The 144,179-nt window shown below is 43.8% G+C and overlaps 2 protein-coding genes and 1 non-coding gene across 3 annotated transcripts in view; 1 reads left to right on the top strand and 2 right to left on the bottom strand.

Moving 5' to 3' along the window:
* The first annotated feature begins 28,356 nt into the window (after positions 1 to 28,356).
* On the top strand, positions 28,357 to 85,411 carry ETV5 (ETS variant transcription factor 5). The gene is made up of 13 exons (XM_047788389.1): positions 28,357 to 28,517; positions 31,633 to 31,751; positions 31,867 to 31,954; positions 32,068 to 32,115; positions 32,210 to 32,260; positions 54,382 to 54,511; positions 55,426 to 55,713; positions 68,046 to 68,305; positions 70,269 to 70,328; positions 74,581 to 74,649; positions 74,799 to 74,968; positions 79,198 to 79,299; positions 82,934 to 85,411. Exons 2-13 carry the CDS (start codon positions 31,707 to 31,709, stop codon positions 83,153 to 83,155), a joined length of 1,533 nt encoding a protein of 510 aa, XP_047644345.1. The 5' UTR covers positions 28,357 to 28,517; positions 31,633 to 31,706; the 3' UTR covers positions 83,156 to 85,411.
* A 34,098-nt stretch (positions 85,412 to 119,509) lies between these two features.
* On the bottom strand, positions 119,510 to 119,612 carry LOC125114540 (small nucleolar RNA U13). The gene has a single exon (XR_007131842.1). It is a non-coding gene; the product is annotated as a small nucleolar RNA U13 (small nucleolar RNA).
* A 22,707-nt stretch (positions 119,613 to 142,319) lies between these two features.
* LOC125131590 (nmrA-like family domain-containing protein 1) overlaps positions 142,320 to 144,179 on the bottom strand; it is a 13,062-nt gene continuing 11,202 nt past the window's right edge. The window contains 1 exon segment of the mRNA XM_047788385.1: positions 142,320 to 142,925. Coding sequence (XP_047644341.1) covers positions 142,746 to 142,925 — 180 coding nt within the window. The 3' untranslated portion in view covers positions 142,320 to 142,745.

Below are 144,179 nucleotides of genomic sequence, written 5' to 3'. Positions count from 1 at the left end.
GGCCTTTAACTACTCAGACATCTGTTGAGTGATGGATACAGCTAAATATGGATCATCAAAGGGCTTTCTAGGTCACATGGAGGGCAGCTTCATGATTCAGAAAAGATGAAATTCAACTTGGACAAAAAGAAACATTTGCAGCTTACTTCTTAGAGATCAGGTCAGAAATGACAGAGGAAAAAAAGGCGGCACAGAAGTGGAATTACAACACAGTAAGAGATCAGCATAATAAGATACAGATTCATGAGATGAAAAGATAGAGAACTGGATTTTTAGCAGGTTTATTTGGGCAAGGGAGACAAGCATGAACACTCAGTCCAAAAATGGAAGAAAGGACTGAGAAATCCTTTTTTAGAAAAGGCTTAAGGTTGAGTTCATGGCAAAATGGAAATGTCCAGGCATTGATGAGCTGGTTATTAAATAACAACTATCATTTATTGTCCAGTCCAGAGGCTTGTGCTTTTATGACCGCTTTTGAACTTCACAAGAGCCTTATGAAGTTAGGGCTATGTGGTTCCCCATTCGACAAATGAGGAAACTGAGAAAGAGAACAAATCTCACAGGGCAGAGCCAGGGTTCAGATCTGTTGAGATGGGCCTTCAGAGCCCATGTGCTGCTCCCAGCGCCTGGCTGAGGCCGCTGGGCTTCAGGCTCGGCAACAAAGACTTACTACATCCAAACCCAGCCCCTGCTCATGACCACTTCCTTCTCAAAATCCAAGTTCCTCTCCTCCCACTTCCACGTGGGCACAGAGGCACCCTGGGAAGAGCAGGTCTGGGCAGCTGCAGGTCCATATATGCCTTGCCCCCTCCCTTCTTAGGCCCCCCTCCCAGGTACAGTGGGGCCATCTCCTAAAACACCACTTAGAGAATAGAGTGCCAGGCGAACACCTGGTAAAGAACTCAGCCAGTTCAGAGCGTTCACAGACTATTAGAGATGGTATTAAAAGATACACCGAGACCACATCAAAGATCAGGAGCAAGGAAGTGAGGTCAGGTCGAAGCATCAGAACTTAGTAACTGATATCTAAAGATGGGATGGAGATCTGAAGTGTCCTTTTAAAAAATGTGTCAAGTGAATCATAATTTGAAGTAAAAAGACTGCTTCTAGAAAAATGCAACAAAACTTTCTCCCTTCCCAAAAAAATCCTTTTTAAAATGGAATCTCTGCAAGAATTACAAGTGAGGGATAATAAAAATGGGAATTTCTTTTTCTGTTGGATAATACACAAAAAAGAATTTATAAGCATCACAGTAGACGCGGCCATCCAGAAAAAGATTCCAGAAAGTCTACATTTGCTGTTGAGGGACTAAATGGCAGCACTTTCAAAGTAATTAATGAACTTTTTTTTTTTTGCCCTTTTTTTCTTTAAAGAACACTGGTACCAATTGGTTACCAGGAAATGGCATGATCTTCCAGAAAAGAAACAAATTTTTCTGGTGACTATTTCTTTTCTCCCCAGCGTCCTTGAGGTTAAAAGTTGAGGGTGAGATCTTTTACCTTAGAAAACCGTGCATGCATGGAAGACGTTAGCGATGGAGGATGTCATTAGATTGCACTCTTGTCCCACCAGGCATTGAGAGAATTAAGCAATTCCCTCTCCTGCCCGCCTCCTGAAGCTCCCCACCCCCCAAATACACTTCCTAAAATTAGAACGTCTGGGAATAACCTCTTTCTATCATGGTGGCTTTCAAACATGCAGAGAAGCAGAGCTGTGAGTATAACGAGAACCCATGGACCCAACACTTAGATTCCTGACAGTTGTTATCATTTTGCCATATTTGCTTCACCGCTTCTTTTCCCACTGGAATACTTGAAATTATGGAGGTCAGGACATCTCCCACGTACATCGTTATGGGGGCTCCTTTCTTACGTTCAAAAGGTTGGATCATCCGCATCACTGGAAGAAGAGTTCAGGGTGTTATACACCTGAACTCAGTCATTTCTCAACTGAATGAATCCAGTTGTTGCAAATAAAAGTTAATCAGGACATCACTCTCTCGCTGATAGGAGAAAATATGGGGTTGAACCCAAGGAAGACCTTAGCTGTATTCAAAACCTTCCTGACTGAACTGGAAAGAGAAAGTAAACAGCACATTAACTAAATCCTCAAAAGACACTAAATTGGGAAGTGTTATCAGCACTAATGATGCCAGAGAGAAAAGGTAAAGCCCTTGGATGAGTTAGAAACTTACCTGAACAATCCATCTTCTTATTTTTTAAATAACAAAGGAGTTACAGAAACACTGGACCCAGCATTGGTTGAGATAGAAAAAAAAAAAAAAGCAGTAAAACATATCTGTAGATTCACTTCATCACACACACAAAGAAACAGTTCTAGTTGTTGCTCCTGCTGTGTGACAAGTAGGATGCTAGACCAGGGGAGGAGTCAGCTGCGGAGATAAACTGACAGGACCTCCTCCTCCGGGAGCGATTGAACTGGAGGTGTATCAACCCCCAAGAGAACTCTGGGAGGCCTGGTCGAGAAGCATTGGCTCACTTAGCAGGGTGACGTGTCATTTTCAATAGGCAAATTGCAAGGGGAGCAGGTAGCATTCCACCTGCTCCGTGCGGGCGGACTGCAGATGGTCTAGTCAAGATGGTGGGCGAGGCGGTTGGTTAGCTTGCTTTCAAAAATGATTCTGCCCAAGGACAGGGAACCAGGTAAGAAGAATGACAGCAGGTTTCAAGATATTCAGCCCATCTCAGTCAATAAATGAAATGGGTTTATTAGTCAAGAAGCACCGAGGTGGTGGAAACGATTGGAAGGCAAGGCCTGATACTTACCCAAGGCCTAATTCGCAGCCTGTGGCTGGTGGACCTGAGTACCCACCCAGCTTCCCACACGTCTTATCCATCCCCCCAGCGCACACCTGCAGACCTCTGACTCATTCAACACCCCACCCCACACCCCATCCCCCAACACCATGGTACTCATAAGACCAAGGACCATGTCTCCTTTCATGACATTGCTGCCATGAGGAATGAGAGTCTGTGTTGACAGAGATGGGGGGGGGGTGAAAATTGTTTTCATCATCCTGACAGTGGGAACATGTTTGCTTCTCAGACCCCCTGCCCCCCCTTGAAAGAACACAATCTCTTCTGAGCTCCCTCCTCCAGGCTAACCCCTGGCGCCCTGAAGCCCAGGATCTGGTGATGGGTGGGAAAACACATGAGCTCCCTGGGGCTTATATAAGAGCTCTTGGCAGGGCTTGCCAGAGACGGATGGGTCTGCACACCCGTGCTGCCTCTTCTGGGCAAAGTGACTTTCCTTTTCTCTGTCTCCTCGGAACAAGAGGCCTATCTGTACTGCAGTGCCTGAGTCCTTCAGGATCAGGAAGAAGGAAGCCCAGCATCCTCTCCTCTGGCCCAGTGATCAAAATTGGCATGGTTTCCTGAGACGGGAAGAAGTACAAAATTCACTTGCATGTGCTGAGCCCTCTTCTCGGTGGCTCTGCCCTTTGCTCTGCTCTTTTCCATGATGAGCCACTACTGATTGGGATCCCAAAAGAGAAGCAATGGGAGAAATTAAACAGGATCCTAGAAGAGAACCCCCTCTCTCTTTTTTTTTTTTTCTTTTAGGCTGGCCCAGGAATCAGATCTAAGCCTCAGTAGAGACCTAAGCCGCAGTTGCAGCAATGCCACTGTGCCAGGCCGGGTATCAAACCTACATCCCAGCACTCCCAAGATGCTGCCAACCCCATTGCATCACAGCAGGAGCTCCAGAGAAAAGCCTTCTTGAAGACTCAGAGGACTCCAGCTCAAACGTCCCCTCTGAGGTGTTTGTGAGCAGACTCTAGGGCAGAGGGAGAGACAGAATCAATGGGCATTCCATCGGGGACCGAAAGGGTTGGGGGCATTTATGGAGCTCTGTCAGGTGTTCGCTAAGGCAGGGTACCTGCAGGAAATTGGTCCTGTCTCCATCTGACTTGGGAAGACCCATCCTTTCCCAGATTCCATTTTCTTGAGGGAGGAAAGACACTTCTGGGAACTGCACTCAGGAAACTCAACGAGAAGTGAGGAGACGGAGGAAGCAAGGAGAGGCCATGAGCCCAACCCCCAAATCCAAGGGATGTTTCACATAGCTCCCAGGAGAAGGAGGGAAGATTTTAGGTCAAGGTTTGGTTCTTTGGCCCCCTGTGAGAAAAAGACAGGAATGGGGAGGACCTGCGAGGCCCTTTAGAGTAACGGGCTCCCTCCACGCTGTGGCCTCTGCTACCTAGGACCTGGGCAGCTGGAGGCTGCACTGAGAAGACTGGGGTCTCAGTCCACCTCCTTGTGAATTTCACAGGCCATAGTCCAGGGCCACCTCCTACCCAGGCAGTATCATCTTGGGAAGAGCGCCCTCCTCCCTCTTCTCAGCACTGCACCACTTCCTTGTGGGCCAAGTCCAGTGCCCCCTCTGACACCAGCTAGCAGCAGGGACTCAGGCAGGTCATAGTATGTGTCAGGTTTCCCACCTGTGACATGGGGCTGGAGAGGACTATTAATGCCTTTATTCATGTATTCATCCATGCATATTTTGTGGTTAAACAATGTCTATTTGCTAAGTGAGTACCTTACCCTCTCAACACAGTGCAGGGCTGATCCCTTACTTTTTCTCTTTACTTTTTCACTTCTCTTACTTTTTCCCGTCACAGTCTGCTTTCCTCAACCTCCACCGGCCCCACCCCCAGGGCCTGTGGCTTCTACTTTTTCTTCTTCATTTTATCCTCATGACGTTTCTCTTTCTTCCCCCCAACCCCAGGATGCTATTTTTAGAGTGTTTCTACATAAAATCAGAGGATCAGAGGGATCTTAAGGGGCTATCTGCCCACTTTGCTATCTCCAGGCAAGTCTGTGCATAAAAGGCACAGGCAGGATCAGAGGACAGAGTCCAGAGCCCAGGGTCGGGAGGCACTCCCATGGCCCACAGCTTCTCCCAGCAAGAGGTTGTCCTCCTGTCCACCCTGTTCAATACTATGCTCCTTTTTCTCTTTACCTTTTGAGTCTCATCTCAGGCATAAAACACCTTTGTGGGTACCAAACTTTGGGGACGTCTAACCCCAAACGACATAGTTCAACATTCCAGACCATCAGGATATTAGTTTCAGTGTAAAAACAACAGAATCAGGAACAAAGAAGCCAATAAGAGAGTTTGGCTTCTATAAAGTCAACAAAAACGGAATAAGCAAAATGCCACAAGCATAATCACAGTTTGGAGTCACAGTTTCTGATAGACTGTCTCAGTTAATCTGAAGAGTCATTTGAACAGGGACTTCTGGAATCACAGACCTGTTGGAAAACCCTTCCTTAGATGTCATCAGGTCCAACCTTTCACCCCAAGTTGGTTGCCTGCCTGGCCTAGTGTCTGTGCTCTGCTGATTGTAACTGAATAATGGACAGTGATCATTCAGCCTTGGTTCCTGTGTCACCATATATTGAATTCCTCTCCAAAGTCATTAGGGAGCAAGCCAGGTCCACACTTGGACAGTCCCTGATGCCCTTTAGATCTATGCAAACTTGCCAAGGTAGTTCACGGTCGGGATAGAGGCAGTGTGGTCTAATGGGCAGGACACTGGACAAAGAGTCAGATTTCAAACCCTGCAGCATCTTACTTCCTTCTTCTCCAGGTGGCCAGAGGCAGGAGACCCAACTGAAGAGGAGAGAGGCCAACAGCAAGTTGCTGACCCAGCTTGTAGCACAGCTGCCTTCTTCTTAGAATGGGAAGAAGTCACCTTGTGTGCCTCTCTGTGCCATGACCCTCAGTGCTTGGTAGACAGAGCAGACACAGTATTATTGTTAGCAAATCATCAGAATTCCAAGAAGCCATCTGTTAAGGAAGGTCTGGTAGATGCTTTTCTCTCTCTGCAGAAAGTAAGTAAGACCCTCCTATCTTGGAAAATGTTCCATCAAGGCTGCTGAGGAAGGGGGCCACTCCATGTCCCCATGATGGGGCAAAGGATGAAACCCTGGCCCGGGAAACAAGATCAACACAGGGAGGGGGCTATAGTCCTGTCTCATCCAGTGGCCTTGGCCATGTTCTTTAGCTGTCTAGGACCTCTCTTTTGCCATCTATCAAACAAGGGCTCTAAAGACCTTCTAAATTCATCGATTTTGCCTTCACCTGGGGTAAAGACTGCCATCTTTGTTCCTGTGGGTCTGTCACCAGTCCCAAGGCTCCCCCAGCCCTGCTGATCCTGGAGGGCTACTCCCAGCCCCTTGGCCAAGAATCTACCTGCCTTCCCTTTTGAAGATAGATCGTGCTCAGAAATCAGCTGACTTGGGGTGGGGGGGGGCAACATGAAAAAAACATTACAAGGAAACTCTTTGATAAGCTCACCACTTATTCACACATTCACACACACATACACTCAACCCCCCTGAAGTGTAAACATTTTCCCTTTGGTGTATCAAACCTATTTTACCTTTTCTAATTGCCAGTGTATTAGGAGAGAATTCCAGTCCACCAATGGGAAAGCACTACTTCCTCTTAGGGAACTTAACCAAATCTCATTGTTTGAGGGTGACCCTAGGCACAGGTTGAAAGATGCTAAAGGTTCTAACACACTCAAGTGTGGGCCCTAAATGCAGACTCTACCAGCTGAGACTGAGGCAGCAACTAGCTAGACATGCCAGGGTCCAGACCCTTCCCTCCTGGCTGTCCACCTCCACTGCCTCCCCCACCCGTAGATATGTGGTTCTGGAATGGCGGGTGCCTGCTCGAGCCTGCCTGCCTGCCTAGAGTGCCGTGGACTTGTTCTGTAACGTACTGTGTGTATGTATGTCTGCTTCGGTGGTTTACTACAAATAAAAATGACAGCAGACGGCTGGCCTCTGACCTTCTGGTGGGTTGTTTTCTTCATGACATTGCTTGAGAAATCAGGGTTGTCTGGTCAGCCAAGAGCACTAGAGATGTGCCTGTTTTTCTAGACTATTCTGTAGCTTCTCCACAGTTGCCCACTGCTGGAGGAGGGGAGGGTACCACTGAGATGCCAGCACCAGGTAGAATGGAAACTCTCTGTTGCCTCTTCCCTGATATCAAAGGAGGGGAAGAGGCAGCCAAAAATTCTATTAAATAAGCACCTGCTAAATCTTATATATAAGATTTATATATATATATATATATATATATAATCTCATGGATATCTGAAGATATATATATAAAATTTCATGGATGTCTGAAGAGTCCTCTATAAAGTGGTTAGCATTTTATAGGTGAGGAAACAAAGGCTCAGACATAGTAATGACATTGCTCAACAAGAAACACAATAGGTAACTGAGTTCTGTCTCTCTCATACCCCCAGGTTCATGGTCTCTCCTCTAAACTAGTGTTTTTCCAAGTATGACCCAGGGACTTCTTACATCAGAGATTTCTGAGGATCCAAATTCCTGGACCCCACTCAGATCTCCTCAGTCATGATCTCGGAGTGGGACCCTGAGATCTGATATTTATAAACCAGGCTTATGGACAGATCCTTGTGCCCTCAGAAGCTTGAGAACCACTGTACTGCCTCCTTGAGGGCAGGACTACTGTGGGAGGAGGCCACAGAAGTGCACCCTTAATCAGAAGAAGCCTGGAAAGGAAGCCAGTCTGCAAGGCAAGGGCACAGGGGAAGGGAGGCCATGGATCTCATAACTTTGAGTTGGCTGGCCCCTCGTCCCAGGGTTTAGACCCCAAGAAAGTCCCTCAGCTGGTCTCCAGGTAGAGGCTTTCCTGAGCCAAGGGTTCAAGGTCACATCTGGATGGGGCTGGGCAAGGAGGTGTGAACTCTGCATAGCAACCCCAGAAGATGGGGGCATGGGTGCTTGGCAGCTGCTTGCAGGCTCCTGCTGTGTGCTCAGCCCCTACCTCCCTGCCCAGCCTGGCCCAACCAGCCACTCCCTAGGATTGGAAGAACCATGGCTATTTGCTCTCCAGGCTCTTCCTGCCACAACTGACAGATAGAGTTCCAAAAGCCCTGGACCTCATGCCTGGAACCCTCAAGTCTCCATGTCCCTGCGGTCATCCTTAGGGCTGGGCAAGGACTGCAACCTCAGGGAACCCACCCAAAAAGTTACTCACTCCTCCCCATTCCCTCCCCTTCCACCTGGATCTGGAGAGTTCTATTTTGTGCCTCTATGTCTAGGTGGAGGTTTCTCAAATGATGGCTGGGATGTTTGAGGCGGGCCCTGTGAGACAGATGCGTAATTGCTACTCGGGGGCAGAACAAAACACTAGAAATAGCTCAGCTGCCCACTCAGCTGGCGAGATTCAGCTCTGGCCCGCCCTCCCTCCCAGCTGAAACACTAACTATGCATGAAAAATATTTTCCTCAAGAAAAGGGCTTTTTCTAGAGTCCGGAATTCAAGAAAACCCCTCTTATACAGAATTTGATGTTACCAAATCAGCAAAACCCTTCCATTATGAATCCAGAAAGTCATATATGATATAAAGTGAGAGTTTTCTTGAATTTCTGTTGCTAACAAAGGAATCAGGTAAACAAGGAAAAGCCTGGTCCCTTTCGAGAACAAAGGCTTTTAGCAGTTGTGTTTGTGTTTTAAACAATAGTGAAGAGTAAGCCATTTGCTGTAACATTTACAAGATCTAACACAGGGGCCCATGTTCCTGCTCCTTCCTCCTCTTAAGGGGTTACTGTGCTGTCCTTAAAAGTAACAAAAACAGCCTTTGTTTTTAAATGTTCTTCCCTCCTACTTGCCATTAAACCAGACTCTCAATTATTACAGAAGTATTTCTGAATCTAAAACCCTGAAGCCATTCACGCAGGGAATGGAAAGTCAAAGGTGGGGAAGAGTGGCGCTGGAAGCCACCGAGAAAGATCAGAGAGCAAGGAAGAGGTGGTCGAGGTCAGAATGGAGGGCTCCCATCAGCACTCAGCCCACCCTGTAGCCAGAGCCAGACGCCCAGACAGCACCTGTCCCGTGCATAGCCACCTCTGCTTGAAGACTTCCTCTGATGGGCAGCTCACCACCTTCCCAGGCAGCCCATATGGGAGTGGTTTTCTGAGCCCTAGATAGGTGCCTCCTGCACCCAAATCTGCCTGCCATTCACTCCCATCATTGGGTCCTGACTTGGCCACAAGCAACACAAAATAAATCTCGCCTCTCTTTTGCAGGACAGCTTTCAGATATTTGGAAATAGGCACCTTGTCCTCGGTCTTTATTTTTTTTTCCCCCTCCAGACTAAACATCCTCTAAATCCTTAAATCATCCCTTATATGTCATGACTCTCAGACCCTAGGCTATTCTTGCAACTTTCTCTGGAACAACAGTTTGCCAAGGCCCCTCTTAAAATGCGATTCCCAGAATGCAACACAGCACAGAAACAGTGGACAAGTGCAGAAGCGCGTGTCTCGTTCTGGACACCACACTGGCTTTCTTTGGCACCCGTGTCACCCTGCTAATTCATCCTGCTCTCACAGCCTCTAATGAATGCTAATAACTACCACTGGTACAGTGTCTCACAGATCACAGAGTCCTTTCAGAAACATGGTCTCTTTTACATCTCACTACAACCCAATGAGGTTGATTAAAGCTGAGGAAACTAAGGGGTTTTTTTGGTTTGGTTTGGTTTTTTTCTTTTTCCAAGGCCACATGGCCAGCCTCAAGCCATGGGCCTCTGATTCCAAATCCATGCTCCTCCAAACACACCCATGTTGTCTTTTGACTTGAACCTCCGTTAAGGTCAAGAAAGTTTCCCTGGCTTCATTTGTTAGTGCCTATTCAAAAATCTTTTTTTTTTTCTGTTCCATTTTTTGTACATTTCTTCCCATCCTTAAACACATCCAGACCTTTTGACTCCCATCTCTGCAGCCCCTAACATTAAAGACAAGACAGCAGGTCAGAGGAGGCAGCAGAAGAGGATGAAGCACCAAACAGGGGGAGCCTTAGGGAAGGAGCGGCTGGAAGGGACCATCTCTAGAAGAGTGGGCAGCGCAGGGTGGCAGACATGTGTGGAACAGGGGGCTTGGGAGAGTGGGTTCCAGACCACATCCCCCTTGCCAGGCCTTGATACCCCAAGGCAAGTGTCCCAGAGCCTCACTTTCTGATGAGTGGGCATCTCAGTGAGACTGGTCAAATCCTAAGATCTTTCCCGGGTTTATGAATCTAATAGGTAGACAAGACCTTATCGATAATCCGATTGTTCCTCTTCTCTTTGAAGCCAATAGATATTGAATATCTGAGCCCAAATATTCCACATGTCTTTCTTCTGCTAAAATAAAGAAAAGCAAAGCAAAGGGAGTTTCCATTGGAGCTCAGTAGTAACAAACCCAACTAGCATCCATGAGAATGTATGTTCAATCCCTGGCCTCACTCAGTGGGGTTAAGGATCTGGCGTCGCTGTGAGCTTCGGTGTAGGTCGCAGATGCAGCTCAGATCTGGCGTTGCTGAGGCTGTGGTGTAGGCTGGCAGCTGTAGCTCTGATTTGACCCTTCGCCTGGGAACTTCCATATGCCTCAGGTGTAGCCATAAAAAGGAAAAAAAAAAAAAAAAAAGAAGGAAGAAAGAAAGGAAGGAAGGAAAGAAGGAAGACAGGCAGGCAGGCAAGCAAAGATGGTGAAGAGCCATGGCAATAAACATTTATTTCATCTGATTGCCAGTCCTGGGTCTTTGGTGAAGAGGGAAGAGAAGGATTACCACAGCTACCTCTCTAGAAGTGGGCCGAATAAGAGGCTCTCCGGCTATCACCCAACACCGTCTCCACATCATCACAGGACTGATGGTCCTGCAGTGAACACCCTTTTCCAACATGGCCACTTAGATGATGTGGGAAGGGAAAGAGACTCTTACTAGTTAAGCATCTCTTGTGTGCCTTTCTGGGGCGGGCATGTGGCAAATGTTCCTGCATCATTGCACTAAGATGGAAACTATCTCATATTTTTATTCTTTCAGAGTGGAGCCATTCAATAGAAATATAATGTGAGCCACATTTGTAAGTTTAAAATTTCCTAGTAGCTACATAAAAAGAGTAAAAAGGAACAGATGACATTAACTTTAATCAAATATTTTCTTTAATTCAGCATATCCAAAATATTATCATTTCAACCTGTACTCAGTGAAAAAATCATTAGGGCGTTCCGGGTGTGGTGCAGTGTGTTAAGAATCCAACTGTGGCAGCTTGGGTCACAGCTGCAACTTGGCCCGGAAACGTCCATGTGCCACAGGTGTGGCCATAAAAAAATTATTAGTGAGTTACTTAACATTATTTTTTCATACTAAGTCTTCAAAATCCAGTATTTATTTTCTGTTGGCAGCACTAGCCTGGGATCAGTGGCTGCCACATTAGACAGAAAAGCTCTCATAGCATCTAAAGCTTCCACATCATAGCCTTTCTCAAACACCCTTGCAATTGCCTGTTTCGTGGTCTGGACTATCCATTCCACTAGAGCTCTGGAAGGCCAGGGATCTCTTCCCAGCTCAGTGCTTGGCATGAATATAATAGGCCCTTGATGAAGGTTTGCCGAGGAAAGGAAGGAAGAATACAAGCTCACATACCTGATCAGCACAGGGAAGGTTTGAACCTATGTCTACCTGATGATACGAGGTACCATCACTTCGCTTTATCATGCTGCACCTAAACTTCAGGAAGCGTTATGAAAAGAGCACAGTCCTTACTGCCAACCGACTTGGGTTCAAATTTCAGCTACAAGCCCAGTGATGGGAAACTCAATACAGAGGTTATTAGAGTGATTTTGTGCTGCTTTACCTCTCTTAGCCCTAATTTCCTCATCTGTAAAATGGGGTGATGATATTTACCACTCGGGGAACTAGGAAGAGGATAGGTATCTTGCAAACATTAGACTTTCCATAAATATGTTTCTTTTCCTTGTCTAAGTAAATGGAAACAAAACATTCCTATCTGGCCAAGGTTTAATCATGCAGAAGCTTTGACCCTATCTGGAGAGTGAAAAGTAATGAAAAGCAAGCCAAAATTTGAGAAAGGGAGCCAGCTCCTGCCATCTGCCTCCTTGTTTGTTCTTTAAAAATCTAATATCCAGCACAAATGAACATTTCCACAGAAAAGAAAATCATGGACTTGGAGAATAGACTTGTGGCTGCCCTGGTGGAGAGGGAGGGAGTGAGAGGGATCAGGAGCTTGGGGTTATCTGATACAACTTGGAATGGATTTACAATGAGATCCTGCTGAGTAGCATTGAGAACTTTGTCTAGATACTTATATTGCAACAGAACAAATGGTGGGGAAAAAAATGTATACATGTAAGTGTAACTTGGCCCCCATGCTGTACAGCGGAAAAATAAATAAATTAAAAATTTTAAAAAGCTCCACAAAATGCAGATCTAGCCCCACAGCCCATGAGTAGGGTGTGAGGGTGAGGGTACTGGAGATCCCCCTTGCTTTGCTGGCAGGTAGCTACACGTGGCATTTTCTTCTGACCTTTGCCTCAGGGATTCTAACATTTAACCCCTCTCTGTCCCAAGCCTAGTAGAAGCCACCTTTGCTATCCTGAGATCTCAGGGGGCTGGAAACTGTAAGAACCACACCTGCCACAGTCCAGGTGAAGAATGGGCCCGGGGAATGTTCAGAGATTCGGTCATGAGATTCAGCTGACTTCTAGGTGGAGTTTGACCCTCAGGGAAGGAAAAGGCTCCTTTAACCCAAGATCCTAGCAAGAGCTTAGGAAGAGGGACAGCCGATGGGTGCAAAACTGCCATTGTCTTGCTCAGAAAGTATTGATCAAAATGCAACCCTCCCTCCTAGCTCATTTCCTACCACCCACTCTCCCTGTGCATGCATCCCCCACTCCCCAGAATTGTCTCATCTCCCTGGCTTTGCAGGCACAGCTCCATCACCGGCTGGGCCTTCCTCCTACCCTGTCACCACCAGCCCCACTCCTCCCCGTCTACACTCCCCAGTAGGCCTTCCCTCTCCCAGTCCTACCACCGTGGAGCACACACACACACACACACACCCCACCAGTAATTTTCCTACCCACCTTCCTTTACCTAAGTCTTTCCTACCTCGTTTCTACCACCATCACGATCAATACACACCACTATCCAACACATGCATACACACTACCTCCACAACCACACACTCAAACCCACATTCACCACCATCATGTACTATGCACACATCACACACCTTCTCCTAGTCACCCCCCCCCCCACACACACACACAGGCTACTGCCCACCTCCGAACATCTGATCTCCCGAGTTCTGAAGACTTATCTTCTCACCTTGGTTAGAGTCCTTCATATACAAACATCTCTTATCTCCCCTACTTGAGCCCTTGAGGATGGAATCTGGTTTTTCTTTTTAGGTCTGTAACCCGCACAGTGCTTGGTTCATGGTCGGGGCTCAAGGATGACTTCTGAATGAGTCAATGAACCAATCAGTATGGGTCTCTGTGGCCTCCGTGAGCCCACAGAGGAGAAACCACCTTGTAGGCCCTGGGGGATGGGGGTGCTGCCTCTGGTGGCCGGTCCTGCCCGATCCTGTTCCGCTGCCTTGGTTTCATTCCAAGGGAAATATTTGCTCTGTGAGCAAATAAAATGTGTGAGTATGTTCTAATCTGTTGCAAAGATACACAGAGCCTTCAGCCTGATGCTTAGCTCTCTTGAGGGCACTTCAAAGAACTGTGACAATAAAACGTTCAGGGTGGGAGCAAGAAAAGAGTAACTCTTTCCTCCCCAGAGAGAAGAGCAGATGAAGCCAGGACGGCAAGCTCTGCCTGGAACATTTCTAAATTAAACCTCCTGGGGGCCTGTCAGCAACCCAGACAGGACAGGGGATCTCGAGATTTTCTTTCCTACCATCCTACAGATTCAGCAGACGTACCAAGCCCATGACCTGAAAATGCACTGACACACTCAACGTCAGAAAATTTTACTTGATGTCCAGGGTGAGCTCATGCAGAGATCTACCTTGCAGAGCTGTGTGTGAGCTGAACCCGCCTTCCTCCAGTAACCTGGCCCGCTGAAGTTAGCCTGCTGTGTCACGTGCCCCGTTTCTGTGTGCCTACAGTTTAGCAAACACTCGGCGTGGTGGGAGAAGCCAGAAAGAGTAAAATTCCTAGCGGCAGAAAATTAGGAAGAGATCTCTGTACGTTGTTTCCTACTAAGGAATTCTTAGAAGTTCAGAACCTTCCATAATAAGCTGTCATGGGATACAGTTGTTTCCGAATACGTCCTCAGGTTTGATTGCAGGGTTTTAAAGCGTCTGACCGAGGAATGCAGTGTTTCAGCGTTCTCTTAGCCCAGCCCTGTCCTGTTACAGGCTGGGGGCAGAGGGGAGAAAGCACAGCGTTGAACTATCGGTCATGAAAACCCCAGGTGTGCAAAGTAAACCATTTATGAAATGCCTGAAGAAAGATCACTTAAGATCTCTGCAGTACAAGATATAGCAACAACAACAACAACAACAATAACAACAACAAAAGACAAAAAAAAAAAAATAGGAGTTCCCGTCGTGGCGCAGTGGTTAACGAATCCGACTAGGAACCATGAGGTTGCAGGTTCGGTCCCTGCCCTTGCTCAGTGGGTTAAGGGTCCGGCGTTGCCGTGAGCTGTGGTGTAGGTTGCAGACGAGGCTCGGATCCCACGTTGCTGTGGCTCTGGCGTAGGCCGGTGGCTACAGCTCCGATTCAACCCCTAGCCTGGGAACCTCCATATGCCGCGGGAGCGGCCCAAGAAATAGCAACAACAACAACAACAATAACAACAACAAAAGACAAAAAAAAAAAAAAAGATCTCTGCAGTGGATTCTGAAACTATAACTCAGGACTCCTGCTTCATGTCTGTGTTCTATTAAGTGTGAATCTTCTGGGCTGGGCTGTCCTGAGCACAGTCATATCTATTTAGAATCTGGGTCAAGAACAAGCCTCAGCTGCCATTTCCTCCCCCTTACTTGGTGTTCAAATCCTCTCAACAAACTGCAGGTGAGACATGATGGTGTCCTCAACCACCTCCCTTTGGAAGTGAGGCAACTGAGGCTCAGAGAGGCCAAGCGACTTGCCCAAGACAGCCCAGCTAGTCAGACTTCCCATTTGCTGACCCCAGAGTTCCTTCCCAGGGAACTGCTTCACCAAGGGAGCCAGCCTGCACAGAAGCCGATGTCTGCTTATTCCTACCAGTTGTTATTTGAAGTAAATGCTCTTCTCCACTCATTAGATCCTCTATCTTCTAACGCATGCAATGAAATTTAAAAGCCACACCATATTAACCTAATCAATTCAAAAGAATTTTTGAAAATCTGTTTCCTTTCAAAGTTAATTCTTTTAGGTTCCCCTGTTACAAAGTGGAATTGCTGATGTGTTTACAAAACCCCTGTGCTCTGCATTCTTGTCATCTCTCCCAGAAGCCAGATGGATGCCTCCCTTTGCTTGACAGCTGTCATTCACAATGGCAAGGGGGCCTTTGATCCTCATCTGAACTAGGCAGCAAAGACTGGTCAGATCTCCTGTTGTCACACCTATACTAACACACAAACACACACACACACACACACACACACACACACGCATGTTCATGGTAGTGTTGCTTTTAACCTCAAAAAAAATTGGACACAGCCTGGTGTCCAAAAACAGGGAAACAAATAAACAAGCCATAAGAAAGTATACTAGGCAAACCTTAAAAATAGGATTTATAAAGAGTGTTTAATGCCCTGGGAGACATGCCTCTGATGTGCTAGGAAAAATGCAAAGTTATATGTTAAAAAATATATATCCATTATGCAAAACTGCCAAAGAAAAGGGAAGAAATATGTTTAAATGTCAACAGTATTCATTTCTAGAATTACGGGTGCCTGCTCATTTATTTTTAATTGTTTTTTTGTATTTTCCCAATTGTACACAATGGATATATAATGGTTTTGTATTTTCCTAATTGTACACCGTGGGTACACAATGATTTTAGAATCTGAAATGTTTTTAGAATTTTGCAAAGATGAAACTCCCAGTTTGGGTGAGTTAAGAAGACTAACTTAAAAAGACTCAAAAACAATTTAGGGGAAAGCTACAACAACATGAGAATTAAATATCTGAAATTTCTCTGATTGGAATTAGGCCATTAAGTTTAAAAAAAATGTTTTAAGTGTCATGATGGAGATGCAGGCCTGCCAGTTGAAGGGAACAACTTCTACTTCCCATCCTACTCCCCTAACAAGCAATAATGTACCAAGTCTTTTAAAATAACAAATGTAACAGTGTGCAGGATTCTGTTACTTGTCAACAGTGGACTTGGGTGGAAAACAGCTTGAATTGACCTCTACCATTCATGGTCAGGCCTGTTGAAGGGCTCCTGGAAGAGATCCCTGGGGTGTGGGGGGATGAGCAAATATGTGCCTCCTCCCCAGCCTGGCGTGAGCTTAGTCACTCAACTCACTGAAGGAATTTGGACCTGTCCTCCCTCCTCTGGGCCAGGCAGCAAAGGCAGAAAGCAGCAGAAGGACATGCTGGGTGGACCCCAACTGTTCTGAGGCCATGGACAGCCTTCCCCATTCTTCCTGTGGACTCCGTCCTGTTTGTTTGCACTTTGGAGTGATCTGGCCCAGGGCAAGGAGGCACCTAGCAAATGCTTTTTCGGATTCCCCCATCTTTTTGTTAGGAATCTACATTCTCTTTCTCTCCCCTCTCTGCTCTGATGCATTCAAACCACCCTTCACCCATTAGCTTTGTCTTCCAGATTTCCCCTCTTCTACTCCTGAATTTACCTCGCTTCTCTCTTGCTCAAGGAATCCGATCCAGCTTCCTCATATCGCCAACAATTTTTACCCATCTCCCTCCAAACTTACCTTCCTCTGCCTTACACTTGCCCCACCACCCCATCCTCCCTATCGCCCACCCTAGCATCCAGCCCAGTGGCTCTCAGAAGTTTCATCCAAGGGAAAGGAATGTAAGGGAGTCTTGTCCAAATTAGACGCAAAGATACAATTTTCTCAGTGTTAAGTTTTTTCCCATCAACTTTTGTTAAACCTTTGGCACCAGCAGCTCTGCCTGTCTCTAGTGAGAGCCCACAGATGGCAAAGCGAAAAAAAACAAGTCCCTGGTGAAAATTCATGGAAAAGCCTCGGGAGAGGCCCATCACAAGTCTTCAACAGCTTGTTTATTTCACAGACATGTGCTCACGGTTGTGGTTTTATATGTACACATGAAATAAATCCCGATTTTATACTAATAAAATTATTTTTGGTTCATATGATAGAATTATATACAACATGCTTTTGTGATAGTCTTGTGGTCTGCTAAGAAAACTAGGGATTGCAGTGAGCCAGGACAACTGGGTGGCTTTACAAACCATTGCTTCAGACATGAAACCCCCTTCCCCAACACATCACACACTCACACCTGTTTGTGCCTTTATCATGCTGCTCTGCTTATGATCACCGAAACCCTCTGCTTTCTACAAGGTCCCATTCAAACAACACACCCTTCATGAAGGCTTTCTGTCCTCTGTCCTCTTTCCTGAGATCCAACAGAACTCTTGTAGTTTCTTCAGAAATCAATGAAGGAGAAACACTAGACATCAGAGAAAATTAAGAAAAAAAGAGAAACACTAAACAAAATCTACAAGGGAGGAAATAGTACATGGAGAAGTAAAATCTTGGGAACTTTTTTTTTTTTTACTGAGGGGAGTGGGGATACTGAAAGAGGCTGGAGTGGTCATGAAAGGTTAGCACCAGGAGCCTGAATTCATAGAGAAGAGGGGAGAGAGAAGAGGTGTTATGTCTTTACTTCATGCCAGACTTTCTGCTAGGTGCTTTTTGAATACTGTATTTACTCCCCTTGGAAATCTTAAGGATTGCATTATCATCTCTCTTCTACAAATGATAAGACTGAGGCTCAGAGAGATGGAATTTGCTCACATTCACCCACTTGGCAAGTGGCAGAGCCAGGAAAGAAAGCCAGGTCCCCTGCCCACACCTCCTTGGCACTGGACATCGTCACTGCCACCGTCTTGTTGGACAGCTCTGTGGGACAGGAATTGTGATTCCCGTTTTTTGGGTAGGAGATTGGTGTGCAGAGCAGTGGAATGGCCCGCCGACAGTCATGCGGTGGTGATGGAGGGGAGCCAGGAAATGGGGGATTTGGTTTCACGTCCACCCTCGATTCACCGCACAAGGAGTACAGGTATAACAGTAACTGCAAGAGAAGGCGGTAAATCTGGAGAGGAGGGGAGGTAGTTTAACCCACTGAAGATCTTTGAATAAATCAAGAACTGTTTCCAGACTGGAGTCTATAGAGCTATTACCACATTAGCATATGGGTTACCATTTACATTTGCAAGGTGTACACACAGTTGTAAAGGAATGCTGCCCGCATTCCAGTCAGGATGCGTGGGTTGGAAAGGGTAAAACATGGATCCCGTAATGAAAAATGACGTCTTGTCGTGGAAGGCAGTTTAACACATAGAGAGGAAGAGGAAACACCATATTTAGCTTTTACATTCTCCTGGGGCCGAACAACCCTGTCAGGACAGGCCCCGAGGTCAGTTTTCAGGTTCAAGGCGAGCATTCCTAAGTGGGAAGGTCCAGAAGAAATCCAGATAAATATCCCAAGCAATTAGATTGTGGAGAAAGGAGCAACGAGAGTGGAGGAAAATTTCAGAGGCCGTTCAAGTCCAAGGGCCTGTGAAATCCTCCCAGTCAGGATGCCAGCTGGTGAAGACCGTTCCTCTGGTCTGTCTTGGCTGCCTCAAGGAGACACTCCAGGTGCCCTGGGTCTATCTGAGAAAGCTGGCAACACTTAGGAGGACCAGGCAGGCCGGAGAATAAATAGTGGCTTTCCCAACCTGTTCAAGATTGTCAGCCCAGTGGGTAAGGGGACACCTGTCAGGAAGGATCTGGATTGAATGAGGTGATAAGAAGGCTGATCCCCTCCTTCTGAACAAGGCCTGGATTTCCAAAATGCAAATGGGAGATTTGGGCATTTAGGGGCAGTACAAATTGCCCTGGGGCTGAGACAAGGTTGGAGGGTCCCCTAAGCTCCACACCACCCCAAATCTGGCTGAAATGAAATACGGTGTCCCAGGGCCCGGGTGTTGCTAAGAAAATGAAGGAAGTCCTCAGCACACCCCCCGAGGCATCACATAGCCCAGGTTCCCTGCTGTCTTGCTTCCTTGCCACATGGGCAGGCCATGCATAAAACAAATCCACAAAGAGGGGGTAACCCGGCCACCCCTCTCCTTGAGCAGAGGGTATTGCTTTGCACATTCACACACTCATTCATCCTTCGGTGACCTCTTGCTAAGTGCCAGGTGCTGCGTTTGGGGTGGATAACTCACACACACATCCAAGAGGGTCCCTATTAGAGGACTTTGTCTCGTGGGCAACCAGGGCACATGAACATGCAGTGCTGGAGAGCATCAGAACTGCATGCCCTCTAGTAGTACATGTTGAAATGATGAGGCTATGATGTTAGAAGCCAATTTTCTGTGCCTTTTGATTTTTTAAGCACCTTTGAGATGTATCCCATGATTCCAAAATGTGGACAATCAGCCCTCTAAGGACTACATACGACTCCTGACACCCCGTCCCTAAATCCCCCCAGTCTCCCTCAGTCCCATCTCCTCCAGCCCTAACACCTATGGTTTAGCCCCACCTGAGCAATTGCCAGTTCCTGGACCTGCCCGTGACTTCCAGGCCTCCATGTGTGTGGAGGGCTGGTCTTGACCTGGAAGGCCCTTTCTTCCTCGCTCTGCCCAGCACAGTCCTAGCAATTAATCACTCAACAGTTGTCCCAATCGTCAACCCTCTCTGGTGCCTTCCTTGACCCCAACAGGAAGTACTCACTGCTCCTTAATTTGTACTCCCAGAATCCATTTATGGGCCTCAATTATGACACCTGTAAACACTGTATAATAGGTATTTGTTCCTGTGCCTTCTACCCACCTCCCACCAGACTGGGAGCTCTTCTCGCACAAGCCCCACACTGAAGCCACCAGCCAATCAACAAACATTTATAGAAGTAGAAATGAAATTTATGGGTTTGTAAAATCCTGTGTGTCTTACCTTAATAAGGTCAGGGCCTGTTAAAAGTGATATCCTAGCCTCATCTAACAGATGGGAAGGGCCATTCACCTTCCATGGCCAAACACCCTCATCCACTTAGTACTGGGACTCTCAGCGCTATGGAGGGAGGGCGGAAGGGCAGGGGCAGAAATACAGGGTAGTAAATCCAAACTGGTTTTTTTTGGCGGGGGTCTTTTTAGGGCTTCTTCATCTCCCACTCCCAACCTCTTAATCTTGGCGTGCCTCTGGGCTTTTTTTTTTTTTTTTTTGTCTTTTTAGGGCCACACTTGTGGCATATGGAGGTTCCCAGGCTGGGGGTCCAATTGGAGTTGCAGTTGTAGCTGCTGGCCTACACCACAGCCTCAGCAACATGGGATCCGAGCTGCGTCTACAACCTACACCACAGCTCATGGCAACACCGGATCCTTAACCCACTGAGCAAGGCCAGGGATCGAACCCACAACCTCATGGTTCCTAGATGGATTCGTTTCCACCACACCACAACGGCAACTCCCAATCTGTTGTTTTTTTCTTTTAAGTCTATCATGAGTATACTTTGATGGTTGTCTAGGCAGTAGAATGTATCTAGAACGCTATAGGAGCAACTGTTAGTAGTGCATGATTCTGGAGAATGGGTCTTAGCTAGGTGGTGATGTGAAAGCTTTTATTTTCCATTCTGTACCTTTCTGTGATGTTGAGATTTTTGTCATGAGTCTCTATCACTTTTCAAATAAATAAGACATGAAAATGTGTCTGTGGCTAAATCTTAAATAGACAATGAAAATTAGGCTGCTGTTTACCAAAGAACATAGAGTCTCACTAGGGTGTTCATAGCAATGGCATTAACAATAGCAAAAACCAGAAACTGCCCAAATCTCCATTAACAGTAACACAGAAGAGTTCCCATTGTGGCTCAGTGGTTAACAAATCCGACTAGGAACCATGAGGTTTCGGGTTCGATCCCTGGCCTTGCTCATTGGGTTAAGGATCCTGCATTGCCGTGAGCTGTGCTGTAGGTCACAGATGCAGCTCGGATCCTATGTTGCTGTGGCTCTGGTGTAGGCCGGCGGTTACAGCCCTGACTAGACCCCTAGCCTGGGAACCTCCATATGCCTCGGGAGCGGCCCTAGAAAAGGCAAAAAACAAAACAAAATAGTAACATGGAAAAATCACTTGTACTTGTAATATAGTCATAGAGTGGGATACTATACAGCAAAGAGAATGAACACAACTGCACACTACAAGATGGATGGCTTTTCCAAGCATAATGTTGAAGAAAAGGAGCCAGAAACAAAAGTGTACTGTGTGACTCCATCTGTACAATGTACAAGAACAGGCAAAATTGATCTATGATGTTGGAAGCCAGGATGGTGGCTGCCTTTGTGGGGAAGGGAAGGGGCAGTTAGTGGCTAGCAGGGAGCATGAGGGGTCATTTAGGAGGGGTGAACTGAAAATACTGCTCTGTAATCTGAGTCCTAGTTTTACAGAGGTGTTTCCTTTTGAAAACTCAAGATCCACACTTACAATTTATATACTTTCCTATATGTACGTTATACTTCAATAATAAAGCAAACAACCCCACAAAATAGGCCACAATTTAGATGCCTGAGCATTCTGTTACATCAAGCTGATAATCCCTCTTAAGAGCCTGATGCCGACCTTCCAGGCTCCTAGATATCCAGCGAGGGCACGGCAGTGGGAGATGGGAGCTAAACTGTGATCCCTAATGGTTTCTGAGCACTTGTGCCCTGTCTGAGGCAGAGCCTGAGTGTGGGGAAGGACAAACAGAACCCCTGGGCACTTCTGTGGGGCAGAGCGATCCAAGCTCTTCCAGGAGGAGACACTGCTCTCATAGATTGCATTTCTAGCCATGTATTTTGGCTTTTTAATGAGAGGGGATGCAGAAAAGGAGAGGAATGGGGGTGAGGAGAGGTTTTTAGGTGGGCTCTGGGTTAAATGGAAGCTGCCCCTTGTCCCAGAGGTTAGGGGTCAGAGACAGACTATTAGCAAGAATCGTGGCAGGGAAAGGGCAGCAGAGGCCACCTCCTTGTTTTTAAACACATGGGTTGTTAGGCTTTAGGTGGCAGTCGATGGGAAGACTGCCTCAGGGTGAAAGGCAGGCTGGACACCCCGTTTGAAGCCTTGTGATAGAGTCCATGCTGACAGAGCATTTCACCTGGGGCTCTGTTACCAGTTGGGCAGAGTCCATCTTCCTTTTGTCCAACTCAAAATAAAGCCGGTCCCCTCCACGGGCCTGACAGAGCCCAAGCGGGGGTGGGCACTTACAAACCAAGCCAAGCACTGCAAGAACCGCCCTCCTCCCTACCCGCTCCCCAGCTGCCACGCTGAAGCAGGCCCATGAGAGAAGGCACATTCCAGCTCCCCCAGCCCCTGAGCCTGCTCTCCCAGTGGGGCTGTGGGCCGATGCCAGAGCAAGGCCTTTCCTAGCCAGAGGCGGCCAAGTTCTAGGTTAGCCCAGACTCAGGCTTCTGGGGGCTAGAGTTTGAGCATGTTGAAGCAAAGATGAACCCCTGGCCCTCTAAAACTCTCCACGAAGGGCAGGCACAGAAGGAAGCAAAAAGGGAGGACTTCTGATAGGTCAGAATAAATCTTGCCACATCTACACATTCAAGTTCATGCACTTCCTCATCAGAGGGGCCCTTTAGCTCTTGCTCAGAATCTGTACAAGCCCAATTCACATTCCCTTGGATTGCGGGTTTCCATGCTCGTGGTGGATCGGAGGCAGGAAAGCACAGTAGACAAAAGGGGTTGCTGGAAAAGCAGGTTCTTAATGGATTGAGAAGTTTTGACTGACAACCTAACATGGGAAAGGAGCAGGAAAACTCTAAAGATCCCGCCCCAGAAGCACAGCAGCCTGAGGCTCCTTCAAGGGCCCCACAGGTAGAGCAGAGTGCTAGTGGGTGACTGGCTCTGCCTGCATGGCCAGACCCTGTTCATTCATGCCCAGGAGGCTCCAAAGAAGCTGCAGGGTCAACAGGGTTCAGTAAAGAGCCTGCCGTGGAGCTGGGCTCCTTCCTGGACACAATAGGAAACCATGGGGAATTTCCAGTCTTTCACCCTATTTCTTTTTTTTTTTTTTTTTTTTTTTTAAGGTTTGGGGCTTAAGGAAGAAATTCTGCAGCCTCTAGGAATCTAAATGTGAACATGTGTCCTCGGGTTTTCTTCAGAGTGGAGGTTTTGTGAAGCCTAAGAATTGAGAGTTTGGAGAAGGAGGTAGGAGACAGGGTGTCCTCAGGCTCAGGAAAGGAGCTGGGAGAGGGATTAAGTCACCACTAGGCCAGTGGGTCAAACTATTTGGTCAGAGGCCTGGCTAGCCCCTTCCTAAATGTGAAAACTCAGATACGTTTTTTTAATCTACCACTTTAATTCTCAGTTTTCACCTCTGCAAACTGGGTGTTATCCCCACCTCCAAGAAGGACTGGGAGCAGGACACAATAATAATGTATGTGACATGTCTTAGCACAGATCCTGGCCTATATGGGATGCTCAATACAGGTCATTTCCATTCTCTTTCATAAAAGGGCTTGAGCTGGCCCCAGATAATCATTCAGAAGTCTGCCTGCAGTTTCTGGAGCATGTTCCCAAGGAAGAAGCCAGAGCCCCAAAAGCGAGATGAAGGAAAGCTGGCAGAGTGGGAGGTTACAGGAATTAAGATGGTGTTTCAAGGAGGGTCCATTCAAGATCTGTGTGGGGCTCCTGACTCCAATTTTTTTTTTTTTAAGTGCTTCACGGGTGGCATATGGAAGTTCCAAGGCTAGGGGTCTAATAGGAGCTGCAGCTCCCAGCCTACACCCCACAGCCACAGCAATATCAGATCCAAGTTGCATCTGTGACCTACACCGCAGCTTGCAGCAAAGCTGAATCCTTAACCCACTGAGAAAGGCCAGGGATGGAACCCACATCCTCACGGATACTAGTCAGGTTCTTAACCTGCTGTGCCACAACAGGAACTCCCTGGCTCCAAGTCTTATTAGCTGTGTGATCTTGGGCAAGTTACCTAACTTCTCTGTGCCTCAGTTTCATCATCTTTAAAATAGGGTTAATAATGGTATGTATATCACAGGGTTGTTGGCAGGATTGAGGGGGTTGGTAAAGCCTGTGGCACAGGAAAGAGATCTTTCCTGCAGACTAGTCTCACTAAGCACACTTGCCTTCCCTGGAGCGGAGGGAGCCCCGCAGAGCAGTTACTGGCTGGGCTCTGGAGGGGGCCCCTTGGGCAGTCTCTCCCTCTGTGTGTCAGCCGCGTAGTGATTTATGTAACTTTCCTGTACCTAAACTTCCTCATCTGAGAAAAGTAAAGGTGATAATAATAGTACCTCCCTCAGAGGGCTGTTGTTGGGACTAAATGTGCTAATATGTGTGAAGTGTTTAGAAAAGTGTCTGGCTCATATTAAGCACTCAGTAAATGTCAGCTATTATTACTCCCTGACTATAAAGAACCCTGAAGACAATATGGCACCTATTTGTTTAAAGAGACATTGAAGCTAAAGGGTTTTCTTTTCTCGCCTCAGTTTTGAGGGTATTTATATCTGAATTTTACAAAGGAAGGTGTGCCAGCCAGATAGAATCCTTTATCCCTTAAAGATGAGAAAAACATTGCTGTACCTTTTTAATGCCGTCCTCAAGGCGCTTCCCCCATACTGTACAAGAATGGGAAATGGGAAAAGTGTCATGTAAACACACACACCGACACCCTGGCCACGTAGCCTCTCCCCCTCTCATCTCCATCTCCAGACAGGGCTATACACCCCATAACATTTCCAACAGAGAAGGAAAGGTATCTTGACATAAGGGACAAATATCATGATGCCACCGCATTTTCCACTGCCGTTTTGGTGATCAGCTCAAGGCAGGGTTATTCACCTTACGTGCAAACCTGCTTTTTGGATTTTAGGGGGAAGTTTTAAAAGCAGTCCTCTAAAGGGAAACAGAAGCTTTCAGGCTGGGGATGAGGGACTTGCTTTTCTATCCTTCCGTGTTGCTTCTCTGAAGACAGTGCAAACTGAAGAACAAGGGCCTAGTTATCCTACTGTGATTGAGTTTTGCTACTGCCAGAGAACAAAGGCTAGATTGACATTCGAATGTTCCAGAAGGCTGGTCTCTCTTTTTATCTTTTCCAGTCTTGTTTCCCTCCTGGACAAGAGAGAATGGTATCTTAGAACACACGCTGAGCAAATTCTCCAATATAAGTAATGTTCTTAAGAGGAAAGCCTCAATGTACTAAACAAAGAACTTCTAAATACCGACCCTTCACCCTTTTAAAAGGCAAAGATCATTCAAGAAGACAGAGAGTGAAATGGGGACGGGAGCAGGAAGAAGCAGGAGAAAAGAAGGAAGAGGTATAGAGAAAAGACATCATGAACACTTAAGAGTAAGGAACCAACTCTGGGCCCAGGAGTCAGCCTGGCAAGGTAGGTATGAGCTACTTCCTCACATCTCACGGCAGAGCTAAGGTGCCTGGGTCCAGGGCCCGAACCTCCTGTTCAACACAAGCTCCTATTTCTCAGAGCCATATTCTTAGAGCTGGAGCAATACTCTGAGTTCACTTATCTCGCCCAGTGCAGTAGTCCCTCTGCACCAAATCTTTCTGCATAAATGTCTCCTGTGATGAGGGACTCATTACCAGCAGCACTAGTCCTTTGGGGGCCACTCCGAACACGCCAAAGTCCTTCCCAACCCTCTACTGAGCTAAAAATCTGCCTCCCTAGGACTTCAACCAGTTCTACCCTCTATCATTGGGGTTCAGATGACATTTCCTGGTGGCTTTCCGAACAACAAAGGGACATGCTGAGTCTGACTCGTATGCACTCTGGAGCCTGCCTGCCTTACTGCTTATCCAGGCTCCACAAATGACAAGATGTGCAACCATTAGCCAGTCAAGACCACTGGTCTCTGCTTTAATACCTGTACTTTATAGACCGGAACTGATGTGTACTATTATTATGAGGAATAAATGAGACCACCCGTGGAGAACTGTATATGGCATGAAGAAGTTACATACTAAGTGAACTTCAGCTGCTGAATGTGTACAAGAGATTGTGGGCTCCTCCAAGACAAAGGCTGAATCTCATTCATCTCTAACCTTTTTGCTGAGCACAGGGTTTGGCTGAGTGTTGGGTACAAAATAAATGTTTACTGAATGACTAAATAATTGGTAAAAAGCTCTACTCTGGTGTAAATTCCTCCATGATCTCGTGTGTGTGACAATCTTCCTATAAAAACCCATCCCCCGATTCCTCCCCTGCTCCTAACTTGGCCGCCATTTATCACAGCTTAATCCAGAAATACCCCACTGCTCTTCCCAAGGTGGGATGGAGAGCCTTGGTTTGAGGCAAAGATCAGACAATCACATGAGAGGCCTCAAAGCCAACCCTGTGGAAGAAGTCACTGTGAAGTGTCCTGCACTGTTTCCCTGTAGCCAGTGTGACTGATGTGCTATGGTTCATACGGTGAAGGACATGTGGCCCCATGGGCTGCAGGTCTTCCCCCCACCAGGGCCTGAGGGCAGATTTAAGTGGAATCCAAAAGCTCTTCTGGAGAAACTAGATATGAGAGCAGGATGAGATGGGATGAGTTGGGTTAGTCAACCACGGGGGAGAATTGGGGACCCAACCTGGGTCCTGAGTCCAGCAAGAGAGACAGCCCCTCAGGGATGTCAGCAACACACCAGGAGCACTCGTCTAAGGACTGTGCTCCAGCCACCAAAGAGAAATGGCGCTACCTGGGGAAAGGAGAGAGACACTAACGGAAAACTCCACTGGAGATGGGGTGGGTAGCAAAATGCTCTCCTAGGAAATTCCATAACGTGGAACTGCTTGCTAAAGGTTCAGAGCACTTTCCCACCCACCCACTCTATTGTTCATGCCTGGTCAGTGCTGCATCTAGGAACTCCAGGTTTCCTTCCATGAAGTCCAAAATTTCTTGGGCTATAAATGACTGAGAGCCCATAAGTGGAAGCAGAAAAAGGTGGGCAAATTTTGACCTAAATTTTTTTTCTTTAAAAAATCCACACTGCATTCCCCACGGTGGTGGTAGGAGGCAGCCCCAGTGTCGGCAGGGCCAGTCTTTACTAGGGGCTCTCTCCTCCCCCCACCGCTGGCTCACGAGGTGAATGGCAGGGTACACCAGCAGAATGAGAACAGAAGAGCTCCTTCGCAAGTCCCAATATCCTGGGGGAGAGCAGAGAGTCATCCCACGGCCTTCGCAGAAGGGGGCAGAGGGGGCGGAGAGGGGAGAGGATTGCTTGTTTCCTGGAACACCCTGTTAAGAATCTGAGCAATTGCAGTTAGTGCCCGGTCGTTTGGCAAGAAGAGTAGCTTCTCCTCGTTCCCAGCTGCACGGGATCTAATTCGCAAATGCACCATCTTGCATTCAACACTTAAATGGAAAACAAGCAGGCGATCTAACTCTGCAAGCCCGCTTCGGAGGGATTTATGTTTCTAGGTCGGCGAACCGGTTGGTGTCCTCCCCAGAGAGGATTTCTTTGAGTGCCGACCCTCTCACATCCCGGATCCAAAACCCACTCTGGCGGTTATAAACTGCAATTAAGCATGGGGAGAAAACAGGATTTGGTTGGGCCTTGGGCCTGCCAGTATAAAATAGTAACTAAAAGCTGTTTGAGAGCTCAGATTTTAAAGGGAGATACTGCTTTTTCTTCCCCCACTGGAAACCTAGTTAAAGGAAATTAAGGCCTCTCTTAAAGGTAACTAAGATTAGAGGGCTCGGTTTCCGTTTTCTGTGTTTCTATGGGCCGAACGCCCAGGTCGGTCAGCGAGTTTCGCTCCGGGTGGAATGACAGATTCCTCTCGCCTGAATTCTAAAATGATAACTTCTCTTGGTGCTGCAGCTGCGAACGACCGGCGCTCAGCGGCGCAATCCCGGCAGTGGTGTTGCTGGAGGGCTGGGAGTGGGGGTGGGAAAGAAGTAAGGGTGAATGAGGAAGGGGAAAGAGCCAAGCTTCGGTGAAAAGTTGGAAGAGCTGCAAGGAGGTAAGTAAAGGCGGCTCTTAGAGGCCCTCGGCCCCTTTAAGTGCTTCACTGACTCAGCTAAGCTTCCCCCTCAGGTCGCGTTTTTTATGAATGAAAAACGTCCTTACATTCATTATATAAACAAGCCTGTACTGATTGGCCAATGGGCCCCAGATGCATAAATTATGTAAAACAGACCCCTGAGGGGGTGGGGAGGGACGTGCTGTTGACCAATGAGGACCAGAGTTGATGGGGCGGCTTGGCTGGATTTGCCCGCAGACAGGGTAAACAAGAGGTGATGGGCAGCCGCTGGAGCGGCCTCGGGCCAATGGGAAAACGGCTGGGCTACAGCCGCGGGCCAATGGCGGTGGGCAGAGCGGCGGGCCGCTGGGGGCCGGGCCAGCGCTCCAGCCTGGTTGGCAGCTGCAGCGCAGAGTCCAGCCGCTGGTGCGCGGAGCGGTTCATCGTCTCCAGAGCGGTGCGGCCCAGCCATTCGCCTAGGCACCCAGGCCCGGTGCGCGCGTGCGTGAGCGCGCCTGCGCCCCGGGGCCGCTGCAAGGGGAGGAGAGCCACCGCCTCAGGTGAGGGGGCGTCGAGGGACAGAGGGTTTTCGGAGCGGGTGTCTTGGAAGGGCCCAGCGGGCGAGAGTTCACTGGCTAATTCAGAATCCTCAAAGTCGGGGTGCACTTTCTGTGGTAGCTGAGCCCCCTCCCTTCCGGGGCTGACCGCCCCCTCCTCTTGCGGCCCGGTCCGGTCCGGTTCCTGAGAGGCGTCGAGCGGAGGCGGCTAACGGTTCCGGAGCGCGCAGAGAGCGGGTTTCCGCACGTCGCGGGGGAGGCGCGCGGGAGCGCGAGGTGCGGGGGCTCCCGGGTGGGGATGGAGGGGCGCCGAGTTGCCGGCTTTACCATCTCTGGAGATCTGAGAGTCCGGAGAGGACTTGGGGGCTCTGGAGAAGAGGTACTTGGCAGAGGTTTGCAGTGAGGAGGGGACCTAAAGCAGCTTTGGGCGAATGTTTGAGAGGTGATGCACCCCCACCCCAGTACCAGGAGAGGTTAAGTGACATGTGCAGCCTGCGAGATTTGGGGTGGGCCGGGAACTTAGGCAGGCCTTGCAAGTTTCAGGTTGTGGAAAGTGGACACCAATCCCCCACTCCCACCCCAGCAGACCAAGGGCGTCAGGCTGCACGGCGATTCTCGAGAAATCGGGGAGCATCAGAACCGCGGCCTGGGGATGGTGGAAAAGAAGGGAAAAAAAAAAAAAAAAAAAAGCTGCAGAGGGGGATGGAGAGATGCCGGAGCCTCCTCGCGCTGGATTAGGGATCTGACCGCATTTTCAGAGGGGAGGAGACCTCTGGGGGAAACTGAACTCTTGATTGAAAAGGGGTACCAAAGAGAGATGTTTGGAAGGTTTTTCTAGCGGGGGTGGGGAGGGGGGGATTGGAGGCTGTTGGTAGCGCCCGGCGCCGCAGCTCGTTTCTATGAATGTGGGTGACTTTATGAATGAAGCGGGTTTCTTTCGTTGGCTCGCAGCTCCCTGCGGCTTTTTTTCTTTGCTTTTTTGTGAATGAAGCATTGAGCTTTCCTCCTAAAACGCTGGGGTGAGGGGCCTGCGTCGGAGGCAGGGCGTGAGTTGGGAGTGGGGGCGGGGGCGCATCCAAAGGAGTTTTCATGAATGGAGAAGGCTGGGAATTGGGTGGAAGTGTGTCTTGTTTTGTGAATGGGGCGCAGTGCTAGGGATCCAGTTACAGCCTTTACCTGATGTGGCGGCTGCGGCTCGCTCTCCCATTCATAAAACCGGGCCCGCTGCGCGCCGCGGGGGAGGGGCCTCGATCGGGCCGCTGCGTTGTGTTAAAGTTTTTCCTGGGGGCACCAGGCTTGGGGGGGGGGGGAGCACAAAGGAAGTGGTTTAAACTCCTGGATGAATTCGAGCCTTCCCTTCAGGCTTTTTTTTTTTTTTTAATTTATACTTTGAACACAATTTTTCTAGCCCTTGAACTTTGAGAGTTGCTTTAAAGACCCTCGATGCCTCTTTTGGATTCGCTTCTGGCACCTACTTTCTTTCATTTAATTTTTTAAAAGATTTTTTTTTCCTTCATAGTGAAGTAGTTTTGCAACGCATTCCATTGGTAGACTCTGAAAAGATCTCCCCCTCCGATCTCCTACCCGTTGTCGCCTTCTCCCAATAGACATTTACAGAATTTCTAAGGCGACGATTTATTTAATCGGACAGATTTTTGAAGGCTACAAGGAACTCCTTTTCTTGCCCCTCAACTCAGATTCTGTTTACGGGTTGTTGACATTTGGGAAAGAAGCTCTATCCTGAACGTTTTAGCGCTGTTTGGAAGGCAGGCAGGCAGGCTAGCCAGAGTGTTTTTCTAGGAAGTTATGAACTGTGCGCAGTTTTGCTCCTTTTCCTTTTTCTCTTCGACTTTGAAAATATCTTATTACTTGGATCAAAGTGCTGAGAGGAGGCTGGCCGTGAAGCGTTTCCTTGTATCCTGCTAACTTACAAAAATTTGATATGCTTCACACAGTGTGAAAAACAAATTGGATGGAATTGCCCACTGAGAAAATGTTCCCTATTTAAGATTTGTATATGAGTTAAATAAAAGACTTATCTTTAAATGTGTGGCACTGCTTAGAGCTAGGCTGTATGAAATTAACGTTTCCCCCATTTTGTTGACTTAACTGTTTTTGTTTGAAGAATACAACAAAGTGTTCAGGAAAATGGCACCTTCCTAAAATTGTTACTTTATTCATCTCAAATTAGAAAAAGTTCCCTCCTCTCCATTTTGACCTCCAACCTCTCTTCCCAGCCCCAATGCCTGACAAGTGCTGAAATAAGTTTATTTTTTTTTGTCATGTTGGAGAAAAATTGACTTCACTGTAATAAACTGAATTTTCTTTCCATGGATCTTTTGCTTTTAATGCGTTTTAAAGAGCTGTGGTAGAGATGCATTTAAAATATGTGCAGTGGAATTTAGTTTTATGCATTACTTTTCATAGCTCGTTTATTCTTTTAGAAGTTGGAGATATCACAGATATCTCTGTAAGTTGCCATGGAGATATCTGTCACATTACAGACACTACACCTGTTTGGACAGAAGGTTTGGGTTTTAATAAGGAGCTGTGTATGAAGATAAGTGGACATCTGATTGATGTATTCCTGAAACTAAATATAGTGTTTTACCACTGACCTACAAAATACTTTTAGAAACAGTATGTATGTCAGATTCTTAATTGCAAATAATTTGGAATGCTTAAACCCAGTTTCTCTGCTTCCTGTCACTGTACTGTCAAAAATTAAATTATGTCTTAAAAAAAAAATAACACCACAAATACCCTGGGGAATCTTCTTATGGAGAGAAGCATGAAATCAACCTTTTAAAATGAAAAATAAGGGGTGTGTGGGGGGGAGGTTTAGGGGACAGATAGTAGTAAACCTATAATCTTAATGATTAAATAAAAGAGAAAGATTAAGAGAACGACTAGGTAAATGGATTTGGAACTAAGTCCACCATGACTCTTTAATGTCCTTAATCAAACCCAGGGTTAGTCTGTAAAGCTTACACCTTGAGTGGTCTTTTAGTACCTTAGAGAAAGGTAGTGATTTTGCACAGGCCCTAAAGAAAAAGCAACATAAAATTACTTTCTCTCCCCCCACTTTTAGTTAAAATCTCTCAAATTCATATTACAGGAGGATCCCTTTCCCCCCAGAAATTACTCAATGGTGAGACCTTCCAAAGTGACATTGGAGACGTTGGAAGCACCATGGATGGGTTTTATGATCAACAAGTCCCTTTTATGGTCCCAGGGGTAAGTTTATGTGCTTTTGGTTTGTTTGGTCCTCCCTCCTTCCTGGATTGTGGCACAGCCCCCTTTGCACCCCTTTATTACTCTTGCGTCCTCACTGTCTATTGGCCGCTTCCAGAAATCTCGATCAGAGGAGTGTAGAGGGCGGCCTGTGATTGACAGAAAGAGGAAGTTTTTGGACACCGATCTGGCTCACGATTCTGAAGGTAGGGAAGCTGTCCCCTCTGTTGTGACTTGCTCAAATGGCTCCCAACAAAAACTTCCCTCTTCTCCCCAGAAGAGGAATTCTCATTCTGGTGTCTTCTGTTTTCAATTCCAGAGTTGTTTCAGGATCTCAGTCAACTTCAAGAGGCTTGGTTAGCTGAAGGCAAGTTTCTTGGCTGTCCTATTTTCCACATAAAACATTTTATTGTGCTTTTTAATAAAACTTAAAATGTCTAAAATAAAAATCTCTTTTCCAGCACAAGTTCCTGATGATGAACAGTTTGTCCCAGATTTTCAGTCTGATAACTGTAAGTACCTTTCTAGTGGTGGCACATGTGTTCTGAAATTGTCTAGTCTTGGATCATTTGTGTCTAGAATATTCTTTTCAGTTGTAGCCAGCATATTTGGACAGTGGGATGCATTTGGTTTCTTTTAATAATTCAATGCTACCCCTCCCCAAAATTTGTTTCATTCCCTATTGAAATTATTTCTAAGGTGCTTTTATTTTATCGCAGGTAAGATTTACAGAACAGAATTCCATCCTAAAGTTCTATTTGCCTAAGATTTTTGCAAGGCTTCAAGCTCGAAATTATAACTTAATTGAAATTATAAGATGTTGGACCAAGCATCCATTAATCAGACATTATCTTACAATGGTTTTGGGGGGTTTGTTTTATAAATTAAGTTCTTAATGTGAATCATAAGCCTGACATTTTTTTCCCTTTAAAGGTGCAGAAAATAGTAAATGAACGATTCCAGTTCATTGTGGCTTCACCCAACATGTTGTCAATTTTGTTTGTGGTTCAGAAAAAAAAAAAAAGTCACCCAGAGTAGTCACAGATTGGACCTGATTTACACTTATTTTTCTTGTAGTTGTCTGGACTTTGTTGCTCACAGAAGGGTAAAAACTTTTTCTTAAAATGGTCATTGAGTGCCCCATCACTGAGATAAATGCAGTGGGAGCTCAGTGCTGGCAAGGGCACAGTTAGTTTTGCACTGATCTTTTGGGGCTGTCCTCAACAGGTCTGGGAGGTTTTATGGTCCAGGCAGAGCTATCAAGGACAAAGCTGGCTGATGAAATTTGAGCAGCACAGGGCAGCTCTAGAGAGCATTAGTCACTGGCGAATGCGCAGGTTTAAGAGAGGCCTGGAGAAAATGCTGCCTCTCTTGAGAGTTGCATCATAGAGAAATTCGTGTCTCTTAGTCATAGTTTATAATAGCAAGCACCTGAGCCAGGCAAGGATTAGATTTCTCATTTTGCACCAACAAATTCTTCCCAGCTTTGTTTTATCTCATGTGTATGTAAAAATGCCACTGGGAGAGAAGGTATCTTTGGGTCTAAGGTAAAAGCTGGAAATTCTAAATGGATAAATGAAAGACCAGAGGTACCAGCTAGACATTCTTTAATGATAGGTCTCATATTCAAGGTGCAATTCAAGGTACAATGCTATGAAACTTTAAAAGGGAACAAACTGTAACTCACAGATGCATGGTTATCTTAGCTTTGTCATAGCTTGCTGTGGATGTTTTCTATAGGAAAGTAAATGCATGTTAGTTATTGCCCTTTGATTGCTTTCAAGTGGGTGGGAGACTTGCCACTGAAAAGTTAAAGATAACCCAAACTGTGTGTGTGCCTGCGCGCGTGCACACGATGTTTACAAGATAAAAGACAAGATTTGTAATCCTACTTTGTTCTGTGTTGACAATTTGGCCCAGCCTTTCCAGTTCTTGTCCAGAGCAGCATAAACTGCAGTCTGTTTGGGAGGTGGCTTTGTTGGCAGAGATTCTTTGAAATGATTTTATGACGCTTTTGTTTGTTCCTCTGTAACCCAAAAGAGTTAAAACAAGATTCTAAATCGATAAATGAAAGACCAGAGGTACCAGCTAGGTGAGATGACTGCATTCAGATTGATTTCATGTGCTGAAGCAAAGGTATGTTGTTTAGAGAAAGATATCAGCAAACAGGATTCATATTTGGAGAGAGATTTATCTGCAGGAAGAGGCTAAAGTGAAAGAATCAATAAATGTGTTTTGGCTCCATAGAAATAATTCCTGCTCAGCGAATAGAATGTGCTAAGTTCTTTAATTAAAGTGCCATACCTAAAATGGAGCTGCTTTAGGCGATGTGTCTGCTTACCAAGTGTGATATGTTTTTTAACTTTGTTTGCTTTGTGCTTTAACTTTGTAAGGTGGAACTTTTCTGCCTTTTTATGGATAAAGCAGATGGTTGAGTAGCCTCAAAAAGTCTTTGAATAATTCTTTCCCCCTCTCTGACTCTTATTCTAGAGATGGAGCTTCAAGAAGGGTAGACTCACGTAGAAGTTAGGTTCATGAACCAAAATGTGTGGGTGTATCCTTGAGCCATTTATCCTTGTTCCTCTGTGTAACTGCTTTGACTTCACTTTGACTATGGCTGGCAGTGTAGATTCATAGACACTGGCAGACCCCAGGGCCGGGCAGACTCTTCTCTGTGAGCGCATCTCACAACCTCATGTTGAGGATCAGTTTCCACTCCAGTCACTTTCTGGAAAAGTCCATGCTTGTTTCATGGGGAGAAACATTCAGATTTAATGAAATCTTATGAATTGGCTTGAATCACCCAAACAATGAACTCTAAACTGGTCCTTCTCAGGTAAAGCAAACCTCTTCCGTAGGGTAGCAGAAACATTTGTGATAAGTATTCTTCTGTGGGCTGCTGCAAGAGGTAGTCTACCTTTCCTGTTACTGATGATTTAACTTTTCATCTTGCACATGTGAGGGGATGTATGTATGAGAAAGAGAGAAAAGACTACTAAGTAATGTGGATAACTTTTTTTAGAACATCGGGTTTGAAAATCATGGTTTTTTGTTGTTGTAAACACACTAAAGTCAATTTCTAAACAGATTATATTCTGTAAAATTTCCAGATTTGGGTTCCTATCCATAGCATCATCTATCCATAAGTGATTTGTATAAATGAAACCATTGTTCTTATAAGTCTTTAGATTCACCTCCATCGCAAGTATAGACATACGTCAAGGATTCCCCACCTGGAGACTCTTAAAGGTCACATTCAAGGGAATATAAAGGGTGACTTGTAGTTATAGGAGTTCTGCTGGTGGCAGTCATTGTCCCTTGAACCTGAGAAGTAACCCTGAAGATCCCAGATTGTTTGAGCTAGAAGTCCTTTGTAGAGATGGTGGTGCCCAAGCCTTTCATTTTAGTAAGGGGATAATATAAGGTCCCGAGAGCTTGGGACACTGAATAGTGGTTGGGGGAAGAAGGGAGGGGTTCAGTGAAATGAGGGGGAAAAAGTGCATAAAATCATCTCCTTAAAGAAGCTCTCACAAAGCTGCAGAGCCAGGGGGCACTGTCATGCTCAAAGGGCACTTAGGGCCCTCCCTTGTTACTTTGACACCGCAGTTCTCGTCCTTCTGTGATCCCAAGAAACCTACTCAGTATCTTGGTGCTTTCATGTAGGATTTGGAAGAAAGAGAAATTATAAAATTGACATGCTTCCTAGAAGACCTTAGTATGCGTACAGGTAAAACTGTGTGAATATATATCCTGTATATTATAAATAAGTGTGTGTGCATGCGCTCATAGCTATATGTGTTATAAATGTGTAGCTAAATATGAATTAACACACAGAACTAGCAGCCCACAGAATCTGGGTCAATAGATGTGTACGCATTTTTACTACGCATTTTCACAGAATTAGCTCCATATCAAAACATGGATAAGAATGGAGCTCAAAGCGCTTTAGATTTGGGATAAGGGTAGGGAGTCGACATTTATTTCTCTAAACTGATGAGCACCTTAGGTTATCGCTAGATTTTAGCATGTATAAATAGTTTTTTTAAATGCAAATTTCACTTCTGATTTCTTTTTAAATCTCACTCATCTTTTTCAGTTGTGATATTGTGAATGTTTCATCTGCCAGCATCTTGAATAACTAAAATGTTTTATGCTAGGGAGAAAGGATGGTAAAATCTTATTTTAAAACATGGTCTTCGTACCAAATAGAAAGAATTGTTTGAAAATCTAAATGACCTTCTTTTCCCCTTGAAGTGTTCTTTTTAGATTTGTGCTTCAAAAAGAATGGACCAACTGGAGGAAGTAAGGGTAATTTCCTAAGGACTGGCTAATTAACTGATAAAATCGACTTTTCATAAATACATTGCAATAGATGGCTGGGGAAATAGGATTAACTATTATGACAGCCCCTGAGCCTAAAATACATTGTTCTTGATCATGTTTCGGTATGAGATTGTTCATCTGGATTTTTTTTTTTTTAAACTGTACGGGAGGTTGATATGGCAAAGGAAGTGCCTTACTTTTGGACCCAGACATGAATGTAGCAAAACTGTACATTTACTTGCTTTGTGTTCTTGGGCCATCTCTAGATGAAAGGAGCATCCTAAAGTCTTTTTGTTATGGAATGTATGGAAGAAAACAGTAGATACTTTTAGAGGCTCGAAGGAGTTGGAGTTCATTTTATCCTTTTCCAGAGCCTTAGCTCTGAAAGTAAGGTGAAGAAACAGGAGGAGAAAAACTGGAGGTTATTTGATTCCACGTTTTACACACCTTTCAAAATCTTTGTTAGCTTGCCCGCCACCTTACCACTGAGAAGGGGCTAAATGATTTGAAATCCTTCCTGTTTTGATAGCTTCCAAGATCCTTAAGATGCAGGACTCCTAAGAACCAAGACCCAGTATTCCTACTTAGCCAACAGAGCCGTGTGTTTACACAAAGCCTGTTTTCATCTAACTTCAATTCAGTTAGGCTTATTAAAAACTGTAGATTTTTTTTCTCTTCCTCTTCTATGTCTTTCTGCTCTTGGTTCTTTTATAAAACCCAGTAACCTCTCCAGTCTTTCGTGTTTGGTGAGAAAGACTTGGGATGGGGAATTAACATCTGTGTCTGCCAGTGCAGATCACTTTTGTAGATTCCAGAGGTAGCAAAATCCTGGCATCAATCACGAAATTACAGTCTACCCCCTGTTTTTCAACATGCTTCAGTTTTATAAGATTAAGACATGAGTAGTTTGTTAAAGCTGAGAATTTGACTATCTGCCATGTCAACCACCTAGTAGTAACATTGTTTTCATTTCAGTCCTAGAAAAAACATTACTGCTGGTGGGGGAGGGTGGGATGTGTAATCCTCTACCCAGAGACCCAAGGCTCCACATGTTTCTGGGGTTTTAATGGTGGTAAAGCACATCCAGGCTCAGAGGCTGACAGCCCCCTCTCAGGCACGGCTGCCCTTGAGGCAGCTTGGGCCCCATCTGTGCCCTGGCACACAGTGCTTCTCCACTTGGAATCCAAGGAGCTCAGAGTCTTGTCATGTTGCAGTTCCCAGCTCTTGGACAAGTGCCAGGCATTGCTGATGCCAGTACCGGATTAGGTTTCTTTTTAAAAAATTCATTTTGTGAACTCATCAAGCTCATTTAACAGAGGCTTCGGTCGTCAGTTTCTATCATTGTCCCATCCTTCTAAGAGGCTCAGCTTAAAATCAAGGAGAGACAAGACACCAGTCCCCTAGTGTGTCTGGGAGGATGTGTGCACAAGCACGTGTGTGTGTTTGTAACCATGAGGTAAGTACGCCTTTGGGCTTGGCAGGTAAATGACGGTGAACTGGCAACTCAGATGTTAACATTGAGAAGAGCCTCTTCATAAAGGGACTGTGCCTAACGAATAAAGAAGGCTCCCCTGCCCAGCAGAAGAAAACATCTAGAGGGAAGTTGCAGAAGAGAGTGAAGATTCTAGGGAGCAGGCTAAGGATTAGCTATTAAAAGACCAGGAGTTTGATCTGTAAAGCAGCCAAGGCATTGAATGGGGAGTCTTGTTAGAAAGATGCAGAGAAATGCTTCTGGTGTCACCCTCTGAGTTCACTGGGAGTGGGGGCAGGCAGTGAGAAGAGGTCAACAGGAGATGTTGGAAAGTAATCAAATATGTTAAGAAAAAAAAAAACCCCATCTGCTAAAATTCATTTCCTGGGTTTGACTTTCCTAAAACAGTGTGCTCTTCCTTAAAATAATGTCTGGTTGTCACACTGGCTTCACCAGCTCTCCCTACAGGTGATCACTGAAGATTTGAAAAAAATCTTTTAAGAATCTCAATTAGTTTTTAGCCATGTACTTTGCATTGTCATTAGAGTAGATTTCACCCTTCAACCATAGATCTCCCTACTCTTCTCTTTTGGTGTCTCATGGGCATTCTGGGGGGTATTATAAACCTTTCCAGCCAGACATGAAGTCAGGAAAAGAAACGTGAAACTGTTCATAAGGGTGGCTCACCCCCTCCCCCCTCTGCAGCCCAAATCTGGTAGTGAGTTTTCTCCAGAGACCCACTCCCTTAGGGAAGAAGCCAGGTGGCTCCCCATACAGCTCTTGGCAATGAATAGAAAAGCAAGGAGTCTGCAAAGGCCGCCTTCCATAGAGAGCTGTCCTCTAATGCAAACCAGCTTGCCCCCGGGGACTGAAGAAATAACGCTGAGGTCTGGTTCTCTCCGCTGGTAGCTACAGTAAGATTCTGAAGTGGGCTGCACAAGATAGATTTCTTTTGCCAGAGGGCACTTGCCGACCTCACTTGGAGCTGACTTGCACACCCTTGCGGATTTCAGCTGAAGTCTTCTGAATCTTGGGATGGGCGCAAAGCAGGCAGGCGCCTGCAGTGTCTGAATTTCTTACATAAACACAGCGCGCTGGGCGAGCAAGCGTCCCCGCGGCGACAGCTGGGCTCTGCTCCGTCTGCCCCTGCAAGCTGAGCTGCAGAGTCGTCCTCCCCCCCCCCCCCCCTTTGCCTGAATGGAGCATTCCAAATTGGTTGTGAATGGAGGGCGGGGCTCCCTTGCAGACTTTTTCAATGAATAACCAGACCCCATTGTGCAGCCTGTGGAAAAACAACCAACTCAAACAACACTGGGACTGTTAGAAATATGCTTGTGATTGGCAGCTTGGAGAACCTCCAAAATTAGTTTCCTTTGGCTTCCCTGCTGCTCCCTGTGCTCCAAGCCTGGACTTAATGGGGTTCGAGTTTTCTTTTAAGTGCTGACTTTAACCCTCCAACTAACTGCCAGGCTGGCAGCCTGGGCTTAGGCGAATGGCTGCTGCTGACCCATGGTTTTGCCCCCTTTTCTTTGTCTCCCCTTTTAGACTAGCTGTCTAAGAGGAGCGATAATACAAGAGGGTGGTTTAGTTTCCCTGGAGAGAGAGGTGTTGAGACTCGATCTAAGACTATCACCCTTTTATCTCCCCATTCCCATGGGGTTGTGGCTTTATCTCCCCACCGAAGATTGCTGCCTGCTCTTCTCCAGTCTTTACTCCAGGCCTGAAGGACAGAATGGGTGTTTGCCTCCACAGTGCTTACGCTTACATTTTAACATGGGAGGGACCGAGCGGTAATTTCTCTGCTCCTTGGCCTTCTCTCTGTTTATTTCTCACTGTGGTCAGATACTTGTCAATTTAAAATGACCCTCCCTATGGCTGCACCTCTCCCACTGGGCCGTCATCAAATGCTTTGCTTCCTCAAATGCACGTTCTAGGAAGTAGCAGAAAGAACCCAGACTCTGAGACATCCCAGGTCCCAGGGTGGCTTCCTCACCCTGAAACTAGGACATATTCTAGGGGTACACTTGGCTTTAGTCATGCCCACCCAAGGCCTCTTCTAACCTCTTGGCTTACAGCTCACAGATCCTTCCCCAGCTCACCTTCCCACCCCCGCCGGGACAGGCTAGACCCGGGCTTGTATGATTAGCATAAAAAAAGACAGTCGGTTAAAAAGCAAGACAAAACTTAATAGTAATGGTCCTGTGCCATTTCCTCAGAGTTTTAAAATTAAGAGCTTCTCTTAATTCCTGCTCCTCATCCTCACAACTCTAATGAGGCTTGTTTGCGTTTGTATTCTGCTGTAAGGATTTTGTCTTCCGAAATAGTTCGCTCGCGGTTAAAAATTGGTCTTGCAAGTATGTCTTCCCTTCCCTATTTAAAAAAAATGAACAGGCCTGGGTAAATTGTCCTTTTGTGAGAGAGTTTGAAACCTCTCAGGAGGTAACTCTAGATATCGGCTGTGCTAGAGGATGCTGATATTTGTGCTTCTCCAGAGGGCTGAGGAGGACTTAGCTTACATAAACACTTTTCAGCCCAGTGCCTGGAAATGCTTTGTAATTGCCTGAAAGAGCACTTAATGAGGGTCTTTTGTACTTTTCCCATAGAGAAGGTAGAATAGAGGGGGGGGAGGTCTTTTCTACAGGGCTGCCCACTGTAAAGACTAGATCCTGAAAGGCCTGCCCCAAGTTTCCTAGTCTGAATTTTAATAGAGAATAATTTAGTGATTAGTGCTGAGGAATACCTCGGCAGAGTCAGAACCGGTCTGCTGCTCCTCAGCTTCCTTTCCTTTCCTTCCCCACCAGCTTTGGGAATCTTATTTTTTGAGGAATAAAGAGTAAGCAGCATAGGGCCTTAATGGATTCTGTATTATGACATATGGTAAACATAGTCCCTACCTCCCAATTTCCATTCCTGTTGAAACAAGAAGCAATTTCACTTAGGCTCTAGGTGTTTCTAGAAGCAGATAGCCCCCTGTTGTATGTTTCTTCATGTCCCCTGGAGCCTTAGCACCTTGCTCTGCTCAAAGCTGATACTTGGTGAATGTACTGTGCACACCACCCACCCTCTCTGTCCTGTTCTTTCCTTCCCTGCCGCTCCTTCCACCAGCCCATAATACTCCCTCCAGCTGGCAGGGAAGTAACTCTGTAACCTGAGTTCTGAGAGTCCTTGGGATGACCTTAGAGATAAATGGGAAAACGAAATAAAACCTAGCTGGGGATATTTCTCATTTTCTGGTTCCTCCTTTAAACACATACACTGGCCAAGTCTTGTCAGGCTGCATCTAGACTGTATAGCTAATGCTGTTCCCCAGTAAGACTGCAGGTGCCAGAGGACAAGTCACAGTTTAGGCCCCCTTGACACACTTGCTGCATCTCTACTTCTAGGAGCAGTGGAGCTATAGATAGAACAGTTTTCTCAGAGAAGAAGCCGATTTCCCCAGGGTATGGGTTTTCTCCCCTCAGATGTTTCAGAGGAATTTTAAACTTGGAGTTGAAGGTAAAATTTTCCACAGTGATTCAGTCCTACTTCCAAGTATTGTTGATGCTTTTCTTTAATGCCAGTTTAGATGAGAATCAAATAAATTGGAATAAGTTATAGGAGGAGTATTAAAAGGTTTGGTTTCACTTTTTTCTCCATTCTGGAGAGTCCTGTTTCCCCTCTCTTGAGGGGCGTGTTCCCCTGTGAGCAGCCCTCCTGGTAGAATCTGCTGTGGCTGAGGGGAAGCTCGCAGTGAGGAAGCCATCATGTCATGTTGGGAGAACAGGGCTCTCTTTAGGCCTCTTTCTCAGGGGTGAAAGTTAAGCAGAAAAGTTGTCTATCATACGGATTTCTCCATAGTCTAGAGTTTGGGGATGTGACACTGATGCAGTTAGAAATATTTGTTCTCTCCAAGATATTTTCATGGCAGAGCCACATATCAATACACAAGCCCTACCTCAGTCAAAGTTGGGCCAATCACTTTTTTAGGTTTTCTCCTTTAATTTCTAATTCTTACATTCAAGGCCTCTGGGTTTCCATCTTTCAGAATTCTGGAATAACAAGCCTAAGTCGTCAGGATGACTCTCTTGAAGGAAAGGAACTGTGCAAATCCAGGCTGCTTCAAGAATAACACTGAAGTATGGAGAAAGCATGAACTTAGAGTAGATCTGAAACAAGTTCTTTGGGTCAAAAAAAAAAAAAAAACTCCATACGATCATTTCATGGAATTATCTTATTTGATAACATTGGTTCATTGGTTTTCTGTTTAGAAATGACTATTTGAAAGACGCAATTTTGTGCTGAGAGCAAGATGTGGCTGTTCTGTGATTGACGCTTTCTGACCCACAGGACATTTCTGACTTAGTTCACTCATCCAGGGCGAGTTCGTCTTACTAACATGACCACGTCTTTAGGGAGGAGAAAAAAGGAGCATTAACATAAAGATTCTCTCTCCTTCTGTTTTAACCAGAACTAGAATGGAAACCTTTCAAAATCCCCTGTCATTATTCTTAGTTCCGGTAGAGATGAAGAAAGGCCGATATCCTTAGCAACTGGTCTTCCTAGCTGATGACCGAGGATATGACCAGCCAGCCTCTTCCCTGCCAAACTTGCCCCTGGGCTGTAGGTCCCTTTTGAGGAGTCTCCTAAGGCCTCCCTGTGCCAAGGCCTATGACCCTGACCTCTTCCCAGGGCCCTCCCAGCCCCTTGCAGCAGAAGAGGCCAGCCTCAGGGATCACTTCTGCTCTTCCTGGCCAAAGCTATCCCCCCCTTGGTCTACCCCATTGCTCTCCTTTAGAATCTGGGCGTCACCCTTGATGGGTCACTTTCTCCTCTCTGGAGGGGGAGTAGAGAGATGGGGAAGCCTAGAGACTAGAGTATCCCCTGCATTTTGAGTGGTCAGCCTGGGTGGCGCTCTCCCACTTTGGGTTGCAAGTGTTCATTATACAGTGACCTCTGAAACTGACTTCCATGGGCAAAATTTAGTTTTTCATCTTCTTCCCAGTACTATTGCAGTCCTTGATTGATTTTGAGATACCAGGTGCTCAGTCTGCTACCAGTGCCTGCTGTTGCTGGATGAGGCAATGGAAGATCAGAGAGGGGAGGGAAGACCTTTTTGTGGGATGATGCAGTCCTCAAGCTGGGCCCAGGCAGAAACAGACCTCCAAGTCACCCACCTCCCCTCCCCTTTAAAGCCTTTTTCCTATGAATTATAACCTCCCCCCCTTGTCCAGTCAATCCCTCTTTTCCACAGGGAAGTTAAAACCCGTTTAAAAGTGTAAAAGTGGGAGTTCCCGTCATGGCTCAGTGGTTAACAAATCCGACTAGGAACCATGAGGTTGCGGGTTCGATCTCTGCTCTTGCTCAGTGGGTTAAGGATCCAGCGTTGCTATGAGCTGTGGTGTAGGTCGCAGACATGGCTCGGATCTGGCGTTGCTGTGGCTCGGGTCGAGGCTGGCGGCTATAGTTCCGATTGGACCCCTAGCCTGGGAACCTCCATATCCTGTGGGTGTAGGCACCCCCCCAAAAACACACACACACACAAAAGTAAAAGCACGATTTTCATCTTTTCCTGCTTTTACCCCCACCAGAAGGGCTTTGTTTGGGGGTCTAACAGAAGCTACAACCTGGGGGCCCCTTAAGCTGCAACATTGACATCTTCAGAGCTGGATTTCTCCATTGAATCTGTCTTGTATCATATATTCCACATTCCAGGGGGCAGTAAGAGTGTAAAATACCATAACACCAGCCCTATCCAAACAAAGTCTAGAAACACTTCACCCTCTGGAGCCCATGTGAGCAGTGCGGCATCTTGTCACTGGAGCACCAGCCTTTCCCCCAGAGAAAGCAGCATTCTGCAAACCCAGTGCTTTATCTGGGCACAACCTAGACCTATGTTGCTGTTGTCAGCTCAAGTCCACAGCAGAGATTTAAGGTTATCCAAGGTAAACAGAAAATGGAAGAGGGGCTTACAGAGCATGGCCTCATGGTTTTAACTTCTTTATGGTATCAATTCTGTTGTCTAATTTAAAACCCAGGTGGGAGACATTCCATCAATAACTCTAATTCCTGTATCTGGGAGAGATTCCACTGCCTTGGCAGGTGACCTCTCAGAGACGTTTCAGATACCACTCTCTACTAATGCTATTTATACCTTGTCAGAGTTGGGCCAGTTCGTGTTAAGCTCCTTTTCCTCCCTTTAATTTCTGACTGTTGTATTCAAGGCCTCTAGTTTCCATTTCAGAATTCTGGAGTAATCTTTGGATGGCCCTGCTAACCCTGTTATTTTGCCCCTCCATTTGTGAGTGGAGAGTCGTGTCTCCAGAGCCACAGTCTCCATACCATCTTTCAAGTTAGTACCTATCATTTTTAATAGGAACTCACCAGCAAAGTATCTCTCGGCTCGCATCCCCCAAAAGTTCCAGCTCTAGAATTTCCAAGTAATTTGCTATAACCTCTACTCTTATGGGCAAGAAAGATGTCTTCTTTCCACTCTAGCAAGACCTGGCTCTGTTTTAGAGGTTATTATTTCACTCTGATATTCCCCAGCCATCTTCATGCAGGGTCATCAAGACTGGATTTTGCTCTTGGGTTTATCCTGTTCCAAAACCAATGTAATTCTAACCCTAGTTGTTGGATCTCCCTGTCTTTTCCTATAGTCCATGTCATGATGATAAGTTCAAAGGCTTTTTTGAGCTGACTACTATTACCCTGAGTTTCTCACTCTAAATTATGAAAAATAGAGGGCTTCCCCCCCGCCCCACCTTTGGTCCACATACCAATTCCTGAAGCCTCTCTTCTGCTGACTGTAGGTTTTTCCCACTGCATCAGAGAAATCTGATTCCTGGAGCCAGATGTTCCAGGAACTAGCTTTTATCAGTTCCTAATTTGGCTCTTGGGTTATTTATTGTACAGAAGCTGATATTGGCCACATAGGGAGGACTTCTATAATTGTTAATTGATGAATTCTGCTACACCATGGGGCTCTGGAATATACCACCAGGTCCTTATTCAGGCCTTTGGTCCTCACTGAGAAATAGGACATGTAGGAAAGAGTAAGCTGGAATAATTGAACCATAACCCCCAACCCCCACCACCATGATTAATCTCCAATCTGAAATTCTGAATACTACCACTGTTACTCATCATAAGCCTTGTAGTACTGTTTGATTTCTTAAACTATGTGAATTTATTAGTGTGATGAAAAAATAAGTTATTTTAAGTAAAATAAAATCTTGAATACTGCTCCCATATCAATTGTAAAGAGATCTTTCTGGATACTTACTGATAACAAATTCTATCCCAGAACGGAAACCTTGCTTTCTTCATGAAGGACTTTGCCTCCCCTGAAATCTCAGCCTGTATGTGTGGTATGATCACCTAGGTGTTGGCTGTATCAGGTATTTGTCATATTCCCATGAGTCCTGTAGAGAGCCTTGATTCCATGCCAGGGTCCTGTTGCCATCCTCGATTCCCAAGAGGTAAAGGTACAGGGGATTCTCCAAGCCAACACACTTTCTTCAATACAATTTAGGTCTTTGGCTCCATGCTCCTATCTGTTATCCTAGCCTGGTTAGATAGGTTGGACCAGTTGGAGCCCCCAGAAACTCCTATGCCCTTCATCCCCAAGGCTCAGGGCACCGAAAGCCCAGACCAGCCGTTTCCAGCTTCCTCTCTTGACCCTAGCCATGCTCAGACTTTATGGTCAGAGGGAGCCCAGCCAGCTACGTGGAGGGAGGAGTGAAGAAGAATCCTGAGAACTTTAATTCTTTTTAATTCCGCCAACCTTCACAGGTTGGTGTTGGCTGCTTTGTGCCTTCTTGGGGGACGCAGGGGATGAAACCTAATGAGTTGTCCAGCTGTCTGTCCTGGTCATGTTCTAAACCTGTTGTGCACATGTACTCACCAGGAATGGAGATTCTGCATTTCTTTCCAAGAATGCTTTGTGGTCTTGAACTTATGTTCTACTTAGATGTGCATTGATATGTGTATGGGATTACTGATCGGCTTTACTTTGTTAATATTTTGTTCTTGTGTACCTGTGGTCTTTTTGCCCAGGCAGTGGTAGGTGTGGCAGTGGGCAGAAGTCATGGTGATAGCAGTGGCAATTTTCATCTTGTCCTGCTTGGCTCTTCTCCTCTCCTTTCTAAATGGCCCAGGGCCCCCCAAATATTTGAGAACCACTGGTTTAGATGTAAGAGTACGACTTGAGTAGAGTATACTCAAGTATGTCCTCATGTAGTTTTGGATTCCCAGGGCTATATTATCCAACATGGTAAAGATATAAGATAAACAGGACAGTATCTTTCCAGCCTGGTAATAGGCCAGGGGTGGCTTCTTTTGTGTGAGAATGCATGGTTTTGAAGTTCTTAGCATGTCTACTGACCTGTTAGTCAACCATAGGATAAAATTTTTTTTTTTCTCTTCCAAGTTATCTTGGAGGAGATGATAATCTTTTATTAACTCATTTTAAAAACATTTTGCTGTATTTACTTCATTTCTCTATGTGTAGATATTTTTTTTCTTTGCAAACAATTTGCAGGCATCATGACATTTCACTCTCAAATACTTTAGAGTGCATCTCCAAAGACTGAGGACTTTTTTGTACATAGCCTAAGAAAATAAACTTTTTTCAGTAACATTCAGAATTCCCCAGTTGTCTTTTACAACTGATAATTGGTATTGGTTTTGCTCTAGGATTTAAGAATCACACATTATATTTATTGTTATGCTGCCTTTATCTTCAGTCTACAGCAATCTGCTTGTTTTCCCTGACCTACCCCCCACAACAGTGACCTTTTTTGAAGAGCACCGGTCAGTTATTTTGTAGTTGAATTTTTTAGGGTACATTTTTAAAAGATATGTAGAAATGCAAACAACATACAGAAGTGCTGACCTTAGGCCTGGAAACTCCCTATTTTTGAGGATTTTCTCACTTCTCATATCCATGTTGTTATGTTGACCTTAAAACACTAACAAAAACAAAACAGATTGAGAGAACTTGTGCATATTTGAGAAGCACGCTTTTGAGAAACTCATTACATTTTTTTTTAGTACAGCTTACTATTTATGGACAATTCTTCACTATATTCAATTTTTTAGTGTATTCTTACAAAAGTTAGCTCTGTCAGATGATAAAGAAAACAACACATTCCCCCATATCTCCACCAGTTCTGCTTTGAGAACTTGTGCCCCCTAATCTGAAAACATTCCGAATTTTATTTTTAGGAAACTGTTGCCAGGCAGAATCAATGTTAACCATCCATTCAAATGGGTTTGAGCACGTCTCTTACTTGGTTTAGAAATCTAAAAGGCATCTCCTTTTCCAGGTACTCTTTAAGTGTACTTTTACTTTACCTCCCTTGAACCTCTTTGACTCTCAGAACAGGGTATGATCTTGTAGCCTCATCATTCACTATAGCACTTACAGAGAATATTGAGATATTAGGAATATATTTTACAATTGAAATTAATTTCTAATCTACTCAGGCCTAAAATAAAGACCTATTTCTGACATCTTCTAGTAATGCAGTAGAACTTTAAAAATAAGCCTCATTCTGTCTATCTCTTTTTTTTTTTTCTTGCTTAACTAGCTATCTGTGTTTTGTCTCGAAATTTGTCTGAAAAAGGCCAGAGCTAAGGAAAGGCAGCAGTATGTTGGAAAGTAGGCCTTTTGGTTTTGTTGTGCACAGAACTCACGGGACCCTGCATCTGGTGACTTTGCATGACGAGTTAAGGGTAAATCAGGGGAGAAGAGGCCACACCTGCTCTTTTCAGATGGCTTCTGCCGTTCTGTCTTGCCAGTGTCATTGGTATATTCACATGTCCCTCTGCCTCCTTTTCTCATGTTCTGTGCACTGCCACATCCAAAGAGTAGCGCAGGCAGATGTCCTAGACTCCTCCTACCACCCTTCTCGAACTAAACGTACATGTTCCTTACTATGGAGGAGAAGGAGGTGAGATAGTGGTGGCGAAAGAGGAGCAGTGACCCAAAGCTGGTGGCAGAGGAGGAAGCTTAGGAATCGACCTTCACGTCAGGGTTACAGCTCTGGAATCCTAAGAATTCTCCCCCCCATGACCGTGTACATTTACACCACCAAGTGCAGCAAGAGGCTCTGGGGACACCCAGGCTGGCTACCTGGGACCTAGCCTCATGGACATGCCTTTTGGAGGCATGTGTTGGTATTCTGGCTTCCACCAGGGGACACAACCTTCCCTGTCCAGTAGGAAGACGTGGGCTGTCACATGTGACCAAATAAGCTTCTCCCGTGTGGTCAAGGCCTGCACAGCTGATTTGGGAGAGAGGAGTCTGCACTGAAGAAGGTGGACACCGGTGGAAAGCAGGCAAAGCCTGTGTGCGAAGCGAGAGAAGTAGGATGGGCTTAGTCCCTCCCCGACTCAGACCACAGCACAACTGATTGGCAATGTCTTGAATGTTCAGCAACTGCATAAATGTTGTATGTATTCACAACAAAGTCTATGGTGAATTGGAACTTTTATGATCGTGAAGCACCATAGGCTTATTAGACAAGGTGTTTTTTGTCTTTTTGAAAAAAAAGATTCCTTTGGACTCAAACTGTCATTCATCATAACATTGGACAAAAGCGTTTTTCTTTGTTTTGATCCTCTGCTGTAGTAGAGTGAAGTTCATTGCCAGCACTGGCATGGCGGCGCTGCCTTGGACAGAATTCACAGGCCTGTGCTTGCAGGCAGGAAACAGATTTTTGTCAGCAGAGGGAATTATTATTTCTTTTGAATGGGCCAGTTTGTCTATTTTTTCTATTTTGAAACAATTGGGTTATTTCTTTGAAAGACTGCTTCTCTGAAGTCATAGAAGATTTTCTAAAATTTGAGAAATCTTAGGAAATATGAAGTCAGTGATGCTATTTGACCAGGACAAGGTTGCTTTTTTAAAAAAAAAAAGAAGAAGAAGAAGAAGCTTGATTGAAATAACACTTTGCAATCAGAGGAGTACAGTTTGATGAATTTTCACAAGTTGTACAAGCATGTAGATCAAGACCCAGAACTTATTGGAACACGAGGGGACTCCCAGACTCAGTCACCTCCATCCTGACACACCATAGATTACACACCATAGATTAACTTTGTTTCCTTTCCAGTGTTATGCAAATGGGCTCATGTAGCATATACCCTTTTGTGTGGGCTTCTTTTGCTCAACATCTTTGTGAGAATCCATGTTATGTGTGATTGTAATTTCTTCCTTCGCATTTCTGTGCAGTGCTGAGATTTTGTTTGGGATTACACTGAGCCTATAGATTAATTGTGGAGGAATTGATATCTTTATCAGGTTTCAACCCATGAACATGACATATCCATCCATTTGCTGAGAGTCTTGATTTTCTTTCGTTTTATAGTTTTCAGTTTAGGTATTTTATGTGCCTTTTATTAGATGAGCTTTCTAGGTATTTGATGTTATCTGTTGCTATTGTAATTTTTGAATTTCACATTGTTTTACCGTATACAGAAATGGTTCTTTTGTATATTGGCCTTGTAGCCAATCATCTTGGTAAATTCGTTTATTGATTCTTATACTTTGTGAACACTTACATTTTCTATGTATCCAATCAGGTCATCTGTGAATATTGACAGTTATACTTTTCCTTTCTAATCCTTCTACTTTTTATTTATTTTTCTTGACTTACTGCATTGGCTCAGATCAGGCCTGATTTTTGATGTGTCAGAAAAAACTTCCAAGGAGTTCCCAGTAAGAAAAGCAGCTATGAAATTAAGTTGGTTGATTTGTGAACATCATATTTAAGCTTTAAATGGTGTTGTGGTGGTCTGCAAACCAATACACAGTGCTTTGTAGTGCATTCCCACAGATGTGGACTTAAATCTCGTCAGCCAGCCACCCTTGTCTTTTCTACCTTTGACAAGCAGAGACATATATTTATGCATGGATCCTTAGCAGAGTTCTTATAGTCAAGTAGTAGTCTGGACATCTCACTTCAGAGTGTTTTTGCCTCAGACGTGGTGTGAAAAGGGAATTGTCAGGCAGCAGTTTCAGGAAGGGCAGGGTCTTGGGGGATCAAGATGGAATCCATGGCAACAGTGTGGCATCTGGCTGGTCAGTGACTGGCTGTAGAAGATGGCAGGTCTTCCAAAGTGCCTACAGCTGTCTCGATGGGAAGATTTTGGTCAGCTGGATGATAGAAGGGGTAATGATCTCATTTAGATGGAATACTAGAATGGAGGCCAGGATTATAAGAAGTAGAGGCTACTGGAGTCAAGAGAGGTTCGTTGCCAGTAGAAGTGGAGCAGGGATGCTGGCGCAGTGGTGGCCTAGGATAGGGGAAGATGTGAGTCCTGGAGTGGAGTGTCTGTGCCAGATGTGCCACCAGCAGAGCAGACATAAGGACAGACACCCTGAGAACTGGCAAAGAGTATTCCTCATCCTCTTTTCTGGTGTTGTCTTCCTTCTTCATCTCTTTCCCTATTTCATCCCTTTTTGATTCAGTCTTTCTCTCTCAGATTCCCTCTGGGAGGCAATATAATCGAATGATTACCAATATAGGTGGGTATCCTGACCATTATAGCTATGACACCATAGCAGATTACTCTCCTTTTTTGGCCCTGATTCTCTTGTATCTAAAATGGAGACAGTGGAACGGCTGGGAAGATTGAATAAAATAATGTATGTTAGCAAACTGGCCAAAGCAAATGATAAGGATCTGCTGGCTGCCTCTTTCATAGTCTACCTTGCACTTTTCCAGAGGTATTCTTATCCATTGTTCCTTTGTTTTAGAACACTTTCTCTCAACCAGGTGTAATAGGGTGTTTTTGTTGTTTTCATTGGAAAAAAGGTTTATGTTCTTTATTTTCGATGTACAAAGTGGGTGGGTAGCTCCCATTTCTGTCAACGTGGCAGGTTACTGAAATGACAGTGGGGGCTCTTGCCTCCTTTCCCCTCCAATAGCAGCAGCTCTAAGACCTTGAGCAATTCCTCTCATTCTTTCGGGCTTCAGGAACCTTATCTACACACATGTAAGGACCTGAATTAAGTGGACTGTGAGGTTCTAGTTCCACCCTAATTACACCTATGGGAAGATGCTAAAAGTCAGATCCCTTACTAAATTATGCGTGCTATGAGGAAAGGACCACCATATCTTTTGTTGACCATGATATCCCCAGTACCTCTGGGATGCCTGGCCCATAGAAGATGCTCAGTGAATGAATGGATGGGTGAATGAATGAAAGATCTCTACAACAAGGAAGGTGGGCCGTTTTCACCAGTAATTGTTGCCAGGGCACCATTGGCTTTACAGGTCCATCTTCTATAACTGAGCTTAAACTCAAATCTTCTAGTGGTAGAAAATGGTTATCAAGTCAGGTAGTCAAATAGCATTTCTTTTCAAACTTTCTCAGGAGTTCATGCTTCTTTTTTAATTGTAATTTGTTGCCGTGCTTTATAGTTCTAGGTCTGCCATGGTGTAGTAAGCTACCTGTGTGAAGAAGGTAAATGCTGTATTTTTGAAAGCACTGTGTGTAATTACACAACATCATAGCACCATCTGCAAGGTGCTATGCCATTTTCTTTATTTCTCAAGGCAGGATCACATATCTCATTTTACAAAGAGAGAACAGACCGAAAGCAAGGAACATTCCTTGGGCTTCTAAGTTCCTGCTCAAAATACACCCCTATCTTTGAGTAACACATACCACAGAGTCAGGCTCCTTCATGCATCCCCAGCCAGCAGTCCCTGTGGAGAGCTGAGCCTTCTTCCTCACCTCTCACAGGACCCCTAATGGCTATCCTTTCTGTTATCTGTGAAATGTCCAATTCTCGTTCCTGCCATGTTCCACCCTTCTCTCCCTCCTTTGAATGGCTGATTCCTGGGGAAGATATTTATGACTAGCATTGTATCTTGCCTTGAAGGGTTAATGGGGTCCCTGCCTTCAAGGATAAGAATTAGTTGGAAATATCATCCATTCAATCACCTATTGTCTTAGTCCACTCAAGCTGCTATAATTTCACAGATTGGGTAGCAAACAAACAGAAATGTATTCCGCACTGTTTTAGAGGCTGGCGTTGAAGATCGCGGTGCTAGCATGGTCAGGTAAGGGTTCTCCTCCAGGTCACAGCCTTCTTGTGTCCTCAGGTAGCTCTGCTCTTGTGACCTAATCCCCTTCTCCTAATACCATCACACTGGGCATTAGGATTTCAACATATGAATTTGCAGGGGACACAAATATTCAGACCATGGCACTCAGCTATTCTTCAATTCCTCCTTTGGGTAGAGAACATAAGATTCCAGGTATAGGATAATTTGTTATGGCAGAAGACACCATGTCATTTAGAGGCAAAATAGGACACACTAAGAATACTGCGTAGATTTAAAGAAATCAAGGCATCAGAATCAGCCAAAAGTTTAATTTTCTTTCAGAATGGATATATGCTATTCCTGAAGCCATTATAAGAGGTTTTTTGCTGGGCAGGTTTGGTTTACTCTCTGGTGTTAGTCTTGTCAGCAGACCTGGTGACGTTTATGATAATGCTGTGAAAACGTCAGAACATTTCTAAAACTTGAAATGAAAACCTTGAATAATGCCATAATTGTTTGCTCTCCAAAGTTAGGTAAAACAATGATTTTCTTTTTTTTTGCTTTTTATGGCCACACCCACAGCACATGAAATTTCTCAGGCTAGGGGTTGAATTGCAGCTACAGCTGTCAGCCTATGCCAGAGCCACGTCTGCAACCTACACCATATCTCACAGCAACGCCAGATCCTTAACCCACTGAGCGAGGCCAGGGATCAAACACACAGCCTCATAAACACTAGCTAGGTTCGTTAACCACTGAGCCATGACGGGAACGCCCATAAATGATTTTCTTGAGATAAAGTAAGAACAGTGCTTTCTGGGGCATGTAACTTCTGTTTACATTGGGGCATCACCACCTTTGCTCCTGATTTTGTCGGAATTTATATGGCAGAAGGCTGTTAAGAGAGGCGATGATGCAAAGGCAGTGCTGAGAACCACCAGAATATCCACTGCCTTGGAGGACTCGTTTTCTGTGTCACGTTGTCTGATTTTCCCTTCTCGTTTACTAACAACATTCTAACAACAACAAGCTTAGCCATTTTCTATGTCTGGATGTCTGAAAACATTTGATAGCAATTGAGGGTTGGCTGCCATGATGTCACCATCAAAAAATCACGAGAGAGACTCTAATGACTTCTAAATATAATCTGCCAGTTCTGAACTTATTTCGTGTGTTCGGGAAAGGCAGTTGGCATTATGTAGGAAAGAAATTATGAAAACCTGCCCTTGCCAATCACTGGCAGGACTTTGCTGTATAAACTTGTCTGTGATAGAGTCTCCCATCTCATTTGTTCACTTCTGAGTCCAGAGTTTGGGACTGGAGGAGGCACCTAAGAAACCTGTTGGCAGGAAGGTTGTTCAGTCTCAGACAGAGAAAGGGTGATCACTTGGCTAATTCTTTTCACAAGCTTCTGAAAGTGATTGAGAGTAAACATTGAGTGGAACGGAAAGTTTTAGTGGGCCACCAGAGCCCTAACCCCAGTTCACTATTTAATGAGAACTTTGATCCAGTGGAAAGCGGCCAGCAGGAAAGCTTAACTCACTCCCCTCTCTCTCCCTCCTGGATGCTGGGCAGAGTGTAGCAATTCTAACTCATAGCTAGGAGACAACCCTTGGAATGCAGCATCTGTAGAGTTTATCCTTCTACTTTGGGTAAAACGCCTTCTCTAAAATGAGTTGGCTCCTAGATAAAACAAAAAAGGCAAACTTGGTTTGGTTACTGCACCTAAGTCACCTTGATTTGAAAGTCTACCTTTTCCTCTGTGTCACATATGGAATAGACAGTTGTAAACATAAAGCAACAGTTCTGTGTACTATTTTATCAATGGAGGAAAGGTAATTGGCACCTTCTGTGAAAGGATTGGTTTTGCAAGCCTGCCATTCCTGGTTGGGCACCAGGAAAAGAATGGAGCAGACGTGCACGAAGGCTTCCAGGCCACCTCCATACGGGGTTAGCCTCTCCTACGTTGTGGTTTGGTGCATTGTTGTACCTTTACTTTTCAAGTTTTTGGAATTCTCCTAAGGCTGAGTATTTCTTACTTGGAGCTGATATTTAAAGTTGCCTGAGGAGTTCCCGTCATGGCTCAGTGGTTAGCGAATCCAACTAGGAACCATGAGGTTTCGGGTTCGATCCCTGGCCTTGCTCAGCGGGTTAAGGATCCGGCGTTGCTGTGACTGTGGTGTAGGCCGTCAGCTACAGCTCCGATTAGATTAGACCCCTAGCCTGGGAACCTCCATATGCCGTGGGAGCAGCCCTAGAAAAAGGCAAGAAGCCAAAAAAAAAAAAAAAGCCAAAAAAATAATAAAGTTGCCCAAGGAAGGACTTTTAAATTTATATTTAATTTGTGTGTATACCTCTGAATAAGAAATGTATTTACCAGAGCAATTTTAAGCCTTTGATAAGCTAATGTGTAATGTCTACCAGTATATTTTTGGCTGTTTCGTCCTTTTCAAAAACAAAATTCTTGAGTGTAACCCTTGGTGTTTATCACAGCTGCATTTTTCTTGAAGAACCATCACCACCTACCAGATTTTTAAGGGCTTCAGAGCCTCTGGGAAGTAGAAATTTGGGAAAAAGACTTGGCTGATTTAAAGTGTCAGATGATGATTTCTGACTTTAAAGAACTTTTCATTGGTTTTAGATGGAAGGCCCTGTGTTAAGCGTTTGGCTTTCTCTGGCATGTGACTTGACACGAGTTCCAAGAACAGTCGGCTAGTATAGGGTTTGCAGAAGGAAGCATTGTGTGCTCCCTGTTAATCAGCTGTCCTCTGTGTCTCCCTCATCCCTCTTCTGATTTCAGTGGTGCTTCATGCCCCACCTCCAACCAAGATCAAACGGGAGCTGCACAGCCCCTCCTCTGAGCTGTCGTCCTGTAGCCACGAGCAGGCTCTCGGTGCTAATTATGGAGAAAAGTGCCTCTACAACTATTGGTAAGTGGAGCCAGAGAAAGGATGGCCAGAAAGGGGCTGTCGCTCGGATTGTTTCAAGCATCATTCGGCAGACGCTCAGGGCAGCGTACCCCATCTTCCGTGGCGGCATAATGATCCTTGAGGTGTAGGCCAGTCCAAGTGGGGTCTTTGTGAAGCAGGTAAAATGCAAAACTGTTACATCGGCTCTGCGGGGGAATGGAGTTCCTGGGGTTTTGAGCCCTCCTGAGGGAAAGAACCTTGAACCCTGGAATATTTGATCTGTGGCTTTGAGGGATGGATATATACTTGGCCATGTCTATCATATGTTAATGTGAACTTTAAGCACCAAAGAAGTAATCTTCAAATCAGACTATATGAAAAAGTCCCCTTGCTTGTGCCCTTTACTTAAGAATATCCAGGCCCCAGAAATGAAGCTTTAATTTTAAATCATTCTTTGCGCTACAAGATAAACACAGATTTGCCTGAAAAGGGGGAGAAGAAGAGTTGTTCATTCAAGGGATGTTACAGCAGAAATTTATCTTCAGCAAAGATCCCAATTCCTGGGAACCCTGGAATACTGGGGAGGAGTTTACTGGCCCCCTCTCCCAAGACATAATTTCTCCCCTCATCCATCTGCCCCTGCACACGCATGCATGGAGATTTCTTTTAGAAAAGGGGAAAAAGGAAACCGGAAGCAGAGGCTAAAATTATCTTTGAGAAGAATCACTAGAAGTGTTAAACAAGTCCCTGTGACGCAGTGTGTTTGTCACTTTTCAGAGGTACAAATATTCCCTCGGGGCTGCCAGCAATTTAACTATGTTAATGCTGTCATTTCCTGGCAACCGTGGGCTGCAGCCTCGCATTCTGCTGGACCTGGTGACCACGCTAATGGCTTCATCGCAGCTTAATGGTTCCTTCTCTTTTTCTGTTTACAGTGCCTATGATAGGAAGCCTCCCTCTGGGTTCAAGCCATTAACCCCTCCGACCACCCCTCTGTCGCCCACCCATCAGAATTCCCTATTTCCCCCACCTCAGGCAACTCTGCCCACCTCGGCGCATGCCCCTGCAGCTGGCCCAGTACAAGGTGTGGGCCCCACCCCCACCCCTCATTCGCTTCCAGAACCTGGACCACAGCAGCAAACCTTTGCGGTCCCCCGGCCGCCACATCAGCCCCTGCAGATGCCAAAGATGATGCCTGAAAACCAGTATCCATCAGAACAGAGGTGGGTGCTGCTCTGGGCTTCCTTTGCCGCCTCCATCCCACCCCCACTTTGCCTCACGGGGGAGAGAGAAAGCAGTGAGTCATAAGTCATTTTTTTACCAGGTACCTATAAAGTCTCATTCCATTGAGGCATCTTGTGAGGTAAGATGATTACCACCAAGAATATGACCTGTTTATATATAGCACCCTGTCCCCAAGGGACTGCAGATGGTTTATAGACATTCCAGCATCCTTATGGAGTAGGTAAGGGCGAGGCAGTTAGTGCTAGTCCTTGATCATAAGGTAGAAGGATTTGCTCAGGACACACAGTCTGTTAGGTTCCACAGCAGAAATTACAACATCGCAAATCAACTATACTTCGATAAAACTTAAAACAAAACACATGGGGTGTATCATGTCTGTTGACCCTCGCTGAGGGCAGGTTTCCTGGCTCCTCAATGGGTACTGCCGCCTGCCAGAAGTGCACCTGGGTTTCTGCTACCCATAAATGCTTAATTACCATTTTACTTACATATTAGGAAAGATTGCAGAGTTACAGAAGGTATTATTACTCATTTGATTTTAACACCTTTTCACAGTAGAGGATTAGCAAATGAATTCATAGTTTTCTACTTTTGTGATAGAGATCTCTTGATTTCACTCTAGGTAGTTCTACCTTCTTAATAAGGAGATTAAGCCATCGTGAATAACTTGTCCAGAGTCATTCACTCTAAGAAAAACGAAGGTGTAAAGGGAACCTACTCTGCAAACACCAAATGTCTGCAGTATTCTTGAATTTTGGATACTTGGGGCCTTCCTTTATATAGGATGTTCTAGAGGCCTGTCCTCTTTTCATATCAAGTCCCTCTGGAATGAGGCGATGACGGAGGTGGGGAGCTGTCTGTGGTTACCAAGGGCTGCAAGGTGGTGACTTTTGTCCTTTCATCTTTCTGGCTCTGTATCGGTGGGTAGGGGGCAGAAGGACAGGAGAGGAAGGATGTATGAGTGTGTTTTTCCCCCATCTGGTCCAACCCAGATGCCTTTTGCTATTTAATTGGAGGTCACTTTGTTTCTAGATGAAATGCAGTGGTGGGGGGGGAAGCCCTTGTCTGGTTCCAATTCCCTTCCCCCTTTACCGTGAGAGTCACCATAAAAAACAACATAATGTGTCTGGTTAGCATTTATTCCCCTGATGAGGCCCGAGAGTGCTGACGGAGGGGCTGGCTCAGTACTGGGCCTCAGTTTCGACAGGAAGTGTATCTGAAGGACCTAACTCTCAAAAGCTTAGTGGTAGCCATTGACCTTGTATTAACAGACTTGTACTTTTTTCAAGAGAATTTGGAAATTTGGATTTTTGTATAAAAATTAGAGTTTTTTGGTGGGGGGGTGGTTTGGTTTTTTTTAAGTTGGCAACTTATTCAAATTTAAAACAGCAGTAACACTTTGCAGACTAAACAAAACCTCGCTGTGGACAGAATCACCCCTCGGGCTTGCCAGTTTGTGAACTCAGGCCTGGATACTATTTTAATTTCAATAATTTTTTTGGTTTTTTTGATTTTAAACAGTATGTCTGATTTTCTGCAGGGATTATTAATTGAAGAGGAGGGTTGGGGTGGGATAAATATTTGGAATTGGAAATAATCAGCAAACTTTGTATTTGCTAATACCATATGTAAAGGGAAGTTACTTCATGTTAAATCTCTTATTCATATTTCCCCCAATCGCTGTTTCTTTTTCAGGGGGTTGTGTAAAGAGATTGTGTCAATGGCTGCTGAACTGGGGCATAAGTACCCTAGTTCTGCTGGTGGTTATCTGTCCTGGCAGACAAGGTGCCTTAGTCTCAGTGTTAAAGTAGGTTTATCTCCAGGCTACTTAGCCTCCTCCCAAAAGGAAGACACTGGATCCTGAGATTTATGCATGTCTGTCCTTAGGTGTCCAAAGGCAGGAACCAGAAAGTAAGCATTTCTTTTGGGGGGTGATTCCCCCCAAGATATGCTTAGCCACCCCACCTTGCACTCATTTCCCCTTACCCTCTGGAGTGGTGTGTCTTTAATAAAAAGACCTCATACACACAGGGGTGGGTGATCCCCAAGAGAACTGGGGTGACGGGCAAAGTATTCTACAGGTGCCTGACAGACAGAATACAAACAAGACTGGGCGCTTCAGCTTCCACACTGGAGCACTGAGGTCTCAAAGCTGAGAGTGCACAGGAGGGCCCGTGGGGGATCATTAAAAGTGCAGATTTCTTGCTCTACCACAGAGATTAAACTGTTGGTCTGGGGCAGGACCTGGAAATCTGTCATACTTAGAAATCATGATGCAGCCCTCTCACCATTTTTTCAAGCATCAAGTACCCAATACTCTGAATTTTGTTCTAATTGCCCTTGTCTGTTATTTAGATAATGTGATATCTGTGTGATGCAAAATACATTAAAACATAAGTGATTTTGCTTGTAGATACTAGATAGCACATAGAAAGTGAGACAAACTAAAATCCTTGGTCTGATTTTGTAGAAGGAAGGAATTACAGTCATGCATGGTACAGCAAGCTTAATAATCACAATTTATGCCTGCCTAAAAGTGGGGCATGTTACTTGTGTTAGTAGCTGCAGTTCATTCTTTGCTGACTTTTACTTTAAATTATATGTACTCTTACTTTGAAACTAAACCCCCCCATCACAAAAATATGTGGTATTGTGCAGGATAGAAGGAAATATAGTCTTATTTGAGCTTTTTAACAGTTCTGTAGCCAAGGCAGAGTTTTTAAATAGCCTTATTTTACAGATAAAAATCAGATCTCATAGCATCTAAAGGACTTCCTAAAGGTCACATAGCTGAATACAGGAGCCTGCATTTAGAAACCAAAACATTAACATAAATACACCATTTTGGTTATACTTTGCGGGTGGGGTTTTGGGGTTTTTTTTTGCTAACAATCTACTAAAAGCTGGATGATGGACCTTGAGAAATCCATTTCAACCTTGAATTTTATCCATCTCTATCTCCTAAACTACCAGAACGTTATCCATTTCTTAAACTACAAAATCCTACTTAATTCCCGCATCACTTATCCAAACCCACATTGTAATACCTATCTTTTTTTGTTTTGCTCGGAGTGCCTTATTGCTTCAGTTGAATAGAGCAAACTCTTTGAGGTTTAAAAACCATGATTTAGACCCCTTTCTTTAGACCATATATAGCCCCGTATCTTACTTGTCTTCAGTACATGTTTATTGATTGTAGTTTGCTAAGATTATACACTAGACAACTAAAATATAATCTGGTCACGAGTACATTCTTAATGTCTTGTATAATCTTAGTATATAATTCTTCACAACTCAAAGTTTATTTTTAGAAGATAAATACTGTGTTTGAAAGCCGTGATTTATATTCATGATTTCCTACCACAAAAGGGGGGGAACCATGTAATTTGGCATGTTCAGACATGTTCCACTTATCCTTAAAGACCAGCTGCTCCTTAAAAACAGCTTCCCAATCTCACAAGATTTTTCATTGTGCCATTTATGATGTTTACATGTGCTGGATGGAGGAACTTAGAAAATCTTCTTGTGTTATACCCTTAGTACTGGGCCAGATAGGTTTTTAACTTTACTATTCCATTTGTCATTGCATCTTGAGTTGAGGCCCCAAAATTCAACTGAAGAGACTGAACTAAGAAATGCATCATCTAAGGATTTTGGAATACACTGCTCTCTCACAAGGTACCAAGAAGCAAAAACTCAAGAAAAGACAAAATTTAAGAAGATACCCCTGATGGTGGAAAAATCCTCTGCTTCTTGATGCTTCCTAAGGGCCTCAGTGTCATAATAGGCCATCACGGGAAAATTAATCGTCAGAAGCAAGGCCCCAGAGTCATCAAGAAAGGGTTGGTTGTGTGCCACACAATCTGCAAGAGTGAATGGTCTGTTTGAGAAGGTTTTCTCTCTCAGTGGTTATGATCAAAACTTTAAAGCTTAAGGAATGAGCTTACATTTTCCAGAAGTGTGATTGAAGCTTAGAAAACTACTTATTCCCTGAAGATGCTGGAGAGATTGAGAGATGTACTATGCTCAAGTTTTTCTCTTGCTTCTGCTTCCTCTCTTAAAAGTTCATCCCTAATAAGCTGCTATTCATTTCTGTCCTTCGTACTTTGTAGTTTTTAGAGGGGGAAGAACTTGACTGAGTCACACTTGCAGCCTGGCCAGGAATGCAGTGCACGTGTCTGACGCATCCCCACTCCACACACTCCTGTTGAGAGCATGTTATATATGGCAGCACAAATTCACGTTGGGATCTGAAACTGAGTTTCATAGATGCAGAATGGGACCTTCTTTGATAGACTGAATAATGTACTTCTATTGGTTAGAGTATGGGTTTGTTTTTTTTGGTTGGTTTTGGGGTTTGTTTGTTTTTTTTGGTTCTGAGTCGAGATCTTGTTTTCTGCATTTCACCATTTTTACTGTAGAGTTTTTGGTTACCTTTTATCAGACTAAAAGAAATTTCCTTCTATCCCACTATACTGAGATCTGCCTCTATTGAGAGAATCAAACAAATAGTCTTTAATTTTCCATGTGGTGAATTACATTGATTTGCATGAAACCAACTTCATATTCTTATGATAAACCCAAATTACTTGTTAGGTATTATCATTCGTACATTGCTGGACTAGGTTTTCCAATGTATTTAGGACTTCTTTCTTCATCGCATTTGTGATTAAGAATCATATTGTAGGGAGTTCCCGTCGTGGCGCAGTGGTTAACGAATCCGACTAGGAACCATGAGGTTGCGGGTTCGGTCCCTGCCCTTGCTCAGTGGGTTAACGATCCAGCGTTGCCGTGAGCTGTGGTATAGGTTGCAGACGCGGCTCGGATCCCACGTTGCTGTGGCTCTGGCGTAGGCCGGTGGCTACAGCTCCGATTCAACCCCTAGCCTGGGAACCTCCATATGCCGCGGGAGCGGCCCAAGAAATAGCAACAACAACAAAGACAAAAAAAAAAGAATCATATTGTAATTTCTTTCTTTTATTGTTCTTACGGGGATTTAGCATTGAGGTTATACTTACCAGAGGATATCCTCCCTTCCCTGTCTTGTGAAATTGGGGTTTTTCATTCCTTGATTTTTTTTTTTTTTTTTTGCTTTTTAGGGCCACTCCCTTGGCATATGGAAGTTCCCAGGCCAGGGGTCAAATTGGAGCTACAGCTCTGGCCTGTGCCACAGCCACGGCAATGTGGGATCCGAGCTGCATTTGCAGTTTATACCACAGCTCATGGCAACGCTGGATCCTTAACCCACTGAGCAAGGCCAGGGATCGAACCCACGTCCTCATGGATACTCGTCAGATTTGTTTCCGCTGAGCCACAATGGGAACTCCTCATTCCTTGAATTTTTGGAAGAATTTACATTCAATAAAAATTTGAGCCTGATATTTTCTTTGTGGGAAGATTTTTAAATTACTGATTCAGTGCCTTCACTTTTTATGATCTTGTTCTGAATTTCTATTTAGCTAAATGAATTTAACAAATTATTTTTCTGGGAATTTTTCTGTTTTGTGTGAGTTTTAAACTTAATTGGTATAAAGCTATTTCTAATATCCTTTATTTTTTTGCCTTATTTTTCATTTTTTAAAGTTTTATTGAAGTATGGTTGATTTACAATGTGATAATTTCTGCTGAACAAAGTGATTCAGTTACATATACACATATCCATTCTTTTTCAGGTACTTTTCCCACATAGATGATCACAGAGTATTGGGTAGAGGTTCCCTGTGCTGTACAGCAGGTCCCCCTTGGCCAGTCATTCCACAGACCTCAGTGTTCATATGCCAATCCGAAACCCCCAGTCCATCTCTCCCCTCCAGAGCTGTCCCCTTTGGTAACCATAAGTTCATTTTCAAAGCCTGTGTACCTGTTTCTATTCTGCAAATAAGTTCATTTATATCTTTTTATCAAAATATCCTTTTAAAAATATGTCCATATCATGTTTATCGTTTTCATTTTTGATGCTATTTAATCTAGACCTTTTTAATCTTAGCAGATAATATCACTTGTCTGTTTAACAAATCAACTCTGGCTTTTCTCATTCTATCAGATGTTTTCTATTTCATTGATTTCCACTCCTGAAATAGTCTATTGTCTTTCGATTTATTCTGTTTTTCTAACTTCTTTCATTGGATGATTTGCTCATTAATGTGGTTTTTTTTTAATACTATAAACATAACCAAATAGAATTTTTCCTAAGTCTGGGATGACCATACAGTTTTTCCCGAGTCCCTTATAGTTTATAAAAGTAACTGCTAATAGCTTCCCTTTTTTAGGCCCCCAAATACCCTGGTTTGGGACAATCAGACAATCAGTTATTTGGTCTCCCTACCCAAGTCCTGCTTTAGCTATATCCCACAAGTTCTGATTTGTGGTGTTTTAAAAATTCAATTCCAAGAGTTCCCGTCGTGGCTCAGTGGTTAACGAATCCGACTAGGAACCATGAGGTTGTGGGGTTCAATCCCTGGCCTTGCTCAGTGGGTTAACTATCCAGTGTTTCGGTGAGCTGTGGTGTAGGTTGCAGATGCAGCTCCGATCCCGCGTTGCTGTGGCTCTGGTGTAGGCCGGGGGGTACAGCTCCAATTCGACCCCTAGCCTGGGAACTTCCATATGCCTCGGAAGTGGCCCAAGAAATGGCAAAAAGAAAAAAAAAATTCAATTCCAAGTGTTTATTATTTCTTCAATCCCAGAGTTCTTTAAATATATATTTCTTAATTTCCAAGCACATGGGAGTTTTCTAGCTGTCTGGACTGTATGATTTTTATTTAAATGCCATCAAGAGGGTATTTAAAAACAATCATAGAAACAATTGAACAAGCAGCATAAGCCAGTGGCTCTGGAGTTGGACAGACTAACAGACCTGGGAATGAATCCCAGCTCTGCTATTTCCTAGCTATATGACCTCAGGCAGGCATTTAACTTTTCCAATCTTTGGTTTCTTCATCTGAAAATGGGAGAGTACTAGATTCTTACTACATAGAATCATTGGGTGAATTAAATGAAATCATATTGGCAGAGAAGGTACTCAGTCAGCTTCCATGACAGTTGTACTTTTTAAAAATCATTTTAACATTCCATAAAGGAAACCTAAGGAATCTTCCTAAAATGATGTAGCTACAACAACTTAGAAACTTTAGTTGGTTCATTAATGCGAAGTTTTAAAAAATGTAAAGCTCTCTTTGTAATCTTTTCATCATTAGACTTATTCGTGTTATATATATATAAAAGTAACACTTTCACCATCTCATCTCCTGGGAACATTTTGTATTTACAGTACCTTCTTTCTTCCGTATTTGATCTTGAGAAATCAGATAAACATCTAGGACATATTTTTTTCCTTATCTCTTTGTTTTTTACCAGCTTAGATGGGCCATTTTGAGTTTAAGTAGCGCTGACAGGCCTCACAGAGCCCAGAGAGCCGTTTCAGAATTCTTTGGTGGGCATTTAGGGACAGTGTTTTTGTTTTGCAGTAGTGCCTGGCTTTTTGTGTGTGGCAGGAAAAAATATATTAATGTGAGGTTGAGTGGCACATTGCCACCTGGAATAAATCATCATTCTCTTTCTGAGAAAGGAGACTAGCTACTGGCTAAGCAGCTAGGGGACTCCTGTGTGTGATGGTCTTCTCCCAATTCCTTAAGATCTTCCCTTACATTTGTATAAGCTCTGAATTTAGCTTGTTGCAGGCTGTGAAGAGGAGGTTGGGTAGCTGATGGTGATGTTTGAGGTAATGTGTATTGAGAACCTAGTAGTGTGGGGGGCCCTGTTTCATGCATTATCTTCTGTAGTCTTTACAAGAGACCTTTGGGACAAATATCCCGATTGTCCTCATTTTACTAAGGAGGAAACTGAGACTCAGAGTGGTTATGTAACTCACCCAAGGTCACACAGCTAGTAAGTAAAGATAAAGATTGGATTTCAGCCCAGGAGGTTCTGACTTCGCAGCCAGAGCCTCTTAGCCAGCTATGCTGCTTCTCCGTTTTCTATCCTCTCTTAGCTTTAACGGAAGTATTAAGTATGGGGTGTTGGTTTCTGGGCTAATTTTCTGTATCATCTCTCAGCTGGCCTCTGAACTTGTCACTGCTTCACCTGGCACCCATAGCCACTGTGTAGCCTTCGTTGAATCCGCACTTTTCTCCTTTTTTTCCTCTAAGCATTGTGTTTACTCTGTGTGTTGGCAGCAGAAACCGAAAAGGAAATGCAGAAAAAGCATCTAACGGTTTTCATAATGTAAACCAAATGTTGGTAGCGTGGGTGAGCTCTTGGGAGGAAAGGCGCTATATAAATCTGACAAATAAATAAATAACTGTTTCTTTAAATAAACTGGCACAGAAAAAGCCAGAATCTGTAACCTATTGAGTGTAGGCTTGCTCTGGAGTCAGAAGTCTCCTTTTGCTCACCAACCTCGAGCCCACTATGGCCCAAACTCTGTTGGGATAACGGTGGAGGAGGGGGAGGGGGTTAGCAGGAGTAAGAAGAGGTCTGTTAGGAACGGAGCCACTCCTCCGTTGGAAATTATTGCCTGCCTCAGTAAACAAGAGGCATCTCTGTCATAGCTGTACTATGTATACAACACATTCTTAGATACTTCAAAAGGATTGTGGGACGGGGGAGGGGGTTCAATGGAAGGTCAGTGTGTAAAGTTCACAGAATGTATTTTGAGGACAAGAACTGAATTACTTTACCGATTGCTGCAAATAAAAGCCGTTATCACCAGCAAGCTGAATCTGTCTTCCAAATATGTTGGTTTTGTGACCTACCCCTTCAGCTCCACTCTGCTGCTCCCACTCCCTCAAAATAAACCAGGACCAAACAATCCCAATTATAGAATCTGTTCTGCAGATTCCAGGCTGGTAAGCTTCATGCACCCTTAACATTACTAACGCTGAGGGGAAGGGAAGAGGGTTGCTGGCTGGTGCCCATGTGGAAGTATCTTTTCCTGAGGGCACTGTACCAGGCCACCTCTAGAGTTTCATTGTGGGAAGCGAGAAGATGAGTTCTGAGCGGAAGTGATTGGGTCTGCCAGCTGCGCAGGCTCTGGTTACAGAACTGGGTTGTTCTATGCCCTCCCAGAGCCATCAAGGAAGTGATGTGTGGAGGTCACCTTTGAAGGTGCTGAGAAGGTGGCAGAGGGGCAATGGGAGAGAACGTGAAAAGTGGATGCCCTCGGTACTGTTCCTGACAGCAGAAACTTTGGGTCCTTTGAAAAAATAAGTCCTAAAGGATACGTGCATTTTTCCTTTGTGCCCACTTCAGAATTTTCTTTAAAATTTTCTTCAGTGATTAACGAATCCGACTAGGAACCATGAAGTTGCGGGTTCAATCCCTGGCCTTGCTTAGTGGGTTAAGGATCTGGCGTTGCCGTGAGCTGTGCTGTAGGTCGCAGACGTGGCTTGGGTCCCTTGTTGCTGTGGTTGTGGCGTAGGCTGGCAGCTACAGCTCTGATTCGACCCCTAGCCTGGGAACCTCCCTGTGCCATGGGAGCGGCCCAAGAAATGGCAAAAAGACCAAAAAAAAAAAAAAAATGGTGCTGGTGCCTGTGTTCTAAATGTCAAGCCTAAACCCAAGTTTCTGATTTATACTTCAAAGACCATGGGAGGGTTTCCTCAAGTACAGCAACCTTGAAAATTGCATTCCTGATGAAGTTCCACTGTAATGCATTCAGTGCCCACTGAACGTTACAGAGTTTATAAAACTTGTTTAAATAATTGGCCAGGCAGATTGATAATTTTGTTGTCTGAGATTAAGGGGTACATATATATAAAATAGTTTGGTGATCTTCATATTATAAAATGATCTTGTTGTGGTGCTGCTTTTGGTAAGGAAGTAAAGATTCAGTGAGAACCATGCTGCATACTCTGATCTAAACTGTTTTATCTGCACACAAATCCCTTTGGTTTAAGATTTTAAATCTTTGTGTTCTAGAAGTGTGTGGGCCACCTGTTGTCACAGATTGACTCAAATAAGATTCAAATTATTTGATTAAAGCTATTAATAGGATTCGTGCTAAAAGGAGAAAGTGAGACCTTAATGTTAGGGAGTTATGTTGTTGATTTTAAAAAACTCATTGAAATTAGTTTTTCTAAATCCTTTAATCTTCCCAGAACCTTGGCTTGTACTTTCTGCCTGAGGGCCTACATTTACAAATGCAGTTCTTTATACACATCGATTAGGGCTTTATGTGCATCTCACGGATTAAAGCCTTGCATTGATGGCTACCATCTCTAACTTCTACACCCACCCTCCGGAAGTCTATCCCAGACTGTTGTGGTTACAGCTGTGGCAGAAACCTGCTTTGTAGACGTCTGTTTTGTCACTCCAGTAGTATTTTTGATGGATAACCCATCCTTCTGTTACAGATGAGGAAACTAAAGCAAAAAAAAATTGCCTTCTGTCACTTCCCTACTAAGTGGCATTGCTTTTACTACCCTGCTTTCCCAACAAGGGGAGGGCACTTGGCACATAATCTGGATTTTCCTGGCAGCTCAAACTTGTTGGTTAATAACACTTTTTATTTTTAAGGACCGTACCCACAGCATATGGAAGTTCCCAGGCTAGGCGTTGAATGCAAGCTGTAGCCTCTGGCCTACACCACAGCCATAGCAACGCATGATCCAAGCCACGTCTGCGACCTACACCAGAGCTCACAGCAACGCTGGATCTTTTAACTCACTGAGTGAGGCCAGGGATGGAACTAGAGTCCTCATGGATACTAGTCAGATTCGTTTCCAGTAAGCCACAAGGAGAGCTCTGATTAATAACACTTATTGTCTCATAAAATACTGTAATAACATTAAACTGTAGATGAGTAAAATATTACCTAAAATCATAAGTGCAGATCTTTCCAGGATTTTATGACACCATAGATACTTTTTGTGCTTTTGCAAAAACGCCTTACCATGTCCTTATATATTCGGATATTACATCATATTTGATGGTTGCTTTCAGCTGAGTGGCTATATCACCGGGTACCTAGCTAGTTCCTTGTTAGACGTTTGCTTTGGTGACCACCTTTGTAGCTCTATCAAATAGCTAATGATTTCAGAGCTTTCCTGTGTCAGGCAGAGATTCTTAGCTGCCTGTTCGGCCTTCAATTAAGCAGAAAAATCTCAGTACTTTTTGGGTGGCTAATGAAGCTAAATTTTATGACCATTTGCATTTCTTTCTTCAGTGATTTCACTGTGTACGTTCTTTACCTATTTTTTCTGTTGACACGTCCATCTTATACTTTTTAAACCTCTTTATATCAACAGCACTAATATTACTATATCTGTTAGAGAGTTTTGCTTACTTTAATTTGGGGGCTTGCTTCTGGTATTTTCTATTTTAGATTTTTCCCAGTTTGTTTTCTTTAGGTTTTGTTTTTGTCTTTGACTTAGAGAAATTCATACAAGGAGATATATCCATTTTTATCCATGCCTTTTGGTATGAGGTATAGGCAGATTTTTCTTCACTCTAAGATGTTTTTATATACAATAACTATCATGATTTCACACTGAAATATTTTGGCCTGCAATATAAAAACAGGGATCTAACTTCTTCCCATTTATTTAAAATGCTAACCTTAAGCAGTGAATTTTGGAAAACACTAGACAGTTTGTGACTACTCAAACCTTTTGACACACCTATTTTTCATTCCTTACCCTCCCAGTTAGTATGGCTTTGTCAATAACGAATAGATCGATCACTTAAATCTTTTAAATGAATAGTAGAATCATTTTGTCAAGTCATCCATTCAAGCCGTTCACAATAATCATTGATAGTTTTCAGTGAATGAGCAGCTTCCCAGTTCTAAATATTTTCTTTAATTAGCTCTTTTGCTGAGAAAAGTTTTAGAGTTTTATTCTTGTAGAGCCTACTCATTTCCCAATTATTCCCAGGGATTTTATATTTTTTGATTAAAAATATATCCCATGTGTAATAGTAAAACTAAGTTTTTCTAACTGGTTAAAGACACTTTGGTCTTTTCAAAGTCTGTCTATAGGTGAGAGGATGAATGAACCAGGGAACAAACATGTTAGTGATATTTGCAAATACTTGGTTGTATATATTCAGATATGTAATCTGGCCCAGCTGAACAGATTGTGCATGAAATCACCATGCATAGAAAATAGAAGGCTACCATGTCATTGCTTTATTTTTTGCCAGTCCCTGACTCAAGAGGTTTGAAGTATAATTTTGGGAAGAGGGTAAAATGTGTAGAATAAACAAATACTTTGTAAGTAATTCCATTAATCTGAACTTCTAATCCTCAGTGCTCAGTCATTGTAGGTATTCATCATGTTCTTATTTAATTAATGTCACTACTTTCTTCTTACAGATTTCAGAGACAAATGTCTGAACCCTGCCACCCCTTCCCTCCTCAGTCAGGACTTCCTGGAGATAATCGCCCCAATTACCACCGGCAAATGTCAGAACCTATTGTCCCTGCAGCTCCCCCACCCCCTCAGGGATTCAAACAAGAATACCATGACCCACTCTATGAACATGGGGTCCCAGGCATGGCAGGCCCCTCAGCACATGGGTTCCAGTCACCAATGGGAATCAAGCAGGAGCCCCGGGATTATTGCGTTGATTCAGGTAAGCATAAGATCATGCGCTTCTCATCGTTCTCTCATTCATCCATCTGGTCCTGACTGAGTGGCTTGTGTGTGTTAGGCTTTGGGGAATAGTTTTTATCAAATTTGCCCTCAAAGAACTTAAGAGCTAGTAAAACGGACATGTTTACGCATAACTGAAGACAAAACAGAAAAGTCAAGTACAAATAGTAAGCAGCACAGTAGGCACTCAATAGCTGTGCAGAGCCTATGAGTCTAAGCCTGAAGGTTGCTGGGATCCAGTCTTGGTGATGCCCTTTAAGGCCTGGTATCTTAGAGTCACTGGACACAGGAGATATTATTTCTGTATTTTAGTCCTGCCTCCAGTTTTGTGGCTTTCTCTTTGAATACAATGACCCATTAACCTCCCAGTGTCAAGAGTCCTCATGTATGATGGGATTCTTTGTATTCTTTGAAATGGGGTCTGAGAAAGCACCTGATGTCATAGCTGTGTGAGGTTCTGGGTAGGCATCAGGAAAAGTTTGTCCTGTTGGCTGCTTCATAGGATTCACTGCTCTATTGCAGTCCTTTCATCTGGGAAAATTCCTGTCTCTCAGCTGTGGCCGGTGTACACAGGGAGAAGCATAACATATCAGAACTTCTAGTGTCTGGTTTTGGGTTATCTCTTGTGTAGAAACAAACATCAAGAAGTTTAAGCTGTCATTGAGGGTCCTCTCCACCCCCACCAACTGTAGATCTTAGAGGCCAGGCTTATTGAATGAGATCACTAAGGGAAAGGAGAGTTGGAATTCTGTAGCTTGCACATTTAGAAACTCTTTCCTTCTCTTCATTTCCCCTTACTTTAGAAATGACAAATTTTGGGGGGGGGTACAGTTGCTGCTAAAGGAATTTGAGGGTGGTGGGTCAGTTATCCACCTTTCCTGTGCATGCTTTTCTTGAAACCCATGGAGAGGGGCTGGGGCAGTATGTACTCTGGCTTTTTTTTTTTTTTTTTGGTCTTTTTGCTATTTCTTTGGGCCGCTCCTGCGGCATATGGAGGTTCCCAGGCTAGGGGTCGAATCGGAGCTGTAGCCACCAGCCTACTCCATACTCTGGCTTTTTCAAATGGAATAGGATAGAGAATTTTCTCTTGGCCTTCTCTAAGATAATAGATTGCTCAATTCAGACTGAAATTGGTTATGGGAAAGACTGGGGAGGTAGGCAGAAGGGAGATATCTGTTGCTTTCTGATGGAAAAATTACCAAACACAGGTATTGATAGCTTATAAAATATCCACTGGCATCCCTCCTGAAGGCTTGGATATATTTTTCTCAGGAGCAAGCAGGACCAGCAACATTTTTCCTTTGGGATTGACATTTTAATCAACCCCATGAGTTTTTCACCCCCACCCCACTCCCTTAAACAAGACACCCAGCAGTTGTTACCGCATCTGCAATTCTTTGATCTGAGATGTGTTCCCCAGGTGAAGACTTGTCCCATGGGGGCACAGCTCAGCTCATCCTCTCTTATCTTTGATGGATTCCTTGATAACATGGTGCCTGAAGAGATAGCTTCAGCATGGGTTCCATTCTAACAGCTCCAGTGTGGTGAAAATGTGCTTGCTAAGCTGTACTCCTGCCCGTTCTCAACCTAGCTTCATGACTTCATGATACCTTCACCTCTTGGAGCACAATTGAATTGACCAAACTGGGAAAGACCTCAAGTGATCTTCCTGCCCCTCCCAGTCCCAAAGCCCAAGTCAGTATAGGCAGAAGGCCACGTTGACCTTTTGAAAGCAAGTTTCTTTTTTTACCATTGCTCTAAAATGAACAGGTTATGAGAGTGAAGAATCATTTTTCCTTCCAGTTCTCTTTATGATGAGTCAAGAGTCCTCCTTTCAGGTAGTGGGTTGTAGTGGTTCCCATGTTGCTGATAGGAGTGCATTTGGCTTACATGCTGATTCAGCTGCAGAAAACTATTGACGAGTGTATACGTCTGTCTTTCAGAAGTGCCTAATTGCCAGTCGTCTTACATGAGAGGGGGCTACTTCTCCAGCAGCCATGAAGGTAAGTAACGATTTTAAAAGTAATAATATTCAGGGAAGCTTAAAATTGCTCTGTGTCCAGGCTAACCGTTGAGATCCTAGGCTTTAAACCTTGCTTAGCTCGTGAACATGAGAGCTCATTGATTGTGAATCTCCAGTTACTTTGCATTCAAGAGTCCGAGGCATGCCCTGACCTGCGAGGGCTGCCATCATTTTCAGTAGTAATGACCTTAATTTAAAAAAAAAAAAAAAAGAACCAGCTGGCTTCCACGTTTCCATTCAAGGAGGTTACATGGTACAGCAACATAGCTCCTTTCCATATAAGGTTTCATAGCGGTTACCTAAATTGGAACCTAGGAACTATGTCCTGACTTGAGATGGTACCTTCGGGACTTCGATTCTGCACATTGAAACAGGGAAGGGTTTCTCTTAGAACTAGTTTCCCAGAAGTTATGTCTGGTTTTCAATCGTATGCATCTCTCTGTAAAGATCTAGAACAGTGTGATTCCCCAAACCTGTAGCATCCACTTCACCTGGGACTTGTTAGAAATGCAAACTCTCAGGATCCACCAGACCTACTGACTCAGAGACCCTGTGTGTTCCAGCAGGCCCTCCAGGCAGTCCTGCAGAGTTGCGAGTCTCAGCTTTGGCTGCACATTAGGATCCCCTGGAGAGCTTCTAAAACTTCTGGTGTCCAGGCTTCATCTAGAGCAATTAAGTCAGAAATTCTGGGGTGGGACTTAGGCATTAGTAGTTTGTCCAAGGGTGACAACCACCGTTTTCTAGAGTTTTAGAGGAAGGTTGTCAGCTGGTCAAATAGCACTGTGAAGCATGGGCAGGTTATTGTAAGTTACTGGTGCACATGAGTGGTTTCTTTGGGTAGCTGCTTCCACTGACTTGGTTAGAGGGGAGACCAAGTGTGGCTACCACGGGCACCTGGGGTTATTCTGAGCAAGTGTCCAGCCTAGGAAGGAAGGGCTGTGTACTGGCCCTCTGACTGCTCAGCACAGCTGTGTGGGGCTCTCTTCCAGGTTCCTGAATGTTTCTACAGCAGCAATTGATGTCTGCAACAGGCAAACTAGGAGGGAGAGAGGGAGGAAAACATTTTGCATAATTACAACATTTAGAAAAGAGCATGCTCTTAAAGGAAATATTTTTAGCCAGGCATTGGGCTCCTTACTACACACAGGATCTCTAGCAAGCTTGTGTGTTTTTCCCCTACTCTTTCCCATTCCTTTCCCTGACCTTACGCACCATGAAGAAATTTCAGATCTGCATTCTTAATTACTCTAAATTACCCTGACATGGTTTTTCTCTACTTCTGAGAGGCCTGACCACAGATGCCCGTGAAACAGTTAGTGAGACAAGTGTTTCTGATTGGCATCTGTGATTACTGATAGCATCCCGCCTTAGTGTTCACCTGGAGCCTTTGCAGACTATTTTGAATCTTTCATTTCCATTTTGCCCCTCAAAACAGGTTCTTCCTTCCTGCCACCTTTGAGCGATTAGATGGTTGTGGCCACAACTGATGTAACTGCTATACAAATTCAACTGACTTAAATTTCACTTAAACAGCATCTTCCAGATGTTTTAGAGACCCACATGTGGCATTGACTAGAAACCACAATATACACCAAAATGATACTCATGGGCAGGGCTTCATCTGATTAGTTTGAAAAACAAACCTAGAATTTAGATTTGTCTTTTTCCCCTATATCTTACCTTAGAGGAAGAAAAGCTCTAAAAATAAAATGGCAAGCCTGACAGGTGTGTAAACTTTGAAGTAGTTTCCTAATGACTTAATAAGGCCGTTAAAGCATCACTGGAGTAGCAAAATCCATGTAGAAAGTTGGGAAATACATAGATTCCTGGCAGCCAAGGCAAAAAGCATAAAACATGGGGATGTATTATGTAATTTTTGTTGATAATATAAAGTACAATAGTTTGTCATAAGTCAGTTTATAGCACCAAATTTTAAAATAAATTATAGGAGTCCCAGAATCCGAGTTTTTTTTCTTTTTTCTTTTTTTCTTTTTAGGGCCGCACCTGCAGCATATGGAGGTTTCCCAGGCTAGGGGTCCAATTGGAGCTATAGCTGCTGGCCTACACCACAGCCGCAGCAACGCCAGATCCAAGCCGCGTCTGTGACCCTACACCACAGCTCACGGCAACAGCAAGTCTTTAACCCACTGATCGAGGCCAGGGATCGAACCCACAACCTCGTGGTTCCTAGTCAGATTTGTTTCCACTGCACCACAAGGGGAACACCGAGTATTGCATTCTTAAATCTTTTTTAAATGGAGACTATAGAGTTCCTTATGTTTATTCAAATATTAATTGAGTACTTATGTGCCAGGTGCTATGAAGATGCTAAGATAATTGAGGATATGGTCCTTATCCCCAAGGAATTTAGAATCCATGTTGGAATATAAAGCTCTCACATTATCCAGTTAAGCTTCAATTGTACTTATCACGGTGTACACTCAATTTTTAAAAAATGATTATTTTTCCATTATAGCTGGTTTACAGTGTGCTGCCACTTCTCTACTGTACAGCAAAGTGACCCAGTCACACAAACACATTTTTTCTCACATTGTCCTCCACCATAAGTGACTAAATATAGTTCCCAGTACTATGCAGCAGGATCTCATTGCTCTCATTTTTTAACTATCATATATTGCACATTTATATACCAGGAGCTGTTCTTAACTATTGTGAAGATATATTCTGTTCCACTGAACTATTTATTCACTAAATTCTTCCCCAGTCTTTAGATGATGAACTGGAGCACAAAGAGATTACTAACTTGCTCAAGGTCACACAGCTAATCCAGGTCCATAGGTCTGGTTCCAGGGTCCACCCTCTTTAAGTGTTCCACACCATACCATCTCTCCTTTCCTACTTTTTTTTAAATCAGTCTCCACCAGTTGGGATGCAAGCTCCATGAGAGCAAGCACCGAGTCTGTATTCTATCTGCCCCCTTTTGGCATAGTACCTGGTCTAAGTACTTACCAAATATGTAGTATGCTTACTTTGATGTAGTTAAACAGAAATGTTTGGGGCCGAGGACACAAAAATACAAAGTCTTAAATCTCGACAGCATTTCCCCAACCCCTAGCCTCTTAAAAATGATGCTGGTCCAGCCAAGAAGAACTTGATCTGGGCTGTGAAGAAAAACAAACAGATGTATTTCTTAGCGCTTTTACCCATGAATATTGTGTCATAGTGAATCCGTCTCTAAATCTAATGGGAGTCCTTTATGACAGTGGCCTCTGATGCCTGCCCACACTACATACCCCTCACATGTTTGCCTGGATCACCCGCAAGGTGAATCCAGAGAACCCAGGCACAGAGAGTCCCGCTGAGCACACGGGAGCACCTGTGCCTCCTCCTGAGAAGTGCGTGGGTGAAGGAGAGTATGCCACGGTGCTCCACCTCTGAAATGGGCAGGGCTACCAGCAAGGATGTGGTCCCACCACACCTGTCCACTGACGGGCTTTGGTTCAAGCCGCTGATCTTGTCAGGGTGCCTGGTGACCTAGTGATCGGCACTGACTGCAGATTAAGGTTTGGTGGGCTGAGAATGCCAAGGCCACCCTTCTGCCCACTGACATGTGTTGTTGGACTAATCAGGTCCCCTTTTCTGTTTTGCTATCTACAGAATGTAAGCAGAAAGTCTCCACATTCCTTCCACGGTGTCTGAAGGGTGATATCTCCCACTTGCCTTTAAAATTACTGCTCATCACAATCTTCCACAGGCCCAAGTCTTCATTCTGGCATTGTTCTCTACCCTCTAAGCTCTTTCATAATTGAATGAGGTGTGTGGGCAGCCTGGACAAGCTGTAAGAAAGGCTGAAATTAATATTCGCTAAAAGGAAAACGGCGAGACTATGTATAGATCAACTAAATCCACCCAGAGAGGCCAACTGAAATAGATGAGATATCTTTTCAGATATAAAGGCTTAGTCACAGCCGCACTGATCCCCACAGACCTCATAAGATGTGAGGGAACGTACTGATGACTCAGTGCTTCCCTGCCATCCTCGCTCTAGTGGCAGGAATCCGATGCTATTCTGATGGAGGCCCAAGTGGCCACATAAGAACACGAGCACCTAAGTCCTTTTGAAGTCTCCCCAAATTCAGTCTGGCGTAGATACAGTAGTTCATCAGGCTAAGGACCTGAAGTGGTAGAATCCCATTTTAGTCCCTAAATCCAGAGTTCTCATAGAACACAGACTGTGTTAAGCAACGTGTTCTTTTTAAATTCTCCTTCAGGTTTTTCATATGAGAAAGACCCCCGATTGTACTTTGATGACACTTGTGTCGTTCCTGAGAGACTAGAAGGTGAGTTGCCCCATCCAGGTGGCTGCCAGGCTGGAGGGTGGAGATGTCAGAGCACCTTAGTGAATCCTGTTAATGCCAAAGAGGCGTTTGCACACATCACCTGAGAGCCCGAGACTGAAGCACTGCATGTGTGTCTTTGTCCCGAACAGGCAAAGTCAAACAAGAGCCCACCATGTATCGGGAGGGGCCCCCTTATCAGAGGCGAGGTTCCCTTCAGCTGTGGCAGTTCCTTGTCACCCTTCTCGATGACCCAGCCAATGCCCACTTCATTGCCTGGACAGGCCGAGGCATGGAGTTCAAGCTGATCGAACCGGAAGAGGTAAGCACGTGGTGCTGGGCTCAGGAGAGTCTCCATTTGTGGCTATTTGTTCCTGTGCAGTTTCTCCATTGAATCTTTTTACTGTGTTAAATATGCCCTTTCTTCTCATTCAGATTCTGGCCTGGCCAGTGGGCTTGGCAGGGCCTTTTCTGTTAATAGGGCAATTTACAATTCATGGACAGGTAGTATATATATATCCTCCACCATAGAATACACACAGGAAGTATTAGTAACACTTCTACAAACTCTGGGGAGGGCGGCCATAAAGACTTATTCAAATAGGGTCTGTTTTCTCTTGGAAAGTCTTTTTCAAGGTCAGTGATACCAGCTTGTTTTGGTGTCAGCTCTCCTATGTCAGCCTATATCAGAGGCTACATGAACATATTAAGATACTTTGGTAATATATTAAAGGATGCAGCTACCCCACTGCATTTCAAATGGCTCTGATCTAGAGAAAATTATCAGAGATGAGTCAATTTTATAAACTTCTTTATGTGGAACTACAATAGTTGAGAGACGACAAAAACCTTCATTGCTAATAGAAAAAAGAAACATTCATTGTTGCTATTGACAGAAAGACCAAGGGACAGAACCTGTATCATTTCTTCAGGAAAGGGGAAGACACATCCTAGAACCCCTTTCCTAAATATCACATAACAAAGTGAATTAAATCATGCCCTCAGTTTGGCATATCTCAAAGGAGTCAATTTTAAATTTCTATTTGAATCTAGAGAGATTATAAATGCAAAATAACTTCTCTGAAAATCTGACAAATGCTTCCTTCGGTAGCATGTACGGAGGCATTCCATATTAAGCCAGCAGAGCAAAAGGGATCTTTGGGTTGGGTGTAATTGGAATGGGAACAATGCTCTTGGAAAGCACTTGGAACTGCAGTTGTAGGTATTGTTTGATTGATACCAGGGCCCACTTTTAGCACACGAAGGGGATGGGTGGGCAGGAGGGTTAATAGCAGGTCACAACCAGGCACCTGGCTTAGAGGAAAATGGCCTGAAAGTTAAGACAAGCAAAGGAGAATGTGTGAATTGGAGACTTAGGGAGACTCTTGGTCAATAAGGGAGGAAAGGAAGCTTCATTCAAGGCAGTTAAAGATACATGCAGTGTTTCCCAGCCCACATGATTTACAAAAATCAAAGTGTGTCAGCATCTCATATTGCAAGCAGTTTTGGTTAAGATTCAGTCTCACGTCAAAGGCCAGAGTTTGGTGTGGCCGTGTGTTTCTAAGGGTGCCTTTTTGGCCATGTCATGAAGGCGTGCAGCCGTGTTTTTGACCTGCGGCCACACTGGAGAGCCATCCGCACACATTCTTATCCTCAGAACCTGGCCTGGTTTGTGTGAAGCTTGAGGAAAGCATGTCACCCAGACTCACTGAGGCTTTTTGAAAAGTCTGTCTGTCATGTGGGCCGCCCTTATTGATTTATCTCATTTCACAAATAGGAGCTTTTATTACTTTATTGCCCCTGCCTCGGGCCTAAGCACAGGCTGTACAGCTGCAGGTAAACCTGGTTATGACCCTTTGGAAAAAGCTGTTATTGAATCTTCTGCTCTCCTACCAGTATAAAGAAAATGACGAACAGATGGCAGAGGGCCCCGGCTTTCTTACTTAATAAAGAAACTAATACTAATCCAGAATGCTTATAAATGCCAAGCAGCTAAGTCACGGGAGAGGCCTGTGGCGGCCTTGCACCCCCCTCAGCTGACTGGACAGCTCTGTTTCTTCAGGAAGTACTTCTTTCCACTGCACCTTGAAATCCCTGAGCATTCTGTGAACTCACAATGTCCCAGTCTCTTGGCCCGGGAGCAGCTCTGTTCTATGTGTGCACGTTGGCCCAGGGACATGCAGCGTTTGAGGGTTTTTACCCCCCCCTCTGCTCCTGGTATAACTTGGCAGGCCCTACCCTTGTTAATGTCAGGAAGATACCAACTCCTCGAAAAAGCTGTAAGAAGTTGTCACGGGGGGAGCTTGAAGGGTGAAGCGGAGGAGGAAGCTGTTTGGGACGTAATTGTAGGCAGCTGTGTGGCTGAGTAGTGCACTCTGGGTAATTATCCATAATATCCATTACACTGTGCATGGAAATTGTGGTTTTAGAACTGCGTTTTGGCAGGCCCCCTAATCAAATGTCTTTTGATAGTCATCCAGCTTAGCACCCTCTCAATTATGACTGACTCGGCTTTAATCTGGAGCCATTTTAACTGTGAATCTGCATTAATGAATATTTTGGGGGGTAGGGTTGTTTGTTGAACATGTGGCAGATAACTGATGCCATGGGGAGGTTTAAAAGGACAGGCTTCTAGAAAGAGCCGTTCCCAGTGCTATGGCTGCTCTCTTAAAAAAGGGAGAGCTATGTGAGGAGGGGGGGGGTTATTTTAACTCCTTCAGCCTCTGTCCTCAAGGTGCTTGCCCTCAAAGCAGTGACTGTGAAAGAAAGGAGCTGGCAGCAAGCTATAGGGATGCGCCCCTCCCATTCCCAGCTGCTCTGCAGTTGTGCTGCATCATGATTATTGCAGGAGGAGCAGCCCTGGTGAGGGCTACTGAATCATAGGGCCCTAGCCCAAGAGGATGCGTCAGTAACTATGGCTACCAGAGCTACTTTGAGGTCTGTGCATATATAAAAACCTCTCTCCAGTAAGCTACTGCATATGCAAGTGGCAGCCAAGAGAGGCCATGGCTGAAGTTGAAAAACAGTCAAGAATTTTTCCACCACTGCATATGGTAAAATGAGGCTGGGCTTCTTTCAAGGGTCCCTGAATTGTGGCCAACAGCAGTTTTAGTTTCATAGTATTATTTCTTTTGATCAGGGTTAAAGGACATGTATTGACCTAGCAGGTTCTTTCTTACCACTATTTCTGTTGGTTTAAAATATTTATCTTCTCTAACCAGGGGATGGAATTTTGGTTAATTTTGCCTTGTGGGCCATTTCAAGGAGTTGAATGGGTGCAATACAGAGAGAAGAGGAGAGCCCAGGATGTCAGGCGTGCTGTACGGGCATGAAGCAAACAAATGGAAATTTAACTTTCGACGGTTTCTTCCAAGGCAGAACGGAGTCATGGCTATTGAATTATTGTAATATGATTACAACACAGGCATTCTTCCTTATCAGATCATTTCTGCTATTTATTCGTCATCTAGAATCCTGAATTTGGGAGAGGTTGCTTTTATTCTGCTGTGAATACTTGTAAGAAATACTTTAAATGAAATGTGGTTTTATGATCCACTTTTCCACTTTCACTTTTCCTACTTCTCGTTCCACATTTAACATCTGATTTTAAGATCAAAGGAATATAGTTATTTGGGTTTCTTAAGTTTCCAAAACTGAGCCAGAATGCTCAGAATGTGACCCCTGCTTTGTATACATTAAAGACCTCACATTTCTGAGGTTACTCTTCTCCTGCCCTTGACAGTCTTTCTCACAAGTGAGATTTGGGATGTTGAGATACTTGAGAACCGAATTTGCATGGCTGTCCTGCTAAACTCCACCAGGAAGTTTTCCTGCTATAAGGCTTCTTTGCCCAGAGCTCCAATTACATCTCCCCGTCATTGCACCTCAGGTGGACCGGGTTGGATATAATGCACTTCAGAACTATTTGGGAAGCCCTGTTAATTTTTCATTAAGTGGATAATGGTGCTACATGTTTTAATGTCCATTCTGCAAGTCTGCTGGGAGCAGGGGATTGGATGGCAGCAGGCTGAGATGATCCGATTCCCCTTTACTCCACGAGCTGCAATAAGTAAACATCTCCCAGCCCCTCTCCAATCTTATTAGAATTGAACTTTTGCTCTGCTGGCCCATTAGCAACTCACTAGTGTGTTTCTAATGTTTCAGGAATGACCATTCTAATTATTCCTTATTGACTGCTACAGAAACCATAGCACTTAATGGCAGCATGTTAATGGTCTATGGTATTGGTCAATAATTCATATGTGGAGAAACAGTAAAGAGCTTGCTTCCTCTGGGATGCTCGCCAAGCCCTCTGCAATCTTAAAGCACTAGGATCCTTCCACCTCTAGGTCTCACCTCTTAGGCATTTGTGACTGGATCACTACCTTTGTTGGAAGTTTTTGTCTTGAGGGAATTACATGCTTCTCCTTGCAGGTCAGTGCAGTGGATCCCTGATCAAAGCAGCTGGGTTCTAGAGCTGGTTTCTCCCGGGATTGGGAGAAAACCACCAGGCCCAGGCAGTGAGTCTCTATTGCTGTCCCGTCTCTTCAGGTTGCTCGGCGTTGGGGCATCCAGAAGAACCGGCCAGCCATGAACTACGACAAGCTCAGCCGATCTCTGCGCTATTACTATGAGAAGGGCATCATGCAGAAGGTGAGCAGTTACGAGACACTTAGACCACTCTGACCACTCAAAGGAAATGTCAAGGGCTCCTGTAAGAGGACTCTGGAGTGGCTGGGAGGAAGTGGTTGCCTCAGAAGCGATTCTGTGGTAGGAAGAAATCTTGGGAAAACAAACTTCATAGTCACATGAGGCATAGGGAGCACCTTTCAGTGTTCTCGGGTACGTGAAACCCAGAGGTTGTGTGGGGGGCATGCCGTAGAAAACTAGGCTCCTCTGCTTTAAACCACCTCTACTTCAGAAAATGTCCGGACATTTAGGCCAACTCCTGCTAGTAAGGGAATCAACCTGAAGGTCTCTGCTCCTATAAGAGCTTCGTTGAAGCCTTTAGGTGTTAAAACACCAAGACTTCCAGATATGTTGGCTTAATACTCTCGAGTGTGTCAGGAGTAAGAAAATCTTATTTCTCTTTCAGAACTTTAGAAAGTCAAGTTTAAAACCTTTGCAAAAAAAAAAAAAAAATTTTGGGAGTTCCCGTCGTGGTGCAGTGGTTAACGAATCCGACTAGGAACCATGAGGTTGCAGGTTTGGTCCCTGCCCTTGCTCAGTGGGTTAATGATCCGGCGTTGCCGTGAGCTGTGGTGTAGGTTGCAGACGCGGCTCGGATCCCACGTTGCTGTGGCTCTGGCGTAGGCCGGTGGCTACAGCTCCGATTCAACCCCTAGCCTGGGAACCTCCATATGCCGCGGGAGCAGCCCAAAGAAATGGCAAAAAGACAAAAAAAAAACAAAAACAAAACAAAAAACCTTTGCAAGCTTTGCTAAATAGCAGCAGGATCACCTGGTAGCAGGTTGCACCATAAAGGATGAAGTGTATTTTGAGGAAACCAATACCAAAATCCTTATTGGTATGGGTGAAGGACCATGATCTTAAAATCCTGTGGACAGTCAGGAGAATGGCAAATCTTTCTTAGCCACCAGACTTTATATCATCCTGTTACCCACATTCTAGCATTTGCTCGTTTAGGCAGTCTACATGGTAATAGCCAAGAAGCATTTGGCAGAAATATATGGTCATTGCTGCCGAGAACTTATCTGCACTGAAGCTAGGTTTACCTTTCTCATAGACAGGTGGTAATATGGCCCCGTTATTCTTTTCATCACCTTAAAAAATATTGAAACAGCTTCTCATGGGTGGTCTGGATAAAATCCAAACTTTTTTTTTTGTCTTTTTGTTGTTGTTGCTATTTCTTGGGCCGCTCCCGCGGCATATGGAGGTTCCCAGGCTAGGGGTTGAATCGGAGCTGTAGCCACCGGCCTACGCCAGAGCCACAGCAACGCGGGATCCGAGCCGCGTCTGCAACCTACACCACAGCTCACGGCAACGCTGGATCATTAACCCACTGAGCAAGGGCAGGGACCAAACCTGCAACCTCATGGTTCCTAGTCGGATTCGTTAACCACTGCGCCACGACGGGAACTCCAAAATCCAGACTTTTTAGTGCTTAATACAGGTTTTAAAAGGCTGTTCCCGGTCTGAGCACCACCTAACCCCCATTTGATCACTCGTACTTGGCTTCTCTCACTAGCAGAGCCATCTTTCTCTTCATATAGTATGTTTACCATAGAATATATATTTAAGAATACATTTATAAGTTATCAAGCATACCATAAAATGGAAAAAAAGAGACCTATTAAACTATCATCCTACTTAAGAACATTCCTAATGCCTTCATTACCTGGCCAGCCCCTACTTGTTTTCTCAGTATTCACCTCTTCACTCTAAGAACCTGAGGTTTTCAGGCTGAGTTACCTGGCCCTTCTACTTTTGAGAGCACTGCCCTCCTCTGTCCCTTCCCTGCTCTCATATTGTAAGTCGTCCCTCCATTGCTGGTCAGTCTCTGCCTCAGGAGTGTCAGCTCCTTTGCGGGAGGATTGAGGGTTTGCCTAAATTCAGGAAGGAGGGCCATTATTCCCTTTGTTGTTCCCAACTCCAGATCCAATCTGAGGGAATGTAACGAAGACATTTAAACTTGAACTAAAACCCATGAGTTGTCCCTAGGAACTAGTTCCTAGGTCTTATAAGATTATTTCTGAGAATAACAGTTAAAACATACAGGGAAACTCAGGAAGGGCTTGGGTGGATTCAGATCCTAACCCTCTCATTTACTTATACTTTCAGGAGAGTCAGCCTTCCAGAAGCCTGTTTCCAATAAAAGTGTAGATAATAATCCCTGATCTAATCTGAAAGGATAATATACGTGAACACTTTCTAGGAATAATAGCTTGCTATCCAATGTATTACATGACCCATGAGTAAATGGGAACTAGCTAGCAGTGGTAGCATGCCAGCGTGGGGAGGGACTTGGAGAAGCAGTCGTCCCACACCCGCAGTTTTTGACAGAGAAAACTGAGGTTCCTAGAGGTTGGACTTGTAGCCATCTGCTCGTGGCTTCTCAGCAGTATTACTTCATCATGGCCCCCTGTGCCTCGCTCTTCCACATACATAAAAGGGACTCTTGGGATGGGATACCAGAGATTTAACTTAAAACTGGCTTAAGAAGAAAATAGGGATAATTGATTGCAAACATCTGCCACCCTTAAGACTTGCTATCATGTAGCTGCCAATCATCCAGTCTCACAGAGCTCGATTCCTAGTGTTTGAATTCCGGAGAACATTGGTGCAGACACCCACCTTCTGGTGACTAGACAATGAAGTGTCACCAGAAAATAAGTTGTAAGGCCTATTAGGATAGCTGCCATAGTAGCAACAGATTTCTTAAACCCAAGATCAGAACCAAAGCCATATTTCTGCAATTAAGGAGATTTTTAGAATCAAGACAGAATGACTGAAGGGCAGGATTAAGCTCAAGATTGTGAATGGGTCTAAAACGTTTAGTTTATCAGTAATCTTAGCCACTTTCTCTTGCCCCTCTGTGCTGAGCAAAACCAGTTCTCAGGTTTGATTTTCAGTGGTATGTGTCCCCTTGTGCTAGTACTAAACACGCAGCAGAGAATGGGCGACCCCATCGACCTAGATGGCTCATCAAGTATACTATCAAGCCTCTGAATAATCAAGACCATTTTGTTCTAGTTAATATTATGCATAAAATCCACATAAAGTTATCAGTTCCTTCAGTGTAGCAGAACCATGGAATGAGTAGTTTTAAACTGCAGTCAAGCTAAAAAGCAATTCTGTCTGGCTTTGGGGCAAACTTAAAATTCCCACACGGCCTATTGAATTCCTAGCCCTTCAGAATAACAGAGCTGTGCTGTGCAGTCAGCTTTGGAAATGACTGAACACATGGTCTGACTCCTGCACTTTTCAGCCCTTGTACCTTCTTGTCACACCAGGCACCAACCTCAGTGTAACCGATCTTTCTAGGCTGCAAGTATAGCACACTGAGGATTTTCTTTTAGAAGGATCCCAGTTTGAAATTCCGATTATTTTCAACTGCTGAGCCATGGTGTCAGCAAAACGTGTGGCAGGTAACAGGTCCCTGCAGTTGATGGAATTAAGTCGGAATGATTTGGATCAGGAGCCTCTTTCGGTCCCTGGCTCCCTAAGAGCTGAGTGGCTTGGAGACGCCCCTGTTCTTCCCCTTGATGCTCCAGCCCCAGCCCACGCCCTGTTCCAGCTGAGCCTCACGAGCTGTGTTCTGTCTCAGGTGGCCGGGGAGCGATACGTCTACAAGTTTGTCTGTGACCCCGATGCCCTTTTCTCCATGGCCTTCCCCGACAACCAGCGTCCGTTCCTGAAAGCCGAGTCCGAGTGCCACCTCAGCGAGGAGGACACCCTGCCACTGACCCACTTCGAAGACAACCCTGCTTACCTCCTGGATGTGGACCGCTGCAGCGGCCTCCCCTACACTGAGGGCTTTGCTTACTAAGTTTCTGAACGGCTGAGCGGCCAAACCTAGAGCTAGCAGTTCCCATTCAGGCAAACGAGGGCAGTGGTTTTGTTTGTGTTTTTGGCTGTTCCTAAAGCTTGCCCTTTGAGTATTATCTGGAGAACCCAAGCTGTCTCTGGATCGTCACCCTTAAAGACAGATACCTTGGCGGGGGGAGTGGGAACAGGGAGGGGCAGAAAACCGCCAAAAGGCTGGTGCCTCAGCTCTGATCTGACAAGGTTTCTGGGAAGAGATTGACATGGAGCCTCCTTCCCATGGACAATATATGCAAAGCAATACCTTGTTCAGGTTAGTACCCACAAACCAGGACAGAGTGTGTGACAATCTGCATTGATCGTGGACTACTAAACGCCTTTTCATGGAAGGGCTCTGATTTGCACAATTTACTGAAAAAGAGGTCACAAACCCATAGAAGAGGAGGTAGGCTGAGGTGGGGAGTCTAAACCATGAAGGGTGACGAATACATCTGAGAATTTGGAGAGCTCTGTCAGCTCAATCAGAAATGTTTCCCCTTGGTCTAGAAAGAAGGGGAAAAGGATGAAGAGCTGTCACCCACTCCGTGGTTCTCAATAAACCATTGTTACTCTTGGGAACCTTCAGGCCATGTGGTCACCAAGCAGAGCAAGCCCCCCCCTTTCTCTTCCCAGTCACATGGCTGTGTGTGGATGGCTTTAATTTTAGGAGAAGGGCGATTAACACTTTTGACAGTATTTTGTTTTGCTTTGATTCGGGGGGTTGTTTTGTTTTGGTGGTTGTTTTGGAAAAACAGTTTATAAACTGATTTTTGTAGTTTTGGTATTTAAAGCAAAAAAAAAAAACCAAACATTTTGGTAACTGCACTGCATCCTTTGAACAGAGCAGTGCCAACTTATGAAGACGCTGCAGCTTGAAAGGGGCTTTGCTGGGGGCGTCCCCTTAGCTGAGTACAAGCCCTCTTTGTTGCCTGCTTTGTGCTTTCTGCACCAGACAGCCTGATGGAACATTTGCACCTGAGTTGTACATTTTTGAGGTGTGCAGGGCAGCCTGGACACACCGTTTAGATTCTATGTGTATAGTACCCCATGCTCTCTCACATGCCCTCTCTGGAAAGCATATGTACAGAATATACTTCATGTCCACTTGAAACCTGGTCACCTGGTGGAAACCCCTGGGGATTCTTCCTTAGGCATGACTGACAATTTCCATTCATCAGTTTGTTTTGTTTTCCTTTTTCTTTAACTCTTGGACTTTAAACCCTGCATATGATTCAATAGGGTTTGAGATATATGTGCGACACTGACAGGTAAAACAGTACTAGCATCTTGGTTTCCTGCCACCTTTTCAAAAAGATTTTTCTGATCGCTGTATTATACTGGGAAGGTTTTAAACAACCCAGCTAAGGCTTCATTGAAGGTTGAGCGCAAAGTAGAGGAAAAAGCATTAGAAAGTGTTAGCACCTTGCTGCCTGCTGTTGTGAGAATTCTGTGCTTCCTTTGACATCCAGCACACAAAGAATGACTGTGCTATTCTCCATATTCGACAGACAGTGCTTTGAATTGTTTTTCTATTGATGGCTCGCTCTGTAGTCTCAACCAGTCCCCTTGGTGACCAGGGGCACATTTGCAAAGAGGGTTACAGAGATAAGGGGTGCATTTAATAGCTATGGAGATACAATGTTTTCCTCTCTTGGAAGCTAATTAGCCCACCCAGGTATTGAACCTATAGCTTGGGCCTTAATTAGCATTGTATTCTAATCAAAGGACTCTTTCCAAAACATATTTATAGCTTTCTAACCTACACAGTCTATACATAGATGCATATTTTACCCCCAGCTGGCTAGAGGTTCATTTGTTGTAAATGCTGTATAGGGGTTTGTTTTTTCCTTTCTTTACTTCTCCGGGTTTGGGTTTTGTTGGGGTTTTTTGGATGGATTTACCCTGTCTTAGGAAGTTTGAGAAGAATCCTCTGTAGCCCAAGCTCCCCTCCCTTGCTGTAAACCACATGGCCTGTGCTGTCACGGGAGGTAGGATGGCGGCATCACCATTGCATTCCCATTGGACTCATGCACCTCCCTGATGGTTTTGTTTTGTTTTTTGTTTTTGCTTCTTTTCCAGAGTGTGGAAAGTCTACAGTGCAGAAAGGCTTTAACCTGCCAGTTGATTTGAAATAACTTTCCCCTGCGCAGGGCCGTATGCATCCTGCCAAGCTGCGTTATATTCTGTACTGTGTACAATAAAGAAGTTTGCTTTCAGTTTACCAGGTGCCTGACGCCCGCCTCTTTCTTGCCCTCAAGTGGTCTGGTTGTAAAGCCAGCAGAACCCCACCCCCCCATTCCTCACCATCCCCTTTCTCCCCCCACCCCGCTCAGCTGCTTAGCCTTAACCAACAGACTGGGGAGTTAGGAGTCGTTTTGTGCAAACTGCTCTTTGGCCTCATCTCAGACTCTAGCTAAACATTTGATCCAAGAGAGTAGAAGACAGAGGTTTTCCCAGCTAGTGGCGAGCCAACACACCCCATCCCCTTGAACCCACGTACTCCCACCCAACCCTTAGTCACTATTTTTTAAGAACATAGCTCACGTTTGGACCTTAGGTTGTGTGAAGATCACAAACTAGGCTAGGACTTTGAGTTCCAGGAGGAATCTAATTTAGCCCCTTAGAAACTTAGATAGAAGAAGACCACACACTTCCTAGCCTCCCCCAGCCCCCAAGTTTTGCCCTAATTTAGTAATAGTTGTTCCCTCAAAAACAGCTTAGGTTTATGGCTGTTCTGTTTTTTTCCAGCCATGCAGCAGAGAAAAACCCTTCCTCCAAGTTTGAACCATGTCACTGAACCAGATTTATTGTGCCCAATGTTCAGCAAGCCAAAACACTGAGACAGCAAGGTTTGCGACAAAAAAAAAATTTTTTTTTTGAAAAGTAGGAAAGAGAGGAGATAGAAAACAAGCCTCAAACCAGCCGTCTCCTAAGTAAAGGGGGCATTTATGGGCTTAGGAATAAAGCAGCAGGGTGGTGGCGGGCGTGGGGAAAGGTGATTGGGAAAAGGTGTGGGAATGAAGGTTCTGCGCAGGTGTAACTAGGCTACAGGCCTCTGCAGATTCAGGCCTCTGACGTCAAAAGGTCATGGCCTGGCCTCTCGCGCATGCCCAGTTGGGGGGTCTGGGGTCCTAGCCAGTCTTAACCAGCTCAGCTCAACAAGACACAGCTGACTGCAAGTTCCTGGACGATCTCTGGGGCAGACGTGTTAAGACCATGTGCAGCTTGGAGGACATGCACGTCTTAAAATGACCTTGATTGGTGAAGGCAGGTGAGATGAATTTAACCCACGCGTTCAAGTATGTAAAGATTACCTGGGGAAAGTGGAAGAAAGCAAAGTTCGCCGTGTCAGGCCTCTTTAGTGTTCTTATTTCACCCTTTTCCTGCACCTTAATTTGGGCTTTTCAAGGCTCCTGTTACAGTAGAGCAATAAATTGATCTTTTTTTTCAGGCCTATAACAGAAGACTTTCTGTAAGCTTATCTGCTCTCTCACCGTTTTACCAGCTCAAAGTGTAGAAACACCCGAGACTGGATCGGTGCACAGCCACTTGAATCGGAGCTTGGGCAGAATGAGTGCCACATAAACCCGCTGGCTCCGACAGATCAAGAGATGCTTGGGGAGAAGGCAGGGGAGCCGGACAAAGCGAGCTCTGCCACTCAGCCTCACTACGATAAGGCTTTGAAAATCAGCTCCCCATTTTTCACGGGCTCATTATCCCCTGGGGCCCAGATCCAGATCGTTAACCTAATGTGGGAGGTCACCAAACACTGGGCCGCCTTCTCCTGTTGGGCGCTAGGATAAGGAAGCCCAGAAAATGTGAAGTTTACTCTTCATCGAAGTCCCCTTTCAGCAGCCAAGCCAAGGAAACAATGCTTATTCAGTTGTTAGATGACAAAGAGGTACTGTGAGGGCAAAAGAATGTGGTTTTGAGAGCCAGAGTATGTGCAGAATCTAAATTCTAGTGCAGCTGGGACAAATGTAAACTAATGTGGAAGAAAAACACTCACGTACCCAGACAGTTGGAAACCTTAGAGAGACCGTCCGTTGCCCAGTGGTACAGGTGGCTGGAGCTTGGTGTGTGGCTTCTAAAACACAAGCAAAAGGGAAAAAGCCCGGAAAATCATCAGTTTTAACACGTATATAATGGAAGCGTTGACTTTAGCCAGCTTAAGTGTGTTGTACTTGGCAGTGGGGGTGGAAGAGGCACACAGACAAGCCACTGTGTCCTTCTGATCCCAGCAAACACGCCACTTGGACAGGGCCCCTTGAAAGACCAGCCTTTCCTTAGCTCCTCCAGTCTAACAGTAGGCTCTACACCTAGGCCTTGCTGACCTTGGCCATGGACCTCAGATGGCTAACCTTTAGATAGCGCTTTACAGTTTACATAGTGTCCTTTCATCCACGCTATCTTTTTGGCAAGCTTTCTTAAATGGTAACACTTTGTTGAAATTGAATCTGAAAATATTCACCACTGTTAACCTCCAAAATTACTTTCTTGAAGGTTCTCAGTCGCTACTGTGAAAAAGAGGACCAGGCACTAGAAAGTAGAACATTTGGGGTTCTAGCCCCAGCTGGGAGGTGATTAGATTCGATGAGATGATCTCAGACGACCACGCAGCCCTGATCTCCTAGGTCAGTAAGGGCACCGATGACTCGTTACCTCCCAGATCTCTTAGGAGGTAAAGAGAAAGGAGTTCTTTGGGAGTTCAAATGGTGTGTGTGTGTGTGTGTGTGTGTGTGTGTAGGCAGGTTTAATGGTTAAAAGCACCATTCCTACCTTTAAGCAAGTTCTGAAGATTGCTCATTCCCACCATTAAAGGCATGCATTTGTTCATTTGCTAAGCATCCGCTGAGCACCTACTAGATGCCAGGCACCACCAGAGGCTGAAAATAAAGATTTAGGCTGGCATTTCCAAATAAATCCCTGTTCATGACCTCCTAAATGTTTAAGGGCTCACTGGCTCCTTCTTCAACATTCCTGGCATCATCTTATTCTGGCCATACGGACCAGAGGCTGAGGAGACTGGGGCATTTAGCCACCAACTCCTGCCCCTACTGGTTGAGGTCATCTCCGGGGATGCTAACTCTTCAGTGCATTTCCTACCAGAATAGCAGGTATCAATGTGCTGAGACTGCCGGCCGAAGCAGTAACTCAGAGGGGCTGAGGAGACCGAGGGCAGGCACAGGGGCGTTTGCTACACCCCCCTTTAAAACTAGCAGGGCTCTCCTGCATGACCTAGTTCCCTTATCTCCATATGTAAGGCAGGTGAGTCTTTGCTCCCATTGTTACATGAACAAACATATCAAGCATCTCTTGTGCGTGAGAATCTCAATAGATAGTTTGCCAGGGATGGGCAGGGAAACCCACCATCCCCTTAAACATCTCACAGGCTAGTTAGGGAAACGTTTGTCTACATGAAACTAGAATACAAGTTATGACATACTGAGTATTACTCATCCAATAAATTGGGTCTATTCTATGCTGGGTACTGCTAAGATTATTGGAGGGGAAAAAATAGATATAAATCTGTGCTCTCAAGGATCTTACATCTGGGGAAGGGGGAAGGAACCAAATGAAACAAATAATAGTATTCATTAGATGCTGTCAAGTACAATGGAGAGAAATACAGCAGGGATGGGATATGATGAGTGGTGGGGATGGGGTGGGAGGTGGGTTGCAATCTTAAATAAGGAAGTCAGCGAAGACCTCACAGTTGAGCAAAGACTTGACAATAAATAATTAAGTAGCCAGATGGTTATCTGAAGAAAGAGCAGGTAGGCAGAAAGGAGAGCAAGGCCCTGAAACTTGGAACATGCTTGGGCTATTTATGGAATAGCAAGGCCTGTGACCCTGGGCTAGAGGGAGTGAGACAGGGCACCGACAGAGATAAAGTCAGAAGAGTACCTGGGGGTGTTTCAGCTAGGGCCCTGTAGGTTTTTTAAGGACCCCGGCATTTACTCTGTTAATGTTTAGCTGTTAGAGATTTTTGAGCAGAGAAGTGACATCATCTGATTTATATTCTGAAGGATCACTGACCACTGAGTTGAAATGGCTCTTAGGGGAATAAGGAAGGAAGCAAGACCAAGGAGCAGGCTCTTGCCATAGTCCAGGGGAGGCGGGATGGGGGTCTGGACCAGGGCACAAGAACGTCATAATTTGGATACATTTTTAAGGTAAAGCCAATGGGTTTTGGATATGCAGAGTAAGAATAAGTGACATTATCCTTACTAGGAATAACTAAAAGGAATCAGTTAGGAATGACTAAAAGGAATCAGTTATGGCTCCAAGGTTTTTGGCCTGAGCACAAGGAAGCATCGGGTTGCCTTCTCTGGAGATGGAAAAACCTAAGGAGGAAAATGGAGGATGGGCGGAGGGGGGAAGGAGGCACTCTGTTTGGGACATACTAACTTTGAGAGGCCTTTGAGAAATCCACCTGCCAGTGTCGACTTGGATACACAAGCCTGGAATTTAGGGGAAAGATCCAGGCTGAAGAGAAAAATCAGGAGTCATGAGTGTATAAAAGAGTATTTCAAGCTGAGTGAGCAGAGGAGATTGCTAAGGGAATAATCTATATGGAAATAAGAGAGCCCGTTGAAGTTCTGGTCATGGCTCAGCTGTTAACGAACCCGACTAGCATCCATAAGGATGCGGGTTCGATCCCTGGCCTTGCTCAGTGGGTTAAGGATCCGGCGTTGCCATGAGCTGTGGTGTAGGTCACAGAAGCAGCTCCAATTCCGAGTTGCCATGGCTGTGGCTGTGGCGTAGTCTGGCGGCTGCAGCTTTGATTGGACCCCCAGCCTGGGAACCTCCATATGCTGCAGGTGCGGCCCTAAAAAGACTAAAAAAAAAAAAAAAAAGCCCAGAGGCATGCCAATTAAGAGGTTGGGAGATGAAGAACCATCAGAAGAGATGTAAAAGATAGCCTGGTGAATATATCACTTATAGATGGAATCTAAAATATAGCACAAATATGCCTATCTACAAGACATAAACAGACCCACCGACATAGAGAACAGACTTGTGTTTGCTAAGAGGGAGGGAGTGGGATAAACTGGGAATTTGGGGTTAGTAGATGCAAACTATTACATTTAGAATAGGTAGACAACAAGGTCCTCCTGTATAAGATATACCCAATTTCTTTCGCTAGACCATGATGGAAAACAATATTTTAAAAATGCGTATATATGTATAACTGAGTCACTTTGCTATGTAGAAGAAATTGGCACAGCACTGCAAATCAACTATAATTTAAAAAAAATTTTTTTTAGAGAGTCTGGCAAAGCATTGATGATGAGGAGGGTATTCCCGGGAGACAGGAGATCAACTATGGCAGGTGCATCTTATGTGTCAAGTAGGGTGAGGACAGGATTGAGTTAGCAACAAGGAGGTCATGGGCTACAGGCATTTGCATGGAGTGAGAGAGATAAATAGAATTGATCTATTGAAATCCAAAGGAAGTTTGAGTTTACCCTCTGTTGGGGGCAGGGATGAGAAAAGGATTCTCAAATCTTGAGTTTGATTTCAGCCCAGCCTCTCTTATTAAACCCTTCCATTCTCAGACTCTCAAAATCTGAAAGAGGCTTAGGAATCTCAGCCAGGTGTCCTGCCCAGAAGTCGTAGGGTGAGCCACTTGAGGACAAAGGAGAGGCAATGAGGATGCTGTTACCAACACCTTTCCCATCCCTATGGGAATCTATTCTTGTTTTGTGCTCTTAAATTTCTTTTTTTGAAATGTTAAGTATTTTTTAAATAACTTCTTTTCATATTACACAATTAGCATATGTTCTTTGTAGAAAAAGAGAAAAAGCCATAGCCCAAATTTAAAACTACTCTGCAAACCCAAGGTGGAGATCACAGTTAACATTTTAGGGTACTTCTTTTCAGATGGCTTTTCTCTATACTGCCATCTAAATGGGAAAATGTGGTTGTACTATACATTGTACATAGTTTTGTAGTTTAATTTTTAACAATCTATTTTGAACATCTTTCCATATCGTGAAATGTTCTCCTACAAGACCTGACTGCATGCTTTCCCAAAGTACTTATGTAATATAACATATTTAAGCAGTCCCCTTTACTGGAGATCAAGGCACTGCAAATACATATCCAGAACCAAGCCAAGTGATCTCCATCCCCCAAAATCAAATAAATGAAAAATAATAATTTGGTCTTTTCCTAGTGTTCCCAATTAACAGCCAACTCCCATTAATTTTTCTTTCTAAATATGTCTCAGATCCATCTCCATCATGACCACCATAGCCAATTTGCCATCACCTCCCACCTGGTTAGTTGAATCACACTTAACAGGTCTCACCACATTCACTCTTGCCCCTCTCTCACCCCATCTTCATACTATAGTCAGTGATTTTCTTTAAAGCTTAAGTCATTCCCTTTCTTTAGACTTTTTAGTGATACCCACTGGAACACCTAAAATTTAAAAAGACTAGCACCACCAAATGTTGGCACGGATACAACACTGGTGGGAAGGTAAAATGGTACAACCACTCTGGAAAATTGTTTGTCAATTTCTTATCAAAGTAAACATACATCTACTCTATTACCCAGCAATTTCCATCTTAAGCATATACCCAAGGGAGAGATAAACATGTGTTCACAAAAAGACCTCTGCAGGAACACTTATATAAGCTTTATTTACAGTAGCCACCAAAACAACCCAAATGTCCATCAACAGTAGATCAGATAAACAAGGTGTGGTAGCCATACAACAGAACACTACTAAGCAGTAAAAACAAACAAAACCAAAGAATGAACCATGGCGACAGAAATCAGAAAGTGATAGCTGGGGATGGGTGGGAATTTTATTTGTTAATTATTCCTCCAAAATCAATTATAGTCATTGGGATAAAATGAAAATCTTTGGCCTTACAAGGTGAGTCGTTCCCTATCTTTTCAGCTTCATCCTGCATACTTCTCTCTCATAGTTTACATGTTCCATTGCCCTTGGGCTTCTAGTGTCTCAGCTGTACCTTGCTCCCTCTTGTTCCAGTTCAGCTTCATCCTGCATACTTCTCTCTCATAGTTTACATGTTCCATTGCCCTTGGGCTTCTAGTGTCTCAGCTGTACCTTGCTCCCTCTTGTTCCAGCCTTGATACACACTGTTCCCTGGATCTGAAATGTTATACTTCCTCCGAGTCTATCTCTAGCTTCTAACCCATTCAACCTCCACACGTTCTTTCACCTCAATTCTAAGGTCTACCCAGGGGGAGACAATCAACTAATCCTGCAGTAAGTGAATACTTTTAATTTCCTGGCTCTCCTAGATATGTTCTTTTCTCCCATTATTTTTTCAGTACGCATCTTTTTTTCTTAGCAGATCTCACAATTTGAATTATTTGCTTATTTGAAAGATTAGTTGATTGTCTTCCCCAAATAGACTGTAAATCCCATGAAGGCAGCACCATATGCACTTTGCTAACTGTTTTATCTCCAACACAGAGCAAGTGATTAAAAACTATCTATTGAACAACTAAACACAGTAATGTACCTTTTTATTCATTTATGACTTTCAGGATAAATTCCTAGAAGGTGGATTGTTTGGGCAAAGTGTAGGCACATTTTAAGGTTATTTATATGAACTTTAAAAGACCCACCAAAAAGATTGTTATAATTTGTACTTGTATCAGGAGACCACCTTGTTCTTACCATCTTTGTCCACATGGACTTTTTATATTTGCACATCTATTTGCCACTCCCTTCTTTATTTATTCAAATGTTATTTATTGAGCAACTATTATACACCATGTACCAAGTCAAATGAATTAGATCAGTAGTTTTTACATTTTTTGCTCATATAACATCTAAAAGAATTTTGAAAAGCAGGATATCCTTTAGTACCAAGTTGACCTTTAGTATTTTCCATTCTATTTTTTAAAAATTGAAGCATATATAATGTCCAATATGTTGTAAATTCTGACATTTTAAGGTATAATTTGTTCTAACTTAACAATAGATTATATAAACACTAGCAATTTAATTACCACCATCAGTGAATTATCACCATTAATGATCACCAAAACACACAACCTCCTTCTTAACAGAAATTTATGTCCCTCCTTTTTAATCTTGAATCCATATTTCCAAGTATGCCCCAAAAGTATTTTATCCCAATGTATCTTTATGCTTGAAGTGTTTATGCTGCTTTTTATGTAATCTTACCCATCATACCTGAACACAACAAATTAAACAATTTCCTTTGACGATAAGGCTTTACAAGTTAAAAATTGTTCTGTATGAGTGATCATTACAATTAGTTCACAGTTGATCAAAACTACATAAATATATAGCCAAATCTGTTGTATAATTATAAAACATAAAAAGTAAAACTTTTTCAGAAATAAATCTCAATGATCTCATTAGGATGGGAGTATTATTGTTTGGGTTTTTTTTCCATTTATTCACTGCAAGAATGAGATAGGGTTTAGCATCAGTTCTGTTCCTGATTTTCAATTTTAAGTAGGTCCTATGAAATACCATGTGACAGAAAGTGCTAGCTGTCCACCAAAAGTATTTTTCTCCTCCTCCTTCGGTAAAATAAGATGGCAGCCAGATATGTCCTAGCCTGCATTCCCCAGCATCTCTTGCATTGGGCTGCACTGGTTATCAATATATTGCCTCTCAGCTCAAATTCATCCTTTTTGTTTGCTCTGTGAAATGGATCTGGGCCTTTTCAACATTTTTACTTTGCTAGCTGGCACTGAGGCTTTGTCAATGGAGGGCACCAGCGTAACATTAAAGGAGAAGAGGGTTTTACTTCCTATTTCCTGTGTGCAAACTCCTGATATAATCACAGATGCTCCAGGGTCCAATCACTGCAGCGCACAGCAGCCAGCTTCCATCGGTTTTCTGCGGCACCACTTATCTTGGGTGATTTTGTAGCAGAGTGCTTCTGACTTCCGCCATGCTCACAGCTTCTCCAGAGTGCCTGTGAGGGCTCCTGCCATGCACAGCAGCCAGCCGCACCAGCCACCAGCAGTTCCCTTGGCATCATACAGTCCCAGGCAATTTCACAGCAAAAGGCCTTGAGAAGCTTTCTCTGGCATCCAAGAGGGCAGATTTCCAGGAAGTTCTACCAGTCAGGCATTTCTCTGTCTTTCAGTTAGCCATAGTCATACCCTCTACTGCAGCTTTCATTGTCCAAACTCTTTCCACATGACAAAAAAAAAAAAAAAAAAGTTTGGCCTTTGCCTGGTTCCTAGGAGATAACCTCTGAGCCCTTGCAATATTCTGCTTGAGATGGATATCTTTGTTTACCTAGGACCTTGGGCTGTGCTGACGATCTATGTGATTTATGGGGGCAGGGAGAAGCCTTGGACCACACAGTATAGGTCAACCTCGGGAGGAGCTGGAAACTGAATAACTAGAGTCAGCCATGGGAGGCAGTAAGCCTTGGACAACAAGGCTCAGGTGAGCTTCCCTCATGGGCAGTGCTGCATGAATGTTTTCTCACATCACTGCTGCAAGAGTTGAATGCTGTCCAGATGACTCCACCGAGACAGCACAGGAGGCAACTTGCACCTGTTCTCCCCTGGACTCTGCTCTGGTACCTTTTTCCTTCCTGATTTTAATTTATATCCTTTCATTCTCATAAACCATAACCCACATCTTTTCTGCATTCTTTGAGGCCTCACAAATCACTGAACCTGAATGTGATTTCAAGGGCTCTCAGATACACCTCTCCAACAAGTGCCAGACTCCTCCCTGAGGGTGGTGGAAAAGGGACCCTTCCTGGGGTCCTCAGCCCTGTGAGTAGTATCTGTTCTTTATCTGCTATTTACTTCTGAACTGCCAATCTCTTGTTACTTCAATCTCCTGCTACGGTTACTAATTCTTCATATTAAACTTTTCCTATTCAAATTACTTTGTGGTTTCTCTCTCTTGACTCTTGACGGGACCAAGATAGATACAGTGGTCACATTACTCAGTTCTCTCTGAGGGAAAATAACATATGCTATTTCTGAGCCAGGGCTATTAGAAAGCACGTACCTCCTGCACGCCCTCTTCCAGTTGGATGTAGGTGATGGCAAGATCCTATAGATGGTGGAGGCACAAGATGAGAGAAGCCAGGGTCTCTGATTCCCTACATGCAGGAGACCACCTGCCAACTAAGAAATAGCTTTGGAGTTCCCGTCATGACGCAGTGGTTAATGAATCCGACTAGGAACCATGAGGTTGCGGGTTTGATCCCTGCCCTTGCTCAGTGGGTTAACGATCCCGCGTTGCCGTGAGCTGTAGTGTAGGTCGCAGACGCGGCTCAGATCCCGCATTGCTGTGGCTCTGGCGTAGGCTAGTGGCTACAGCTCCGATTAGACCCCTAGCCTGGGAACCTCCATATGCCAAGGGAGCAGCCCAAGAAATGGCAAAAAGACAAAAAAAAAAAAAAGAAAGAAAGAAATAACTTTGAGGTCCTGTTGTAGCTTAGTGGTTAATGAACCACACTAGTAGCCATGAGGACGTGGGTTCAATCCCTGGCGTTAAGGATCAGTTGCTGTGAGCTGTGGTGTAGGTCACAGACACAGCTCGGATCCCTCATTGCTGTGGCTGTGACGTTAGGCTGGCAGATACAGCTCCAGTTCAACCCCTAGCTTGGGAACGTCCATATGCTGTAGATACAGGCCTAAAAAGACAAGAGACCAAAAAAGAAAAAAAAAGATAAAAGAAAGAAATAACTTTGACATGTTTGAACCATGTATGAGTTTATTTGTAACAGCAGTTTAACTTAACGCAAATACACTTTGTTCACCTAAACAAGTACTTGGGAATGGAAGGAGTTGCGTGTTTGTGTTTTTATTAGAAAGCCATTCCATTCTTGGAAATCTTTCCAACTTATATGCCAAAATTCATACACTGATCTTTCATCAGAAAATATTTTAAATGCTCTATCAATTAACAACTCTATCGGTCCTCCTCCACTTTTCAAAAATAAAAGATTGGAAACAATTTCGCTTACAAAGTAGAAGTTACCAGTCACTAGGATCTAGTCATTTTCTCAGTTCTGATAAGTATACTGAGAAGTTTATCAAGACTTAGCTACCAAATGCCTCTAAATGCCTCAAATGTGTGCCCTAAAAAAAGAAGAAGAAAAGAGATGCAAATTTTCAGGCCCCACCCCAGGGCTGCCAAATCAGAAACTAGCTATTGCGCCCTCTATGCGCTTCTGATGCGTGGTCTCAAGCCTGAGAATAACTGCTGCCGTTATGTCTGTAATTCTTTCACTTGGACTTGTATTTAATCTGATAGTTTCCAAAAGGGTTCAAATACTGAAATACGAATTTCAACACATCTGTGCCATTTGTACTAGCTATCTGTTGGTGCACAGCAATATTACCACACACATAGTGGCTTAAAACAATACGCATTGGAGTTCCCGCTGTGGGTTAAGAATTCAAATGCAGCTGCTTGGGTCGCTGCGGAGGCACAGGTTAGATCCCTGGCTCACCACAGTGAGTTAAAGGATCTGGCATTGCCACAGATGCAGTGTAGGTTGCTGCTGCTGCTCAGATTCAATCCCTGGCCCAGGAATTTCCATATGCTGTGGGTGCAGCCGTAAAAAAAAATTAAAAATTAAAAAAAACACCCAACACATTTATTTTCTCCCAGTTTTTGTGGGTCAGAACTCCAGGCATGATTTAACTGGGTCCTCCACAGTCTCCCGTGGCTGCCATCAAGGAGTCAGCTGGAACGGCAGTCTTATCTAAGACCTAGTGGGGACAGAACCCACTTCTAAATTCATGTGGTTGTTGGCAGCACTCAGTTCTTTGCTGTCTGCCAGCTAGAGGCTACCTTGATTTCTTGCCACATGGGTCTTTCCAAGCAGCCACTTGCTTCTTCAAGGTCAGCAAGGGGAAATCTCTCCTAACAACTCTGGTGCTACCTTGTGTAAGAGTATTGCACACAACGCATTCATCTGCCATAGTCTGCTTTAGAAGCAAGTCTTAGGTCCTACACTCAAGAGGAAGGGGTAACAGACCGGAACCCCAGGAAGCAGGGATCATGGAGCAACTTCAGATTCTGCCAGATCACTCAATATTTTTTGTTTAAACGCCTTTGTTGTATCACATGCTCTATTTTATCGAAACTTCAGAGGTCCACTTAGATCATTCCATACTAAATATTCTGAAAAAAATTTACTAGAACACCTTTGGCCAAGCTGGAGCTCGTGGTCAAAACTATCAGCCAAATCTGGCTGTGTACTACTTTCTGTCAGAAAGTCTAATGTCATTTTTCAATTCAAATAAATGCGTTAGTACAAATTTTAAGAAACAATATAAAAAGTTTGGGATGGTATGTTTTTATCTTTTATTTCTTAAAGTTTTATTGAAATAGAGTTGATTTATAAGGTGGTGATAATTTCTGCTATAAGAAATAATAGGCTTTGTAGCCCATGATGTAAGAAAGATTACTAAAAACAGTCCGGTCAAGATCAAACTGATGCAGAGCTAATAAAATTAATCATATATGAGTTATCAAGACAAGATGATAATGGTAGTATTCATTATCTTCTAATTATCCAGTGTGATGTGTGGCTAAAGTTATCAATTACTATTGATGTGATGAGTATTGCTGAAGGCAAGGTATTCCTTCAGTAAATGTGTGTTCATGTGAATAGTGAACTCTAGTGGACAGCTTTTGGGGATAATGCAATAAAAAATGCATTAAAAAGCCAAAATAGCTCCATTTATTTCATTAGACATGATTAAATTTCTCATGTATTTAATTAAAAAGAAAGGTATGTATATTGCTAAAACTAATTGGCCTGGCAGCTAGCATATAATTTTATTTTTTGTTAATAGAAGCTGGAAAATCTTATTATAAGCTGAAATAAGATGAGTATTGACTATAATTGTAATGCACATTTCACAATATGATTTGACAAAATAGGCTTTAACTGTTTAATTGAATGATGTACACCAAATTTGCAAGCACGTGAGAATTTTATATAGAATGTATCTTGTGTGCTTCTATGAAAGATAATTTATTTCATTTGCAATTTTTTTCAAGTCTATGAACTTCTCAGGAAAGGCCAACAGCAAATATATTCTCTGCCTTAAAGACTAACTTACCTATTTTGATTTTATAGAAGAATTCAAAGAGTAGGTGATGAATATGATGAACACATGTAAACATTTTCTTTCAATTCATCTACCCTCCTACCTATGTAGGTACTTTTCAGTGAAAGTGTATGAGGTGCAAGCTTTTAAGTGAAAGGACATTTCCTGAGCCTCCTGTCTAGGAAAATCTTTCAAAAGCTGAATTTGCCTGATATGTTCTCATGATTGCATTCAGGTTAAACATTTTTGGCAGGACTGCTACTTACATGTTATTTTGTGTTTCCTTTTTTTTTAATGATTTTTATTGTTTCCATTAAAGCTGGTTTATAGTATTCTGTCAACTTTCTACTGTACAGCAAGTTGACCCAGTCACACATATATATATACATTCTTTTTTCTCATATTATTATGCTGCATCGTAAGTGAGCAGATATAGTTCCCAGGGCTATACAGCAGGATATTTTGTGTTTCCTATCACATCACTTCAAGAAGCACATGATGTCAGTTTGCCCTGATGTAACTGATACTGAGTGTGGTCATTTGGTAACGTAGAGATGCCAATTCTTTTGACTTTTTCCCCACTTGCAATTAATAAGCAGCCCGTTCCCCAACTAAATTTCATCTAATGGTTTTACCATCCTCTGATGACCTTGCCTGAATAAATAAATATACATGTTGGTCACTGCCAGGTTAACTTTCTGGTATGTTTTGAAAGATAAGTAGATCCAGAAAACTGCAGGTACATATTTTAAAATTAACAACCTTCAGCTGCATTGCTTTTGTTGGCGAGGCTACTCTTGCCAGTCAGCAACAGCTCCTAGGAGTGAGTGTTGAGGAAAGCTGAAACGAACTCCCTCTCTCTTAGGTCAGGCCCCCAAAATCAGGGTCTGACATTGGGATTCTGCTCAGGTGATTATTAAGAAGTACCCTCAGGAGAGGAGGAATAAGGCAGTATGAAAGGACAAGCGGAAAAGCTAAGCAAGAAGGCTCTAGTTCCACTTTGAGAAAAGAGGATCAGCCTTTTTTACCCTCTGTCAGTCATTGGGAGAATCTGGGATGGCCAGAGGTCATAGCCTCCCTGGTGAGAGGGCTCCTGTTTAGCCAAGAGCAATTCTCTGAAGAAGGGGATGGCTAAGAACTGTTACCAGCCAAGAGTCAAAGCGTTTTTAAACATTGAGCTAACTAAACAAAAATTATCTGAAAACAATTTCCTCTAATTTATGCCCCTTGGAACAGATAAGGGTTAATGGAACAGATTAGAGGGATATGCTTATATTAGAATTTTACATATGATAAAAATATTATTTCAAGTCAGTGTTTTTTTTTTTTTTTTTCAGTTAGAGGTCTTTTGGTAGCAAGTGAAAATCCCAATTGTGTGTTTGTATGTATATATGTATACATATATATATTTTTTTTCCATGTCGCTGAAAAGTTCAGGGGTAAGATACAGTTGGATCCAGAGGCTCAGGTAATTTCGTGGTACCTCCTCTCCATCACACAAGGCTCAACTTTTCATCATGTTAGTTTCATTCTTGGGCTATACGTGATTGTAGTCCCTGGAAACCCAGGCTTACACTTTGACAGCTTCAAGTCCAACATAAAATGGCTGTCTCTTCCAAAATAATACCAATAAAAGCCTTAAAGCTGAGTCATCTTGACTCTGATCATCTTAGCCTGGGTTATGCCCCAGCCCTGAACCAATGACTGTGGCCAGGAAGATGATACCAAGGTTGATTTAATATCCAACCCTGGAGCAGAAGCTAGTGTCAGTTCCAAACAAACCTCGAGGACTGAGAGGTGGTTCCTCAAGGAAAATAGAGGGTCTGCTACTAAAAGAAGAGGCCAGGGATTCTGGTCATGAGGCAAAAACAACAGATGTTTCCTGTAACAGATTATTTAATAAAGATGTTTAGACATCTAAGCCATCTGAAAAGGCCAAGGTGGGGGAGCGGAGAGAGAAGCGAGGCACCTACTTAGTCTTTACATCAAAATAAATTCCAGCTGATTTAAAATGTTTATGTGAAAAACAAAACCGTAAAAGTACAGGAGGAAACCATGGCTAAAGAATTTTAAAAGCTGAGAGTAAAGAGCCTATTTAAGCATGACACAATACACAGAGACCATGATAAAATTTGACCACATAAAATCTTAAAAGCTTTTTTACATCAAAAAATATCATACTGAATGAGATAAGAAAGATCCACAGTGAAGATACAGTAGTTATGAAAATCTATATACCAAGTAATGTAACAACAACCATTATATACCATAAATTATAAAAGATACAAGAAGAAATAGACACAAACACATTAGGAGACTTTAATTTACCTCTTTCAGTCTGTGACAGGTTAAGTGGATAAACAATGATAGGTAAGAAATGATAGATAAGACTATATATATATATTATATACAAGGTTTCTATCTGTCTATATGTTAGTTCCTTAAACTATTATATATATATATAATTAGTTGTAAGGAACTCTGATAAAATTTCAATTCTATACCCTGAAAAAAAGAAGAGTACATTCCCCTCCCATAGGCAAGGCCTATGAAACATTCACAAAGCTCCACCAAGTATTAGGCTATAAGAAAGCATTCTCATATCAATGTACAATAAAACCAGTAACAATATGAAAGCCAGAAAATAAAAATAACTTCCACCTTCAGAAAATAAAAATAGGAGTTCCCATCTTGGCGCAGTGGTTAACAAATCCGACTAGTAACCATGAGGTTGCAGGTTTGATCCCTGGTCTTGCTCAGTGGGTTAAGGATCTGGAGTTGCCGTGAGCTATGGTGTAGGTCACAGACGCAGCTCAGATCCCGTGTTGCTGTGACTGTGGCATAGGCCAGTGGCTACTGCTCCGATTAGACCCCTAGCCTGGGAACCTGCACTTGCTGTGGGTGCGGCCCTAGAAAAGGCAAAAAGACAAAAAAAAAAAGAAAAGAAAAGAAAAATGTTACAATTCTCTTAAACTTTTCTTGGACTTAAAGTAGAATAACAAAGGTGTAATCTACCTAGAAACAATAATAATGAAAACATCAGAACCTAGAGTTAAGACAGTGTGCAGAGGAAATCCCATATCTGTATTTGCACTGCTAAAGAAGATGGAAGAGAAACAGATCAAGTACCTGACTCCAAAATTATAAAAAGAACAAATATGAGAATAGAAAAGTAAAAAGAAAGAAAAAATCAATGTGTTGAAAAACTGAAACTAGTAGAAATAAAAATAAATCAAGATGAAATGAATTAAGAGAAAAATAATAAAATGGCTTAAACTTTAACCAATCTTATTAAGAAAAAAGAGTTTGGCAAACAGAATAATGACCTCCCAAAGATGTCCACACTCTAATCCGGAAAACCTGTGAATATCTTACATAGCAAAAGGGACTTGGAAAATGCGATTAGGGTGAAAGACCTTGAGATGGAGTCTGGATTACACAGGCAGGTTCACCCTAATCATGGGAGGCCTTAAATCAGAGAACTTTCCTCTGATGTGTCAGAGAGACATGCAAGACTTTGACCTGCCACTGCTGGCTGGAAGATGGAAAGAGGAGGCCATAAGCCAAGGAAGGCAGGCAGCCACTAGAAACTGGAAAAGGCAAAGAATGGGCTTCTCGGAGTTCCCGTCGTGGCTCAGTGGTTAAGGAATCCGACTAGGAACCATGAGGTTGCAGGTTCGATCCCTGCCCTTGCTCAGTGGGTTAACGATCCGGCGTTGCCGTGAGCTGTGGTGTAGGTTGCAGACGCGGCTCGGATCTGGCGTGGCTGTGGCTGTGGCATAGGCCAGTGGCAACAACTCTGATTAGACCTCTAGCCTGGGAACCTCCATATGCTGCAGGTGCGGCACTAGAAAAGACAGAAAGACAAAAAAAAAAAAAGAGAGAGAGAGAATGGGCTTCTCTCCTAGAGCCTCCAGAAAGGAACACAGCCCTGAGAACATCTTGATTTTAGCCTTGTGGCACTCAGGGCAGACTTCTGACATAATGAAATGTAAGATGATAAGCCACTATATTTGTGGTAATTTGTTACTGCAGGGGGGGACGAAAGACTAATACAGTGAGAATATGAAACTTCACAAAATAAGAAATGGCAAGGAAGAAATAAACCTAGAATTAGAGGAAATTTTAAAATCATCAAACTAATTTGCTAATTCTGTGCAGATAACTTTGAAAACCAGAATGAAATGAATAAATTTCTAGAAGAATACAATTCTCTAAAATCAACCCTAGAACAGGTAGAAAATAAAAATAGATTTCCATAAAAAGGAGGTGGGAAATTTATCAGCGTTACTCCCTTAAAAGGCAGCATACTCAGAGAATTTCACAGGGAATTTTTACCAGCTGTTCCAGAGTTGATAATTCCAATGTTAGTTAAACTGTTCCACAGCTTAGGGGAAAAAAGAAACTTTGTAAATGTTTTTTGTAATAAAAATATAATATCAATACAGATAAATGATAAAGACTGCATACATAAAAGATATAAATCAACCTAATTTATAAATATGGGGCAAAAATCATAAACAAAAATTAGCAAATAGACCCAGCAGTGTTTAAAAAAAATAGCAATAAAGCTTATGAGGGTTTTACTCTGAGAATGCATGGATGGTTCAATACTAGCGCATCTATCAGTATAATTTGTATTAATAGACCTAAGAGGAAAAATATTTTTAAATGTTTTATTATAGTTGATTTACATTGTTCTTGTCAATTCCTGAGGAAAAATAATATCATCGCCCTAGACACTGAGAAGGTATTTGACAGAAGTAAAAGCAGGCATTTAAATCACTAATGAATATAGAAGGAATGAAGGAATTAGAAAATCATCATTCAGCAACCATTAGGGTAATAAAATTGATTCATGCTAAGAATCTTCAGAGGATGCTAAGAGAAGTACATTAGTACATTAGTATATTTAAGTTAGAAATGTTTGAGGACTAACAGGATATTTGCACAGTCTCAGGGTATCTCACCAAAGATACTTACTAATTGCAGTGGAAAAAGTATTGACTTTATAGTGGAAAAACCTAGTTAACACCACCAAGCAATGAAAGTTAATGTCACCGATAATAAGATAAAGGAGTATCATGTGCCCCTTCGTATGATGTACTGAGGAAAGCCAGCATCGCTTTTGTGGTATTCCTGCCAAAGAAATATAACCTTATTCTAATCATGAGGAGATATCAGACAAACTTAAACTGAGGGAGTTTCTAAAACCAAAAATCCTGGCCTCTACAATTTTTTAAATGTCAGTGTCATGAAACACAAAGAAAAAACTGAGAAATTGTTTCAGATTTGTTTTTGCTTTTGCCAGAGGCAGGGGTGGGGGTGCGGCTCACATCTGCAGCATATGGAATTTCCCAGGCTAGGGGTCGAATGAGAACTACAGCTGCCGGCCTACACCACAGCCACAGTGCCATATCTGAGCCATGTCTGCGACCACAGCTCAGAGCAACACTGGCTCTTTGACCCACTTAGCAAGGTCAGGGATCGAACCCCAGTCCTCATGGATACTAGTTGGGTTCATTCCCACTGTGCCACAATGGGAACTCCCAGATTTTTTAAAAATAAAAAACAAAGAAACTTGTAATGAAGCACAACAAATGAATACAAAGTGTGATCCAGAATTTTTCTTTACTTTAAAGGATCTTATCGGAATGGTGATTAAACCTGAACAGTGTCTGCCAACCAAGTAATATTGTGTTAATATTAATTTCCTTATTTTGAAAATTGCACTGATGCTTATAGAAACTACTCAATGAAATATTTAGGGGTAAAGGAGCATCGTGTGTGCAACAGTTCAGGAAAATATATACAAGAATAAATCCATGTGTTAGAAAACACATGTAGAAATAAGAAATAAAGACATAAAGACATTAAGGGGAATTCATATGTTTAAATTAGAGAAAAAACAAACATGGTAAAATGCAAACATTTGGGAAATCTGGGTGCAGAGTGTGTGGGGATTCTTTGTACTGTTTTTGTAATTTCTTAAACAGTTTGATTGTGATAAGGAAGCAGAGGGAAGTTGGTCAAAGTTTATTTGTTTGTTTTCATGAAAAACTTGAGCATACTTAAACGCCACTGGGAAGATATGAGTGGAGGGGAAAGAGCACACAGGGTGAGAAAGAGCAAGCATGGAAGAGAGAATAAAAAGGAGGAGGAAATCACAGTGATTACAAAAAACAATACCTGTTCCCTGTAGAACACAGAACGGGATACACACACAACACAAATCACCCACGGCATCAAGACCTGACCACCAGTGCTCACTAAGGGAGCCATTTCAGGTGCAGGCAGGGGAGGAGGATGGGACCTCAGAAGCATGAAAAAGATCTCAGGGGGGCCTCTGGACGTGTTCCCTGATTTCTTAGATGAGGAAACTAAGGCTTGGAGACACAGCATTATGTTCTTTGGATGACAGAATCGGCTAGTTAATGGCAAATATCATTTTCTAAGTCCCAATTCAATGTTTTGTACGACCTGTCACTGAAGTTGTCCTCCAGGGAGGTACTGTCCCGGTGAAGCTAGGGCAGATGTGTGGAAGCTTTTTTGACCACCGTAAGACAAGGCGATGGTACTCCCATTTAGTGGCTGGGGAATAGAGATGTTACACTGGCTACAGTGGCCAGGAAGACCTTCACAATGAACAGGGAACTATCCAGAACACCACCCACCCTTCACTCAGGCAAAATTCCAGGAGCTGTGCCTAGAAATCTGGCTTCTGGGGTCAATGTCCAGTCCCTCATTACTGAGCTATGTGATCAGGCAAGGTACCAGTCCTTCCATTCATCTTGAAAATGAGCATTTTATATACCAGATGGAAACTCATATCCTTCAGCCTTTGACTTGCCCAGATTCTGTCATCACATGTGGTTGGCCCCTCAGAGGAGGTCAGCCATGCCCATAAGCTGATCCTGCCAATGACACACTGGTGCAGGCTGAGTAAATCCCCAAACCCTCCACTTTGCAACCTCCTTGGGCTGGGCTGATTCACAGATTTACTAAGCTAGGTGTCTAAGATCTTAGGTGGTAACTATGCTCTTGTTTGTAAAACTCTTTGTAGTTACAAAACATTTTCACCTGCATGATTTTATTCAATCCTCCCGTTAACCTTGAAATCATATTGCTACAACTCCAATTTTATAAATGGGAGAAAGTAGATTCAGAGTATAAATGCGTTGTCTAAGCTAACTGGGTCAGTAGTGGAAAGATGGAGCTGAGACAAAGCCCTGCCTTCTGAGGCCAAATTTGGAGCTCTCTTCAGGTCCCCTCCTCACTTCCCCCCACTGCCCTGTGGACAAGTGCTGATCTTGGACCTGCTCCCTTTGGTCAGGCTGAGCAATGATCTCTGTTCCCCCTCTTCCTTCTCTCAGACCACTCTTTGCATTCGGATCAGAAATCAACTAGAGAGCAAGCAGGAGGACCACAGGCTTGCTCTCTCAGCTTCTTTACAGAACAGCTTTCTGATAGCAACAATGGATGGCCAACTGAGTTGAAAAGTAATGAGCCCTCTGTCTCTAGGGGTATTTAAGAAGACACTGGAGGACTATCTGGCAAAAAGATGGTAGAGGAAATTCCTGACTTGTAAACTGAAAAGTTCCCTGAGGTCCCTCTCGAACTTGAACATAGGCCTCTCTGCTTGGGAAGACAGCATGGTTCAGAAGCTGGCTGGGCAGAGGCCCAGGCTGTGGGATAGGGACAAATCTGGAGAAGGAGAGAAAGGAAAAAAAAATCTGAAAGAGATCGTGAAGACGAAAGCAGAGTCTTGTCTTCCAAGAAAAAGACTGGAACCCCAACAGGGATGGGGAGACAAACTGGGTTGATGCCTAAGGAGGAAGTTAGAGGAAATGTCAGTACTTCTCAAATAGCTTTGCCCAGAAAACGTGTCCACAGACACCCAGCCAAAACGTCACTGCCTACAACTCAAGCAACACAGACCAGAAACAGGAGCAGTCTCTTGAGAGAAAAGCACTTGAATTGAGTTAAAAATATATTAAATTCGCTATCAATCAAAATGCTAACGGCTCAGAGAATATCTTTGGATTAAACTTCTTCCAATTCCCTGAGAGTAGGTGGCATGGGATTCTTTTTAAAGCATTACCTAATCAACATGCGAGGGTGGAGGGGGGCACTCTGGCCTTCCATGGGAAATCTGCATTTCACCTTTCTGCCAGGGCCATGTTTTGAATGGAATTCCAGGGAGAGTTCTGGGGCCTACTGCTCTTCTTACAATGGAAACCAGGACCAGAACATATCTTGGCAGCCTGAAGTAATAAACAATTTCGGGTGAAAAAAAGGATTCACGTTTATAGTATCCTACAGAATGCCCTTTCCCCCAAATCTTGTAGAAACCTTGTTCAGTTCTTCCAACCAAGGATACAAAGACTTCAGTAAGTTTAGGAAGAAATGTTTTAAAATAACTCCATTTCCTACACCTATAAAACACTGAGAAAATACAGATGTACCAAAACAGAAGGAAATAAACGTTACATGTTTCTCAACCACCCCCAGATTAGCATTTTGGTATTGTTTATTAGATATCTTAAATTTTAGTCGTTTGAAGAGTACACTATCAAAGTGGCATGAAGAAGATATTCCTTAAGAAATATTATTCCCCACCCCATCTCCATCTACATGTTTCTACCCAATCCCACCCTCTTAGGTGAACTCTTTTGGGGTGTTTGTGTATCCTTCTAGTGTTCCTTAATGTAGATACAAGTACAACCATAAATTCCTATTTTACACCTTTCTTACTATAAAAAGCAACATCATCCGTATACTGCATCTAGCGTTTTGCACTTGACAGTATATCCTAGTTCAGATTTTTTTCCATGTGTTTATGCAAACATTTTAGGTTTTTACTAAAATGGGATCTACTTTTGTAATCTGCTTTTTTTACTTAAGACTTTTTTTATGGAAATGTTTGCATGCCATCAAATATTCTACAGTATGATTTTTAAGGACTATGATGTCAGGCAAAAAAACCCCTGGAATACTAATACGGCTGGTTTTGGTTTTTGCCTTTCCCAGGATAATCTGTGGAATAATAAAGACAAATGCTCTGGCCCTGGAGTCAAGAGGCTTGTGGATGAGTTCCATCAGCAGTTATTAGCTGGGTGCAAATAGCCAAGACTGAGGCTGGGAGCATCGGGTTACCAATAGGTACACCTTCTCACCCGGAGTCCTGACCTCTAGCCTAGAAGTGTAGTGAAGATTAAATGAGACAATAGTTAGGAAAAGACCAGGCAATGTGAGGCCAGAAGGTATTAAAATATCAGCTACATCATATACCCGTGCATGCACAAGTATTGGCATTTTAATAAGGAGCTCTTTTTATTCCTATTGTATGGTTTTTCTATAAACATATTCTGCCAAAATGTGAGCCTTCTAAAAACATTTTTTGTTTTGCATATTTAATGTATATATAATATAGAGAGATTGGGGGGGAGGAGTAAATTTAAATAGCCTATAATTCATTTGTAAAACATTTCACATGTAGACATGTATGAATGTATGTGTACACACACACGTATAATTTATAAAATGGGCCTCATATTGTGTATTTTGTTTTTGTAATCTTCTATTTCCATTCAATAATATACTATTCACAAATATAGTTTCACATTCATAAATATAATTCTACTGCTATTAATAGCTACATAGAAGTCTGTTGTATTAATTAATGTATCACACTTTGTCTAACCAACCCACCGTGGTTGGAAATTTAGGTTCTTTTGGTATTTTTATTACTCTATATGATGCTCTAGTGGACATCTTTATAGCCAAATATTGATATTCACCGGGGAAGTCAATTGAGAACTCATGTTGCATGTTTCATCTTTTATTCACTTAATAGCTGCTTCTGAGCACCTACTATTTATCATGAAATATGGAGGTGCTAGAGTTACAGAGGTGAATCTGGCACAAGAACTGTTAGTCTAAGAAAGGATACAGAAAGAATCATAATTACATCAGGGGCTCACTGAACCCCTTAGGTGTCCTGCTGCTCCTCGCAGGCCCTCTCACAACCCGAAGTCTTACTCAGGCAGCCACCCTAATTCCTCACGAGAAATGACCCTTTTGTTGCCTGGCATATGTCTATTCATCTGTTAAGACCCAATCCAAGAATCCTTTGTTCTACCGGGCCTTCCCTGATGCCCGAATAAGTCTCTCCTGGAGAACTTTATGGCCCCAGAGCACCTGTCGAATCTCATTTGTAGTCATCCATAGGCCCTCCTATCTTACCACTTTCTCTGCGGTGTAGGTTCCTTAGAGTTGTCTTACTCTATCCAGGTGTGCCCAGCAAGGCGTCTAACACATAAACGGTACCGTTACACACTGTTTATTGAATGAATCGCTAGTACCATGTGCTTAGTTAAACAGCAAATACAACAACTGAAGTTACATTATCGACAAAGCAGGGATCTTATCTTAGCAAAAGCCCATGGTTAACAATCTGTTTAAGGGAAGGCTCAGCTGTTCCGGTCCGCCAGCTGGGCCAGCTTTTCCCATATCCATATTTTGTCATTCTCTCTCCTTGACCTTCACTGTTGAAGACCCAGACTTCATTTCTAAGTGCCATGGCTCACTTAGGCAGCCAAGGGGCACCTTGGGCTCACCAGGGCCTAAAGCTTACTATAACTGGGGGAACTTTTTAAAAGAAAAATATACAAAATCATGAATGTCAAATTAGGTATAAAAGTTATATTTATTTCAACCAAGGAAAGAAATCCCAAGTAACAAATTTTAAAAACTGACCAACATCACAAAATCCATAACTGCCTCACACACTTCTCTAATACTTTTTTAATTTTTAAATTATTCTAAGAAAAACATACACTAATCTGAAGTTAAGGATTATACAAGAACAAATACATTTTAAATGGCTACAGTCTGGGGCAAGAAATATGCATGATGAGCCTGTAGTGTGTTGTTATGGCAGAGAGTAAAGAAGTGCTAAAAAGCAGATAGTCATCTGTCTGAGGGACACAGGAGCTGACGGAAAAAGCTCCCAATGGTCAAAACTGGAACAATTTGAGCAACAAAAATAAAGAAGTATTGTATTATAACCCAAAGTATCAAATAAATGTCCAGAGTCCATACTGATATACACAATTAAATAGGGAGGGGTTCCTGTTGTGGCTCAGTGGTTAATGAACCCGACTAGTATCCATGAGGATGCAGGTTCAATCCCTGGTCTTACTCAGTGGGTTAAGGATCCCGCTTTGCGGTAAGCTGTGGTGTAGTTCGCAAATGTGGCTTGGATTCCAAGTTGCTGTGGCTCTGGCGGAGGCCAGAAGCTACCATTCCAATTCAACCTCTAGCCTGAAACCTCCTTATGCCGTGGGTACAGCCCTAAAAAAAGACAAAAAAAGTGACTTAATAAGGAGAAAGGAAGGAAGGGAAGGAGGAAGACAGAAAGAAAAGAGAGAAAGAGGTCTTCCAAGTAGACTTTCAAGTAATTTCTATAGATACTGCTGCCTCGAGCAGGGTTACCTCCCACCCTATCCTTTACATGTGGGCTGCTCATATTAAGCCCTTTCCAAAGCATGCAGTAGGGGAAGGGCAGGGATGGGAAAAGTGACTGTGCAGTGGAGAAACGTGACAAATACTACCTCAGCCAAATGACGAAGGTCAACATCAACAGTGATAAGTCGTGTTGATAGTACATACCCTTTGTATGATGTGATGAGAATTGCACTTTACCTCTGCGGCTTTCCTCCCCAAAACACTTAACCCCAGTCTAACCATGAGAAAAACAGACAAATTCCAAATAGAGGAACATTCTATAACATCTGACCAGTACTCCTCCAAACTGGTCAAAGCCTTCAAAAGAAGGAAAACTGGAGAAACTGTCACAGCCATGAAGAGTGTTAAGGATACCTGACAGCAAATGGAATGTGGATTCCTGGTCGGGATCCTGAAATAGAAAAGGGACATTCGGTAAAAACTAAAGAAATCTGAATAAAGTATGAACTTTGGTTAATGACAGTGTACCAGTACTAGTTTGTTAATTATAACAAATATAACTGATTCATGTAAGATATTCATGGTAGGGGGAAATGGATACAGGGTATGTGAGAACTCTGTACTGTCTTCACAACTTTTCTGTAAATCTAAAGGTGTTCTAAAAAATAGTCTAGTAGGAAAAATGGCTACAGTGTTGTACCGAACTCCATAACTGTGTAACTAAACTATTCTTATTAGTGAACATGTAGTTTTTTATCATAAGAATACTTGTTCTTAGGCCATTTTGCTGCATCAGGAGAAATTTTCTCTGTTTTTTAGTCTCAAACGACCAGGCTTGATCAGTATCCGAGTTTCCTGGAAGTATATATTAAAAAATTAACAGGCTGGAGTTCCCGTCGTGGTGCAATGGTTAACAAATCTGACTAGGAACAATGAGGTTGCATGTTCAATCCCTGGCCTCGCTCAGTGGGTTAAAGATCCAGTGTTGCTGTGAGCTGTGGTGTAGGTGGCAGACGCCGCTCAGACCGAGCGTTGCTGTGGCTCTGGCATAGGCCGGCAGCTGCAGCTTCGATTTGACCCCTGGCCTGGGAACCTCCATATGCCACAGGAGCGGCCCTAGGAAAAGGCAAAAAGCCAAAAACACACACACGCACACACATACACACACACAAAAAATTAACAGATAGGCATTCCCATCATGGCTCAGTGGTTAACAAACCCAACTAGTATCTATGAGGACATGGGTTCGATCCCTAGCCTTGCTCAATGGGTTAGGGATCCAGCATTGCCATGAGCTGTGGTGTAGGTCAAAGAGGCAGCTCAGATCCTGCGTTGCTGTGGCTCTGGTGTATGCCTGCAGCAACAGCTCCAATTAGACCCCTAGCCTGGGAAATCTCCATATTCCTCGGGAACTGCCCTCAAAAAACAAAAGACAAAAAAAAACAACAACACAGTGACACAATCTTATGTCTGTCATCTTAAATATAGTACGCATATTATATGTGAAAGTATTCACGGAGTTCCTGTCGTGGCTCAGTGGTTAACAAATCCAACTAGGAACCATGAGGTTGTGGCTTCGATCCCTGGCCTCGCTCAGTGGATTAAGGATCTAGCATTGCCGTGAGCTGTGGTGCAGGTCAAAGACATGGCTCAGACCCCGAGTTGCTATGGCTATGGTGTAGGTCGGCAGCTGCAGCTCCAATTCAACCCCTAGCCTGGGAACCTCCATATGCTGTGCATGTGGCCCTAAAAAGACAAAAGACCAAAAAAAAAAAAAATTTAACAGATAAAAGTGAGAGTACTCTAAAAGAGGTAAGTTGAAGTGAGAATGAGCCCAGTTAATTGGTCCTCCTCCCCCCAAGGCTCTGTGGCAGGCAAGGGACTGTCCAGTTTGATCATTCACTCAACAAATATTTGTGTTGCTAGGGGATACAGGGGTAAACAAGAAAGACAATACCTCTGCCTTCTACAATGTGGTCTGAAAAGCTTGGGCAGTTGTCAGTTGTCAGTCCCAGCTGGACTTTAGAATCACCTGAGGAGCTTTAAAAAAAAAAAAAATAGCAATGTCTGGGCTTCTCCTCAGCATCTCTGAGGGTGGGACCCAGGAGTGTATATGCTTTAAAAGCTCCACCAAGAGATTTTAAAGTATAGCCAGGATTGAGAAACGTTGAGGAAACATCTAAGAACGACCTGCTCTAAAATGGGCGTTGTGTGATCTTAGTCATCATGGAAAAGGAGGAGAAAAGGGCTGAAGTCCAGACCCTGGGGCATGTCCCCTCCCCCTGAGGGAGTTGGGGGAAAGGAGAGCAGGTGGCACAGGTGCCTCAGCTGAAGGCAAGGCTGGCGCTGGCAGAAGTGGGGGCGAGGGGTGGCACGAGGAGCAGTGGTGCATAGCAGCCCACGCACTTGCTCGTTTTAGAACAAATCAGCTCTTCTCAGATATATGTACTGAAGAGGCCTCCTCTGGGAATTTTCCAGACAGAGCTGAAGACTGCTCTCAGCATAAAAGCATCAAGCCTAGATCTCATGGCTTATCTTGATACAAAGAAACTCTAGACTGGAAAGTCCTTAAGGGGGCACCATCCGGCCCCAAGCCACCCTGCCCACACACACCTCAGTACAGGGTGCCACAAGCTTATGTGTCGCAACTTCTTGCTGCATGTTAACATACCATGCAGATATTTGATCTGCCTTTGGGCATTTTTACAACCGCAGCCAGGTATTCGGGTTAAGGAAAAGACTAGAAAATATGGCTGAGGGATAAACAAGGGAAGAACAAAGACCCAGTGGCCTGGAATTAAACTTCCCACTCACTTATAACATTATAGGAAAAGTATGACTCTTCCCCACCTTATAAGGGAGGACACGGCCTTAAAGAGTCCGATGTCTTCTCCGGGATTGTTCCGCAGGCAGCGAAAAAGCTAGGGTTCACCTCACCTGCACAGCTCTATGAGGGAGGTATTATCATCCCTGTTTGCAGTTGAGAAACCTGAGGCAAGAACGTGGTAGTGGGTTAAATGTTGGTGTCGGTCTCCTACTGAAGGCCCCGCACTCTCTTGCAGAAAACACAGCTCCCCATTGACCTGGGAGGTACTGTGCTTCCCCCACCCTCCTGGTCCACACCAGAAGAGGCTCTGGAGAATGCTCTCCGTGCTATCTTTGCTACTTTTGTGTGAATGTAAAATTATTCTAAAACAAATTTATGTTAAAACAGAAACTATTCGGAGTTCCTGGTGTAGCACAGCAGGTTAAGAACCCTCCTAGTATCCGTGAGGATGCAGGTTTGATCCCTGGCCTTGGTCAGTGGGTTGGTGATCCAGCATTACCGAGGGCTGTGGTGTAGATCACAGATGCGGCTTGGATCCCACATTGCTGGGAAAGAAAGAAAGAAAACAAACTATTCAATATTATTGCTCTCAAACTCTTTGCATGCAATAAATAAACAAGATAAAATTATTTTTAAATACTACATTTTTTACCTTCACGTGTTTTCTGTGTCTATTTCTATGTATATTTTATAATGTGCATAGTATACCAATACAATAGTACATATGAAAGTTGTTTTAGTTTGTTGGAACTGCTGTAAAAAAACACCACACACTGTATAGCTTAAAACAGTAGAAATTCACTGTCTCACAGCTCTGAAGTCTGAAAGTGTGACATCAAGGTGTGGGTAGGGCCTTGCTCTCTAAAGGCTCTGGGAGGGGGAACATTTTCCATGCCTTTTCCTTTGCTTCTGGTGTCTGGTCTTTGATGTTCTTTGGCTTCTGAATGCATGGCTCCAGTCTCTGCCTTCTTTGTCGCATGGCCTTTTCCCTGTATGTCTCTCTCTTTGCATCTTCTCTTCTTTTAAGGACACCAATCCTATTGGATTATGGGCCAGCCTACTCCAACATAAGCTTATCCTACCTTAACTATATCTGTGACAATGCTATTTCCAAAGAAGGTCAAAGTCCCAGTTCCAGGAAGGACGTGAATTTGGGGGGGACACTAGCCAACCCAGTATAGACTGCCATCTGTTCCCCCAAAATTTCATGTCCATCCCACGTACGAAATATATTAACCTGATCCCAACATCCCCAAAAGTTTTAAGTCATTCCAACATCAACTCTAAATCCAAAATCTCATCTAAATATCATCCATTCAAAAAGTCCCAAGTTTGATTTCCTGTCATGGCTCAACAGAAACGAATCTGACTAGTATCCACGAGATATGAGGTCTGATCCCCGGCCTCCATCAATGGGTTGGGGATCCAGTGTTTCTATAGGCTGTGGTGTAAGTGGAAGAAGCGACTCAGTTGTGGTATTGCAGTGGCTGTGGCTGTGGTGTAGACCAGCAGCTACAGCTCCGATTCGACCCCTAGCCTGGGAAACTCCATGTGCTACAGGTGTGGCCCTAAAAAGCAAAAGCAGAAGAACTAAAACAAAACAAACTAAAAAGTCCCGAGTTTCATCATCTAATCATTTATGGGTGAGACTTGGGATATGGTACCTCCCTTCTGGAGCAAAATTCCTCTCTACTGTGGACTTATGAAGCCAGAAAATAAGTTATCTGCTCCCAAAATAAAATGGTGGAATGGGCATGGGATGGAAATTCCCAGTCCAAAAAGAAAAAGAGGAAGAAGATAAGGGCTCGTGTGTCCCACGCATGTCTGAAACCTGGTTCACAACTCTAGATGATGGTCTAGGTTTACTAACCTAGCCTTGCTATGTTTATATTTGTTTAAAAATTTCCAAAATAAAAAAAAAATAAGAAAAGGAAAAGTACCTCATTTTTTCCTTCTATTAAAAACTGCTGGCTGGAGTTTCCACTGTGGTACAGCACGTTAAGAACCCATTGTTGTCTCTGCAGTGGCATGGGTTTGATTCCCAGCCCAGCACAGTGGGTAAGGATCCAGCATTGCCACACCTGTGGCATAGGTCACAGCTGCAATTAGGATTCGATCCCTGGCCCAGGAACTTCCATATGCCATGGATGTGGAAAAAAAGAAAAGAAAAAGTACAGGCTTGGAGTTCCCTCCTGGCTCAGCCAGTTAAGGATTTGATGTTGTCACTGCTGTGGCTTTGGTTATAGCTGTTGCATGGGTTTCAGTCCCTAGCCTGGGACCTTTTGCATGCTACAGGTGTGGCCAGGAAAGAAAAAAAAAGTTGGTAGAAAAAAGTGCAAGTTTGTTGTAGAAAAAATACAAGAAAACAACAACAAATAAATATCAATCCCAATCCCATAACCCACTGTTCACATTTCCATATACACATTGACTTATTTTTCATATTTTATCACTTTTCTACATCATACCTATACCTTCACACATGTGAAAATGGAAAAGGTATGTTAAAACATAAGATCTAACTACTTCCACCGAGCAGTTTACATCCCATGCCACCTGTTTCCTAGCCATTTTTACAAATAGCCTTGTTGGAAGAGGTGGTAGCAATTTCAAGTGATCTCCAGCCACCAGCCACCAATCCCCACTAATGAGATCTGTTGGGATGGAGAAGATATCTAAGAATAGAATTAAAAGTTTCCTTTTTCAGATCCAAATGCTGGGTGGTTAAGCTTTCAGTACAGTGACTTGCGTTCTTTCTTTTCTTCTCTGGCTAACTATGGTGAAGGCTCTAAAGAAATTAAACTTTGAAATACATCATCACAAAACATTGTGGAGGAAGAGGATCACAGACACCATTCTTTAGGCTAAGGTAGCCACAGCTGTCAGGATCCACTGAGTTATTTTTGTTTCCAAGTAGGGACTAAAATTCTAGGGCTGGACATCAATTCTGGGAGGGGTATTACTCCAACAAATAAATGTGGTTTAAAAAGAAACATCCCTACTATGACTAGGGACAAACTAGAATTAGATTAAACTGATAATACAATGTCAAAAATTATTCAAGGGAGTTCCCGTCGTGGCGCAGTGGTTAACGAATCCGACTAGGAACCATGAGGTTGCGGGTTCGATCCCTGCCCTTGCTCAGTGGGTTAACGATCCGGTGTTGCCGCGAGCTGTGGTGTAGGCTGCAGATGCGGCTCGGATCCCATGTTGCTGTGGCTCTGGTGTAGGCCGGTGGCTACAGCTCTGATTCAACCCCTAGCCTGGGAACCTCCATATGCCGCGGGAGCGGCCCAAGAAATAGCAACAACAACAACAAAAAAGACAAAAGACAAAAAAAATAAAAATAAAAATAAAAATAAAATTATTCAAGATACCTCATAAAATTCCATCTTGCATATTTGTATCTCCAAACACTTGCTTAATAAATTCCCTTTTTGAGTTAGAGTTTACAATAACGCTAAAGTTCAACCATTTAATAAACTGTTTTATTTTTCTTTAAAAATAAATAAAATCACAGTTAAATTTAGCAATCCCAGCAACCTAGCATCAATCACCTCTCCTTCCGTCAGACCATGCATCCTTCGCCCACGACTGTTTTTATTAACTGGGATACGCTCCACCTCTGTGTAGCTTTATGAAATGTGTTTTGGCTTGGAGCACAGAAAATCCATTTAGACATTAATAGTCTAGCTGCGAGTTATGTTATTCATTCACAAGAGTAACAACAGTGTGCTGTGATTTTTTTTCCAGCATTTTTCCCTTAATTTTATTGGCTAATAAAATCCAAACACTGGAACTTTTCCCCAGAAAGCGGCGCCAAAGGAAAGTAGCTCCCCAACCAGACCCCCAAGGGCTCTCCAAGTAGGACCTGAGCCTTGGGTGCAGCCCCAGGGGAGACAGGAAGACCTGCTCTCCAGCAGATAGGCTTCCCCACAGGGTCAGCCAGAGGTTTTCCCTATGTCTTCCTGACCCAGGAAGGAACACGAGGGGCTCCCTCTGGTTCTGAAAATTCAAAATGGCAGAATCACTATCCAGCATTCCCTCATTTAATTCTTTCACTCAAATGTCCTTTTTCTTCCAAACCTCAACAAGTAATGTTGAGCATATACTATGTAACAGATTCTATGGTAAGGTGCTCCGCACATACAAAGAAGCTTGTCCTTCAATAGGAGAGCGAGAGAATGTAAGTAAACCAATAATTGCTGCGCAACCTGATAGGTACCAGAATGAGACAGAACCAAAGTACATGGACGTAAATTTGGCACAAACTCAGTTAAATTAAGGTTTAAAAAGGAAAACAGCTGGCCAGTACAACTGTTTTGTAAAAAGAATGTTTACAAAGTGCTATTATTTATACTAAATAAAAGTGGGTTAAATATGTATCAGAACATCACCTCAACCCCATTAGACAAACAGTAAGGGACAAAAATAGGCAATTAACACAACAACAACAAAAGTAATGACACAGCAGCTTTGGTTGTTTGGGTTGTTTTTTTTTTGTCTTTTTAGGGCTGCACCCCACTGCATATGGAGGTTCCCAGGCTAGGGGTCTAATCTGAGCTGTAGCTGCCGGAAGATCTGAGCCATGTCTGGGACCTACACCACAGCTCACTGCAACGCTGGATCCTTGACCCACTGAGCGAGGCCAAGGATGAACCTGCAACCTCACGCTTCCTAGTGGGATTCATTTCCGCTGCACCATGATGGGAACTCCTGAAACAGCAGTTTTAAAAGAGCCTCTATTTTATTAGCCTTCAAAGCACAAAAATTAAGGCAATAAAAACCAAAAACTTATAAAATCCAGTTCTCAGAACTCTACAGAAAAATCGAAGCTAGTAGCAATGTAAATTTATACAAACCTCTAAGAAAACAATTGGGCAATGTGACACAAGTCAAAATAATAATTATGTTGTTAAAACCAAGGCTCTCAATTCCACAGAATTTACCCTAAGGGAGTAATTATAATGAAGGAAAAAAATTATATGTATACAGATGTTTGTCACTGTTATTTATATTAGTATTATATATTATTGTCACTGCTATTTATATTAGGGATACACTGGATATAAAATACATTCCTAATATAGGGGGGATGTTTTAGTAGATCACCAAAAAGTTAATTATAAAGTCTCTGTAGTAACATGAGAAATGGTTTACTTCTTAATATAAAATTTAATAAAAGGAAAACACAACAGTGTACACAATACTAACTCTAGCCTCTAGATCCAGTTGGGACTCCAGAAGCAAAAACCCTCAGCTAGAACAAGTTTCAAAATGGCTTAGGAAACTTTAGATAATTCCATGGTCAGAGTTAATGAGCCCTTCTCTTTTATGCTTCTTTCTTCCTAGCCACCTCCCACTCTTGTCATCCTCTGCCTGATTTATTCCATTTTAAGATTCTTTTTTACCTCTCTGTCTTCCTCCCTTTAAGGGTGAAAACAATGTCCTGCTCATTTTTGTAACCACCTACCCTTTCACCAGCCGCCAACAAATTCGATAAAGTCATGATTATCCAATTTACTTAGCAATGTACAAATACGTATGAAAGAATGCACAGAAAAGACAATAATTTTGGTAGGCTGCTAGAACTCAGAGGAGATTTTAAAAATTTTTCTTGGGAGGAGTTCCCGTCGTGGCGCAGTGGTTAACGAATCCGACTAGGAACCATGAGGTTGCGGGTTCGGTCCCTGCCCCTGCTCAGTGGGTTAACAATCCGGCGTTGCCGTGAGCTGTGGTGTAGGTTGCAGACGCGGCTCGGATCCCGAGTTGCTGTGGCTCTGGCGTAGGCCGGTGACTACAGCTCCAATTCAACCCCTAGCCTGGGAACCTCCATATGCCGCGGGAGCGGCCCAAGAAATAGCAACAACAAAAAAAAAAGACAAAAAGACCAAAAAAAAAATTTTTTTTCTTGGAGTTCCCTTATGCTGCAGCGGGTTAAAGATCCCTTGTTGTCATTGCAGCTGCTCGGGTGGTTACTGTGGTAATCAGGTTTAATCCCTGGCCCGGGAATTTCCACATGAGGCAGGCATAGCCAAAGAACATTTTTTTTTTTATGTTTTGTTTTATAACTTTTTTTTTTTAAGATGGAACCCTGATTGCCTGGGCAGGGTTTCACTGCAGCCTCTGAAATCAGGCTGTAAATATTTATGCTCCAAATGAGCCAGCAAGTTTATCTGGAAAAAGTAAATTGATAAACTTGAAGGACAACCTAAGACTTTTTGGAGAAAAAAGCAAGGAAGAGGCCTTGTTCTGGAGAGGTGATAACTTCTTTTACAGCCATGGTCATATGTGATGGAGAGAGAAGTCAACAATGTGGACAACTGAGTGTGACTGTATGGAATAGGTCTGACTGTAACACACAGAGCACATTTATCCAAGTGTGCAGTAGTGCTGGACACCCAGTGCCTTTCATTGTGAGCTTTGTTGACGCCGAAGGGCCACACTTGGCAACGTGGCATAGGACCCAACTTGGACATGACTCAAATTCATGGGAGGCATCATTTATTTCCTTTTTCCGCTCATCAGTAATATTCGAAAATGCTCCCATTTTATGATCTGGCTTTCAAAGAAATTAAACTTGAATAGCTCAAAATTCTATAATCATGTGAGAATTCAATTGCAGTTTTTAACAGATCCAAGTCTGCTACATCGTTATTAGGTAATATGACGCTGATGATAATATTGACAGCTAAAATCCAGAGTCTAGCTACCATGTGCCAAATACAATGCCAAACAATTGGAAAGATGATTAGGCATACCAGCCTGGCGTTCATGTGTGGTACTTATGTAGCATAGAAAAATTCTAGGAAATTCAGGTGAGTCTGGAGGTATATAGTCACGTTTAGCTCCCAGAATAAAATTAGATGCACAGGCCCTAGAGCAGTGCCCTCATTCCACATGGCAGCAATGGGAAGGAGCTAAATTTCTTTTTTTTTTTTTTTCTCCTCACTTCAGACGGGTAATGTGCCAACAGTCGTAAAGATTTGAGGGAGGCACATGTCACACAAGCGTGTAAACACCCAATCATCCTGCTCATGAACTACAAAGGGATCCAGGAGCTAAATTTCTAAGTTGCCCTTTAGACAAGGCATGCACTTTCTAGTTCATCATTGTCCCTGCAGCTCCCTATTGAGCTGACGCCCAGCCTCCTTTCACTTACACAGCTTGCCTGTCTCCAATACTCTGGAGTTTTCAACCCCTCCAGCTGGACATTATGACTGCAAGTCAGGCATTGGCCACTACATGAGACAATGCCTATAGGCAGACATAAAGCTAAAAGGGACATTGGCGATCATATAGCCTGATTGTTTTTCCAAACCTTTTATAGCAGCGAAGTATTTCTTCTAATAGTCTTATGCAAAGACCTGATCTCTAAAACAGGAGCTGTTCTGGCTGAGGGTAGGGAAAACCCCAAGGAGCACCCAACCTGCCTGGCCCCCACCCTTCTCCCCTGTTCCCCTGTGGGACTCCTTGACACTTTAGAGGTGCTGGCAACAGTCCTGTCTCCTCATTATAAAGCAGAAGGCATTAAGAGGTGAAGTTACCTGTCCTCAGTCACACAGCCAGTTAGTGGTAGAAAACCCAGGTCTCTGTTAAATGATTCACTGTTTGGCAGCTTCTTCCATGAAAAAGTTGTTGAGTCTGTAGAATGTACAATGATGATTGAATAATGATTACTCCTCTCCTTTTTTCAAGCCTTCTTGTTACCCCATGTCGCATACCAGCAGGTGCCTTTGTTTTAAAAGTTTTAAACTAGATAGTCAAGCATTGAATTATGAAAGTACACGGTCTTAGAGATGAAAGGAATGTTGAAGTTTTTTTTTTTTATCCCACCCCCTCATCTTACAGACCAGGAAAATGAGGAACTGCTTGAAACTTATTCCCCCTCTTAAGTGTTCCAAGTTACCCTCCTGTTCAGTATATCCAGGGCTGTTACATTTTGACTTGATGGTAGAAGCCAGAACTTTCTATTTTAACCAGTTTCTCTATGAAAAATCACGAAGTTAAGATATAAATTAAAGTTGTGATTTCTTTCTCTTTGTGATTTTCTTCAATCTTTGAAACACACTCTCCCAGCTGGGCTTTCAAATATCTCTTTACTCCAGAAAGTGCATTAACAAACTTATGGAAAGATTATTTCAGACTGAACTTTTCCAAGAGACTGCGAGTCACACTATCTGTGGTCAAAGAGCTTTTATTTTTAAATTTCCAATCCATGACACTGTAGACCAATAATTAATTTTTTTTTCTTTTTGGGGCCACACACTTGCCATATGGAAGTTCCCAGGCTAGGGATCTAATCAGAGCTGCAGCTGCCAGCCACAACTACAGCAATGTGGGATCCAAGCCGTATCTGTGACCTACACCATAGCTCACAGCAACATCAGTTCCATCCACTGAGCAAGGCCAGGGATGGAACCCACATCCTCATGGATACTAGTCGGGTTCTTAACCCTCTGAGTCACAACAGGAACTTCCCAATAATTTTAAAATACAATGAAATTCCATGAATGGACAAATGAAATTTTTTAAAGACGCACAAAACACAAACTCATTGTTTAAATTATTAGATTCTAAACATAAAATTACTCTATCAAATTTTTATAACATTTTCTAAATGCCTAGTTTCTATTCCTGTAATCGCTCCATCCTGAACCAGTAATAAATACTTTATGAACCAGTCTTGAAGCTACTCTGCTCCAGGGTAAAGCGCCATCCTAATGGTTGGTCTGGATACAGGGCATGTCGGTAAGACCACTCACATGAACCAGGTACCACTTCCCATCTTTCAATCCAAGCCCCAGACAGCCACTTTGAGAATGCGGTTATGGTCCTCAAATGTCTGGGGCATGGCCACTTACAGCTCAGGGGGAAAGGCAAGCACACAACCTTTTGATGGCACCACCTGGGAAAGAGTAGGGCAGGGCTCAGATAATGGTGAGCTTGGAAAATGGACTAAGGGATTTGGGGACTTCATCCCCAAAGTAAGGGGAAGTTGAATTATATTTGGGTACAAGAAAGATAGTTTTGGGAGTCCCCGTCGTGGCACAGTGGAAACAAATCCGACGAGGAACCATGAGGTTGCAGGTTCGATCCCTGGCCTTGCTCAGTGGGTTAAGGATCCAGTGTTGCCGTGAGCCATGGTGTAGGTTGAAGATGGGGCTCATATCCGTCATTGCTGTAGCTGTGGTGTAGGCTGGCAGCTGTAGCTCAGATTCGACCCCTAGCCTGGGAACCTCCATATGCCCCAGGTGCAGCCCTAAAAAGACAAAAAAAGAAAGATAGTTTTGGAATTCCCTTCGTAGTTCAGCCGATAATGAACCTGATTAACACCCATAAGGATTAATATTCATGAGAACTCTGGTTAACATCCATGAGGTTGCGGTTTTAATCCCTGGCCTTTCTCAGTGGGTTAAGGATCCGTTGTTGCTATGAGCTGTGCAGCTTGGATCCCTCGTTGCTGTGGCAGTGGTACAGGCTGGCAGCTGTAGCTCCAATTCACCCCTAGCCTGGGAGCCTGGGAATTTCCATGTGCCACAGGTCCAGCCCTAAAAAGCAAAAAAAAAAAAAAAAAAAGGTAGTTTTGCCTGCACTGTGGAACATGGTTTACAGGAAAACAAGACCCATGAGGAGGCTTCTGCAATAGTTTCAAAAAGAGATAATATGGCCTGAACTCAGTAGAGTTCCCAGAGCAGTTTAGGGGAATTGGTTATTGATTGAGTGTAGGTGATGAAGGGCAGTTGTAACCCCACCACCAACATATCCTCTGCTTTGGCTCCTCTCTGAAGTACTTAGACCATAGTATCTGATGCACATTTCCTGAGCTGTTTTACAGATGCTAAAACACCCTCCAAATGGAAGACATTAACTACTTAATGACCATGAGCACATGGCCCCTAGACCTACTGGAGCCTGAGGATTAAAAATGTTAACCCTTGTGACATCACCCAGTTACCTCACTATCAACCAATCCATGCAGGAGCTGATCACATACCCTGGAACTCCCCTCCCTCACCAGGCCTTTAAAAATGCTTTGCTGGAGCTCCCGTTGTAGCGCAGTGGAAACAAATCCGACTAGTAACCATGAGGTTTCAGGTTTGATCCCTGACCTCACTCAGTGGGTTAAGAATTCGGCATTGTCATGAGCTGTGTTGTGGGTTGCCGGCAGGACTGGGATTTGGCATTGTTGAGGCTCTGATGTAGGCCAGCAGCTATAGCTCAGATTAGACCCCTAACCTGGGAAACTCCATGTGCCCCCAGTGTGGCACTAAAAAGAAAAAAAAAAAAAAATGCTTTGCTGAGGGAGTTCTCTTGTGGTGCAGCAGGTTTCGGATCTGGTGTTGTCACTGCCATGGCTTGGGTCACTCTGACCTGGGAACTTCCACATGCCACTGGCGTGGCCAAAATTAAATAATTTAATCAAATTAAAATGCTTTCTCGAAACCCATCAGGGAATCTGGGTATTCTGTGTACTAGCTGCCTTGGACTCCTTCTTCAGTGTCCAGCAATAAACGCTGCACTTTCCTTCATCACAACCTCGTGTCAGTAGTTTGGCTTGACTGTGGAGTGGGCGAGCAGACCCAAGTGTGGTTTGGTAACACAAGGAGAAGTTGACAATGACATTCAGGCTTTGGCTTGAGTGACCTGATGGCTGGTGGTGGTATTCACTAAGATGGGGAGTCCAGAGGGAGGAGGGTGCTGAGAACAATGAGTTCAGCTCCAGACAGCCTATGCGGAAGCTTTCGTGACCCTCTGCTATGGCTCATGGTGGTCACTAACTGGAAAGCGCTATCCTTATATTCACTCATCAACTCTCAACCACAGAAAGGCTTTGTGACCATAAGAGAGCTTATGAAGAACATTGAAACAACATGGGAAACATTTATTAAGTAATGTTAGGTAAAGTAATAAAAATGCAAATTAAAACCACATAAAGTTCTTCCCCTATTAAACTGGCAAAAAAAATTTTTTTCTTTAATTAAAATGCACAGAGCTGCCAAGGATATGGGAAAACTGGCACTGTCACACATTGCTGGTGGCAGTGGAAATTGGTATAAACCTTTTAAAAGAAATTTGGCAAAATGCATCAAGAACCATAAAAGAGTTTGTATCCTATGACCCTGTAATTCCATTTCTGGGGATCTATTCTAAGGAAATAACTCAAAATGTGGGAGAAAGCACTTCGTATTTAGAGATATTTATTACAGCAGAAACTAGAAACAACCAAACTTTTAATAATAGGAATTGATTAAATAAGTAATGATAAATTTCTTCGCTGGCCTCTCATACATAATGCAACTGTTCAATAATGAAGATGAGTGCTTGTGCTATAGTGGAAAGTATATATGTATAATATATATCTGCTAGTATCTTAATTATATACATAATTTCCATGGGGGAAAAAACTAGAAGAATCATAACGATTGGGTTAAGGTGAATGCATGGATAACTTCTAAGGTTTTTCTAAACGAATTTCCTCAAAGTCATTGTAAATGGTCAAAATGTTTATATAATAGAAGCCAGAGTGCATTTGGAATAAAACTGTTAAGTGAAAAAAGTAATAAAATTTTATCTGTGTACAAAAAATATGTATGTTTGCTCATAGACCAAGGATGAAAAAGACCGTAGGTAAAAGCAAACAGTTGATTTGTTCGGGTAAAGGATTTTTTTAGTTCTTTTTTTTTCTTTTCTTTTCCGTTTAGGGTCACATCCACAGCGTATGGAAGTTCCCAAGCTAGGGGTCAAATCAGAGCTGCAGCTGCCAGCCTATGCCAGAGCCACAGCAACTCCATATCGAAGACTTGTCTGTGACCTACACCAAAACTCACAGCAACCTTGGATCCTTAACCCACTGAGCAGAGCCAGGGATCAAACTCACATCCTCATGGATACTAGTCAGGTTTATTACCACCAAGCCACACAGGAACCCCAGGATTTTTAAAAATTTTTATTGTAATTACAGAATTATACATGAACTTATATTCATTTCAAGCAACCTAATCAATCTTCAAAATTGATCTCAAAAGACTTCCTATTAAGGCTTCCCCCATCTTCTAATTAGACATTATTGCTTCTTTGAACCACCATTGCATTTTATTTTAGTTGATTATGACTGTGGCCCAGTAATTCTCAAATCTTTGTGTACATAAAGAACACCTGGTGTTCATTGCTGGGCCCCACCCCAAGTTTCTGATTCAGGAAATCTGTGTGAAGTCTAAGCTTTTGCATTTATGACAATTTCCCTGGGATGCACATACTGCTAGTGTGGGGACCTACACTTTGAGAAACATTGTAGGAGCAGAGGCAGATACAACAGGATACCCACCCCAGGAGCCATGTCTCTTCTATTCCTGCCTCAGCCTCTGCCCAATGTTAATTAATCCAAGACTAGAGACTATTCACCCAAGCTGTGCCGTTCACACTATATCATGTCCCTGGCACATAGCTGGTCCAAAGGGCAGACCAGCTGTTCATGCCAGACCAACTGGAACCCTCCCCTATTATTTTTCAAACATGGAACCATTAAGATGTATGTGTGGAACCTTCCTGGAATGGAATATAGCCAGCCTTAGAGAAAAACCCAGATGAAATACAGAGTCCCAAAGGTGTTTGTCTGAGCCTGTAGTAATTTGGATACTTTTAGATGAATGTAGTGGACATTGAACTCAAACTATGAACAAAATAATTTTTTTTTAAAATTGTCTCACACAACCTTAGGCAAGGTGGGCCCTAGGACTGGTGGTTACAACCAATGAACAATTTCATCAAAGACCTGGGTTTTTTCCATCACTCTGCCCTTACTACTTGGAATATCACGATTGGAATAGACGAATCATTGGGGTAGAACATTAAAGGATGTAATACAAGGAATTAGGCAAAGGCGGTGAGTATAACCAGCAGAGACTCAGGCTGTGTCATGGAGTCATGACACAAAGATCTCCAAAGAACCCAGGAATTATCCTTATGGAAATTTGTTGTTCAATTCTTCCTTTGATCCTGCGACCGTCCACCCACCGCAATATACTTCCAATTGTTATTAGGTTTGGTTTTGGGTTTGCTTTTTGCTTTGCTTGCCTTGGGTTGCTGTTCATTCTAATCAGAGCCCTAGCTGTTATCTTAGTCTACCTTGGAGTACCTCATTTTTTGTCAGCAGTTTCCATTCGCCCTTAAAGTAACCATAACCCTATCCCCCTCTGCAAATTACAAGCCTATGGCTTCGGCTGGGGTCCTACCCTTGCCTCAAAAGATGGAGCAGATAACCTAGACCAAAGCTCATCAGCATGCCATTTCTTCTCCCCTACCTATGATGGGTTGAGAAACGAGCATGTTTCCTGTTTCAGCCAGTGATGCATCATGAGGCTTTTGCTAGTAATCCTAGTAAAGAAACTTCTTCTATTTCCTATTAGAGAGGAGCCAGATTGGTAGCCCCAGGAGCTGCTAGGAACCATCTGGCAACCACAAGGGTAAAGCCTACCTGAGAGTCAACCCAGAAAGAGAAAAACTGGCCCCTGAGCCCCTGGCCCCTGTTGTGCCCACTGTCTTTGCTTAAGCTGTATGGAAGCAGCATTTTTACCACTTACAAACAGAAGTGTCCTAACTCATAAGTCCTCTTCCCACTCTTCCTGCTGCAGTTAGATCATGTGAGAGCAGAAAGTGGCTCTGGTCTGCAGTGGTGGCCCTGGTAGCCACATTAGTGCCTGGCATACAGTAGGTACCGAAGCAGAGTTTCTCAGATGGGCTTCAGGCTGCCTTCACAAGCACTTCTAATAGAATCCCAGAGCTCAGCATAGCTACATGAGCCTCTCTCTCTTCCCTGAGCAAGTACCAATGCAAGGCCAAGAACCTCCTGAGTCACCAGCAGAGATGTGCAGGTTTTTGTCCCAAGGGAAGCAGCAATGTGGGTTATGACTAAGAGGTCAACTTGTACGTTCCAGTTGGAGGAACTGTAGAGGCCAGTTTCACCCACATCACTGCCCCACTCCCACCCAGAGTAGACCCTGAAATGCAGACGTTTACACAGAGCTGTTTATTTTGCAGCTAAGAGACCCTGCTTATATAATTTACACGAGGGCCAAATGTTAAACTTGAGGTTGAGGACACGAGGACAGCCATGTACCTAAAGAAAGTAGTTTTTTCCATTTAGCCAGACTCCTGTTATTTCCCAGGATTCCCATCAGGATTCCCATTTTCCAGCAGAGCTGCATTCTGACAGAGCCTGAAGCTCAGAGCAGAGAGAATTACTGGGACAAGTTTGATCTCTCTTGGACACCAAGGAATCTCACACTCCTCTCCTTTGGGCTCTGACCTAAGACTCCTGCAGCCTGTTTTCAGGAGACTAGGGGCCTCTTGATTTTCAATATGTCCCCCTGACCCACCTAAAATGCCCAGCACCTGCAGAACTTAACTTTCTAAAAACACACTAGCCTAGAAAGGAGCACTCAGCCTCTTCTTTCAGGGGCCTGACCTTGAGGTGACTGTTTTCCAGAGTGCAGAACAGCATGCTTTGTCCTCAGCATCTTAGCACCCTGGGGCCCTGGGTTGCTTTGATTACTACCTCTACTGCTAGGAGATGGGCCAGCTTAACCATACCAATAGGAACTGAGAGGATGAGAGCAGAACTGATGAACCTGCTGCAGTTTTGCTAGTTGATATTAGTGTGGACTGAGCCCAAGGCCCCCTGTGTCCCAGCTCTGCAGACCCTACTTGTTAGGAGATCATCAGGATATACTAGTCTCACCTTTTAGACCCTCTTGTGACCTGGATCCTTGTCTCTCTTCAGCCCATCTCTCCCCATATCCCCATGATCCATACCCCAGTGATAACTGTCTTGGAGTTGACCCCCTTGGAGCAAGTTGTATCACTGCCCCATGCCTTTGCCCAAACTGTTCCTCTGCCCAGATTGTCCTCTGACCTCTATCCTATTCAGAGCTCTCAGCTTTCAATGTTCAGCTCAAATGCCATCATCCTCTCTATCCATCTCTCTCTTTCTCTTCATCTCACCCCGTCCCCCAACCCCATCAATAATCTTTCAGTCCTGAATGCTCATTGGTAGCTTGAGGCTGTGTTGTTTAGCCTCACCATCTTTGCCTGGCTAGCTCCCATACATTCTTTATTGTTTGTTCAGGTTATCATCTCCTTGAAAAAGTTTACCCTGATGTTCCCAGGCTGGACTGAGTGCCCCATCAAGCTTCCGCCTTGTCTTAAAATTATGTGTATGTCTTTTCCCCACTATCTTTGAGGGCCTCCATGGCAGGGACAGAGTCACAGTCATATGCATGTCCCCAGAGTCCAAGACAGGGTCTGCCACATAATGGGGATTGTTTCCATGAGCTTAGATGGGCTGAGGTACCTGCTGGTTGGACACTTTCTCAGAGCTACATCTCAGGGAGCAGTTGCCCTGAGCAGTTGCTCAGGGAGAAGATGTTTACCCCGTCTACTGCACCTCTCTGGAGAGAAGGGAAGGCAGAATCAGCGAGCCTGACACAGCAACAACTCAGTCTACTACTCTGGCTCCTCCCTGGCATTGTGGGAGTTTGTCCCTCCAGTTTTCAAAAATTCAAATAAAGTAGCATACACCAACCAAGGCACTAGGTAGGGATCAGGGAGACATAAATAAGGCTTATCCTATCCCCAAGGTCACCTAGTGGCACACATGAACACGTGCAGTACACAGTCCCTTGGAGTAGAAACGAGGCGGCATCAGCTCTGCCCAGAGGAGCTGAGGAAGGCTTCGCAGAAGGAGCCATCCCTGAACTGGGCCCTAGAGACTGAGGATGAATCCAGGCGAAGATGGGAACTAGCGTAGAGCAGTCCAGGCAGAGGGACCAGCCTGGGCAAAGGCTCAAAGGCTGGAAGGCTGGAATGCACTGGCAAGTGGGTGGGCGAGCACATGTCTCCCCGGCTGGTGTCAGAGGCTTGGTGGAGGATGAGGGGTGACATGAGGACAGATGGTAGTTTTCAGCCTGCTTGGGGGGAGGGAGGCCTTGAGCACTCACCGAAAGGTGAGGCTTTTGTTTGATAAGCACTGAAGAGCCTTGAGGGTTATTAAGCCGAAGAATGAAAACTCACAGCCATGTTTAGGGTGAGGAGGTATATTAGAAAGTATTGCTATTGTCGCTAAGGATGATGAGGGCCAGGTCAGGCGCTGCGCTAGAGAAGGAGAGGTAGGGATGGCTTAAGAGATGTTATGGGGGTGGGAGTACAGGAGCCAAGCCTGTTCAGCATCCCGAATCCTTCCAAGCCCTCAGCTCCCCACCACCGGCTCCTAGCTCCCCAGCATCCTTCTTCCATCCTTGGCTGTTAGCTTCTAAGGCAAGGAGATTCCAAATGCTGACTACATCGTCCTTGGCCCATCTCAGCTTCTGGCAAATGAATTGGTGTCGTTCCCCAGAAAGCTTTTCTTGAACTTCATCAAGTTAGCAAAGAGGAGAAGTGTTAACAGTATGATCTGTTGAGTCTCAAATTCTAATCCCAGCCCTAACACTCACCCAGCTTTTTCACTCCCTGAAGTTCTGCCAAAATCAAAAGAGAAGGTCTGTGCCAGACACAAGTAATTTCAGCTGAACAAGCACTTGGAGGGTCACAGAGCACTGCTGTGCCTGCAGAATGTTTTGCCGCTTCAGAACGGGCTTGGGGCGGCTGGTGGCAGTGCCTGTGGGTGACATGGTCAAAAGGAGCATGAAGACTATTTTTCTTTGGTAAATAAATGTTCCACTGTTGATGCTGCAGTAAATCAGAAGTTCCAAGAAGACAGGTGCCATTCATTTCTTAAAAGGATGGAGGGAGAGAGAAGGCACGATTCTGGACAGCCTTTTTTTAGTGAAAGACAAGGATAATTTAGCCTCAGCAGCTGGAGAAAAGTCAAGGTTTGAGAGACATGCAGTGCACACTCTTGAGTGTCTAGTCCTTTAAAAACACTATTACATTTAATCCCCACAATCGTCCAATAAGGCTGACAGTATTATGCCCATTTCACAGACGAAGGAGCTGAGGTTTGGAAAGGTGAGGTCATGTGCGAGGGTATAAAAACAAATGCTGTTTATATACAGCACAGGCTGTATAGAAATGTTTTTACGCTGGGAAATGTGAATTTAAAATTATATTGATTCCCTTTCATTTGCATAGGGCTCTAGAGTTTTCTTTTTGTCTTTTTAGCCCCACCCCAGCCCCCGAGGCATATGGAAGTTCCCAGGCTAAGGGTCTAATCGGAGCTATAGCTGCCTGAGTACACTGTGTGGCCACAGCAACATGGGATCCAAGACGTGTCTGCGACCTACACCACAGCTCACAGCAACATCGGATCCTTAACCCACTGCGTGAGGCCAGGGATCCAACCCGCATCCTCACAGATACTAGTTGGGTTCATTACTACTGAGCCACGACAGGAACTCCATGGGTTGTAGTTTTCAAAGTACACTCACATACATTATTCTCAAGTCATACTCAGAAAGACCCCATGAGGAGGACAGCAAAATTCCCAAGTAGAGACAGGGGAACTGAGAGTCAGGGAGAAGAAAGAGTCTGACAGCTGGGAACTGGGACTTGAACATGGGACTGAGTCCAGAGTCAGCTCTTTTTCCATAGAAGGAGGCTCTGTGAAAGGTAAGGGGTTTAATAAGAAAGAGAAGGGGAGGGAGGACCAGGGGAAGGCTTCCCGGGGAGAATTTATTGTGTCAGTGTCAGTAGAAAGCTGCACTGACATGCAGTGGTTTTATGGTCATGGGTCAGGCCGGGAGCCACAACACTGGAATTTGACTCCAGCTCCTGCCCTTAGCCCACCCATGCCTCAGTTTCCTTCCCTGTAAGTGGTGATAGCAATGGTGCCTCCTTCACAGAGAATGCTCTGACCATGAATTTGGAAGAAGCATGATGAAGATGGCCTGAGGCATATAAAATCATAATGAAGTTTTGCCAGTACTGCTATTGTTATGACTGCTGCTGCCGCTACTACTTCTGCCATCAGAGAGTCCGGGGATAAGGCTGAGCTGAAGAGGGAGGGCATAGCATTTCAGGTTGCCAAGTTTGAACCTTGTCTTAGTCTGCTTGGGCTGCTCTAACAACGTACCATGGACTGCGTGGCTTCTAAACCACAGACATTTATTCCTCATGGTTCTGGAGCCTGGAAGTCTGAGATCAGGGCGCCAGCAGGGTCAGGTACTGGGGAGGACCCTCTTCCAGGTGGTGACTGCTGTTTTCTCCTTGTGTCTCACATAGTAGAAAGAGGGCAAGAGAGCTTTTTGGGATCTATTTTTGGTTTTTGGCTTGTTTTTGTTTTTTTCTGGGGTCTCTTTTATAAGGGCACTAATCCCATGCCTGAGGGCTTCACCCTCATGACCTAATCACCTCCCAAATATCCCACCTTGCAACAATAGCACCTTGGGGTGGGGGGGTCAGGGTTTCCACATATGAGCTGGGCAGGGGCAGGGAGGACACATTCAGCCCATTGCAAATCCAAAGGAGCAAAAGTTCAGTTGTAGTTAAAACAGAATAAGTGTTATTTGATGATGCTGAGTCTGGCAAGAGTGTGCAAGCCTCCCTATCACCTTTCGCCATCTGGACTGCATGCCACCCCTCACCCTGAGGACTTCCTAGCAGCTCATGCTTCCTCCCGCACTGCACTCACCCCAAGGGACTGTTATTGCCCAAAAGTTACCTGCCTTCCCAACTCCCCAGTGAGTAAAACCATGTCTCTCTTATTCACTAGTACATCTTTTGTCCAATTCATTGTCTGGCACTTAGTAGGCGCTCAATAAATATTCTTGTGATGAATGAATTATAAATGGATATGGGATGATAGCTTGAAGAGGAAAAAGCCTATACGGAGACCAGCCAAGAGGCAGATGCAAGATGTTGCTTAATATGGGGACAGAAGGATTAAAAAAAAAAATTTGAGAAATGCAATAGACACATGGAAGAAGGGACAGATAGACAGATAAGACTTTGTGAAGGATACACTATGAGAGTTCAAGGGAAAGGAAATGTCATTGTTGACTCCAATCTTGGGCTCTTGGACACTGATAATGACCCTTTAAAAATGGAAAGAAAGAGGGAGTTCCCATCGTGGCTCAGCAGAAGTGAATCTGACTAGTATCCATGAGGATACAGGTTTGATCCCTGGCCCTGCTCAGTGGGTTAAGGATCTGGTGTTGATGTGAACTGTGGTGTAGATTGCAGATGTGGCTCGGGTCCCACGCTGCTGTGGCTGTGATGTAGGCCAGCAGCTGTAGCTCCAACTGGACCCCTAGCCTGGGAACTTCCATATGCCCCCCCCCCAAAAAAAGCAAAAAAAAAATTAATTAAAACAATTAAAATGGAAAGAAGGAGAAATTGTCTTGTGAGAGAAGATTTGGCAGTGACTGTGCCCTTGCTGAGCTTCATAAAATTGCTGGTGATGAAAATGGAGGAATACGGGGCAGTATGGGGTGAGAGGTGCTGACTGGAGATGGGGATTTGGGAAGAACCAACTTGGTAAACTTCAGTGAGCACCTCTTCCCTGGGAAAGGGGCAAGCACCAAGAGGCAGGTGAGACTGACAGTCAGAGGAGACAGGCAGCAGGTACAGGGCAATATGGCCTTGGAGATAATATCATTCCTAGCCTGTCAGTTTTGCCTTGGGCAGTGTGCTAGAGCTGGCTTTAAGCCAACCTTTGGCTCTGCACAGACACTGTCTTTCACTCTGCCTCCTCCCACTGCCCATCCTTGCTCTTCCCTTCGCTTGGGCGGTCACCCCCCCCCCCTTTTCCCTGCTTTACAAAGAAAAACATAAATAAAATACAAGCAAGAAGAAGGCATAAGCACCTAGTGTTCTAAAAGAAGAAAGGCAGCCCTTAGCTCTTGGGACCACTCACTCCCCTCTTCCCTTCTTCCTCAATCCACACTTTGCCCAAGTGCCAGAATTACATCAGGAAGGAAAGCCATTTTGTAACAGAAAGCCAATTTCGCCTAAAGTGAAGCCCCAAAAGAACAAGCCATTTCATTTTTCTTTTGTTTTCTTTTTTCTTTTTTCTCTTTTTCTTTGGGTCGTTTTTTAAGGGCTGCACCTGTGGCATATGGAAGTTCATAGCAATGCCAGACCCAAGCTGCGTCTGCAACCTACACCACAGCTCATAGCAGCACCAGATCCTTAACCTACTGAGTGGGGCCAGGGATCCAAACAGCATCCTCATGGATACTAGTCAGGTTTGTTGCTGCTGAGCCAGGACAGGAACTCCTTTTTTGTTTTCTTGAAATATTTTATTACAATCATGGCTACTGTGAACCCACAACTTCTCCTTTCTTCATTTCTGCAGGAAAACTAGCTGCTGGGGCTCTCAAGAAAGCAAAAGCACAGAGACGTTTCTTCATGTTTCTGCCTCCCCCTAGGTAGAGAATTATGGAAAAGAAAACTAATACTCATCTTCATTATGAGACAATGGACAAAAATTGGCTTTGGAGTCAAATAATCTCCTTTTTCACTGGTGTAGTTGATTTACCATATTTTGTTAGTTTCAAGTGTGCAGCAAAGTGATTCAGGTTTTTTTTTCAGATTATTTTCCATTCTAAGTTACTACAGAATATTGGATATAGTTCCCTGTGCTATACAGTGGGTCCTTGTTGTTTATCTATTTTATGTATAGTAGTTTGTATCTATTAATCCCATACTCCTAATTTAGCCTCCCCCCTTGCCCTTTTGGTAACCATAAGTTTCTGTGAGTCTGTTTCTGTTTTGTGTATAGACTCATTTGTATTATTTTTTAGATTCCACATATCTAAAAAATGATATGATATGATATGATATGGTATGGTATGGTATTGATGTTATATATTGATTGATATCTATTGATTGATATACCATACCATATGATATGGTATGTATATCTAAAAAATGATATGATATGGTATGGTGATATGATATGGTATTTGCCTTTCTCTGTCTGACTTACTTCACTTGGTATGAAATCCTCTGGATCCATCCATGTTGCTGCAAATGGCATTATTTCATTCTTTTTTAAGGCTGATTAATATTCCACTGTATATTTATATATATATGTATATATATGTTTATATATATGTATATATACATACTACATCTTCCTTATCCAGTCCTCTGTTGGCGGGTACTTAGGCTGCTTCCATCAATTGGCTGTTGTAAATGGTATTGCTATGAACATTGAGGTGCATGTATCTTTTCCAATTAGAATTTTCATATTTTCCAGGTATATTCCCAGGAGTGGGATTGCTGGATCATATGGTAACTCTATTTTCAGCATTTTAAGGAACCTCCATACTGTTGTCCATAAAGCCTACACCAATTTACATTCCCACCAAAAGTGCAGGAGGGTTCCCTTTTCTCACACCCTCTCTAGCATTCATTGTGTGTACACTTTTTGATAATGGCCATTCTGACTGGTGTGAGGTGATACCACATTGTGGTTTTAATTTACATTTCTCTAATAATTAGCAATATTGAGCATATTTTCATGTGCCTGTTGCCACCTATTTGTCTTCTTTAGAGAAATGTCTATTTAATTCTTTTGCCTATTTTTTGATTGGGTTGTTTGTTTTTTGATATTGAGTTATATGAATTATTTGTATATTTTGGATACTAACCTCTTGTCAGCTGCATCATTTGCAAATATTTTCTCCCATTCTGTAGGTTGTCTTTTCTTTTTGTCGATGATTTCCTTTGCTGTACCAAAGTTTTTGAGTAGGTCCCATTTGTTTATTATTATTTTTATTTCTTTTGCCGTGGGTGACCAATCTGAGAAAATAGTGCTATGATTTATGTCAGAGAACCTCTTGCCCACGTTCTCTCCCAAGAGTTTTACGGTATCATGTCTTATATTTTGATCTTCAAACCATGTTGAGTAGATTTTTGTTTATGGCGTGCGAGCGTGTTCTAATTTCATTGCTTTACGTATAGCTGTCCAGCTTTCCCAACACCACTTGCTGACGAGACTGTCTTTTTAGTCATTGTATATTCTTGCCTTCTTTGCCATAGATTAAATCACCTCAGGTGTGTGGGTTTGGAGTCAAATAATCTCAGGTGTGTGCTCTGAAATGCAGGGGCTGACTTTCTACCTCTCAGAGCTGGTTCCCTCATTGATCAAACACAGCTGATAAAGACTGTACCTCCCGAGATGATATGACGGAGAGAGAGCCTGGTCAAGTACTCTGCAAAAGGAAGGCAGTCGCAAAGGCCTGCTCCTGGTGGACCTTGCTGTTTTCCCAGGGAACTTGCAGCCTCTGCTGTCTGCAGACAACTGGAGGAGAGACCAAGGAGGGCTGATCGAGGGGGCCACTCCAAAGGGAGCTTTTCACCTAATAATTCCCAAGAATTTTCACTTTAGTACACACGTTTCCAGGCTCCACATTCTAACAAGCAAAGAAACCGCACATATTTGGGGGACCAGAGCCACATGCCTTCCTTCCTAAGCTTATCCCATTCTGTCAACCCAAGGTGAACACCATCTCCAAACAAAATGTCTATTTCTGGCCAAACGAAGGCCCCAAAAAGACTGAACTGTCTACCTCATCAATGGTGCACTTGCTTGGAAAAGATCCAAGTGTGTTGGAGTCCCAGCCAGCTAAAAGCACCCAAGCCACTTTTGGAGAGAGTGGGTGGAAGTGAGGGCTCTGATTTTCATGTCGAATCCCCATGTGGCCTTGGAAATGTTAAAAATAAACTTTCACCTGCATCTGATTTTCCTCTTTGTTACTGCAACCATTGTCCGTTTGAACAAAGAGGTAGCAAGAGCCTCTTTGAGCAGTTCACAGAGTTCAAGCCAGAGCCCAAATTGGAGGGACACAGATGTTAATGAACAAGGGGAGCAGGAAGAGTGCTATTGGGAATAGAAAAACCTCCCCAGGACTGTCAGGCCCCCTCTGCTTTGCCAGCAGCCCCACCTGGCTCTTGGGAGGAAGACCTCGGAGTTGCCTGTGCCTCTCCCTGTCTGTGACTTGATGCTGGGACGAGATCTTGGTGAGTCAGCACCCCCCAACACTTCACTCTTTCTTCCTACTTGCTTGCATTCTGGAGGCACCCATCAGATTTGGGGATGGGTGGGTTGGTTAAAATAAGATGCAAAATCACAAACTAGGACTACAGCATTTCTTGGAAGCAATATGTTTGTAGAAAGAACCTGGGCTTGGGAGCTGGATAAACCTGGGTTCAAATTCTTTCATTTTCAATTGTGTGACCATACTTGATTTCTCTGAGTCTTAGTTTGCATCTCTAGAAAATGGGCATTAAAAATGTCATATTGATGGAACTAGAGAATCTCATACTGAGTAAAATGAGCCAGAAAAAGACAAATACCATATGATATCACTTATAACTGGAATCTAATATCCAGCACAAATGAACATCTCCTCAGAAAAGAAAATCATGGACTTGGAGAAAAGACTTGTGGTTGCCTGATGGGAGGGGGAGGGAGTGGAGGGATCGGGAGCTTGGGCTTATCAGACACACTTAGAATAGATTTACAAGGAGATCCTGCTGAATAGCACTAAGAACTTTGTCTAGATACTCATGTTGCAACAGAACAAAGGGTGGGGAAAAAATGTAATTGTAATGTATACATGTAAGGATAACCTGACCCCCTTGCTGTACAGTGAGAAAATAAAAAAATTATAAAAATAAATAAATAAATAAATAAATAAAATAAAATTGTTTTTCATTAAAAAAAAAAAAATGCCATATTGGGAGTTCCCGTTGTGGCTCAGCAGAAACGAACCTGACTAGTATCCATGAGAACACGGGTTCAATCCTTGGCCTCGATCTGTGGGTTAAGGATCCGATGTTGCCATGAGCTGTAGTATAGCTCGCAGACGCGGCTTGGATCCTGTGTGGCTGTGGCTGTGGTGTAGGCCAGCAGCTGTGGAGTTTCCATACGCCATGGTTGCAGCCATAGAGAGCAAAAAAAAAAAAAAAAGAAAGAAAGAAAAAAGCCATATTGATTCAAGTGCTGCTAGCTGCTGTGATAAACACACTCAAATTTAATTGGCTCTAACCTTATGGCAGTTTATTCCTGATCTGCAGCAAGTCCAGAGCAGGTGTTTCTAATCCATGGGCTGCTCTCCTCCAACAGGGGAGTTAGGTGCCTGTGTCCTTTCTTTGACCTCACCATTTTCTAAGCATGGCTTTCAAGGTCACCAGGCTTGTAGAAGTCCATCCAAATGTAGGAGGAAGACCACATTGGACTGTGGCAAGTGGAAGAGTTTTCTGCCGGGCCTAGAAATGTCCCACATCACTTCCACTCCCAGGTTCGTGTCTGTATCACAGCTACACGGCTGCAGCGAATCGGTCCAGCTGTGTGCTCCGGGAAGATGGGGAAACAGGTTTGGTAAACATCTAGCTAGTCTTTTCCACATTCAACTTTTCAGGGAGATAATAAGGCTTAAATGGAAAGATTACGAAAAAAACAGTGTAGCTCTCAGCAAATGTTGGTTCCTTTCTCCCTTCTCTTCCCCACTGGCCAAACTTTTGTGAGAAGCAATGAGGGAATACTCCATTTGAAATGACATACAAATAGGAGTAGCTGCTGCCACCAACTCCCCGACCCCCACAGCCTTTGCCCAATATTGTCCCTGTTGCCAAAGCAGGGGACCCTGAAGTCTTATTATTGCTCCTTCCTCTCATGAGCAAGCCCCTCTACCCACAGTCCTTTCAGCCTCACCGTGTACCTAGGCTTCCACAAAATCAGGAGATTCAGTGTTAAACCCTAAGTTTGGAAAACTATCCTGTTAGAAACTGCTGATGCAAGTGATGTTTGGTGAGGCTGTGTTTATGTTAAATTCTATTCTTAATGCCTGTAGTTGGGTCATGCAGGCTCCCTTTGCCATGATCCCGCTGTCGCCTATTGTGTTACATCTGGCTGCTTCTTTCATTTACCTGCCTGGCTCTTGGAAACATTTGGATCTGATATCCCACAAGACCTCCTGGGAGCGCCCTAGGTTTCCATGCTGGGCTTCCACCTTTGCGTCCACCACCCCTATCCTGGATGCCTTCACACAATCAGCCATTCAGACCTCTCGGCTTTTGCCTGTGCCGAGGGTCACACCTTGACTCTGCTTTCTCTTTCTCTACACAGACATGGCTTAGGGGATACCCTCTTCATGACTTCCCCAAGGACCGCCTCGTCCTCACTCCAACATTGGTTTCACTCTTCTCTTGTGTGTGCATCAAGGAGGAAGGGTTAGCAATAAACACCTTATGGAAAGTTGTGGTTTCACAGCATACGAGTAGATGTGGTTTCACTAGTTTTGGAGAGTTGATCTTCTCCCATGTTGCAGGTTAGAATTTCTACAGTATTTCTATGAAAAAAATAGGTCCCAAATTCCGAACAACTGAATTCTAAATGCATGTGATGAGCCAGTCCTTTCATAAGTTGAGAATTGCATTGATCAAAGTTCTGATATGATGGAAAGCTCATAGACTTCGCAGACATAGACTTAGAGATGAATTTAAATCCTGGCTCTGGCACCTATGGGCAAATTACCTAAACTCTCCAAAGTATCTTTCTTTTTTGTTTGTTTGTTTTAATGTTTTTTTTTCCATTATATCTGGTTTACAGTGTTCTGTCAATTTTCCACTGTACAGCAAGGTGACCCAGTCCCACATACATATATACATTCTTTTTTCTCACATTATCATGCTCCATCATAAGTGACTAGATACAGTTCTCAGGGCTATACAGCAGGCAAAGTATCTTTATCTGTAAAATGAGGAGATAATGTTGTTTAGAGTGTTGGTACAAAGATTTAGTGAAAGTATATACATATAGCTCCTATCATAGTGACTGCTACATAATAAATAACAACTATTATCGCTGTCATAACATAAGAAAGAATTAAGATTGTCTATGATATTTGTTAAACTTTGAAAGTAACTTTGTGGGAGTCTCTGTTATGGTGCAACGGAAACGAATCCGACTAGAAACCATGAGGTTGTGGGTTCCATCTCTGGCCTCGATCAGTGGGTTAGGGATCTGGCATTGCTGTGAGCTGTGGTGTAGGTCACAGACACAGCTCAGATCTGGCCTGGCTGTGGCATAGGCCAGCAGCTGTATCTCAGATTGGACCCCTAACTTGGGAACCTCCATATGCTGCGGGTGCGGGGTCCCCCCCCAAAAAAAAAGCCAAAAAAAAAAGAAAAGAAAGTAACTTCGTAACATAAAATTTCAATGTCTAATTAATACGTTTTTATTATGGAAAACTGGAGGAAAGGAGAAACTTGAAAGGAGAAAGTAGAAACCAATCAAAATCTCATTATTCAATAAAAACCACTTTTACCATTCTGGTGGTATTTCAATATTTAACTATGTACTTTATACTTTACACAATTGGAACTAAGCTATATTAATATTATTTTACATCCAACATTTTTTTTTTTCATTTTTTTTGGCCGCAACCATGGCATGCGGAAATTCCCAGGCCAGGGATCGAACCTGTGTCACAGCAGTGATAAAACTGTATTATCAACCCACTGCACCACCAAGGGAACTCCTTACATCCAACATTTTTCATTGAAAACATAGTAAGCTTTTTTTCAGTAAAGTTATTTACAAACTCTTGTCTTAAAGAATTTAAATTTTAAGAGAATTTTAAAAGCATTTAATAATTTAATTATCTATTCCTTTAATGCTGAACATTTAGCTCACTTCTATTTTTTTTATTCTGAACAGCACTTCCGTATAAAATCCTGGAAATTTTATTTTATCTATATTTGTGTTCATTTACTTAAAATAGCTTCCTAGAAGTATTGCCAAGTCAAAGGGTGTGCACATTTTTAGTCCTCTTGCAACAGTTAACTGAGTAGCCCTTCAGAAATGCGCTAACAACTTATACTCTGGGGTGTTTTAAAGTTTATGCTCTTGCCTTCCTGTTCACTTCTCAGAGGAGTCCAGGAGTTGATTCCATTGCCAGGGAACAGCTACTTTGGAGGGCACACTGCTTAGCCCAGCAGGCACTTCCTTTTCCTAACAGTGCCCAGGTTTCCTTTCGGGGAATTGTCTCTGCCCCTTGTACAGTTTGGTGGGACATCAGAGTTGGAAGGGTCCCCTGGGTGGGAGAGAGGATGCGGTGGAGAAGCCAGATGCAGGCGCTACGCCAGACCCAGTCTCCGCCCACTGGGGGCCCAGCTCTGTGCAGGGGCCTCAGGCCCCCTTTCCATAGAAACCTCATCCTAGACCTGAGGGCCTCCCACTGCATGGGTTAGGACAGTGCTGGAGTTTTTGGATAATACCCCTGACTCTTCCTTTCCTTTCCTTAATCCCAAACCAGGCACAGAGAAGGCACATAATCCCACAGTACCAGGCACAGAGAAGGTGTCCAGCACACATAAGTTGAAATGGCCATAGAGGGTGGCTGAGAGAGACTGAAGGGCTGTAATTTGCACCATATAGCTGTCTCCTGGAGCCTTGTTCTCAAAAGGAGCCCCTGGAGAAATCCCCCTGGATAAGGTTGGAGCAACATTTTCTCATGCTAGATGCTAGGCTTGTCCTGCCATCTAGTGGTGGGTAAAGGGAGCTGGCAGGGACCAGGCCCCCCCGGCTGAGGGTGGTGAGTGTGAATCTGTGGTCCAGGAGGCCATGAGTGGATGGCAGGTCATGGGGAGACCCAGAACACTCCATGGGCACCTCAGAACTCAGGGTGCTGTATGAAGGAGGCAAGGGCACAAATCATTCTCAGTAATAATTGCAGCTACTATTTATCTAGCATGTACTCTCTGCCAAAGACTGTAGAGCATTTTTTTTTTTTGTCTTTTTGCTATTTCTTGGGCCGCTCCTGCGGCATATGGAGGTTCCCAGGCTAGGGGTTGAATCGGAGCTGTAGCCACCGGCCTACGCCAGAGCCACAGCAACGTGGGATCCGAGCCGCGTCTGCAACCTACACCACAGCTCACGGCAACGCCGGATCATTAACCCACTGAGCAAGGGCAGGGACCGAACCCCCAACCTCATGGTTCCTAGTCGGATTCGTTAACCACTGCGCCACGACGGGAACTCCATGTAGAGAATTTTTAAGCCTTTTTTTTCTTTTTATTTTCCCCCCTTTTGGCTGCCCCAAGGCATATGGAGTTTCCTGGCCAGGGATCAGATCCAAGCTGCAGTTTCAGCCCAAGCTGCAGCGGTGGCAACACAGGATCCCCATCCACTGCACAGGGCCTGGGGTCGAACCTGCATCCCATGATTCCAAGATACAGGGGATACTGTTGCAGGAACTCCCACTTTTTTACTCTTTTAACTTTGTAGCCCTTCCAGCAGCCCCTTGTGAGGATGAGGAAACTAAAGCCCAGAGAAATTAAGAGACTTGCCCAAATTCACACAACTAGTCAGTGGCAGAGGCAGGAATCAAATCCAGCATCATTTGACTTCATTCATAGCTTACATTTCTAGAAACACTTCTATCAGAGTGATACCTCCTTCTGTATCCCTACTTCCCCATCACCTCTACTCTCACCCCTACCCAACCCATTCCCTGGACCACAGGTGGTGGTTCCATTCACTGTGGAACCCCATCTCCCCTGCCTGTGCCTCTCTAGGATCCCCAAGCCTCTACTCTGAGCAACTCGGAAGGGAAGCTTTTCTCTCCCTCAGCCTGGAGATTGTAGGCAGAGAAACGAGAAGGTGGTGGTGGAGTCTCTCATCTACTGTCAACAAATATTGAAATGTTTTAGAGTAACTATAACAGCTCTTTCCACTTATTGGTGGTGTGAGATGCAAACAAGGCCCCTAAAAGGGTGTTTGGTTTCAAGTTGGCCACTGTAAAATCTGCTTCTAAACACAGGAAGGATTTCTTGTGCTTTCCAGGAAGAATAGGGAAACCATCTCAGGGCTACCCCAGCCTTGTCCCAAATGCTGGAAGAACCAGCCTGCCACGCCAGTGAGCACACATAGGGGCCAGGGACCTGCCAGCCTGCAGACACTCGAATTTAGGCTTATTTAGGAGACAGCAGCCATTCTTCCTGCCTGGCCTACCCAGACAAGTAATAAACCACCTATTTTTAGTTTAGAGTTTTGTTGTTCTTTTCCCTTTTTAGAAATTTATCCAGGCCTGTTTCCCAGGGTTGAGAGCTTGAGCTGCTCCAGTTGATGGCTTGGGGGATAAGGAGAGCACCCTTCGGAAACAAGCATGGTCCTCAAATTGACTGTGATTCCCCTGTCCAGGAATCCAAATTTGTCTGCAATAACCTCAACATCATTTGTTCAACGAATACTTACCACTCGATGCCTGGGGACATCAGGCTGATGTTTCGCATTGCTTAACCTCCTCCTCTGAGCCAGATCCCAGGTCACCACATCCTTCACACAGGCACTGCTACCTTGCTCAGCTGCTCCCAGCCCCTCTGATTGCCTGCCCAGAGTAGGGGCTCACCTCCTTTCCTGGAAGTGGACAACCTTTCGCCCTTTATGTTTCAGAGCTGCTTCTTACCGCTCTCCAATCCATGCCCCTACTTCCTTTTTCTTGTAATGGTGTGATCAATTAACTTAATTCACTCATTTAGTCAATCTATCTTTTTTTGTGTGTGTGTGTGTGTGTTTTTGCCTTTTCTAGGGCCGCTCCTGCGGCATATGGAGGTTCCCAGGCTAGGGGTTGAATCGGAGCTGTAGCCACCAGCCTGCGCCACAGCCACAGCAACGCCAGATCCGAGCCGCATCTGCAAGCTACACAGCTCATGGCAACACCGGATCCTTAACCCACTGAGCAAGGGCAGGGATCGAACCCACAACCTCATGGTTCCTAGTCAGATTCGTTAACCACTGAGCCACAATGGGAACTGCAAGTCAATCTATCTTTATTGATGTCTATCACGTGCCAGGCACTGGAATAAAAAACAGGGGAAGTCTCTCACAGCCAAGAGGAAAACCAGGGAACACAGAATTACAATATGGGGTAGAAAATGCTAAGCAGATACACACAAAGATATCACGGGGGCCCTTCCACCACCTTCGCTTTCCCCAGCCATTGCCTTAAGCTCCTGGCCTTCACCCACTGCAGAGCCTCTGGGCTTCGCTTGCAACTAAATGGTGAGATGGCCCCTCTCACCCTGTGGCCCCAACCCAACCACAAACTGAAAAGGTCATGGCAGCCTTTGGAGAGAGGATGACTCCAATAAGAAATACATAGGAAGCTTTCCCTTGCTGTAAAAAGGACTGGAATCAGGGAGAAAGGATTTTGTGTGCTCAGGGACCTGTGTGAACAGCTTAATTGCCCTTCAGGGCTCCCTGGTTCTCTGAGACAAACTGGCTGAAGCTTTTGACTTTGGGGTTTAGTCGGCGGGTGAGCTCAATATCACGGTCTGGCTTCATTTGATAGAAATGACACATGTTGGCCACTTCCTTCACTGCAGGAACTCCCAGTTTCTCGTAAGCTTCCGGGGTAATCTTTCAAGAACAAGTGAAAAAAAATTTTTTTTAATAAATTTTATAGCCCTCATCTAAAGCAGTTTGAGAAGAAATTGTTCACTTCTGGACAATACAGATTCACAATTCTTTAGGATGCTAAAGAATTAGGACTCTAGAACCCAGGAAACACTGAATTTTTTTTCATAAGAAATTTGGCAACAAACTGACTTTTCTGAACTAATTTGGTGGCAAAACCTGATCTGAACGTATGTGAAGTTATTTGCAGTCCTTAATTATCCCATTTGGTGGAAATAGTCATGTATTTTTCTGCAGAGATATTGACGTGTTTGATGATGGGATCCTGCCCCGGGTCCCTGACAGTGATGTCACATAGTGTTTGTAGACATAAACTACCTAAAAGCTGACAGATTCTGAAAGCTGAATTGATTCCAGCCCCAGCACTCAGGATAAGATATGGTGGATTTATAGCCCCTCCATATGACCCGCTTTCATATATATACATCTCCTCCTGGGATTCCCTCGGCAACCCTCCGAGCTACACTGCCTCGGGCTTGTTTTCCTTCCTTCCTGTCTGATGTCCCTTCCACCATCACTCCACTCCTTAATTAGAAATGAGCGTCTTGACTTCAGCCATCCCAGCATCCACCAGGGCCAGCCTGACAAACGCTGCCCATCATCCATGAGCCACCTTCTCTCTCCCTCCATAAACCCACCCCTTGAGGCACTTCTGACACTAACTAGATCAAGAGTCCCCCCGCCCGAATCAGCTAAGACCATTTCTAGCTATTGGACTCTGTATAATCAGTCTTTAACCCCCACAGATAAACTCTAACCTTCCTATTTCAAATGTGACAGATATAAACAATGGTTGTCGTATGACATTGATGATAATGAAAAATCAAGAACAACCTACATGTCCAAACAGAGGAATGGTAAAATAAGTTGTGATATATCTACTCTAAAAAATCCTGCATTTATTAAAATTAATTCTTTTGAAGACATTGCTCATAATGTTAACTGAAACAAAATGGTGCATATTTCATTGTTTTAATTTTACTACATATATACTGGAAAAGGACTAGAAGAAAATGTGCAAATATCAGTAGTTTCTATCTCTGATAAATTAATTAATATGATTTTAATTTTCTTTTTTTATAATTTTCTATATTTTCCGCAATAAGCACTTGTTATTTTTGAAAGCAAAAAAAATTAATTTTAATGAGTCTGGAAATAGAAGACTATAAGAGGAATGTGGAAGATGCCTTCTAAAAT

Source organism: Phacochoerus africanus, chromosome 1, assembly GCF_016906955.1.
Source record: "Phacochoerus africanus isolate WHEZ1 chromosome 1, ROS_Pafr_v1, whole genome shotgun sequence".
NCBI lineage: Eukaryota > Metazoa > Chordata > Mammalia > Artiodactyla > Suidae > Phacochoerus > Phacochoerus africanus.
This window is presented reverse-complemented; position numbering and strand designations above follow the sequence as displayed.

Coding starts and splice junctions, on each gene's coding strand:
- ETV5 (XM_047788389.1), top strand. CDS start 31,707: ATGGATGGGTTTTATGATCAACAAGTCCCTTTTATGGTCCCAGGG. Junction 31,955..32,067: donor TCTGGCTCACGATTCTGAAG/GTAGGGAAGCTG, acceptor TTTCAATTCCAG/AGTTGTTTCAGGATCTCAGT. Junction 79,300..82,933: donor AGAAGGGCATCATGCAGAAG/GTGAGCAGTTAC, acceptor GTTCTGTCTCAG/GTGGCCGGGGAGCGATACGT.